Raw genomic sequence first — 126801 nt, 5'->3', positions numbered from 1 at the left:
GCTGAATGGAGTGACTCAGCGTGTTTTCGCGGTGGAGGGTGAGACGCCACGAACTGCTGCCGAATGGTATGAGTCAGCGAGATTTCGCGACAGCAGGTAAGATGTGGATACGGCCCACATTAAGTAAATTTAATTTTAATATGGCCCGCCATTCGATTTCAGTTTGACACCCTGGACTAGAGCGTGGCTGAGTCAGTCAGGGTGTTGCAGCTGGATCCCCGCTGATGCAGGGGCAAACCACTTTGCCACTGATAAAGCCCTGGGCTGGGACGCAGTGGAGTCAGGTGGACCTGCGTCATCCGTGTCGTCGTCCCCCCCCCGCTGCTTTCCCTAACCACCCCGGGAGTGGTTGGCTTCCTCTGAACTTGCTGGCCAGAGGAGACAGAGCTTTGCCAGCCCCGCCTGACTGTAAGGCCAGGGGCTACAGACCACTGTACCTGCCCCGCCCGCTTGAGGGCTGGGGGCTCTTGATTACTTCACCAGCCCTGCCCAGCTTGAGGGTCAGGACCTGTAGACTACTTTGCTCGCCCCACCTATTGGAAGGCCAGAGACTACAGACTACTTTGCTTGCCCTCCTTGTGGGGAGGCCGGGGGCAATAGACTGCTCCGTCTGCCCCAACCTGCCTAAGGGCCGGGGGCACCAGACTGCTTATCAGCCCTGTTCAGCTTGAGGGCCAGCAGCTGCAAACTGTTTACCTTGCCTGCCCGCTTGAGGGCCAAGGGCAACCGACTGCTTACAAGCCCCACCGTTTGAGGGCCGGGGCCTATAGACTGAATGTACATGCCAGCCCCGCTTGAAGCCGGGGGCTAAAGACTATTTGCCTGCCCCACCCTGCCTGAGGGCTGGGGGCAATGGACTGCTTGCCCACTCCACCTGTTGGAAGGTGGGGGTCATGAGCCCCTTACCAGCCCTGCCCTACGTGACGACCAGGGGGCTTCAGACTGCCAGGAAAGCCTGGGGGCCGGGACTACAGACTCATAAGCTGGGAGCTTATTCCCCTAGACAAAGGTGCTGTGGCACAACGGCCCTGGCTGGACCATGCCACCAGCCTACAGGTCCCTTTGAAATGAGCTTTTGTTTAGAGCAGTGTTTCTCAATCTTTTAAGTAGCAAGTATCCCCTAACTTATTAAAATTTTCAGAAGTACCCCAACACTCAATATTCCACGGGATTTTATATTTACAGACTAACATGAGCCATACGTTGGAAGAAGCGCTGAGTATATAAGGCTATGATATGACAGATATCAGATCTAGTATGGGTAGGGTTATCACCTTTACATCAGGGGTGCACAACTCAAGTATGTACCTGGGCTAGAGGTGATGTTGGCCAAAACTAGGAGGCTTTGAGTGGCATGCCAATGCTGGGGAATATAAAGCTCTGTGCCAAATTTTTTGCCATAAATTTGAGAGGACGAAGGGGTGAGAGAGACAGGGAAGGAGAGCAAGAGAGAGAGAGAGACATGAAAAGAGGGTAACTGGTAAAATCTGGGGCTGTCATAGTTGTCAATTTCACTGCTCAGCTAGAGCAGTGAAACTGACAAGTTTTCTGGGCACTGGGCTTTGAGTCAGGGAGGGGGGCTGCCTGGGCAAGTTGCAGGTGGCTGCTGCCTGGCTACCAACCCAGAAGGTAGGTGACTGCCGCCCAATCTGAGCTGGGGCAGAGGAGGCTACCACGCCAGCTGGGACCCAGGGATGTGGGCAGGCAGCTGCTTCCCATCTTCAAGCCAGGGCACTGGAGGCTGTCCCTTGGTTCAGACCCAGGGCACAGGTGGCAGCCATCCAGCTGCGAGTCCAGCTTGTAAGACACAGGAGGTTGCCACCAGGCTCCCACCTAGAAGCTGGGACCCGGCAGGAAGCAGGGGGCTGCTGCCCGCCTCCCCCAAAAGCTAGTGGCTGCCGCCTGCCTCCCAACTGGGAGCTGGGACTGGGTGGGAAGCAGGCTGCTGCTGCCCAGCTTCCCCAGAAGTCGCAGCTGCTGCCCGCCTCTCTTAACTCAGTTTTTCCCAGGGTAACCCCTGCCTGTCTGGCATACCCCCAGAGATGCCCCCAGGGGTACGCATATCACAGGTTGAGAAACTATGGTTTAGAGGGAATGAGGAATAGAAAGGAAGATGAGAGGAGGCCTGAACGGTGCTTGGCACTAGCCAGGCTTCTCAGTCACAATCCTGGAACACTATTCTGCTTGTGTTCAAAAGATTTCTGAATCCAGATAAGAATGATGCAGAGAAATAGAGTCTGACTTTACAAGCAGGTATTTTCACATGGAAGTATCCACTCTTCCAGCTAACTGTTTACACAAACAAAGACCTTGTTTAGATGCACCTGAATGCCTTTTTTGCCTGTGCAATTACCATACACTTTGAGATGTTCAGTTTTGAAAGACAGACCCACAAGAGGATGAAGAAACCTCTTTTGATTGTGATACAGTTTAAAAGACTGTCTACACATAAGTCTGTAGCAGTTTAATTAACCCAGTGTAAATTCCTGAGCAGATTTCCCTTTTCAGTTTAAGAATGGCTTAGCACAGTTTAGCTTGAACTGGTTCTTGATTTCAGCTAATGGAAAACAACAAGCCACTCTTGAACTGATGTAAGTATCCACACAACCTTTTGCACCAGTTTAACTAAATCTGTTTAAAATCATATCTTTAGTTCAAGAAGAGCAACTCTCTGTTTAGACTAGTTCAATTTAAAAAAACCACACATCTAAAGCTTGCTTTAAGGGAAAATCACCACCAAAGAGAGAGGGCATACTCTGCATAGCTCCTGCAGTACTGAGGGTCCTCTGAGTTTGCTTTCCCTTCTCCCATCAAGGTCCATGGCACAAAAACCAAGGCATGAACCTCTACCGGCTCATGGACTCTACTCCTACAGGGATGCACCAATGCAGTAGCGCTTCTTGTAAAGATACTGTATGCTGACGGGAGAGCGCTATGTCAGCAGGAGAGCATCTCTCGTCAACACAGCCCCAGGGACAGCGCTTAGGTTGCTGTAACTTGCACGCACAGGGGGGTATCTTTTTCACACCCCTGAGCAGAATAAGTTAGATTGACTTAAGTGGAAGTGTAGGCCTGCCCACAGTGTAGACCTGCCCACACAACATAAGCTCTGAGCCTGATTTCCAAAGACGCTGTGCACCTACAAGCTCACATTAACTTCAGTAGATTTTGTGGGTGCTCATTATCGGGGTGGGGTGAAGGATGTTAGACCACTTATACTTAAGCAACTATGGATTCAGGAGCCTAAATTTAGGGACTCAGATTTTAGCCCTTGAAAACACTATAAACATAAACAACTGGCTCTGTGAGCCAGAAAGAAGCTGACAGGAGATGTGGGACACAGTAATCCTTGAGAAGACTCTTCCAACCATTTAAGAAAAAAACATAGCAAAAGTTTCTTAAAATATTGATTTTGAATAGAACTCTTGTCTGTTTTCTTTCCCCAGTTAGCTCTTTATATACTTTAAAGGGGTAGCTTTCACTGTGAACAGTAGGGGTGCAGTTAGAATTTAAATAGATGGGGTCTTCCCCTTAAATGATCAAATGATGTTTAAGCTATTAACTGATACCCAAAATGGAACTTTTGGACAGCGTCTCCCATTTAGAAAGATAAAATAGAACTGGACACAATCTGGAAATAGTTTTAGCCCATTTTGTAATTTTTCTTCTTCCCCTACCCCACTATCTTCTTTGGTTGAGTCTTTGGACTCTCTTCCCATCATCTAAGCAACACCAAAAATCCCCCCAGGGCTCAGGGTATTCACTTGGCTAATCAGCATTTGGTTCTGCTTCATTTTGATTCTCCTTCTCTGGACCAGATTCTGCTTCTATACAAATGAGCAGTGAAATTCCCAGGAACTTTTGCTGAGCACATAATGACATCATTCATGCTGCCTAAAGCCTGTGAGGTACAAAACACCGTCTAGAGCCTCTGCACATTCAACTGCTAAAGAAATATTTCAGCTACCTCAATTAGAATGGTTTGGTCCTAACTTCCCAAGACATTTGTCTAAATGCTTACTGTAAGTTCAGATGCTTCTGTGAAGTGGATTTTTATTAAAATTCAAATATTCAGTGCTCAGATTTGTTTATAAAATGGCAAGTGGGTTTCTGTAGAGGGTGGTGACAAGTAGTGGAAATGGGGGAAGCACTGCAAGTACATGTTCCCTAAATAAGAGCCACCCAGAGCAAGAAGTGGCTTGCTGGGCAAGTTTCTCCTGTGTTGTTTGGAATGCTGCCCCACATGCCAGTACTGTCAGAGCTACAAGAGACCAATCTTGAGGTGTTTCAATAGGCAAGTTACAGTGCAAATTCTTACCAAACAACTTTAACTTTCAAGTGTAAATGAATGATTTGCTGGGCTGGTTTTAAATACACCTTTTTGCAGACAGAGCTGCAGACTTGTTGAGAAAGTGATTCGCTGCCAACAGTGATTGTCAGCAATGTATTCCCCTTGCCCTCCCTCAATTCATAGAATCATAGAGATGGAAGGGACCTCAGGAGGTCATCTAGTCCAACCCCCCCTGCTCAAAGCAGGACTAACCTCAACTAAATAATCCCAGCGAGGGTTTTGTCAAGCCACAGCTTAAAAACCTCTAAAGATGGAGATTCCACCACCTCTCTAGGTAACCCATTCCAGTGCTTCACCACCCTCCTAGTGAAAAGCTTTTTCCTAATGTCTAACCTAGACCTCCCCCCCTGCAACTTGAGACCATTGCTCCTTGTTCTGTCATCTGCCACCACTGAGAACAGCCTAGCTCCATCCTCCCTGGAACCCCCTTTCAGGTAGTGAAACGCTGCTATCAAATCTCCCCTCATTCTTCTCTTCTGCAGACTAAAGAAGCCTAGTTCCCTCAGCCTCTCCTCATAAGTCTTGTGCTCCAGCCCCCTAATCATTTTTGTTGCCCTCCACTGGACTCTCTCCAACTTGTCCAAATCCTTTTTGTAGTGGAGGGGCCCAAAACTGGACACAATACTCCAAATGCAGCCTCACCAATGCCAAATAGAGGAGAATAATCACTTCCTGCAGTCTGCTGGCAATGCTCCTCCTAATGCAGCCCAATATGCTATTAGCCTTCTTGACAACCAGGGCACACTGCTGACTCATATCCAGCTTCTTATCCACTGTAACCCCCAGGTCCTTTTCTGCAGAACTGCTGCCTAGCTCATCAGTTTGGTGTATTTTGTTTAGCTGCTAGTAAAGATAAGACAACAACGATCATGGTTTTTAGAGTGATTGAGATCAAGTGACTGACAGTAAATCTGAGGGTTGGGAAATTGTTTTATGCTATGGACTCTAGCACAGGAGCCTCAGCTGTTGTGGGAAAGGAAATAACTTACAACCATTTTCAGAGGGTCATTTTCTGAATGTAGATAGGGCCCTAAAGGGGGTCCTTCCTTTTCAATACACACACCTCCCATTAATGTCAAGAGATTACATATACATAATGAGAAGAGAGATCTCTTGGTCCATAATTGTTACTAGTATAGAAATAAGAAATCTGATAGACAAAGATGGCCACACTATCTGCTTACTCTCTTAGAAATCAGATTTACTGTTCTGAGCCAAACACAGACAGTTTGAAGTCACATTTTCAATGGATTAATTAAACTTCAACTTAATTCCACTTAACATAAGCATTAGCAAATACAAAGTCTCATCACCAACATAAGCCACATTTAATTCAGTCAGCTACAATTATATTAATCTCTATTGATGTTCCATCTTAGTCAGGTTTACACAGGAAGACTGCATTAATTACTGTTTCATCGTCAATTTCTCCCCTCAGCATATGAAGTAGCTTATTGCTAGAACACCACAATGGCTGACCCAGTACTGACAGCAAAGGCAGAAATATTATGCACCACAATTAGCAGTAACATAATCTACCCCATAGCGCTGCCCCTGAACAAACAGTTCTAGAGACATGAAGCAGTTTTAAATGTTATACTAAATGAGAACAGCAGTTTTAAATCAGTCCTTTGATGAGTGAATTGGTGTAAGTTTAAGAACTGCAACATTCATGAAGCTTAGTTTTTAGAAAAAAGAGCTTCACCACATATGTACAAGAAAGCTCTCCAGAGGCACGTCAAGATAAGCAATGTTATTTTCATTCCAGACTGATACTTTCCTTCACTTCATTGTTTTGGTGCACATTGATCAGTCAGTCATTTTAAATATGAATTTTAGAACCATGAGGACAACAGTAAAAGTGTGCTGAGAATTCACAAAGGAATGTGGAGAATTTAAGTTATTCACAGAGTAGAGGAGTTCCCCTAACTCTTAAGTGCCTGTGTAGTGGGGGCAATGGAATATTTTGTGTGGGTTTCCCTTGCATTGGCCAGACACATATTTTTCAATCATTAACTTCCCAGAAAAAAGTGCTTTCCTGAAATGCTAGTAACATCTGAGCTTCAATTGGCATTGCAGGGGGTATTCTCTAGCTTGCTTCCTCTGCTCCTTTGCAGGGAAACTTTTCACCTTCTCTCTCCTCTGATACCAAATGGATGAGATAGATCACCAGTGCGCAAAATGGCAATAGCTGCCTCTGTAGAAAATGTTATGCTATTTGTCTACTGCAGAGCTTTTTTTTGGTCTCTGGCTTTGGCACTGAAAAAATTCAGGTGAATCTTAGTTTTAAAAAGCCTAAATATTTATTTGAATCCCTTCCATTCAAAACATTTTGAAAAAAGTTACCAATATTTATATCTGTGGACTATGAACATACAAATTGTTTTATTGCAGGAAAGCTCAACTTGTGCAAGGACCAGTGACTGTACAGTGACAAAACAGGCAAAGAGGCCAGCACAAGTTTGAGAAATGGGGGATGAACAAAAGTGTTAGAGAAGTAGAAATGTTGTAGGGAAACATCCAGGCAAGAAATGGAAAAGGAAAAAGGTGTCTTAGATGATCTAGCAATGGTAAATGTATTTATTATAAAGTAAATTAGCTGGCAGCCAAAATAGGCTACTCAATTTTAAAGTTCCACATGTCTTGGGTAGGGGAAGTGGAAAGGAAAGAAAAATTATGCTGTCTACACACAAAGAAGAAAATTGTTTCAAGTAGCAAAAGGGAGAAAAAGTGTAATTATTTCCCATTTTCTCCTTGCTGGTGGGAAAATTATCCACTATATCCATTCCAGATGCCATTCACCATATAGACGTTTATAAATAAATACAAGTTAGCTGTGATATCCTCCCTCACCACAAGATACAGTAATGCCACTGCATTCTTACAAAGCAAGAGGTTGAAGTTCTTGTTGAAGAAAATCTGAGGGAAAAAAGATTTCAGGAGAGCTGGCAATTTCTCCAGGAGACAATATTAAAGGCACAACTACAAATTAACCTGATGCAAAGGAAATATAGGAAGAACGGTAGGAGGCCAATATGGTCCCATCAGGAGCTCTTTAATGACCTGAAAAAATCAAAAAAGAAAACATGGACAAATTGCTAATGAGGGATACAAGAGAAAAGCACACTCATGTAGGGACAAAATTAGAAAGGCTAAGGCACACAGTGAGTTACACTTAGCAAGGGATATAAAAGGCAATAAAAATAGGTTATTTAAATGCATTAGGAGCAAGACAAAGATGAACAAAAGTGTAGGTCCTCTACATAGAGAGGAAGGAGAGCTAATAATGGATGACGTCAAGAAAGATGAGGTGTTTAATACCTATTTTACTTCAGTCTTTACTAAGAAGGCTAATGGTCACCAGCTACGCAACACAAGTGATATTAACAATGGGGAATGAATGCAAGCCAAAATAGGGAAATTCATCCTAGTGTGCTTAAGGAACCAGCTGAAGCAATCTCAGAACCATTAGCAATGATCTTTGAGAACTTCTGAAGGATAGATGTGTCCCAGAAGACTGGAAAAGGGCAAACATATTACTTATCTTTAAAAAGGGGAAGAAAGAGGACCTGGGGAACCATAGGCTAGCATGAAAAGATACTGGAACTAACTATTAAACAATCAATTGGTAAGAACCTAGAGGATAACAGGATTATAGGGAATAGCCAGCATGGATTTGTCAAGAACAAATCATGGCAAACCAACCTCATTTCCTTCTTTGAGAGTGTTACTTGCCTAGTGGATGGGAGGAATCAGTAGATGTGATAGCTCTTGATTTTAGTAAATCTTTGTCCTTCATGACATTTTCACAAGCAAACTAGGGAAAAGTGGTCTAGGTAAAATTACTATAAGGTGGGTGCACAACTGGTTGAAAGACCATAGAGAAATTATAAATGGTTCGCTGTCAAACAGAGGGCATATCTAGTAGGGTCCTGCTGGGGTCAGTCCTGGGTATGGTACTATTCAATGTTTTCATTAATGACAATGGAGTGGAGAGTATGATTTGTAGCCAATTAGTTCATTTTATCATTCACTTATTGTATGTTGTATAATGTTATGATTAACTCATATGCTATGTCATATATAATTGTAGTATGTTACATAGATTTAAGTTGTAGGATCATAGAAGTATAAGATTGATAAGTATTTAGGAGTGAAAAGTATGCATTAGGTATATAAGCAAAGCAGGGATGACATGCAAGGCCTGTAAGATGTCAGCTTAGCCATACTTGGCCATAAGCTTAAGAAATGCTTGACATAAGTAAGGGACCAGAGAGTGACCCTATGCCACAAGATCACAAGAAAGTTGTGACAATAGGTGATTTTTGTGAAAAATTGACTACAAGGTACTGTTTGAGATCACGAGATACTTTGTTGTAACATCTCTTCCAACATGTGTCCTGACTGCAAAAGTAATGTTGTGCATAGATAGTAATGAGAATAAAAGGAACTACAAATAACCTATGAAAAACAGGGCACCCCAATATTCTTGAGGGGTGCAATACAAGTAAGGAAAAAGAGGATTGACACCTTCATGCATATGTGCAGAGTGTTAGGTGTAATCAGAATCACAAGATAAAAGAGGGCTTCTGGATTGGGTAAAAAAGGTTACCTACAGGGAAACTCCAGCAGGAACCTTTCTATTACTGATGATCAATTGGCAAGGCATCCATCAGATGCTAAGAATATCACTGAGGATGTGAGTATGGCTACAGTTATAATTAATGCATAGGTCTTTATAGGATTTCTATATGCATGAATAATCATAGCTCTGCTTGTGACTTTAATAAAACTTATAAAACAGACTAGACTTTGTATTTGTGAATGTATGTTACTTTCCTGGATCTCGTGTGTTCCTAGAAGCTCTAAATCTGAAACAAGTAGCAGCGGTGACTTTCACTCTGAGCTTGAAACAGTAGTGACCAGTGCCAAACCCACACTTTAAATAAAATAAAAAGCTACAGCAAGAACTTTGGAGGCCAGGATTAGAATTCAAAACATTGACAAATTGGAGAATTGGACTAAATTCAACAAAACAAAATTAAATAAAGACAAGTGCAAAGTACTTCAGTTATGAAGGAAAAAAATAAATTACTTGCTAGGTGATAGTACTGCTGAAAAGGATCTGGGAGTTATAGTGGACCACAAACTGAATATGAGTCAACAATGTGATGCAGCTACAAAAAAGGCTAATATCGTTCTGGGGTGTATTAACAGGAATGTCGTATGTAAGAGACGGGAAGTAACTGTCCCACTCTACTCAGCACTAGTGAGGTCTCAGCTAGAGTACTGTGTCAAATTCTGGGCACCTACACTTTAGGAAAGATGTGGACAAATTGGAGAGAGTCAGAGGAGAGCCACAAAAATGATAAATGTTTAGAAAACCTGACCCATGAAGAAAGGTTAAAAAAACTGGGCATGTTTAGTCTTGAAAACTGAAGACCAAGGGGGGACCTGATAACAGTCCACAACTATGTTAAGGGCTATTATAAAGACGACAGTGATCACTTGTTCTCCATGTCCATTAAAGGTAGGGCAAGAAGTAATGGGCTTAATCTGCAGCAAGGGAAATATAGGTTAGATATTAAGAAAAAATTTCTAACGATAAGGGTAGTTAAGCTCTAGAATAGGCTTCCAAGGGAGGTTTTCAAATCCCCATCATTGGAAGTTTTTAAAAACAGGTTGGACAAACACCTGTCAGGGATGAACAGCTCTGTGTAAGCTTGAAATCTTCTCTTTCACCAAAAGAAGTTGGTCCAATAATAGACATTACCTCACCCATCTTGTCAATCTAATATCCTAGGACCAACATGGTTACACCAACACTGTAAATAGGGAAGGTCTAGGTGTAGTTTGTCCTGCCACAACACAGGGGACTAGACTTAATGACTTTTTAAGGTCCCTACATTTCTATGATTCCATGCCTCTAATAGCAGACACCCATTACCCGTATCTACTGGCATCAAAAGCTAGACTAAGATTCAGATTGAGAAAAGGATTAAGCTTTATTTGTTAAGGTACCTACCTACCATCCCTCTTGCCTTTCCCCATCACATCCTCTGTCTTTTTTGATGACAAGAATAAGTTACCAAACAGATTTTAGCCATAAAAGCAGGTGCTGTTTACAACAAACATAGCCTTAAAAACATATATATGTTTAAGGCTATGTTTGTTGTAAACAGTTTACACACACACACACACACACACACACACACACACACACACACAGTAGAATTTCTCTACAATCTTTGCCAGACTTTGAATTCAGCGGATCCATGCTTTGGATGCAAAAGCCAAGTAAACTGCTATTTATGGTAGACAGCAGTTGGAGAAAAAACCATGGAAAGCTGAATGCTATGGTTCACTGGGAATTAAGTTAAAAAACACCTTCCAAAAATTAATGTTTTTAAGACTCAGATTATAGCTGACTCAGCATCCACTCCACAAACTGACAACTACATTTCACAGACCTCGACAATTTAAAGCTAAGAAGTTGAATTTTAATAGAGTGGAGATATATCCATTTGTGGAATACATTAGTTAATATTTGTACAACATTCTGAAGATGTAATTTGGCAGGTTATTATCTTCACTTGGAATGTTCTAAAGGAGGTCTACCATACTTTTCTGGAAATCAAAATAATTTGTTTGGATAAGCCTGATGTCCACAATTTTAAGAGACGAGTATCTTACTTTCTTATTCAAGTCAATGAACTAGCATGCAGTGATCTTCAGAAGATGGAGAAATATACTGAGAAAAGTAGGGATATACTACACACAGAATCTATCAAAGAGTCAGCAGTGGTTGCTGTTGGTTTAACTCAAGTTATTTTACATCCTAAAGAACTCTTAGAATTGAAGCAAACATATCTAAAAAAGTAAACATGGCCTGCATGGATGCATTTAAGCAGGGAAGTTTTGGGCAGAGATAGCATCTCTTTTAGAAGAGAGAGGGATGAACAGCTGTAGCTAAGACTGTTCAGATAAGAATATTGGAGAGATATCAGCGCTTACACATCAAGGTTATTGGTATCTTCAAAACACCAAAGAATGTGTCCCTTACTTAAATTTGTCTCCTTATAAGCATTTGTGACACTCATCCCCATATTATCAAAGTACCTCCAATATTAATAAGTTTTGTCCATCTCACAAAGGTATCTTGAGGCTATTACTGTAGTTCTTGTTTTACAGTTGGTACAGAGGCTAAAAGACTTGCCTAGGGCTAGTCAGTCAGTCTGCAGGAAAACAGGGAACAAATTCCAGATCTGCTGAACTCCTCGTTCTGCATACAAAATTAGATGACTTCTTTGCAGAGGAAGGAGAAAAACAAGAAGAGGTGGGAGCTGGAGAAGAGTACATAGGGAAGTACACTTAATTGAGAATAAAGGGAAATACTATGAGAAATAAAGATGCCCTGTTCAAAACAATTAAAGTGTTTTAGAATTAGTGCTCTCCTCTCTGTTTAGAAACACATGTACAGAGTGCTGTCTACCACTAACATTCTCAATGCATATGCCACATTAATCAGAGAATTATTTTATTTTAAAATTATCTTCCTGTTTTTTCTAGCTAAAGAAGACCTAGTTAGCAATCAGAGTTCTCTATGACTAGGTACAGCCTAGTGCTGGATTATTTCAGTTTTTTGAAAGGTAGAATTAGGAACAGGTTAGGCTTTGTCAGTCTTGAATGTGACAGAAATTGATTTGAGTAAAGTCTCTACCCTATGAGTAACCCCCGTCTGTAGTTAATTCCATGCATAAAAATCTCATTTACAGCTGTCTATCAGCAGGTGTGTAACACCTTCACCAAATGGGATAACTATGGGAACTTTTATGAGGGGTTGGTGCTGGCCATAATTGGAGACAAGATACTGGACTGATATTTGGGTCTGATCTGGTATGGCAATTTCTGTAGCTCCTACTTTTATTTTGGCTGGGCTAACGCAGCATGAATTATCCCCTTATTATATAATTAAACTCATTAACACTATACATACCAATGACATTGTTCTATTTCCAGACTCCTGGTCTTGTAGTTCTGCCAATTCACACAACAATGTTGGTACTGGATGTTCCGCCTCCAGCAACTTTAAAATAGTGCCACCATCATTGGTAGTTTGTCACATCCTCTAAAAAAAGAAAAGAACAATAAAGAGATTAAGTTACAATGTTTAATTTTAATAGTAAGATTTTTCTCCTTTAATTTTTCTGCTGTATCTGTCAGATGATCGCATGTAGCATCTAGAATGTAACATCTAGTTAGCAACAAATATCACTGACTGTGACTAAACCTGTACAAATAACATCGTCAAACTTTTTTTTTGCCCCTGAAAAAGAAAGCATTTGCTAAAAAAAAAAAAATCAGTAAATCATCTTGTCAACACAGTCAGACCTCTGCAAGGAGACAAAGTTTTGAAAACCTTTTATTCAGTAGTTTCAAAGATCACCACTTTTGTTTGCAAGTTACAGACATTTGAACTCAAATTAGAAACCTGAAGGAGTTCAGCAATTATAGATTTGTCTACACATGGAGTTATTCCTGATGAACTATCCATAATTAGCTTAACCTACATTGTTTAAAGTACTCACTCTTATACCTAAGTATCTCCACATATGGAGTTTATTAGGGAGAGTTAATCAGGAATAACTCCATGAGTAGATAAGACTTACACCTGTTAATTCCTTCTGTGTTGATCATATTAATACAACTAGAGGGACATTAATGAAAATGCTCATACTTCAATAAGGTTTTTTTATACAAACAATTCATGATAAACAAATGTTATTTTGAAATAATGTTTTCAAACAATTTTAAAATCACTCCCACTACCCTTAAATCGATACATTATATCTATGCATTTTATATAAGGCATAAATTATCATTGCCAAAGACAAGAGACTGTGGTACAACAGTGTGATGCAGTATTCATTATATACCACAAGGAGGCAATTCTCACAAATATAGCTGAGATCATCTATTTGTGATCCTCACTAATTATTAATCATTTGTTAAGTACTGAGGAGATTCTCTGGTATAAAACACCAACAAAGACAGTCTCTGCCCTGAGGAATTTATAATCTAGAAGCAGTTTACTTAAACAAATATTTTATGAACACAAACTTTAGAGATTAGCATCCATAGGCAGAGAAATTTACACAAAAATAAAAGGCATCCCAAGGATTTTAAAAAATTTTTCCACAAATTACTGAAACTGACATTTTCTGTTCACCTGGGAGGCATTTCATACAGAAGGTATCCCTACACAAAGCAAACCCAGACATGTAATTTGTTTCACCTGAAGAGCATGATTTCACCATTTCAGCATATCATTTTATGAGCAAATAGCAAGCTTAAAATAATCAGGTCAACAAAGATATAAAACAATTAGAAACCTAATAACCTAGTGGATTATTTTGGCCTATTAGTTGAACTCTGTCACTGAAGGTTAAACTAAAAGGTCCAATGATGCAAGCAAAGACACTGATCCTTGAACACTTAACCATATGATTAACTTTACTCACACTGTTAGTCTCTTTATAAGAACATAAGAATGGCCATACTGGATCAGACCAATGGTCCATCTTGCTTAGTATCCTATCTTCCAGCAGTGACTGGTGCCATATGCTTCATAGGAAATGAGCAGAAGAGGGCAATTTATTCAGTAATCCCCTGTTGTCCATCCCAGTTCCTGGCAGTCAAGGTTTAGAGCAGGGGTTCTCAACCGGTGGTACGCGGAGGACGGCTTGGTGGTACGCGAGGCGTACCCTGCCGCCGCCACCGAATTCTCCCCCGCCGCCGCCGAACTCCCCCTACCCCTCCGAAGACGCGTATCATACCAGCGTCTGCAACCCTGCTGCCGCCCAATCCCCGCCCCGCCCCCCCCCGGCCGCCGAATATGCGTCTTCTACTGCTGCCGATTCCCCCCCATCCCCCCCTGCTGCCGCTGAAATTCCCTCCTCATGCTGGGTTTAGGCGGCGGGTGTCGGCTCTCACAGGCAACCCGGCCAGTTCCGCATGTCCCCGTGGTGTAAATCCTACCACCGAAATTTGTGCAACGGCGGCCAGGATTCGGCGGCGAGTACTGCTCCCCCTTTTTTTTCTCGAGTACCACTCGGGTCAGGACTAGTGGTACTTGACCTGACCCGACTGGTACTGGGGAAAAAAAGGTTGAGAGCCGCTGGTTTAGAGACCCCAGACCATGGGGTTGTGTCCCTGACCATGTTGGCTAATAGCCACTTATGGACCTATCCTCCATGAACTTATCTAATTCATTTTTGAACCCACTTATACTTTTGGCCTTCATAACATTCCCTGGCAATGAGTTCCACAACCTGATTATGCACTATGTGAAGAAATACTTCCTTAGATTTGTTTTAAACCTGATACCTATTAATTTCACCATGTGACCCCTGATTCTTTTGTTATGTGAAGGTGTAAATAACTCTTCCTTTTTCACTTTCTCCATACCACTCATGATTTTATAGACCTCTGTCATAGCCCCCTTAGCTATCTCTTTTCTAAATTAAACACTCCAAGTCTTTTTATTCTCTTCTTATATGGAACCTCTTCCATATGCATAACCATTTTTGTTGCCCCTGTCTGTACTTTTTCTAAGTCTAGTACATCTTTGCTGAGATGGCATGACCAGAACTGCATGCAGTATTCAAAGTGTTGGCATACTATGGATTTATATAGTGGCACCATGATATTTCCTGTTTTAATATTTATCCCTTCCCTAATGGTTCCCAACACTCGGTTAACTTTTTTGACTGTTGCTGTACACTGAGCGGATGTTTTCCGAGAACTATCCACAATGGCTCCAAGATCTTTCTTGAGTGAGAACAGCTAACTTAAACCCCATCATTTTGTATATATAATTGGAATTATGATTTCCAATGTGCATTTCTTTGCATTTATCAATACTGAATTTCATCTGCCATTTTGTCACCCGGTCACTCAGTTTAGTGAGATCCTTTTGTAACTCTTCGCAGTTAGCTTTGGATTTAACTCTCTTGAGTAATTTTGTATCATCTGCAAACTTTGCCCACCTCACTGCGTACCACTTTTTCCAGATCATTTATGAATATGTTGAACAGCAATGGTCTCCAGTACAGATTCTTCAGGGACCCCACTATTTACCTCTTTCCACTGTGAAAACTGACCAGTTATTCCTACCCTTTGTTTCCTAGCTTTTAACCAGTTACTGATCCATGAGAGGACCTTCCCTCTTATCCCATGACTGCTTACTTTGCTTAAGTGCCTTTGGTGAGGACCTTGTCAAAGGTTTTCTGAAAGTCCAAGTACACTATATTCACTGGATCAGCCTTGTTGGCATGTTTGTTGACCCCTTAAAGAACTCTAATAGATGGATGAAGCATGATTTCCTTTTACAAAAGCCGTGTTGATTCTTTCCCAACAAATCATAATCATCTATGTGTCTGATAATTCTGTTCTTTACTATAGTTTCAACCAATTTACCTGGTACTGAAGTTAGGTTTACTGGTCTGTAACTGCCAGGATCATCTCTAGAACCTTTTTAAAAAAAAAATTGGTGTCACATTACTATCCTCTAGTCATCCGTAAAGAAGCTGATTTAAATGATAGGTTTACATACCACAATTGGTAGTTCTGCAGTTTCATATCTGAGTTCTTTCAAAACTCATGGTCCTGGTGACTTAATACTGTTAATTTATTAATTTTTCCAAAACTTCCTCTACTGACACCTCAATTTGGAACAGTTTCTCAGATTTGTCACCTAAAAAGAATAGCACCCTCACATCCTCTGCAGTGAAGACCAATGCAAAGAATTCATTTAGTGTCTCCGCAATGGCCTTGACTTCCTTGAGTGCTCTTTAGCACCTCGATTGTCCACTGGGCCCAGTGCTTGTTTGGCTTTCTTCTTCTGATGTACTTAATTTTGCTGTTAGTTTTTGTGTCTTTTGCTTGTTGCTCTTCCAAATATTTTTTGGCCTGCCTAATTATACTTTTACACGTGACTTGCCAGAGTCTATGTTCCTTTCTATTTTCCTTAATAGGATTTGACTTCCACTTTTTGAAGGATGCCTTTTTGTCTCCAAACGCCTCTTTTAATCTGTTGTTTACCCATGGTGGCATTTTTTGGTCCTCTTACTTTTATTATTATCATTATTATTATTATTATTATTTGGGGCATACGTATAGTTTGGACCTCTATAATGGGGTTTTTAAAAAGTTTTCATGCAGCCCGCAGGCATTTCACTCTTGTTATTGTTCCTTCTAATTTCCATTAAACTAGCCTCATTTTTGTGTAGTTTTTTTTTTATTTTTTTTAAAGTTAAATGCTACTGTGGCACTTTCTTTGGTATTTTCCCCATGTTAAATTTAATTACATTATGGTCACTATTAGTGAGCAGTTCAGCTATATTAACCTCTTGGACCAGATCCTGTGCACTACTTAGGACTAAATTAAGAATTGCCTCTCCTCTTGTGGGTTCCAGCACTAGCTACTCCAAGAAGCAGTCATTAATGGTGTCTAGAAATTTTATTTCTGCATCCCATCCTGAGGTCACCTGTTTCCGGTCAATATGGGGATAGTTGAAATACCCCATTATTATTACGTTTTCTGTTTTTGTAACTTCACAAATCTCCCCAATATTTCACACTTACTGTCACCATCCTGGTCAGGTGGTTGGATGTATATTCCTTCTGCTATACTCTCATTATTCAAGCACAGAATTTCTATCCATAGGGATTCTATGGTACTGTTTGATTCACTTAAGGTTTTTACTGCATTTGAGTCTGTTTTCTTTCACATACAGTTTCACTTCCCCACAAGACTACTCACATCACAAGTTACACACACGCTCCACATAAATACAAATTTAGCCATGCCTGTACCAACTGCAATATTATAGCCAGTTATTTTATAATGAGAGAGCAAAAGGATTTTAAACCAGCAAGACTTCATATGAAATCTTTAGCCCTCCATATTAAAGTGAAGCTATTCTCATGTGTATCTTGGTTTCCTCCCTCCTGGCCAACAAGTTATTGTGCACAGCTCATCCTTAGACCTCTTTCTGACCTTTTGATTCAGTTCCACTTCTTCCTAGTCAGAATGTCTCATTTATACCCTGTATTCACTTCCCTATCCACCACCTGCAAAAGGCCCCACTGTGCAATGATACCTTGACTTGAGGAATAAAGTCTGCCTTCATAGTCTAGCATGTCATAAAGACTTAGCCACATATCATCCACAAACATTTTGTCCAGCCTTAGAGGTCCAAGAGAATTTTTCACTCTACTAACAGTTGAAACTGCAGCCATAACTGCAACAAAAGCAAAGGATGTGTGACTATTCCAAAACCATACTGATAAATTAATCAAAGAGATCAATCAATCAACAATCTAGATTCCAGTATGGATTCTCTATTCAAGTATGTCAGCATATTTTCTATTGAGGTTTGTTATTATCAGCAGGGCTCTCTGTATAGTTTGGTTATACAGCCATTCAAGTAGCTACTCCTTTCTACTCCCCTTTCCCCAATTTGCTATAATTGCACTCCCCAGTCTAATCTTTCCATTTGAAAGGCTCTAGTTTTTATGCTCATGAAGATTTTTTTTTAAAAGTTGGTGACTCATTTACATCACCAGTCTGCAGAAAACCTAACACAGTGTTAATTGACTCATTCAGGGCAATAGAGTGCTAACTCTACAACCTAACCAGGATGTTAAGAGTCAACACTGTCAACTATTTAACAGCCAATTAACTTAACAGAAGCATACAGAAATCTAGTTATGTTTTTCCATTACAAAGATCTGCAGAACACTGAACGCTGCTCAGAATAAACTGAATTTAATAGCAAAATGAATAACAAGAGATACTGTTTTGATTGCACTGTACTGAAATGAGGGAATACTGCAGTAATATAGGGTATTTGCTGTATAGATCATAGAGTCTTAATTACTGTTCATTTATATACACACACTATAGATCAGGGTGGCCAAACTTACTGACCCCCCAAAATACCCCCTTCCCACTGGGCAGAATGCTCTAACCCCACTACTCTTCCACAGAGCAGAAGCTCCAAGCTCCCAACTCCAGTCTGGTAGGTGCAGAATGGGGGGAAAAAGGGGGAGGAGGATAGGGGACTCTGTGAGCTGCACTTTAACTGTAAAAGAGTCACATGTGGCTCATGAGCCACAGTTTGGCCACCCCTGCTATATATATTAACAAAACACTTGTAAATGTTGAAGATTTACAAGTTAAACTCTTTAGTATTCAATCTCGGCCTTCTGTTTGCAGGAGGCCGGTGCCACAGGATTGTTCTGACTTCCAGTGCAGTCAGATCCACAATATAAAGTAACAAACAAAGCACACAGTTCAGCAAATGCATGAATGTTTTTCTTACTACCATGAGTACTCCCACTGATTTCAAAGCAGGAGACTAGCTGTGTTTCCAGGATCGGGCCCTTAACTCCTTACCTTTACATATTTCTTGCATAGTGTACTATGCCTGTCTTTCTTTGGAGAGCTTTGAAGGAACCATTACAAAAATAAGATTTCTTTGGGGTTTGCTAGTACTCTTAATTTGCTTTGAACACAATACATACAATGGTCAATTCTGAGTACACGATCCTGTGGCAAACTGGGGCTTTTATTTAAATCGTATTTTTTCAGAATATGAAAAATAGCAGCTATGTTTACACAGCAAGTTCTTGCCCTGTGTAAGCAATCAGAAAACACAGTGTCTTCCTACCCCAACCTTCCAAATAAGAATATTGCACTGTTAAAAGGGGCCTGAGTGACAATCCTAAAGATTCAGGTCCTTAGCTAAGGAAAGGCAGACATGCAACCTTGTGGTAAGAGGGGTGACCTGTTCCACCTTCCATAACTGAGGCCATTATCTCTGCCATGGGGAACCTAACTAGCTGTGCACTGGAGAGAGGAATGGCTGGGGCAGGGAACTATAACAATTGACAACAGCAGGTGATTGAGAGCCACTGCCAGCCAATCACACACAGTCAATGCAGGGCTATGCCCATTCACTGGTCCCGTGCTCTCCTCTGGCCCAGAGCAGAACACAGGAGAGGTGGGCATAAGGGCAGAGTGGAAGCCTTCTCTGCCAATGAGAGAACAAGAAAGAAGCTTCCAAAGAGGGCATCATTAATGTGAGTAGAAGGAATATGGGGATGGATGGGTAGCAGAGTGTCCTCCTCCCTGGTCATCCCAAAAGCTCCCCCAGATACTAATATTATGGGTCTTCTTTTCCCATCAATATTCCTAGCCCTTCACTGTCAAGAAACTAGATAGTTGCCATATTTGCCATTGTGACCCAATTCCTTTCCTGGCCCATGTTCCCCTGTTCACACTGGCTTCCCCCTATGAACATACAACTTACACCAGCCTCTATGCCCCCAAACCTGCCCCCATTTTGTAACCCACACCAGCCTACTCCCACACATGCCTACTCCCACACCAGCCTACCTCTGTGTGCATAGCACACACCAACCTTTCCCTCCGCCCACCCACGCACACTCGCCTACTTCTCACACCAACATCTGTCTGTACCACACAGCCACCTCCTCTGCTTCATAGCCCCACAACAGCTTCCAACATCCCCACACCAGTGCCCCCAACACAAATCCCCCTCCAGCCTACCATCTCCCACACACACCATCCCACTCCAGCTTCCCCCCCAGCACAACACATTCCAGACCACAATACACCACAAAACTTCCTTCAAGACAACCTTTCCTTATCCAACACAAAACCCTACTTCAACCCCAACATAACTCTGCCAAGCCAATGTCCCTCTGCCCCAGAAAACCCTATTCCTCCAACACAATTTCCACCTTTCTCCTTCTCCACCCCTAACTCACAACCCCATTCGGCTTCTTCCTGCTCACCACACACTGATTAAGAACACCATTCCTCATCTTTACCAGACCCTTTTTTCTCCAGACCCAAATGATGGCTTTTTCCCTCCACCCCACCTTTTCCCAGTTCTATCTCCTTTCCCCTACATTTCCAAAGGATTCCTGCAAGAAAAAGTTAGCAGTTAGGTTTAGCAACTGAGAGGACATTTAGAGTTGGGAAGTGAGCTATGAAGCTGACTGAAGGAAGTATTTGAATTAAAATATATATTTTAACATATACTTCAGTCATTGAATTGACTTTAAAATGTGTCTCTCTTTACCTTTGTTCCCTTATGGTACCTAATTCTGACCAAACAGTACCAAGTGAGAAACTGAGGATGAGAATAAAGAAAACTTTAAAAGAAAGAGTTAGAATTATCCCTGGCCGGGCCACCTAAAGGGAACATAAAGAGGAGGGACTGATTCCTTTTAAAGTGCTGCATACATTCCTTTCAATTAAAGATCCTGGCTAGTGTGAGATCAGATTAGAAGTTTCACTGTAGCAAATGAGTTGTTTGAATTGTACCATTGCTCAATTTTACCTTCTCTGAACTTTGCATTTGAAGATAAAACATCTGAAGAGCTTCTACTTCTTTGTGCTTTTTATAATTTTAATGTTATTTTAACTGATTGATGGTACCCCTGCCAATCCACATTCTCCTGAGAAATCGCAGGCTTAGAGGAGAGTTCGTTTCAGCTTTACAAGGGACACTGAGAAGTGAAAATCTGGCCTAATTTAATTTTTAGAAGTAGTAAAATATTTTCTTATTTTATCCTAAGCATATGTTAGTGCAAATTTTAGAGGGCAAATTCAAACTGATTGGCACTGTTTGTTCTTTTGGGTGTGTGTGGGAGGTGTTCCAATTTATGATTATGCAAAAACATCCTAACAACATGTACAGCTATTTGAGCTGGTAATTTGATGGAATCTCTAACGGCACAAGGTAATGTGACCCAGAGGCAAATATAACAATAGATAGAATTAACCAGACAAAGGATAGTCTTTGAAAATGAGGAGGGAAAATGCTTTGCCCATAATACAATGCAGCTAGAATGGGGGACATGATCATTAATTAGGTTTGACGTTCAGAATGGGTTGATCTCAGTCACATCACTGCCAGAAGGAACTTCTGAGACACCATGTTTGTCAAAACCACGTCAGAAAAAGCTCCTGCATCAGCCATTCTCATAAGAAGGTAAAATAATCCTGTAAGTATGTTCACAATGGGCCAAAGATTTCACCCCTCTGAAACTAAGGGCACAGCTACACTAGAGAGTTTACAGCTGACATAAGCAGTAGTGTAGACATAGCCTAAGCAACTGGTTAACTAGAGGAATTCAACACTTAAATGTGCTATTATTAAGATTCTGTCACGGGTATTTTTTGGTAAAAGTCAGGGACAGGTCATGGGCAATAAACAAAAATTCAGGGAAGCCGCAACCTGTCTCTCACTTTTACTAAAAATACCCTGGGGGAAGGGAGGAAAATGGAACTATTGGGTCTTGTCGCTACTCCAGCGTGCTGCTCCAGGGCTGGCCGCCAATCAGCTATTCAGCGGTGGCTATGGGGCTGACTGGCTGGCTGATCAGCTGTTCGTTGGCGGCTCCACAGCTGGCCAGCAGCCCTGGAGCTAGCCAGCTGATCAGGTGTTCGGCAGTGGCTCTGGGGCTGGCCAGCCAATCAGCTGTTCCGTGACAGCCCTGCAGCTGACAGCTGCTACAGCACTGCCCCAGATGTCATGGAGGTCCTGGAAAGTCATGGAATCTTTGACCAAATCATATCCTTAGCTATAGTACTGGGTATTTTACTACTGAAATGAAGCATGCAACAGAACATAAGGTATCTTGTTAAATGAACTACAGAGCTAAGCATATCATTTCTCCTTTCTTTATTCTTCTGCACCGTCAGTGCATTGGGCATCCACCAGTTTCTGCAATTTATTTCAGTCTCTTATACACGGGGTCTGAAGCAGAGGCAAGTAGGCAGTCTGTGTTGTTGCTCAGAGAGCTCTGTGTCATGGCTTCCAGGCTTAAGTACTGGTACCAGACAATAAGTGGGCTGTGAGGATATGCCTATGGATATATTCCACTTGGGTCCTGCTGGGTAGTTTGTCCTGCTGAGCGCAGCCTTGCAGCATCCGCCCGTGGAAGCCCAGCCTAAGCCTCCTGTGGTGACATGGAGAAGTGGCCCAGAACCTCCATAGTCCCAGATTCTAGCACTGCAGTTCTTATACTAGATAGGTAAAATTACTTAGTTTTAGTGTTTCTTTTCATCCACTCTAATGGTTACTTTTGGGACATTGATAGCCATATATTTTGTCTTTCCCTTGTTTACGAAAAAACTTGTTTTACTGTATCTTTTAAGAGCGGGGTCATTTCTTCCATAAAGTGATGTGTTGAACTAAGCAGGACAATATCATCAGCAAAATTAGGTCATCCAACTGTACTTTCTCATTTGTCCATAAAATTCCTTGTTTGCCCTGGTTTCTTTACTCATGACATAGTGAAAACAATAGTGGGGACATAATACAACCTTGCCTTACTCTAATTGTCAGTGCAAACCATTAGCTAATGATGTCACCATCTCTGACTACACATTCAGCATTCTCATACAGAGCCTCAATGATTCTAATTTTTCTGAAAGTTTCAGCAAAAGCCATTTCCAAGCTGTGTGTGTGCATACTGTATTTACATAAAAGAAATACAACTAATGCCTTGTGCCTTATGATCCTGTAGACCCTTTCTGTTGCACCCCTGGTCCTTGAGGGTGGAAGAGCCTATTTGTGACAGCATGAGGCTGCATTCCTATCAAATTCTATAGCTCAACCAACATTATTCAAACTTGACTAGTTTTCTAGAATAATGAGATCTAGAAAACAAGCCACATTTGAAGAAAATTATATCAATAGTTTTGAGGTTATGAACACTATGTTTTGTTTTTCCACTCATACACAGTAGGAGGAAAGAGTCAACTGTTAAAATCAGAGAGGAAGGTGTACTGGGAAGAAACAGAGGCTAATAATGACAAAATCAGAGAGAGGCAGAGCAAAACAGTGTTTGATGGTGAATAGTTTCAAGAAGGAAGAGTGGGAGAAAGAGGTGCTGAGAGCAGCATAAGCAAGAGAGGAGAGCATGACATCTGCACCACATTCATTGGGTGAAGTTAAGGGGCAAAGCATTTGCAAGAAGACAGTTTCTGAAGTTGATTGCAGTGCAATGTTGGGCCACATGTCCAAGTTTCAGTGAGATAGAAACAAAGGGGTTGTGGGTAGCAATCATTTTCTTTAAGATGGAGCGAGCGTTCCAGAAGAATCAGGAGAAGGGAAGATGTGAAGAGAGGAAGGGCGGAGGATAATGTGATGTTCAGAGGTCGAGTCCGTGTGGATAGAAATGGTGACAGGGAAGGAAGAATGGGGATAAGAATGAAGGGAGGGCCAGTGTCAGAATGTCAGGGATGCAGCGGGACAGCAGATATTAGAGAAGTGCTTACTACAGCAACATGTGCAGAGAAGTTCAGCAAGTGTCAAAATGTGGTGTTGTCACCAGAGGAAGTGGGGCCTGAAGCTCTGAAGGCAATAGGGATTTCAAGTGGAGAGGCAGATGGGCTGATTACCTCTAGAAGTGCCCTACTCCCCTAGGAAGTAGGCAAATAACATCACCCTCATTTTATAGATGTGGAAACTGAGACTCAGAGTAGTGATTGGCCGATGGGATGGATCACTTGATGATTACCTGTTACCCTCTGAAGCACCTGGCATTGGCCACTGTCAGGAGACAGGATGCTGGGCTAGATGGACCATTGATCTGACCCAGTATGGCCGTTCTTATGTTCTTATGATTTGCGCAAGATCGCACAGTCAGGCAGTGTCAGAATCAGGACTGAAGCCCAGGTCTCCTGAATCCATTAGATCACACAGTGCATGCTTGAAATAATACTATTATTTTGCATGGAACATATGAGAAATTCAGACTGAAAAGAAAGGTAACACACTTGACAATATTTAGTAGTGTACAAACAATAATGAAATGCAGCAAGCAGTAATTCACTCTCTTAAACACAAGGTGGTGATCAAACATTATTTTATTATCTTATATATTCAAGTTGAAGAAATACTCCTACAACAGCAATGGCTTTCTTCAGGCAAACACCCTACTTTACTTTCTTTCTTTGTTTCTTTTCTGTCTTGCTCCAAACTCAGTTCACCTGTGATAATTCTTCACAATGAATCCTGAACCTTTTTCTCTAGAGAGTAAAGCAACTACCTGCCTTGCAGTTGACATTTGCTAGTGAAAAATAATGCACAAATCTGGCAGATTATTTTGCATCTGGCAGATCTGTAAATTACTTTGGTAAGATCTTGTGTTGCATCCTCTCTCCTAAACATACTCTCCCCAGTGGATAACAGCTTCCGCTTTTCTTGCTCACATATGATCAACCAAGTTTTTATTGATGAAATAGAGAACACAAAGAAGAGACCAAAATCTAGGTGCTAAATCATTCATAATAAAATGATTCTTTATATGGAATTTATTCTAAAATATCCTTGATGCTCTACAATAAAACAAAGTCAGATTTTGGTGTAGTCCTCCTGCACACACAGTCCTTCCTGCACATGTAAGGATTACAGGATGAGGCATTAAGGGCCTGATCTTGTCACTGATGTTATTAGGAGTTTTGCTACTGACTTCAATAGGATTAGGCCCTAAAGGCTAAAACATTTGAAGTTGCCACAACAGTTGAAAAGTGGATAAAGTAATAAAATATTATTAGTTTTCATAAATGAAAGTAGTAATTAAGCATCAAATCTTCTCATTGTTATTATTTTTACCGTGCCTGACTGTGTGTCCAGAACTTTACAAGACAAATAGAAAGAGATGGTCTTTGTCCCAAAGAGCTTATGATCTATTTTGACATGACAAGATGAAAGAGAATAATAATTGTGAGAATGGGCGTAATAAGAGTGAGGGCAATCAGATCATATAGTTACTCAGTGTGGGCATGTTTTAGGTCTTGATGGTTCAATTAAGTAAACAAGGAAATATGTAACCATGATATAGAGGGGGAAACTGAAGAAGAGATGTTGAGTTGCCCAGTGGCAAAAAGTAGCAAAAGCAGGATTAGAGCTAAGGAGTTCCAGTCACCCTGTCCTTTGATCCAAATACTAGGCCATGTTATTCTCTCTGAAAAATAAAACCAAAAGTCATGTGAAATAAAAAGGCTTTAAAATCTGCTACATCTGAGGTTGGGCATGCTACAACCAGGGCTGTGCTACAGCAAAAGCACACGAAATAAATTAATGAAAGACATTCTAACTATGCAAATTCAGGGGAAAAAGCCAAACCAAACAAAACCATGCTTATGCAAACAGGTCCCCAACTTCATGCATTTTTTGTGTTGGAGATGGATGGCCTACATGTGTTACGAGTGACAAGAATTATAGCATGCAGTTTAGCTGTGTGCTGTGATTCAGGCTCATTACAGCCAACAAATAAGGAAAATCTACAGAGTCAGATTAACAATCTTTTGTAATGATCCTCATTCCCCTACAAGCTTGGCACTAAATAACTCTGCTTTGTAAATGGGAGGCTCTCCCTGATGTATTTACTATCCCTTGCTTGATCTATGCATATTTAGGGCCTGAGCCAATGTCCACTGAAGTAAATGGGTAGATTCCTGTTTACTCAAATGGTAGATGAGATTCAGACTCTTAATCAGTAAATAGCCTCCCTCACCTTATGATGCAGTGAAGCTGCCACCAGCAGGGACACTCATGCTACATATCCTTTAGTTTAAAAAGCAGCGGGACATTCTGACTATATGTGGATAATGTATCTTGTACTGTTGTAAGCCTTAAATAACATGAAGTGTTTGTATATAATGCATGGAATATATCCATTAGATTTGGAAGATTATAAGAGATTTTGTTGGTTTTCATTTTAAGTAATTGTGGCACTCTAGAAGTACAAGAAATTGTATGGCACAAGGAAGAAGGAATATTGAAAGATACAAACCAGGGTATAACTTTGAATTATTATAAGAAATAGCTTAAAAAGGGGAAAATTCCCATTAATAAGGTGGGCTAATACTGAAATACAACCTTTGAAATGAATCACATGTAAAAAACCTCCTATAAAGAAGGATTGAAGAAATTTGTTATATGTCATTGCCATCTAGTGGATGCCCATGGAAGCAGCAAATAAACAGAGAGCTGAGCAATCAGTCGGGAAATGGCCAGCAGAAATCAGAGAGTAGCTCCCTCGAACAAACCCTGGAATCAGGGCATATAAAACTGTGGTCACCAGTCACCTTGTGGGACCCCAGGCCTCGTGGAACCAGATCTCTGTGTGGGAAAGCCTCCCCCCTCATCCAACATCACAGGACTGAGAAGAGCTAACTGAACCACTGTGGATAGCCTCTCCTCTTGGACATGGTCACTGGACCAAGAGTTGACCAAACTCATGAAGAAGCTGCAGAATCCTCAGTACAATGGATGCCCAGACCAGCTGTGTGGAAAGGATTCTCCCTTCTCTCAGGTTAACAGGAAAAGATGGCATGGTGAGATTTCATATTTAAGATTGTATTACCCCTTCTGTTCTTTAACATAAATATCTGTAGGGTATCTTCCTGAGTCTACACTCTTTAATAAGACCTAATCTAATGATATTTTAGATTTTAACTAATGTTATATGAATGCCATCCTTTATAAATCCAAGTAAATTGGCCAAGAAGAGACCTGAACCATAATTTTAAGCAACCGATATTTTGAATTTACCCCTTTCAGGCCAACCCATTCCACTACCAGGAACCACATTCTGAAAAGTGCCTTAAAGACAAGTGCATCCTTACTCTTTGAAGAAACATTATCAGTGTGACAAATGTGTTGAGTAATAAAGAATTAATGATCATAAACATTATAAGAAATCTTGGTTATTTGCATTGTTCCTTGGTGTAACTGCTTAGCCTCAACCTTAATGCTCAACAGATGCTTGCAAGACTGTATTTGTGTTCAGTACATGCCTAGAACATTGGTTGTGTCTCCAATTGATTGGTGAACTATTGATTATATGCTTATGTGGTTCTGAATGAATTAATAAACTGTTGATTGATAGAGAGCAACCAAGTGTCTTGATTTGAGAGATATTGTTCAAGGTAAAAGATGACCTGAAACGAATCTAGAGTTAAATTAGTAGGCCTACACTCCCATGACTCAGTAAAAAGGGGTTATCCGATTATATTCCATTCTAATATTAGCTATACCAGATATCCAATTGGCAAATCTAGTTGGTCAGATCTCAGCTTTAAAATCTAACTGGCACATTGGCTAATTCATAAAATTGACCCCCTTTCATGCTTACAGTTGTCCCCTAACCTGATTTTAATCCTGTTAAAAGTTTTATTATTGATGGGAACTAACTGTATCCCTGTAACCAGGTTAAACCCTAGGCAGTCCAAGGCTATAGCTCAGTTACGGGGACAGTCAGATTCTATCTACTGTATATAGGTAGTACCAAACCATCTTATAACCGGATTGCCTTGGTAGACTGGCCTCAAAGCCACATGTAGAAAGCTGTCAGATATGCAAGAATAACTCCCAGCTGAGCCCATTTTGGGTCAGCCAGAGTGATGCTGGCTTTTGGACTCACCCAGCAGAGCTGCTGCCCACAAACTAAAAGGGTCCCCGATTTGAGTTTGGAACTACAGTAATATGTAGGAGACACACGTACAAAAAGTGTGGCTGCCAGATGGGACATCCTCTGCTAATCATACAGGTTTGTCCCTGTCTGGGCACCATTCAGCAAACACAGCAGCAGTGAATGGTGCAGACAAGACAATAAAGTGAAATCATTTTTTCCCAGAGAACACAGTGGACTAAAAATCTATTTGTACTTCTTTGTTGGTGTTTTGGACAGTTATGGCACTTTATTCTAGATACAGATGGAGCTAACAGTGAGAAAGATATAGTGACATAAGATCCCACACACACCCACACACCAAAAGATATCAGATTAAAAAAAGAAAATAGATTTGATTCTGTCTCTTGCAGCAGGCAGATCTGTATTGCTTTTCCAGGCCTTCTGTCTCCTGATGCCAGGCCATGCCATGCCATGCATCACCTTCAGGAATTGAAGGGCCAGGTGCATGACTGTAAACAAGTGACTATTAAATGGGTGAATGCCATAAGAGAGGTAACGGAAGGAAAGGCCATCATCACCTAGTCTCAATCCACTGCTCCCATTGTTTGCATTTGATTTTACAGCTGTGCAGGGTTGCCAAGTACTAAAGTCATCCTTTCTTTGCTCTCTGGTGGAGTTATTGTCAAATAAATCTAAAATGATCTGAGACATGAAAGGTTCATATGTAATAATACTTCTGTATTATATTAGCTAGCATTATTGCTGAAGCTGTCACGTGATTTCTTCATGATAAGCCCAAGTGAGCCTTTTCCAAAGCAACCCATTTTTACAGTGTAACATGGCAGCAGTGTAGGCACTTACATACCACAGTGATGGATATTGTATAAATCCCAGGCAAAAACTACATTAAAATGGAGTTCAGAGTATCCCTATGAACTGGAAAAAAGAGGAAATGGTGGCATGTCTCTAGATCAATAATTCTGTCTGGCTGTTTACTTTTCCATTCTATTGCACTTTTGGGCAGGGAGCTTGTCAAATCTCATGAGTAAGCAATAGTAGCCCTGCTCAGTACCTGGAGGGGAGATTTATCAGGAAAACCTACTAATGTAAGAAGTGATATTGATGACTGACGACATGGAATCCTCTGCTATTAATCAAACACACACACGTGTTCCAGCATGGTGTCAGGGACTTATGCTTGGGTCTTCTTTTGGATGAAATGTAAAGGCCAGAACCTGACTTTTTTTTCTTTTTCTTTCTTTTCTTTTTTTTTTTTTTTTTGGGGGGGGGGGGGGGGGGGGGAGGAGGCAGGCAAGAGTAAAGGTGTCCTGGAGAAATTCCAATTAGGGTCATTACATCCCAAATGACTATCTGTGGGTTCAGAGTAGTTCTTCACTTCCCCTCCTAGAAAAAGGAGTGTAGCCAACCTAGAATTATTGCAGCATTTCCTGCCCCCAAGGGGTAGCTGCATTTTAAAGTGGGAGGTAACTGATCCCTATACCTTATAGTTTATAAAGTGCTTTTGAATCCTTCAGGTTGAAAGGTACTCTATAAATGATAGGTGTTATCACAGAGAAGATAGGGCCTTGTCTGAGATGTCATTCATAATTACCTCAAACCCTACTTAGAAAATTAATAGAATTTAGCAACCCCCATATGTGCAATTCTTTCTTAACACAGAGATAACTCTCCCCAGCAAGCTCTACAACCCCACTAGCACAACCAACATGCAGCTCTTTTTCTGTGTTGAGCAGCTACTAAGTAGCTGCAGCTCCCTTCCTCTGCCATCTGGCATAGCTACTGCCTTCATATCAGCCAGCCACCCATTACCCAGGCTGTCTTTTGCCCACTGCTCCAGTGCCTCCCATCCCAACCCATCTCCATGCCTAACTTGACCCACTCAGGTCCTAATTAAGAAAAGCAACCTTATTCAGGAAAGCACATAAGCATGTGATTATCTTTAAATCAATAGGATTTAAGTACATGCTTAAGGTTAACCATGTGTATAACCATGTGCTGTTCTAAATAGAAATGGACATAGGCATGCTTCCCTGAACCATCCCAGCTGCCACTAAATTCTGCCCTTTAAAAACCCTTACTTGAAAACTCATATAAGAAATTCAGAAGTGAAAGGGTTAATCTTGACAGGATGTAATAAATAATCATTCTTAGCTGGTATATAGTGCTTTTCATCTACAGATTGTACACGAGATATAGAACTGAGTCAACCTAGCCAGTATTCAAGTCTGCAGGCTTGCAGGGAGGTAGATGTTTCTAATTAGATGCTATACCTCCAATCCAATCCAATCCCTCTGTGGATACTGTGCTAACCTCTGCCATTCCCTGCTCCCTCCAAGGAATCTCTTACAAATGCGCTTAATGACTCATTAGGTTGAGATCCAGGTGAAATAAAGGAAATTGGATGAAAACAGTGCATCAAGCTGGGACACAGCCTTCTCAGTGCAGTAAACATGGCCCGTTGCCATGGGAATGTTTTGCACCTACCTAAGAGGAAGGGCAGAAGGAATCATAAATATTTTAGCTGAACATCTGTATCTTCATCAGTATGTTACCTGTCTAGGGGGAACAAAGGGAATGCTACTTCCTCATCAACATAGACCCACAACACATTTAGAAACCCAGTGGGCTCTGGTCAATCTCCTCCTTAAATGCTAATTATAATGAACCCCTTCCCAACTAACCCACCTCAGCTGCATCCCCCACCTTTAGGATGTTTTAAGTTACAGTGCAGAAAGGATATTTTCCACCTTATCTAGCAACAAACAAGTAGCTTCCAGCAACTCAGAGTGGGCAGACACAGATTTATAGCAGTACAGTCTTCCCCTGTTCTTAGTCCTGATACTGACTCTTTCTGACCATGCAAGCACTGCTACATTCACAGTCTCCGCTGAACTGGTGCCACTCGAGCAGGACTGTCAGACTGAATCTGTACAGAAGACTCAGTAACAACATCCAGATAAGGAGTATATCGGTGCCAGGTGTAATAAGCTTATGGAGATAGGGAAATTCAAACACACATCAATAGGGAGGGATTTTGTTTCTATTTATTTATATTACATATTGTCAGAATTCTATTTTTATTCTTTTATAATTGACAGCCATAATATAGTTTATTTTTAAACATTTTTTATTTTCATCTATTTGAGTTTTCATAATGGCACCAAATTATAGGGTTTAAGCATTTTTAATTTTGATTGATTTACATTTTCACAGTAGCATCAAATTATGTGGGATGAGACAGTAATTATTTAACAGTAGACATAGATTCAAAATGTAAAAGCATTATGATAATTAAAACACAAATTGGCAACATCACATCAAAATATGCAAAGTAAATATCCTTAAAGCAAACTCTAATAAATTATCAAGCAGCATTTTTCTTACTTTGCCAATCTGTACATTTTAATTATCAATAGAAATACTTTTTGTCAGTTTGTGTGTGTATGGTGAAATGGACATTTTGCCAATAAAAAAAATCAAATCCCTCCAAGCCTAATTATATACATATATGTAGGCAAAGACCCCGTGGAACCAGCATGGGTAAAAAATAAGATAATGACTGAGACAGAAACAGTTCAAGACTACTTCAGCCTGCTAGTAATATTCATTCAGTCTTTGTGATATTCATGTTGAGACCATTATCCTGGGCTACCCATCCTGTATGAAAGGGCTCCTGTGACTCTTCCATGCCTAGGGCAGCCACCTGAGAATGCCAAGGTCAGGGCAGGCTGTAAAAAGGGAGCAGATTCTCCCAGTACTGGTGGGTGGCACTGAAGCCAGATTTCCCAACCAGCCACAAACTGTGCTTTTGATTCCCCCAAACTGGTTATCAAGAAGCCAGTACATTAATACACACAGCCCCCTTTACTGCATTCCAGTCTCCAGCTCCCAATCAGCCACTAGGTCCAGTAAAGAGACCAGTTATTTAAACTCTATGCTCTTTACTAAAAAGATTCCTACTGACCCTAAAGGGTCAGCCACAGTACCAGATCAATATAAGTTTGGATCTTACCCAAAATACCATGCTGCCAGCCAATCCTTTAGTAACTAAAACTAAAGATTTATTATAAAAAGAAAGAAACAAACCATAAGAGAAATGTTAAAGGGTCAAAGCAAATCAGATACATACAAATGATTGAAAGTCCATATACATCAAGTTTCTGGGAGAATTGTGAAGTTGCAGGCTTGTACAGTTCCTCTGGCATACATCCAGTACGTGGATGGTCTTAATCCTTCAGTTCAGTTGCAAGTTAATTGATCCAGAGGCAGGTATGTGTCTGTAGCTGAACAGGAACAAAAGACAAAATGGATTCCCAGGCCACCACCTTATATACCCCTGGGCCCTGGCCATGCTATCTTGTGGAATTTTACAGGAACTAAAATGGAGTCCAGAGTCACATGGGCCAGTCCTGGTGCTTCATCAGGTATGCTGCCTGTGGAATTTCACAGGAACCAAAATGGAGTCCAGAGTCACATGGGAAAGCCCTGGTGACTTATCAGGTATATCCCTGGCTTCCCCCCATGGGCTCCTTACACCTGGGAATGCCTTAATGGGCATTAAGCAGGCTATTGTTCTGTGGCCATCCTGTCTGGGGCGTTACCCAGCCAGTACAATTTGAAATACAGATATATCAACCATATCCATAACTTCCATCTTACATATAACACATGAACATAAACATCATCACCTTATTTAGCAAATTATAGCCTTTCTAACAGTACCTGACATGGCATATCTCACATGAATTATTATGATTTTGACACACTGATGTCAAACAATATACTAAATGCCCCCTACCCCCCACCAATCCAGCCAGCGTGACGCCCCCAACGCGAGACTGGTGTAGAGGGAGTAATTGGAGCTCCTGAATACACCTCAAGGGCCCCCCTGAACCAGCCAGTGTGACAGCTCCCACAACTCTTTTGTCCCCATTAGTTGGTGATGAGCCCTCCATACCAAGGTATGATATACCAGGATACAGGTGTTATAGAGAGGAGGGAATCTTCAGTATAGGGAGGTTACTTATTGTAACTGATGGTTCTTTGAGATGTGTGGTCCCATTTTGGATTCCAGACTGGAATGCCACATGCCAGAGCAGGATCTGTTTAGAGCAGTGACTGGTGAACTACGTGCACGCCTCACGCTGTCCACGTGGTGAGTCTGAGGTCTTATGTGGCTGCATGAGTTGATCCCCCTCAGTTTCCTCTTACTGACATGCATCAAGCCCATAGCAGAGGTGATGGGGAGTGGAATCCAGATAGGGACCACACATCTTGAAGAACCATCAGTTACAGTAAGTAACCTCCCTTTCTTCTTCGAGTGCTGGTCTCTATGTGGATTCCAGAAGTGGGTAGAGTAGCGAGCAGTAACCAGTATGGAGGTGGGCTGCTAGGGCTCAGTAGGTGTGAGGTTTGTAGGATTGCATGGCCCACAGGTGCATCCGTTGAGGATGAGCTGGCTATAGCATGATGTGCAGTGAATGTGTGGATAGAGGCCCAGGTTGCAGCCTTGCAAATGACTTGTCATGGGACGTCTGTGAGGAAGACAGATGTGGTGGCCTGTGCCCGTATGGAGTGAGCACTCGTGCTCGGTGATAGTAGAACTCAGCAAAGAGAGTAACATTCCATGATACAATGGGAGATCCATTTAGAGATGCGCTGGGCAGTGCTTTGCTATTGAGACGAAGAGTCTTGGCAAGGCTCAGAAAGTGCAGGTACGATGGAGGTAGAAGGCTAGTGCACAACGGATATTGAGGGAGCGCAGAGTGCGCTCTCTGCTGGAGGTTTGTGGTTTAAGGTAAAAGATGGGAAGATGGATGACCTGGTTGAAGTGGAACGGTGAAATCACCTTGGGAAGAAACTTGGGATGGAGTCGTAGGGAGACTTTGTTGCTGTGAAATACCGTGAAAGAAGGATCTGCCATCATGGCCACCAGTTTGCTGATTTGTCAAGCCGAGGTGATGGCCACCAAGATTACCTTCATGTATAAGTAGGTAAGTGGGCAAGTGGTAGGGGGACAAATGGTGGTTTCATAAGAGCTTAAAAGAATAGGTTGAGGTCCCAGACTGGGTTGGGTTCCCTGATGGAAGGGAATGTGTTCAGTAGACCCCGTAGGAACGTAGTAGAGGTTGGGTGGCTAAATATGGAAGTCCCATCTACTGGTGGAAGGAAGGCACTAAAAGGTGGAGTTTTCTGTTTTCAGTTGTGGCATATAGGTCCCATTGGGGGGTGCGCCCCACTGTCGGAAGGCAATGTGAACAGTGGAGTCACGGAGTTCACAGTTGTGGTTGTAATGGAATGAACAGCTGAGGTTGTCCACCAGAATATTGTCCATACCTGGAGAGTGTGTAGCTTGTTGTAGATGTTGTGGCGGAGGCACCAGTTCCATAGTCGTATGGCTTCTCGGCAAAGGGACAGAGATCTGGCTTCACTTTGTTTGTTTATGTACATCATTGCTGTCATGTTGTCTGACACCAGTGGTGGCTGCAGTCTCAGGCTTGTCTATCTGGTTCGCTTTCCTATCCACCTTTGCCTGTATAGGAGTGGGAGCCGCTGTATTCCCATGCGACTTTTCGCCCGGCTGATCTTGGCTTGGGGAGGGAACGCGGCACTTGGAGGTGGTCCCTCTCGGGGATCCACCCTTATGCCTGTGACCGTGCTTCTTGTGCACACAATGGGCCTTATCTGGTGCCACCAGTACTGTCGGCAACACTGTAGTCAGAGGCGCAGTAATAGCCGGTATGGTTGGGCGTTCCGGTGGGTCCATTGGTGCCACTTCAGGGTGCGCACGTGGACGCATTGCCTCTCCATGAGATGCTTCGGAAGCCTGAGTTCTCTCACCTCGTGGGTTCTTGAAGGAAAAGAGCAACAGATAGAGCACCACGCTATGATGTGGGTCTCACCAAGGCAGTAGATGCTGTGTTTGCTCACTGAGAACGATCATGGGCATGTGGCGCAGGTCTTAAATCTCGCTTGCTTGGGCATAACCCCCAAATGGTGGACTGCTCCGGAGAGGGAAGATCTTGGAAATTATTGGTTCTACTACACTATCTATTAACTAAATTTTTTCTTTTTTCTTTTGCTATGTAGGTTTTCTGAAGAATAAGGAGAACGTTCCAGTGCTGATCATGCGGCAGTAAGAGGAAACTGAAGTGGCGTCTACCTGCGAAGCCATATAAGATCTCGGACATACCACATAGACAATGCAAGGCGTGCACACGGGTTGATGGACACTGCTCTAAACAGCTCCGGCTCCAGCACATGGCACATGTGTGCAGCTATATCTGGAATCCACATAGGGAACAGCACTCGAAGAAGAACCTTCATGACAAAGAGCAAGTAGAATTAGGCTCTGATTCCTCAATGGGATCCACCTGTGTTGACCCTTCCTCTTGCATAGAGTCCCATTGTCTAAAGTAAGCAAGCCACTTTCAGTCCTGGTGTAAGCTTGCTGAAACCCATAGAGTTATCACAGGAATGGATTTGGTTCAAGATCCATAGTGCCTCCATTAATCTCATGTGAGTCTTCTTTAAGCATCACTCCACTGGTGTAGTGGAAACAGGCTAAGAGGTAGCTGGAAGTTTGAGGGTGGGCTGAAATTATTTTACCTGTGAGAGAGACTGTGGCAGATTCCAGGTGATTCTGGGACTGGTTTGTTGTCAGGTTCTCTCTTTTCTGGGCTTTTTTTTTTTTTTTAATCTCCAAGTGATGCTGTGATAGCTAGTCAGATGCAGTCTTTATAAAAAACTCATCCCACACCTAGAGGTAACCTCATATTGGCATTTCCCAGGAACTTTACTTTATCTGCTGGAGCCAAGTACAACTGTTATAGCTTTAGAGATTGCCTCAAAATAAATGAAGGCCTTGAGTTGACATTAATTGCACTACAAAGTAATGCTTCAGCAATACTGTTTGTATGATTCAGTGTCCTATTTTTGTTTACCATACTGAGTTCGTGACTTCACTATTTCTGAATCCTCTTGGGTAAAGTTAGCAAGAAGTTGGCAGTAATTAGGATGAACTAATTAATACAGGGGAGAGAAAAAGGGTCACTTTTGCAAGTGGGTAACGAGCATGATGGACACTTGAATTATGCTTCAGGGTTAGACTTGTGCCATCTGTCCTTAGTGTCAGATTGTACCATACATCATAGCCCCACTGGAATGATGTGTGCAAAGAGCATGGTCAATTGCTGGGCATTGTTAGCATTTGATTTACTTACACACCTCAAATCTCTCTGGTGTTGTTAGTCAATGTTTCAATTTCAGAAGCATAGGCATCTTTGGAAGCTTTAAAAAAAGACTGATGACCTCCAAGCTGTTTGGGTAATTTCCAGAGACTTTGCAAATTAAGCATGTTGCAACTCAGTTATTGTCTCTACTTTGAAACTGATTTAAGAACTTCATTTTCATCTATGTATTTTCATCTTTACTCTTTCCTTTTTTAAAATAAATATTAGTTTAGTTAATAAGCATTGGCTTTAAGTGTGTATTTGGGTAAGATCTGAACTATTCATTGACCTGTTTGGTAATGTGTCCAATTCTTTGGGATTGATAGAACTTTTTTTTATATAAGATGGATAAAGATGTTAAGTAATCCCCATCATATATGACTTGGCTGTTTGGGTAGAAGCCAGAGAGGTGTATGGCTTTAAAGAAACTGCATTTTTATCTTCTGAATGATCAGTGAAGTGATCAGAGTTTGTTGTTGGTTTGGTATATTTAATGAAAGAAAAACCACCAGTATTTAGGGGTCTGCCTGCCCCATTCTTTGCAGTTTTGCCCTGTTTAAGCTATCTCAGCATGACTCCTCTAGAGGCCAACGTCACAGACAGTATCACAAGTAGTTGTGCCAATAGGGATTTTCATGTATGCATGCATGCAAATGTATTTGCATGAGTATTCATGGCCACCATGAAATCTCTTGGCGCTCTTGGAGGCCCCAGCCCCATCGCACCAGGCACTGTACAAATACATTACCAAGCAACAGTTCCTACCCCAAAGAATATACAATCTAAGTAGTGGAATAAATCCGTGAATAATGGATGATGAACAGCAAATACTCAAAGCAGTAGTTGTGTTCAATAGTTTGAAAGCAACGCTGAGGCTGGAATGTGTTGGCATAAACAATGGAATAAATAATTCTGAATGAGGGAAAAATTCAAGTTTGTTTATGGATAATCCCTGGGGTAAGTGGAAAGAGGCACAATAAACTGTTAGCTGATAATCGTTTACACAGCTTTAACCCTAAGGACATCCCCTCCAGATTCTCAAGCAGAATTTTAGAACTTCCTCCACCCAAAACTCCTTCCTAGGTGTTGCATAAACCCAGTGCATGCTAGAGCAGGACTTCGGTAATTGCTTTGGGAATGCCAATGCATGATGACCCATGTAGTTACTAAAGTTAAGTGATGTAGCTCAATGTATGAAGGGGCAGCCCAGTAACAGGTACTGAGACGGGAAGTGTTACTTATTCTGAAGTTCAAGTTCTGCCAAGCCAACAGCCCATCATTTTGCCAACGTTCACATTAGTCCTGATTCAGTTTATCAGAAGACATTACTGCTGCCAGCCTTGCTGAGTGTCACTCTTCCACTCATGAGGCCTCTGTTCCTCTGGGCCTTGAATCAGGCCCCTCAGATATCAAAGCAGCAGCTTGGTGCTTAGTGCTGCTATTTATCCAATATATCTATTGTGTTTTCTATTATGCTTATCACCAGCTTTGAGCACCCCCTAAGCATTAACATATTCAGCCTTCCCCCACTATTCTCCTCACGAAGTGTGGGAATCCCTGTTTATAGATAAGGAAGCTGAGACACAGAGAGAAGTGACTTTCTCACAACAAGCCAAGAAAGGAATCCAGATCTCCAGACTTTCAGGCTAGCATTTCAACCACTAGACCATCCTTCCTTTTAAGAGGGGAAGAGGGTGCAAGAAAGAGACCCTGAAATCATCATGATGTGTAATGTGAAACCCTGAAAGGGGCTGGAGATATTCCTATGATAAGAGGTAGAAAAAGGTAGCGGAAAAGATATTGCAGTCAGGGCACTGAAGCAAGCAGGGGTGGAAAGACTGTTACCTTTATCTTAAATGAACTGATTTCTTAACTGAGTATTAGGATGGGATGTTTTCAGTCCCCAATGGATAAAGAAGTTGGTGAAGCCTGGGCTGGCTTATCTTGATGCTGCCCAAAAGCCTCTTTGGTAAATCTTTGAAGTGTAGCAAATGTCACTTGAAATTAAAGAGGTGCTCTGATATACAGCCCTTTGCTATCCTTTAATACCCCTCCCCATACCCGCCGTCATCTCCCAGGGACATCATGCACTGCAGCATCCAAATGGGCAGAGGCATACCTTATAGTAAGCATATGTAACTGTAATTAGGCTGTTGGAAGGGTTTATGAGTTTGGAGAGCTGTTTATTGTTAATATTATTTTGCAAAAAGAGCACTGGTGGTTCTGTCCAACCCTTCACAGCTCTAAATATTATGGAGTTCTTCTCCAGGGAAGAGAACATAGCAAACTAGCCCATATGCTGAAGTTGCTGCCTAACTAGATACTATTACTGGCATCAGCTAAAAGCTTAAATTTACTGGCAAACAACTCCCTCCATAGCCCCCAAGAAATTAATTTGCTCAAGTCATAACTAGCAATGAGCTGCTTTTTTTCTTTAAAATGTTCAGTGTGAATTTAAGGTTAACGAAAGAGAGATTGATCACACAAGCTGGAGAGTGAGAAATACTGCAGGCAGGAGCTTCTCCCAATGCTGCTCTGCCACAACTCCTCAGTTATAACATCTGCTCTGCTGTCTTATTTCTGGGGTTCTCTCGAGTAGACAGTAGGGGTGCGTCTGGATAAATGGCTAGCAAAATCTAGATGCAACCTAAACAAGATTTGAGCCCTTGTCTCCATAAAATGGAAAGCTAGGAAGTGAGGCCACTATATCACTGTTCCAGAGGGGTAGCCATGTTAGTCTGTATTCAGCAAAAACAACTAGAGTTCTGTGGCACTTTAAAGACTAACAAATTTAATTTTTGTAGGCATAAGCTTTCGTGAGACTCAGCTCACTTTGTCAGATGCGAGGCATATGCCTACAAAAATTAAATTTGTTAGTCTTTAAAGTGCCACAGAACTCTCGTTGTTTTTGCTGTATCACTGTATCTCCTAGGCAGGGGCACCAACCCTCAACAGATGAAAGTCAGCCTTTTGGGCTGGCTGTGTAGGACTCAGCAAGGATCCCTTCCAGGTGGTGAGCTTCCTGTCTTGTTGAATGGAAGGAAGTGGCATGCTCCAAGCAGGCAGCACCACAGCAGACCTGGGACAGACAAGGGTGATTTAAGGGTATATAGAGCTGGATCTACCAGAATGACATGTACTTGTGAAACAACTTCAGCTAGATTCCTCCTCCTAGTCTCCAGCTGGTCCCTTATCTGCCTACCACCACTCCTGAGCGCTTGAGCTTCCTCTCTCCCATAAGCAAGACCAGCCAGCTGCGCTGAGCTGTGCCTCTATCTCAGGGTCTCCTAGACTCACTGTTTCATCCAATCCATGCACCTAGATGGGGCTGGTGACTGAGCTGATGACTAAGGGCTGAAGGGGCTTGTGGCCACAGCTGGTGACTACGGGCAGGTATTACCAAGGTCTCAAAGGAATCCCATCCAGTCCTCTTTGAGGAGAAGAATAGTACCTGTAACACGGTCACCTTGAGTTAAAGTGTGAAAAATTGCTGGTAGTGGATGCACCTTTAGGGCTGTCTGAGGAATTTGAGAAACATGCAGAGGAGGAAGAGAATGGATTTTGTTGGCAGAACGACAGCTGTTAGCTTTGGACAATCCATTCCTCCAATTTCTTAACTTTATTTTTAACTCCACAAATTGGCTAGCAAATGTATTAAAGTTAAAAGACTCCCAGGCTTCCTGCTGCTGAACAAAGATTTTGCTTTTAAAGTGAGTCTTATTTGTTTCATTTCAGCAAAAGACTAATCAATTATTGAACCATCAATGTGAAGCTCTTACTTTACAAAAGCAAATAAGTAACTCCTTAGTTTGACACTACTGTGCAGGTAAAATTATGCCCAGCACACAGGACCCCATTGTTTGAGTATGTCACAACCACAGATGGTAGTTACTGCAATTTTTACTGTAATGTCAATGGCAGTAAATTACATCTTGTGAATGAACAATAAGATCTAATTTATCGAAGGTTCTGGCAATGTTTAAAAAGAAAAAGTATCAGAAGGTTTCTCTTTACATCCTTTCTATGAATGAATGAAAGATGTCAATGCTTGTGCAATGAGGGTAGCCACAGTATTTCTCTTCTATTATCAAGATCTCTTCTGATTCCTCTTATTTCCTGTCCCCAGCCAGCTTCCCTGCTCCAACGACATACAATGTACAGTCCACAGAACTGTCCCTTCAGAATATTACATAAAGACATGAAAAAATGCCATTGTTTTTCTTCTTTCATTTAGGTCACCATATCCCAATCCCACCTCTCACACCAACACCATTGGTCTGCTGTCTGACAGCATACTTTACTCCCAGCAAGGACAGCATATAGGGCTGGTCTTTGGGGCATGCCACCATCTTTGCTGTAACTGAAAAAGACAACAGCAAGGATGTCAAACCATAAAATCATTGCTTTGTTAAGAGCTGCTGGGATTAGCTGCTTTCCTGCTTGTATGGGCATACTGCCCACTCCTACACTTTCTGTACTGAGGGGTTGTAATCCTACTTTGGAGAGGGGTTGTAATCATACCATGGGACTGGAGGTAATGCGCTGAGAAAACAAATGGCTGGGTGAGGTATGAAGATGGAAAGGACACTCACAAGCACACACTATCTCATCTCTGAGTCCTTACTGGATAGTGATCTCAATTACCATGGAAGTTAGCTAGATGGCCTTTGCACCACAAGTTCTAAGATCAGCCTTCATACCATCACAAGCTCTTGGTCTTAAGCACATACCTCACAGTGATGTGAGAGTTGGGTGCCACATGAGCAATTTGCTGGGCTCTAATCTAATGAACCTAAAGCATCGTCTCTGCAGGAAGTTTAATCTCTTCTGTGTAGCACCTCCACAGCTAGAGAAAAATAAAATGAGATATGGGCTGTCAGTGAGCAGGAGACGCAAGCAGAGCAGGAATGCTGGAAAAACCTGGGAGAAACAGGCAGCAGGAAAGCCAGCTATAAGCTTGCAGCACAATACAACAGCACACAGGAAAAACACACCAAAAAGCCTTGTGTGAGTCTGCGCTGCATACACAAAGACATGGAGCAGGGAGGCGACAATTCAACTCCGTGTGGCCTAATGGATCCAGACCAGTTGTAGTGCAGTCACTTCTCTCTATCTCAATACTAGCAAGATGTCAGTATAGTGGAAAGAATTCAGAGAAGAGAACACAAATGATTAATTCCTGATTTATGAGGAACGATTAAACAATAACTAAAAGGTGGAAATTATAACCTTATCCGAGTACTTTAGAGGCCAAAGAAAGGCAAGAATTAGTTAAGGTGCTCCAAGGGCATATAAATAGGAGTAAAACAATGAACACAAGCAAAGGAAAATTCAGGTTTAATATTAGGATATATTTCCTAACTATAAGGTCTGTTGGACTGTACAAAAGTCTCTTAAGAAGACTGTTAATTTAAAAATCAACAGGACAAAGCACTGCAGAATAAGAGAACAATTATGCATTAGCTGGAGCATGTGAGGGGAAATAGGCTAGATGACTCAAAAGGTATTTGCCTTCTCTAACTTCTTTGATTTCCCATCACACACCAGCTAGCTAGGGTGCCCATCACCTTGGAATCTGAACACTGACTAACAACAAAAGAGAAAGTTAACAATGAGCTGGCTTCACCTATGGAAAGACCAAACACATGGTGGCTGAAAGAAAGCAGAGCAGAACAAGTCAGGTCTGTCACCTGGAAATGATCAAGAGTGAATGGAAATCAGAAAGGACATTTTCTTGGGATGAAATAAAAGGAAAGAAATTAAGAATGGGAGCTCAGGACTGCTGACAGAAAGAGGCCACTTTTTCCCTGCTGAGGCTGTGCAATAATGTAAATGTGCCACTTCTTAAATTAGGGTCATGGTGAGTCTCATTACATGTTTCACAAAAGTTCATTCCAATTGGGCTTAATGTTCCAGCGCTGAAATACCTCAAGCCAGAAACTAGAGCTCTGCACAGTAATAATAGCAACAAGATGACGAATAACAATACTGGAGGATGGCAAGGCCCCTTTGAAAAAGATTCAATTTCTGAATGCTTTAGTATAAGATACCTTGTTAAAATTTACAGGGGCAGAAGTGGGGGAGGGAGTCACATGCCCTGCAAAGGTGCCTTTAAAATATGGATTGAGAAAAAAGTATTGCAGAGAAAGGTAATGTAGAAAGTCTTGGACTGTGACCTGAGCACAGGGCTGAGAGCTAGGAATGCCTGAGTTCTAAGATTGCCTCTGCTATTCTTATACCATATCCATCACCATGATATCTGAAGGCCTGCCAGCATGGCCTAAGTGATTTGATTTGCATATTATAGGCTTCTTGTGCAACACTGGGCAAGTAATTTAACCTTTCTGCCTATGTTTTCCCATCTGTAAAATGGGAATAATATCTCACAGTTCAGTCTAGGACAATGGGGCTGCATGTGTGTGTCGGGGAGGGGGGGGGGAATTCCACATCTGCCCGAGGCTTGCAGTTTTGGGGGGGGCAATGCCCCCTGCCCACTCAAACTATGCCCATGCTTAATATGCATCACATACAGCTTCCAAGAATGGTAAAATCCCTGGGTGATGGATGGGAAGGCTTTGACATCTTTGGTAATTGCAGTTTTTCATTTGTATTATACGTTAGTCTAGAAGGTCTTCAAAATACTTTGCACATGGCCAATACAAGGATTGCTTCACCGACCACTGCAATGCAGCCACCATGCAGCAGCCATCCTACCCAGTAATTTAAGACAGGATTTTTCCTGGAGGAAAGGAGGTGAAGAATAGCTTCTCCAGCTTAAACTACAGGGCCATTTAGGTCAGCAGCAGGGATAGGGTGGTTTTGAGGACATCTTCTCAGAGAAGTCTAATTCTCTACCTCATCCCCAAAGATGAAAAACGGAGGCAGTGTGGTATAGTGGAGTGACCACAGGGCTAGATGAGAGGGACACCCATTCTCCTTGCATGACTGTGTGGATATGGAGAAGTCACTTAATCGCTCTGTGGCACAAGCCAGCCCGAATGCTGCCACCCTGAAGCTCAGGCCAGAATTTGTCCATGTCTCAGTTTCCCACAATAAGATTGGGATAAAAATTCTCACTGACCTACCTCAAAGGGTGCTGTGAAGATTCATTAACAGAGCTGGGTGAAGACTGGAAAATATTTTCTGTGAATTTTTAAAAAAATCTTTAAGCAGATTGGTTCTAACCACATTCATGCCCCTTTTGCTTTCTGAGAATATTCTAGAGAACAAGTTTACTGGCAAGAATGTTTGCAGAAACAGTGAATATCACAGAATAGCTACAGAGAACGTTTCAGCTTTGTAAACATGAGTCTTTGTACCAGAAACCTCACTGTGGCCCAAGTCATGGAAACTTCTCTATTCAGTAAGCCCTTAAGCACATGCTTAAACTGCAGCCTGAAAGAGTTATTCCCATCCAACAGGAACTGAAACAATTCCACGTGACCTACTGCATGTGACCAGTCAGACCAGTTTGAATTTTGAATACTCTAGTGAACCGATCACAAACTAGATACATAATTATTTGTAGAATAATGATAAATTCAAGAAAACCACAATCTGCCCACAAACTAACGTGTAACCTGAAAAAGAGATGCCATTCATAAAATAAATTATTCATTACTAAATATTCACACAGCACTAACTTCTCTGCAATGACTTGGAAAATGCAAAGTGCTGTGCAAATACTAATCATGGTTCTTATTAGAGCTCTTAGTATAAGACTCTGTTAGACAGTGACAGTGTCTACAGTTGGTGCTGCCTAGCTAGACCTTGCACAGACACCAAAATCACAAGTTAGGAATAAAAGAGGCCATTAGATAAGCCAACTCATTTCTCTACCAGTGTAAGATTGTTCCCTATGGTATATTCGCTAATGCTTTGCTAAGTCTAGTTTGAAAGGTCCCGAGGATGAGGTTTTCACTGTTGCCCTTACAAGACTACCCCAGACTAATCTCTCTGCCAAGAGTTTTTTACTGATAGCTGCCTAAATTAGGCACTCAGATATGACAGTGATGGTACGATATAAATACTAAGGGCCAGATTCACTCTAAGGTTCTGGAGGCTGTGTACCACTTCAATGATGCAAAGCAACCATAAACGTGATATATTTGGTCGGTTAAGTCAGGTTTATGTCTGCTTTGTGTTGCTGGAGCAGCACAAAGAGCCAGAGCATCCTAGTGAATCCAGCCCTAGATAGATGGGATAGATTTTCCCCTCTCTTAATTTCAGATCAAGTCAAGGACAAAGCAGCAGCAAAGCGAGGACAACATTTCTGTTTGTATGTGTGTGAACTGAGTGTTTGAGAAAGATGCCAGATTGGCAGCCCAAGGGATCTAAGATCTCTATTTATTCACAGAACAGATACAACATGGATAACTGCCATGGAAGCTTCCCCATTCTGCTCTGCCAACGTGCCTCAACTCTAACTTGTTAGAAACCCTTCCTGAGCTGGAAAGGGAGTTCAGTCTCCATGGCCCATTCAGTCCATGACCTCTCCATTAGATCTTTCTATGCCAACTGTGAGGGGGAATTTTGTACTGTCAACACTCATCCACTAAGAACTGGACTAAGACTAACCAATGTTCCACTTACATGATTCTTATAACTAGTAGCATTTTTATATTTATTGGATTCACTTGGAAATCATTTATATTATAATCAGCACAAATCACCAGTGAAGCATAGTGGATACAATCATTTTAAAGGAGAACTTGCATTACATTAAGAATTGCATATTTTTAAATAGAGGAAAATTGTCTGAAATCCCGGGAGATATCCAGAGAAGGAAGCCTGTGTCTTGGAAAACTTCAGTTTATTTTTTGGTCTCAGGCAAGATGTGCTGTAGCTTTTGCATTGCTTGTCGCCCACCAAGACCCGTATCTGGGTCAGCCAGAAACAGGAGCAATAATTAAAGTGCAGTGCTGCATGAGCACCACAGCCTCAGCTTACTTGATAATTCAGGCAAGGAACAATCTGTATAGCTCAATGCAGATGAGCTAATGTATTTTTACAAGTGTGCAGACAGCATGGTCCTCAAAGGGAAGAGAAGAATCAAAGGTACCATCGGAAAAGCTAATTTGTAACCTTTATCTCACCCAAGCAGGGGTTATAGTGAAGTGAAACCAACAATTATTGAACTGTGTAGTCATATATTAATTGACAAGGCAAACCAATAGCAGAAAAGATCTGAGACATTCATGAGTTTAGTAAACCCCAAAAGGAAAAAAAGCCTTTAAAAATATATTATTTCAAACTAAATTCACATAATAATAAATATTTATATAGCATCTTTTATCCTGCTAAAGCAATTCATAGATGACAGACAGAAATCACTAACCAACTCCAAAATGCAGCTACCTCTGAGGTTTATAGTAACAGCTGTTTGACAGAGCACAACACCACTATACTCCAATTTAAGGGAAGAGTGAAAGAGAATGTCCTATCTAATTGAAACAGCAAGCTGAATAAAAGGAGGGCAAATTACCCAGTTTAGAAGTTGACCGAGGAACCCTGGCTAATAAACTAACTGATGCTAAAAGTTGCAGGAGGACTTTATGTGTCATCTGAAAGAGAGCTACTCTAGCTGATAGCAATGCATTTTTATCTAAAATACTATGAATAAGGCATCTTAAATATATAAAAATACTTATGTTTTCTAAGAATAAATAATTTAAAACATTAAATATTATTTTTAAATGGTTTTAGGGCCCAATCCTGTAAATTTACTCAGGTGAGTAATTCTTAACTCATGTGAGTAGTCTCACGTCAGCCAAAGGGAATTGAAGGTTGTCAGCCCCGCCCAGCAGAAGCTCAACACCTTGCATTATTGGATCTTATATGTGGAATAATTTCAGCAAGCCAGTAGACTTACAGAAACTGCACAGTGGTTTGTATTGTGGGTATGTTTTGCTTTAGGGAAGGGATTGGGTTTTATATGAGTCACATTTGAGACACTTGGATGTATATGTCTGAACAGTGATACTCAAAGACAGCAGAATTAACAAGAGGTGCAACGTCAAGACTGTCTGTGCTGAGAGTTTTCTTGGTTTTTTTTTCTTAAGTTTCTAAGAATCTATTTTCAGTAGAAACATATGTGCCAAATAAGAGCATTGAAAGTTCTGAAACCTTAAATTAGCTCCTGGTTTGGGTTACTGTTTAAAAAAAAAAAAAAAAAGTCACACCATCTAGAGAAATAAGCTCTGCTGATGTAATTTTTTTCAAACCAAATGCTGTGATGAATTTCATAGCTATGCTGTTCCAATGGGTCCCCATGTGTGCATAATAATTGGATCATTACAGAAAAAGAGGCAGAGAAAAAAAACCCTCTTATCTTCATCTCCTTGGCCCCTCACTGTGACACTGAAAATGTAAATGGGAAGGTACCTCAATTGATTTTTATTCTGTTCTCAAAAGCAGATTGTCAAAACTGACTTGTGTTCAATCAGGAGAATGCTTGACATTTGACAGGCTGTCATCAGAAAGACAAATGTGTCCAATCAGAGCAGGCTGAGCAGAGATGACCTTCACTACTATTTCCTGGTGTGCTGAAAACTAATAAATTAAGTGAGAGAGATTAGAGATATATATAGGCAGATGGGAGGCAGTTATTTGGACAATCTGAATACATTCCAACAGAGGGGGAAGAGTTATGTTGTCTCTTGAGATGGCTAGGCAAATTCAGCATTCCTCAGGCTGCTTCTCCTGCCTGCTTCATTTCAGAGCCTCTGTGCATAAGAGTCGCCGCTTCTGTTACAGGAAAAGTACCGTGTAACAAAGCAATCAAAATGCACAAGGCATAATGGAATCCATTATTGCTATTCATAGATAATGTAAATACCTACCTGCACTAACTGTCACAAGCCATTGCTACAACCACATATAGGGAGCAGCCGGAATAGGACCTATCATACTCAGCTCCACCCAGATTGGCTCTCTTCCAGCGAGCAGCTGGAGTTCAAACCAGAAGAGGCAACTGCCTCAAGCTTTTGAGTAGGTTTGGTATATACCAGCAGAGGGCAACCGAGCCAGTTCATTGCAATTGTTTAGTTTTTTTTCAAAGGCCCTGGCATCACACATCATCACGTGATATAGAGGTGGATCAGAACTAAACCCCTTCCCCTACATTTGTTCATATACCACAAGGGTCTGTGCACTGCAGGGTGAGAACTTGCATTTCAAACTATGTGAGATATAACAAGACAAATCTGGTTTTGACACGTTCCAGAAAACCCTCATCCAACGGCATGAGTGAGAGGCAAAAGTTGTCTTCTCCTATTCGAGCTCTTCAGAAGTCTCCATAGAGGGTGCTCTGCAATCCTTCCATGACAGGAACTGTGAAGCAGGCTTAGTATGGGGGGGAAAAAAACACTTAGAAAATAATCTGCATCCTCCTCTTCCCCCCACCCCTCAGAGTAGCCTCCACTCACACCCACAAAAGATTCTTGTTTCTGGCAAGAGTAATCTGCTCAGCAGGGTTGTGTGCTGACAGAATGCAGACATGTGCTAGTGTTCTTTTGCAACACAGAGTGTGTCCATTTGGGGAAGGGAGAAGCAGTGGTTAAATTAGATTGAAACAGGTCAGGGAATTCTCACTGCACCAGCACAAAATGAGGGCAGCAGAGGGGGAGCACTGCTTATGGAAGCCAGAGGACAGGAGGTGGAGGTCCCCTCAGCTTTTAGTATTTATTTAGCATTTGCATATTCATAGAGCCAAGTAATAGCATTCTTAGTGGCCAAGTGAAGCTTTTGGAGCCTGCCACTGAATTTGATTAGAGGGCACTTGTAGTGAAGCAGTCCGGCCACCGTCCAAGGCTGACATTGAGGGGCTAACCCATGCCATCTGGTGGGCAGACCCGGATATGGCACCAACCCATCCACCAGAAGTGCAGGGGTAGAACAGGACATAGAAGTATAAAAGCAAGCCTTGTAGTTCAGTCAGGAGAGAGCTGCTGGAGGAGAAGGATGTCTCTCCCCCAGGGTTGGGACTTGAGCCTGACCGCTGCACTGCCAAGGAACTGTCAGAGCTGCCTGCCCTCTGCGACCTGCCGGAGCTGCATGATGCTGGAGCTGCTGAGGGCCTGCTGGGACTGCTCTTCGCGGTTTATCCTGAGGAGGTGGATGACAACCCGAGACGCAAGTACATGTGCGCAAGGATGGAGGAAGTAGCCAAGAGATAGCCGACCTCAGTCAGGCTGTGCTTGAGCCCAAGCACTTCTCAGCAAGTTTCGGCTGGAGCCCTGCTGACACCGTGGCAGAACGTTCCACCGCTGTTAGGGACCTGGGCTGGGACACAGTGGAGTTGGGAGGGCCTGTGTTCCCCTCCCCTCCCTTGCCACCCCAAACCTGGGGTGACAGCCTCACCTGGCCTATGAAGCCTCACTGGGCTCCAGACTGTTTGCTTGCCCCGCCCTGCCTGAGGGCCTGGGCTATAAACTATTTACTTGCCCCCTCTGCTTGAGGGCTTGGTGCTCTAAACTATTTGCTGCCCCACCCTACCTGAGGGGCTGGGCTCATAGACTCCTCAAGGGACTGCCTGGATACAGGCTAGCCCCTAGCCGTTTACTGTCCCGCCCTGCCAAGGGCCGGAGCGTATAGACCTCCAAGGGGCTGTGCACTGAAGCGGTGTGGCCTCCCTCTGAGGCCAACACCGATGGTCGACCCCAGTCTGTTACAGCACTCCTCAACAATGTGTGTCATTGTTTGATCTGCGCCGCATCTGCAGCTTGGATTGTCTCGAAGATCCAATGGTGCTGGTTGGCTGCACAAAGACCTTGCCTAATCTGGAATCAGTTAAGAAGGACCCACGGATGACGTGGAAGGTTGAAGTCGGACGGGCGAGCAGTAGGATCTGTGACAAGGAACTGATTGATGATTGATGTTAAGCAACAGTCTTCTCGCCACAGGGACTCCAGTGTCATGTCCAGGTGTGGGTGTCATGATGAAAGCTGGTGGGCTAAAAAGGTTATTGAACAAGGGCAAGCTAGGGTTGTCACATATCTTCTTAAGCAGCTTGCCAGCTGAAATCTCCCTCCTGCTGTAAGGGGAAGTGATGTGGCTCAGAACTGGAAACCATGGAAGAGGAGTTCGTCAGAGAGTTCCTTTGATGATGTGCATTGTTGAGTTGCACGTCAACAAGTTTGATTTATGCTGACCGACTCCATACTGTATTGTGCTATTGAGTATGAGATGGTAAGGGCTGAGGTCCTTAGGGTTGGAGCATCCGCTCTCCATGAAGAACCTGCCAATTTGCTGAGAAGGTTGTTGTAGGTATTGACTTTCGCTGCTATCTTGCTCAGATCACTTTTGTATGTCAGTGTTCAGTCGAGGGTCACACCTAAGTAAACTGGGTATAAGTCATGCTTCAGCCTCTGACCATTCATTATGATGTTAGTTCCCTCTTAGAGTCTAGCACATTCCACCTCCATGGTGCCAATGTCTTGCTGGGGCTAGGCTGAAGGCGCCATGTCTTGCAGTAGTCAGCCAGATTTGCAGCATCATCACTCAGGGTTTTCTCCAGTTCAGAGAAAGCTGAAGACTATTTTAGCTTTTAGTAAAAGAGGGAGAGAGCTGGATTCTCTCCAGCTCCCCTTTAAGCCCAGGGGAGGAGGAAGCTTTCCATGCTGTTTGAGAAGGTGGCTCATAGAATGCTTGACAACAGCTGCACTGTGTGACATGGCCCTGGGTGTCCAGCAATAGCAGGGAAACTTAATCTATAGTGCTAAATTAGATTCTTCATTGAGTTTCAAGGAGGAGGCACTAACAGACAGGAAAACCGTGAGAGAGTTCTAAATCCATAAGTGAAGTTCATGAACACATGGGATATAATCTGGTGTATCAAAATACTCAGCAGTGTCATGTTTTGACTCATTCAAGAGTTAACCCCAATGGAGTAAAATTCAGCCCAGCACAACGAGCCTCCATGAAGCCCCATACATTGCTTCAGATCCTGTCCCTGTCCATGGCTTTGGAGGGTCCTTGGGCAGCAGCTCCTTGTGGTTCTGCTACATGAAGAGTGGAAGATTTGGATGCAGCCATGCAGTGGTACACTTTCTCAAAGGGCTTCCTGAACAACAGTGTACAGTGGGCACGGCTGAAGCTGGCTGAGGGAGGTGCCAACAGCTCTGCCCCTGCACCCATTTTCCCATCCTTCATACTGGAGGTGAATAAAGGAAGCAGAAGGCTGCTTGACCCATTAGTCTGTAAGCAGGCTTCATGGAGTGCCTCTGCAACTGGATTTTTCCCTTCCTACCCTCCTGTGCATCTGCCCAGTCGACAAACTTGGCTTAGGAACTGCAATGAAGATTTGGCCAATAACTTTGAGCTCAAATGGGGCGTAGGGCCATATATTGGCCCTCTGCTCTGAGGTACAAATTGATTTTGGTCCATTAGACTGAGATGAAAGACCCTATATAAATTTAATCTATTACTACTTAGGTGATTAGAATGAACTGAAAGTGGTTTTGATCAGTAACAAGAATAGCAGCAGCTGCTGTCAGAGTTTAATCAAATGGTGCCTGTGCAATGTTTAAGAGTGGAAACTCATTAGGCTAAGACTCTTAATGCTGATGTTCAGGCATGTCATACTAGAGATCTTTTCTATTCTCTTCTCCTGACACATCTTGCTCTAACCCAGGGCATTCTTTGTCAAGTTCCTATAATTTCCACACTGAGTAAGAGGATTAGGGGATTGTGTGTTGGTTTTCAGTATGAGTTTGGTCCATGGTTGGATTTTCTCCAAATATAAAGTATCTCTTATGTAATGTGTGAATGATCTCATCAGACACCTTCTGTTGCACTAAGGGGTACATCTGAGGATATCTGTGAGGTCTCTGGTTGTTCAAACGCAGTGGGTATTTGTTAGGCTGAGTGGGTGGAAAGCAGACACAGGTTCAAGCATTTGAAAGCCCACCCACTGAGGAGACTGTAATAAAGCAAGTCTGGGTGCAAAAAAATCAAAGCAGTGACACTGATGTACAGAGAACATGCTACAGAGAAAATAGGAACTTTTGCTTCAGTTCTCTCCCTTTGCATTTCAGAAGAATATCCTGTAGCTGGAAAGATTTGGCTCAAAGCATTCAAGAAGGACATGACCAAAGCTAAATAAAGTCAATGGGAGGCTTTCCACTGATTTCACTGGGCATCAGATCAGGCCCAGAAAGAATTTGGTGCAACCGAAACTCCCTCTGTTCTCAGTGCTCAGTTACAGACTTGCCATGAAGGAGCTGAGTGAGAAAGGTATTCTGGGTGAAGCTGGGCAGAAAAATGTCAACAGAACGTATTCAATTGGACTATGCAGTTCTGTTAAAAATTGAAAGTGGTAAATTTCACAGGAATTGTGTTTTGAAAGAAAACTGGGAAAAAAAGTTCCAGCAATGTGGAAACATCCTATTTTCACACTGTCATAATAAAACATTTTATTTTGAAATTGCTATTTTTTAAAAATTAGTATTATATTTATATAAAATGTAAAAAGCTGAAATCAAAATTAAGTGCTTCAATTGTCAAAACTAAACCTTTTGATTTGACCCAAAATGAACTTTCAGATTTTTCTTTAGATAATTTTGAAATTTTCTGTTTTCATTCTCATTTAGAAAGAAGGAAAATTCTGAAATCTCAAACTCCTTTGCAAAACAGAACTTTCATCCTCTGCACATCTCTAATGCTGGGAAGGATAATTTGCATATCAACACAACGTTCTGCTTTACTTCAGAACTGGTGCTTAGATACTAAAGAAATAGGTGCCTTAGCTAACAGTCTACATCCAGCCTGAGTGAGTTCGGATATTTGAAACAGAATAGCATTTACCCAGATGAAATAGACAACCATTGCTAACACTGCATATTTGTTACAGTCATGACAAAACCAAGGACTTTTAAAATAAATAAATATATTGTAAAAACTCATAATAAAAATTCCTGGTGTTTATCACCCAGCCTGACCTTTACAGAGTAAGACTCCATGAGTTTTTACATATTTGGCTCTAGACACGCCCAATATAGTGGAATATGGGAGAGTTCCTTCAGTTGCTAAATGGCTTTAAACTATACTTAGAAATGTGAAACATGCTTTGTCAAAACAAGACATACTAGGCAGTCTTTGATAACATTTATATATTCTCTATATGGATTTTGATGTTTTGCTGTCTTTATATGCTTTTAAACTACCAATAATCTCTTCGTATCACTTTTATTTTAATGGAAAATAAACCATTTCAAAATAATGTGCCAACACTTTTCATTCTTTTAAAACTATTACTTTTGCATGTGTTGCTATGTCAAAGAAACAGCCTTAATCACTGTATGCATACTTTACTCCATTAAGATTCAACAGCCTTGGATAGCAACCTGCAGCACTAAAAGATGATGATGACCTAAGTCTTCCTTAGAATGATTTACTTTACCAAATGGCATTTCAACAAGTGCCTGACCAAGCAGATTAGCAAGATGAAAGCAGAGGGCCATAGTGTAACTGTAATGCTTCTTTGTTACAGCAGATACAGACAGACTTCTCTGCAGCTCACTAATTAAGATTCCACTGGCAACATGCAGCCATGTGCCACCTAGTGATTTTCCAAGGAATTACAATTTATCGTTAAGTGAGGGCCTATGGAAGGTAAGTGAACTGTTCTGAATGAAGTCCCCTCAGAGTAATTTCCTAGATAGATTGCAATGAATGAAATTTTCTTCTGATGAGTAAGGAACAGGATTGCAGGAAGATCCCTAATAAGTTACAGATGGGCCTGAGCTGTTAGTTTTGGTTATTTCAACCACCTACAAACTTTGGGAGTTTGCTTTGGCCCATTTTATAGATAGGCATCCACTGTGAATGTCAAATCAAACTGTTAGCCTGCAATCAACCTGTATGCCATCTGTAATTGGAGTGCATATTTCTTATAGAAAATCACAAAGACATCCATCCAAGGATTAGGTGTTTCAGCATACCTACTTATGGGCCCAGCCCTGCTCCCAGTGAAGCTGGAGAATATTGCTGCTTACTTCAGTGGGAGCAAGATAGCATGACTGGAGGGGAGAATAAATGGAAACAGAAAGTTGACTTGTTCTGCATACAGACTGGCCTTCAAGTATGCATTTTCTCTCCAACAAGACAAAGAAAAGATGAGTTTTTGGTTTTTTTTTTTTTTTTTTTTTAAAGTCCTTCAAAAGGGATTGGTCTGTTTAAAAAAAAAATACACTCATTTTGCATATAGTGGATTTCTATTTTAACATAGGTCAGAGGGACCTACTACAGTTACGACTGATTAGTTTGCAGAATTCAAGCTGGGGATTAGCTATAAAACTCTGGTTCATCAGAACGTTAGGAAGCACAATAAAGTTATCTGATTAATGTTTTAGTAGCATGCCTTTTCCTAGACCTCTGCATGGATTTATATTGTTGCAAGCTATGTTTTTATTGACATGGCTGAAGGTGAATCAACTCTCAAATTTAAAATGGTAATTATGGGTGCACTGATTAAAGTTCAGTTCCATGGCATTGAAAAATCACTTTGCTGTTGGATATTATCAGTCCTCACTTAACTAAAATATGCCGTACAAGCTCTCTCTCTAAAGCTCTAAGATCTCTGTGGGACTGATAACCTATGCCCCATCATGCTCTCCAGATGGACAATGTCTTTTTTCAGTGGGAAAAGTTAGCTCAATCTGTAGACATTGGGCCAGATCCTCAGCTGGAGTAAATCAGCATAGCCCTACTTAAATCCATAGAACTACATCAATTTACATGAACTGTGGATCTGACCTACACCTTTAGGTAGCACAAGAGAAAGGGGTGGAAGGAAAGCAGGGATTTCAGCCAAATACTGGAAGCACCCGAGCCACAAGCTGCCTGTACTGAGTCAGAATAATTCAAAGATTCTAGAACATCCCACAACCAACACCTGCCACCATCTCCTGACTCTGCTACTAAACATCTTTAACTTCTTATAACTATCACAGACATATGGAATTGAATCAGAAACACAGTCTATGGCCTAATCAAAGCCTCCTCCCATTGTAAGCAGCCATAATAACTAGGCGAGACCACCTTGACCTCTGCCATTGCTCACGTAGTACAAAAACATCTATAACTCTGCCAAAACTAAGCCAGACCCTGAGGCACTCTAAATACATCGCCAGCTAAAGGTAACACCAACATGCCTTAGTAGGGTGACCAGATAGCAAGTGTGAAAAATCAGGACAGGAGGTGGGGGGTAATAGGCAGTTATATAAGAAATAGCTCCGAATATTGGGATTGTCCCTATAAAATCGGGACATCTGGTCACCCTATGCCTAAGCCACCTTCAACCTTCCTTTACCAAACCAGACCTGACAGAGTTCACCTTTAACTTACTAAAGTTGCACCCACCTAAGAACATCCAGAAGTCATCAAGGATTTAAGATGAGGTACTGAGGATGAACACATTTTTTGGTGTGCATAGAATTATTTGACTGGTTTCATCATCTATTCTGGGATGCTGCACTTTAAGAACAGATGGATGGATGGATGGATTGTCTCACTTGCTTCATAGCAGACACCTCTGCACCAGGCTAGAGTGAGAACAACTTCTCATTAAAAGTTCCCATGACACTAGTTTGACAGCAAGAAGCAACTTACAACAAGACAGAACTATCTCAACCTACCGGAATTACCTTAACCTACTAATGAAGGGTTAGTGTGGTAGAACTATGTCCACCCCCACTCCTTTTTTTTTTTTTATAGCGTTTAGACACTCAGTGATCCCAGGCCTCCACTGTATAGGCTGTCCGCTAAAATTCAGTTCAAGTGCTGCTAAAGACTATGGGCCTGATTCATCATTGCATTATTTCAGTTTTATGGTGGGTAAACCTAGTGAAGTTCATGGAGTTAGTTATGGCTAACTACATGTTAGTAACTGCAGTAACTGCTCTATAGTTACGGCTTCATCACCTCCTTGAGGGCACCCAATATCAGAATCAAAATCTCAATGTAACCTGCACTGTGTCAGATTTTAAAAAGCAAAAAAAACATTTCTGGAAAGCATTGTTCTTGTGACACTGTAGAGAAGATTGTAAATAGCAGGTGCAGAATAGCACCTTTTTGACACACCACAGCACGTATAAAGCAGAGGCACTGGGCCAAATTCTGATCTGGGTGACATCAGTATAAAGCCAGACTCAGTGCATTTAAGGCCATGAAGTTACTCCTGATTTATAGCAGTGAAAATGAAAGCAGAATCTGGTCCACTGCATTTTTCTGTAATTTCTCCAGAAATCAGAAAGTCCCATGTGGTACAGAGAGGTTATTTTTAACATAGTCTCCAGTACAGGTTAGCCACCCAATAAGTTTGTTTTCTAATAAATTCCTATCACTTGCATACTGCATCTGAGGAAGAGTGCTGAGGCTCACAAAAGCTTATGCCTGCTGAAATTAAATTTGTTAGTCTTTAAAGTGCCATAGAACTCTCGTTGTTTTTGCTGAACAATCTTTGTTATTCTCAGAAGCTTTTGAAATAATACACCACTGCAAACAAAGTAGCAGATTGCTTCAATCACACAAGCAAGGAAGCAGACAGATTGACTGCATATTTGTTAATAGCGCTGTGATAGCAGCCTCCCTCCCCAATTGCAATACATTTATTCAATAAAGAGCTCTTGCAGTGTCTCCCTGTGCTATGTTTTAGTTTGCTAAGTAATCTGGTTTCAGAGATTCATTTTACTGAGAGTGGAGCATAGTTTTGCCTAGGTGAAATCTCAGAATTTAAACAGCAACTCTGAGAGTCTCTGGTGGGAATTCATCTCTTTAACACTATCAATCTTAGTCAAAGGCAACAGAAACCCCATTCCTGAGCCTGATTTAATAGATGAATTATGCACTGAGAAATCAGATTATGCATAGATTCTTTTAATATGCAACATTCAGTCTATATTTTCTCAGCTTCATGAACAAGCTGATAAGGAAAATTTCCCTAGTGGAAAAAAAAAAAAAAGATGCAACTTGAAATTTGTAAAACTCCCAGCTTTTCATTTTCACTCCCTGTTCCTCTAGCACTCCGAAGGGCTTAATTAATTATTGTCATTATAAAACATTTATGCAGCATCCTTCATTTATATAACAATTTACAAACATAGGTAAGATCCATTGCCAGACCATACATACAGTATAAATAACTCAATATCAGTGTGACTATCACACTCTCCTTTGGTTTACCATTTCCCAGCCCAAACCTACCCACATCCGCTGTCAGTTCACTTTGTCTTTGGTGTACTTTAGAAGGCTTAGATAGTAAGGGCCACAAGGCAGGGACCCCATCTTTTATTTTTGCCTGTAATGCACTAGGCTGAAACTGCATTTTGGTTATTAATATCTGTTCTACATCTGTTGACAGCTTCTCAAGAAGACTTGCTTGCAAGGAAGACCAGTTGTCAGTACTTTATTCCTGTATAAATTAATGTTCTTTAGGAAGAATCAGACATAAATGCAGAAAAATATGGTGGGGGGAGTCTTTTTATAAAAAAGGTACCCTTTTTTTCCTTTCAATCTTTCTTTTTTTCGTGGATGGAAAAATGTAATGTAAAATAATAGAACTACAAAATTATTTTAATTAATAGCTAGTAATATCAATGTGAATGATTCCTCCAATGAAAGGTATGTGCAGAACAAGCGTGCAGAGGGAGCTAGGGAATTTAGGAGCTGCTTTTAGAAGGTGAAATGCCCATTCTTATCAGAGTTTATCATGAATGTACTTTGACTAACTGAGCAGAAGGAGCACTTTACATGGCCTGCAGTTTGATCGTGGGACCTATAATTTAAATTTTATAACACCCCATCCTCTAGTCCACTGCACCACTTGTTGTGGTTTATGGAAGTCCAGTTGAAACATCATATCAGGAAACAGCCAACAGAGCTGGCTGAAAAATAAAAAATGAATTTTTTGCAAAAAAAACCATTTAGATTCTGTCAATTTTAATAAAAAGTTTCATTCACATCTTACAAACAGTTCTAATATCTGGCATGGTTATCACTAGAGGTGGATTTCATTAGACATGCTCCCCATACTCTGCAGGCACACTCCACCCTGGGGCATGCCAGAGGATATAACTTGGATACTTGGTAGCACTGGAGAGTCAATCTCTTGGATGTACTCCATCTGTTTGGTAGCAATGGAAGTGCATGATCCATTCTGTAACAGTGGTAGGTATATTTCAACAGACACAACCTGATATGGTTGGTAGCACTGCAGATGCTTTCCACTATATATACCAGATGTCTGGTAGCTTAAAAAGTCCATTCCAGCGGATGCTTTGGAGCATTTGTGATGTATTCACGACACATGCCCAGTAAATTTGGTGAATCAAAAAGTGCCCACTACCAGAGGTACGTTTGGCCTAGGGGCATGCTGGATAGGCTGGATGCACTTGGTAGCAGTGGAGTTACATCGATCAGTTGTATCTGGTATGCTTGGTGACATGCCAGCTCCACCACAGTACATTTGGCCTGAATTGTTGATCTCCAGAGAACTGTGTGCATTTTGCTTTATGATATATGCATGAGAATGGCACAGAAAGACAATGAGAAGCACTCCATGCACGGGCTGGTGGCAGAGTAAGGTAGCATCGCTAGAGCCTTAAGATCCAGGTCTGAAGGTCAGAGGAGATGTCTTGATTTCTGAGAATGGAACACTGGGTTTGGAGGGTCTGTAACACATTGCCTGAGCAGCAGCTCAGTCCATGAGTCAGACTATTTTAAAGCCATATAAAGCAGGCAGGAGGTACTACTGAATGCTTCCTTCTCAGTGATCAAGCTCAGAGCCGAGAGAGGGGGGGAGACCCTAAAGGGTGGGGGCTGACAATATGCTGGTGGGTCTAGGCCTCATTTAGTCCTAAATCAAGCCCTAAATAGGGTTTATCATCATCACTGCTGTGAGTCAATTAACTTGCAAAAGTTGCAAACCTGGTTCTGTTACAATCAAAGACCATTTACAGCAAGTCTGGGCTCTACTGCAGAGGCTGTTGAATGCTTCACTCAGGCAGTCATTCAGAAAGCAACTGTGTGTGGAAAACACCTTGGTCAAACCAGCATTGGATCAGCTGCTTTCACTTTCCTGGAGGAATAAAGCCTCTAGAAAGCAAGAAGTGCCTCTTTGAAGAGATAATATCCAACAAAATAGCCTGGGGTTACAGGGACTAGGTATCTTAACTGTTGTTTTTAATTGCCAGATAATGCTGAGCTGTCTTTTTAAGCAGATTTCCCCCACTGTGACCAACAGGCACAGTGGGTTTGTTAAAGAAATACATTTAAAAAAAAAATAGATATGCTGAGTCTGGAGCCAGTCAGTGGGTCCCAAGCTGCTGGTAACTCCAGCCACTTAAATTCCACATCTGTTGGTAAGCAGAGGAGCAGCAGAAAGGTAAGAATCAACAGAAGATGTGCTACAGTTTCATTTTTGGGCATTATGAAATAACAGTGCAGGGGGCTGGACATGGCATCTCTCTTTGAGACGAGTAACAGGAGGATACTGCAGTGAAGTAGTAACACTTAGCGCATCAGTCTGAAACTAGATGACTTTGGTTCTGTGTCTTATATCTTTACATCTCTAGAACTCTACCAGCCCTTAAAAACGTGTGCAATCTCCAAGTTGTTGCAGCCCATTACGTAGGAAATGCACATGCTCGGTGCTCTCTTACAGAGACTTTACTTTGGTTTTTCCCTTAATCTTAGATTTAATCCTGTTCTTAGACTAAACTTGTTTGGGCAGGCCCCTTCTTTTTGTATGGATGGGCACGGTGCCTAGTGCAACGAGGCCCCTGGGTGCTAGAGCAAAACAAGTAAGTTTTTCTGAAGGTAAAGTCATTTGTGTGTGTGACTGCATTGTTGCTCTTTGTGGATGGCAAAACAACTGCAGCTAAGTTTTCAGAAGCAGTCACAGATTTTGGATCCTCAACTTTGAGATGTTTATGAGCTGCTGAGAATCCACTGCTCTCATTGAAGGCAGATTTTTAGACAGCATGTTTACCTATTAGCACAGTGGTTCCTGAACTATGATCCTTGGACCACGAGGGGGTCTGTGAGCATTAGTGTCCATGGGTAGCTGACTCTTCTTGTTTCTAGCCGCTAAGTTACATTATAATAAACTAGAAATTAAATGAAATACTTTACTGATATTACTTTTTCATGTAAGCAAATGCTGCAGTTGGGGCAGAGATGTCATAGGGAGCAGCGGATCTGAGGGGGCAAAAACATCTAAGAATGTAGTCCACAGCAAGGTTTTCCCAAAGCCACGTTGCTTATAGGACTGCAGCCCTGAGGGTAAACGGACTCAAGGAGTCCCCTTTCCATCAGCTGCTTCCAGTACTGGTGGTTGAGGTGGGGAAAGCCTGTGGGCTCCCTTTCCCACCCTTTTTCTCATACACAGATTGAAAGATAGGAAGAGGAAGTGTATGAGGGAAAGCAAAAAGGAGACTGAAAAGTAGTGAGGAAGGATCATCAGTGTGGAGTATGGAGAAAAAGAAAGAAGGACAGTGATTCAAAGAGGGTAGGAGTGAATGAAAGGAGAGATGGAATGAGAGGGAGATGCTGTTCTCATAGGTTTTAAACCTGAGCTCTGGCATCATTGAGGATACAGCACACAAGACTAAAAATTAGAGGGAAATCACAGAATATACACATTACATTAGCGTGTTCCTGTGCTTTTATCTGGCTTCAGCTCACCTGCCTAGCCCAGCACTCCAATGCTGCTTACATAATTTTAGGACTTTTTTCAATTATACAGCACAGAAGTCAATAAGGATATTGCTGGGTTGATGCTGAAATACAACCTTGATTTAAAGTGGAGACATTCTCTCTGTCTATATATCATGCTTTTGTGGGAGAAACACGAACTACAATATAACCACTAATGTTTCTGCATCAGATTGCGCTTGCATGGTCCTGTTCCTGTGGTATTAATTATTTGTTAAGTGCCAACCGTGTTCTCACCTCTGTACAAGACAGTAAGGAAGATCTAGTCTATGCCCTGTGGAGCTTACAATTTAAATCTGCAGTCAAACAAAGGGCTTGGAAACACATTGAGAGATTCAGAGGATGGTGCTAGCAGAATATCTGTTTTAAAGCTCAAATAACGTCCATCAAAAGTCACAAACAACATTCAGACTGAATGCATTTAGGTCCACAACTTCAACGGCCAAGGCAAATGGTATGTGTCCTTAGCTGCCATTTTAGGAAACCCCACCTTCTGATCGTGGTACTTCCTGGAACATCATCAGAGCGGTATTATTTATTATATATTATTTGGAAGGATATGGGAATAGGGAGAAGGAGAAGGAGCTGATGCAAAGTGGTTTTAAATTTAGACCTAAATGCCTTTGATAAAGAATTCCAGAAACACAATTAAGTTTAGAAACATTGTCCCACCTCCCCCAACCATTCCCATTATAAATTAGCTTAACCACTAAATTAATCCAGAAATAATAGCACAGCAGTGAAATGTTCTGTGTTTTCTTCTTTTAAATAGAAACTGTATAGTTGATGGAAACCTTGTTTGCTCTTATGACATTGACTACCAGTGAGCAGTAGTCTGCGACAGGAAAATAAGTGATCATGCCGCAGTGGTTATTTCATAACAAAGTGTTAGTATTTGCAGCATTTATGATCTATAGGGCTATGCCTGCTCTTACACAGATAAGTTTTAGCCACTCAAAGATAAACTCCAGCACTTTTATTCCATATTCTACACACACCTGCTTTTTGGGGGAACTTCACTAGCTCAGCAACTTTTAGGGCTAACTATGGACCTGTGTGTGCACCCTTACAGATTGCAGTGGCTATATGGGAATGATTAAATCCACAGTAGTTTGGACATAAAAAAAAAAAAGGAAAGCAAATTTGATCCAGATTTCAATTCAAAATAAAAACAGTGATCTGCTTTTATTTTAATGGAATGAGTAGCATATCAGTTTTCTGAACAGGGTCCCAGTTATACTGTACTTTGGAACCTGAAATATCAAGATGACCTGTAACCAGACAGTTGTTTTACTGGCTAAGTGAATCTGCTTCCTGTGTTGTACAGTCCCTCATCCACTTTATTAGAGTTCGTTCTCTGACTACAAGATCAAGTTCTTTCTTTCAAACTCCAATCATACAAGCCTTTCTCTGGCGAATAGTTCCAATAAAGTTGATGGAAAGTTGCAGGATTGGGCCCCATAGTGACAATCCAGGCGGAACCAGTTTTTAAAATCTTACGTCCAATTTGTGGAAACAAGAAGGTAAAATGTATATTTGCAAAATGTGTTTTAAGAAAGGGGTGTGTCTAGAGTGTGTAGTCAGAGCAGGGAGCTAAGAATAAAGAGACTCACGTTTTCTTCCTCGCTCTGCCATAGATGTAGCTTTGATTTCCTCATCTATAAAGGGAGAATAAATACATACACTCACTGTGTGGTAGACTAGAAGTGAGAATTATTTTATTTGTACCGTGCTTTAAGAATCACAGTGGAAAGATACTATATGCCTATTCATAGCACATACTTAACTACCCTGGTTCTTATTCAGTACCTCCCACCATAATATCTGTGCCTGTTGATGTAAAAGGGTTAGTGTGTCTAATATTAAACTACCTGGGTGACAGGTTCTTACTATATTTTAGCTCTATGAAATTAAAAGAAAAACTGTAGTAGATGCAGATGGGTACAGGAGAGCTCATGACTCTTAGCAGCCAATAGTTCCAACAATCTGAGCTGCCAGATGTTATTTATACGTAAACTCACTGGGCCCAATTCGCTGTTGCTCCAAACCTCGTGTAATCAGGTTTGGTACTGTTTGCACTGGTGTAAATGACTACACAAAGTGCAGTGAGACAGAAAATTAGGCCCATCATCTGAACGTCTGAGGGGAGATCCAAAACATTTGGATAACTGGAGTTTCAGATAAAATAAATTCAGTCTCTACCGAGTTTGGGATTTAGGGGAAATGAATGAATTTGGGATTGCCACGGTGTTTTTAATCATCTTGACTTTGTTTTTGGAAGGAAATTTAAAGGCTAGTGAAAGGTGTCTGCCTGAAGATTAACCTGGAGATTAAGGTCTTTGACATGGTCACAGAACATCTTTAGCATGGACAGCAGCAGTGTAAACCCTCCCACACTGCCCTCTCTGACCTTTAGGGATAAGGGAGGAGTTCAGTGCACACCCCATTCAGTCATTGGCCTCTCTGCTAAGGGTTGCCAGTTTTGGTGATGCATTTTCTTATGTAATTCTGTCACTAGTGACAGGATCCACACACTCAACTCACGCTGGCCAAACTGCTAGTATATGGTCATGGTTTTTACTCAATAGTCATGGACAGGATTTGACCTAAAGGCAAAAATCTGTGTCTCTTTCCTGGTCCCATGATTCACTAGGTACCTGTAGCTTTTATTTAATTTAGTTATTTATTTTAATCACAATACATCCTGAGTTTTAGGTCACACTGGTGTAAGAAAGCTGACTTTGGTCTCATGATTAAAATCAAATCAGGCTGTCCTGCAACATTATATGGCACTCCAGCCTCATCTCACTTCCTAACAGTTCAGGGACCAAAATTCAAATCCTCAGTGGCTTGTTTTATGCTTCCATAGAAGCTCCTCTGGAACCACCTACTTTGGGATTTTCATTTCAATTTGTTTATTTATTGAGTCCAAAATAATCTCTCCTCTTAAGCAAAGGTCAGTTGGCTATTGTTTTAGAGCAGGGGTTCTCAAACTGGGGATCAGGATCCCTCAATGGGTTGCAAGATTATTATGGGAGGATCACGAGTTGTCAGCCCCCCTGCATGCTGTGGCTGTGTCTGTCAGCCCCATGCATGGCTTACAGCCAGAGCCCTTCGGATATGGGTGGCTGGAGAGCAGCGGCTGCTGGCTGGGTGCTCTGAAGGCAGTGCCGCCCCCAACAGCAGTGCAGAAGTAAGGGTACTATGGCATAGGGTATGGGTGGCATAGCATGGGGGGGGGGGGATATCATCACAGCCTGAAGTATTTTCAAAGGGGGTCCCAGAAAAAAAAAGTTTGAGAACTCCTGTTGTAGATTGGAAGCAGCTAACGGGGTCCAGAAAGCTTTAAACTGCAACTGAGATTGTTTGTGTCAAAACTCCAAGGAGCCTTTGGTGTTATGCTGCCTAGGGTAGTTCTAATGGGAGGAAAAGGGTAAAGAAATCTGTGTGTGAGATTCACTCCTATGCATTATTCAGATGGTATGTTTTGGTAAACATCCAGTACATCCATTTCTATCTCAGCTCCTTAAGAACATTGGCCGTGACAGCTTTGCAAATCAACATTTCTAGGATGATATTTCATTTATGTATCCAGCCGCCCATCCTCATTCTTCAAAACAAGTTGAGTGCAAAGCAGGGCAATTTGAGAGCCAGAGCTTCAGATCCGGCCCAGCTGCTACATATGTTCATTTAGTATACACCATTCTACATGGATGAGCAGACCTGTGTTCAAAACACACCTACTGCCATGGGTTGTACACATTCCAAATAATAAGATGATGGCATTATCCTTGCCGAATGAAACTGGATGAACGGGTCACTATATAGAGGCACATGTTGTTGCTGTAATCTAGCCCCACTACCCAGCAATTGTAATTCCTTCCTTTATTTATCCTTTTGGCTGCCAGCAAAGGGGCATATTCTAACTTGTTATGAAGAGCAAGCTGGCCTGAATTTTTCCCCCTGCTATTGACACAGATACCCATGGATTCTGCTGAGCAGCTCTGACCACTTCTGGACTCTGACTCCTTACAGCAAATACATATTTAAAAAATTCAACCTGTCAGAGACAAGAAATATTTTACTTGGCCCAATATCAGCTTTCTAGCAGGTGTGCTCTGGATTAATGGCTGCTGGTGAACTGTGAGGTTTAGTGGAAGCAAGTACTTCAGGAAGATGGAGAGCTCAAGCTCAGAGACATAACTCACACCAGATGCCTTTACTCTGGGTTTTTTCTCTCTTCCCTGACACGATAATGATCCTGATTTATTAGTGAAGATGCACCATGCACCAGCATCCCCAAGCAGCACACTGACCTCACAGCCTACATGGATTCCTATTAATACCTTTTATCCCTCATTCTCTACGGGCAATTCACTGCAGCAAACAGTGTGAGGCGCAGGTTCCTTGGCCTGTTGATTGTAACCTGCGCTGGTTTGCTAGCATCACACACCCATTGCCCCCTACTTCTTGCATGCCTCTGCCCTAGTCCAACTGCTCCTGTTTTTGGATTTTAAATACTTAGTCCTGCCATAAGTGCAGGGGACTAGATTAGATGACCTCTCTAGGTCCCTTCCAGTCCTATGATTCTATGTTTTCAGCCTTTTATGGAGGCAATAGTACTTTTGGTCATATTTAAATAGATGTTTGACTAGAGATGTGCTGTGGGATAGCAATTAGAAGTGGTGACTGGAAGGAAGGACTTGAGCTGAGCTAACCCTTCTCAGATGCATTAGAAACAGGTTCACAGAAATGGGTCATGCTTTCAGGTTTGGATTGAGTCAGAGAAGTTCCCCTTCCCACACCCTTCCAGCTCTGAAGTAGGTCCTAACCACATCTGAATTTGTGTGGTTCATTCTGATTTGCATGGAAATGTTGTTCTGTGGGAACATGAAGCTAGAAGCAGAAGCTGAAACCTAGTGGCCGTTTTGATGCTGTGTAAAAAGGAAGATAACTAGTTACACTAATACAGCCACCACTGTTACAAAACTGCAATACATCTTGTACACAGTATGTCATGTGAGGTATCAATGGAAAAGTTGTAGACTGATAAGTATTATTATCCTGTTTAAATCTATCCATCATCCCTGTATATGAAGTTATGAATATTTGCATCTCAAATTTGGCTAGATGGACCATTGATCTGACCCAATATGGCTGTTCTTAAACATGTTGTTTTCTTGGGTGACGCCCCAAGACAGATTTGCATCAAGGCTAGTCAGCCTGTTCGATGGCCTCATTAAGGACAACCAGCTCACCCAGTGAGCCCCTCCTGGAGATCTTTCAGAGAGTAGTGAGGAAATGGCTGCCCCATGATTCAGCAAGGCATGTAAAGACATATGATCTAAGACTCAAATCTTTTGCCTGTAACTTCCCATGCACTTGGGCTGAAAGTATAAAAGGAGACTGTGATATCACTTTTTTGTCTTCTGTCCTATTCCTCTCCTCTGGACTATGATTTTCTAGAAAAGGGAAGCTTTGGACAAAAAGACTGATGACCTCCAATCCGTTTGGGTGATCCAGAGAGACTTTTTGCAGGCTAGCAGACTTACCATCACTACTATGAACCTGATCTACAGACTCAGAAATTACTTGTAATGTACATGGTTTTTAAATGGTTAAAGGAAACGCTTCTTTTGTTGTGGCTTTTTATTAATTAACCTTTAGTTATAGTTTTACTAAAGGAATTGACTACAGCATGGTATTTGGTAAGATTATTGTGTGTGTGTGTGTATACACATACACACACAGACACACATACATACACACACAGACATGGGGGAGTGGCTGATCCTTTGGGATTAGAAGAACCTTATGTATGATTATCATGAGAAGTTACTGAAAATCAGATTAAAGACCAGATGTCTGGTGATAGGAGCTGGATTGCCTCTGGGGACTGTGTTGTAGCTTCTGGTAACCAGTGTGGTGATACAGGAGCTCACTTATGTTACTGGCTTGGTGAAATCTAATTAAAGAACAAACCACCAGGTTAAAGAACAACCTGCCCTGTTTTTAATCAGTCTGTCCTGAATTTGGCATTCTCAGCTCTGACCCACACCAGGCACAGTCACAGGCATATTGCACTCCTGAGACCTATCCAATAGAACAGCAGACTTGAGCTTTGCAGCTTTCAACATGCGGTTGGGCAAAAATGTTCAGATCTAGTTTTGATTAAAGGTTTTTAGATATCAACAAATTATGAGTGAATCACTGCTGGTTCACAAATGCATCCCAAACTTCAATTCTACTTGGTATTCTGGCATTCAATGAAATCTGCCATGTTTAAACCTCTTGCTAGAATCTCTCTTCTTTCTATTATCCTACCAAGCAATGTAGTTCTTTCTTAAGCCTAGTCTACACATAAAACTTAGGTTGACCTACTACATTGCTCAGGAGTGTGAAAAGTTCACACTCCTAAGAGTCATAGTTAAGTCGATCTAAACCCCGGTATAGACACAGTAGAACTCTTCCACCTCTCAAGGGGGTGGATTAACTATAATGACGTACTATAGCACGTGTTTACACCACAGTAGCAAAGGTGCAGTATCGTGGTTGTGTTGCTGTAGTGTAGACATACACTCAGTCACCAAATTACCACAGAATTTAATTAACATTGCTGTAGAAATCAGTCACACAGCAGAGGCAGAATTCTATAGGGTCTGCTGTAAATATTCTCCCAAACAGGGCAGATAGCATTTATATTTAGCTAGCTGTAAATCAGTGGTTTTCAACCTATTAGGGTCAAATATCAGTACATTGACTCTGAATGTATAGTAGTGTATTGATTATAGTGGAGTTACTACATATTTTCTCTAATGAAGCTGAAAGCAGGATTTGGCCCTCTGCCTTTGTAGATGAATTATCATTCACATTGTTTTAGTGTGTGTGTGTTGGGGTTTTTTTCTCTGCATAGGACACATCCTACGTGCAATGCCAGTGGCATGTCTTAGCTAGTAAATAACAATGCCCCAAAAAGGACAAGGCTTATCTGTACAGCTGCTTTATCTGTGCAAGTTGCATAACTTCATCAGCATCATTAGGTGGACATCATTGATCTGACAGATGAATGAAAAATAAAACTTCTACTTACTGGCTAACAACAAAAAACAGTTCACCCTGAAGACTGGCAAAGAACGAATAGAGGAAGACATGCTTGTGTTACTGAATGCTTTGTGATAGCAAAATAAATATACCCATCTCTGGCAGCTTCTATTAGAGGATCTCAAAGTGCTTTACATGCCCTAAATTAACTCTTAAAATGCCAGTAGGGAAATATTGTTATCCCCATTTTACAGATGGAGGAAAAGGGAGGTCACACAATCTGTAGCAGACCCAATGTCAGGAATAAGGCCCTGCAGGCGGGCCTGCTCAGTCTCCCAGTGGCCTAACAAGTCAGCTCAGCTGCCTGATGGACTACCTGACTGATTGGCTAAGGAAACAGCAGGCCGGTTCTTAAGCCCAACAGCAGCAGTAGCTTGCTAGTTGCTCAGTGCACATGTCCGCTGCCTCCCTGTGCTTGCCTCACTCCAAGCCATGCTCCTGCCTTGCACCTCCACTGCTCCTGCCTAGATCCTGGCCTGCACCCAGCCTCGCTCCAGCCTAGATCCTGGCCTTGTTCCAGTCCTGTCCCAGCCTCTCTCCTTCCTGTGAACCAGCTCTGCTCCTACCTTCTCTGACTATGGTTCTGACCCTCAGCCCTGGTTTTAACTGTCTTCACCCTTGACTCTGGCATTCAGACTCTGACTCTGGCTCTGACCAGTAGGCCTGACAACCAGGAATAGAATGAAAGAGTAGTTGGACCTTTGTTATAACCTCTAGGCAACTCTCTCTCCTATCAAACTGTGAATCTAAAATAAAAGTCCTAAAGAGATTGATAGCTTCTGATCATCTTTGTAGCCACAGCTGGCTAAATCTTTGTTTATACATACAGCCGGAGTACAGGGGAGAGATACTGGGGCCTCTCCCCCAATAGGTGTAACCATGGGCAGGGAAAGGGGGGGGAAGAAATGAAAGAAATTGAGCATTTCCCCCAACTTTTTAACAGTCCTGTTTACATCCCTCTCAATGGGGCTGTAGGACCAATGAATTCTCAGGCCTGGACCTCCCCTTCCCAACCACGGTTATATGGGTGAACCACTCTCTCTCTTAATAGACTGTTGGCAGAGCCACTCTATCTGTGAAGTAACCCCAGTAGTGGCTGAGCTCTGTCCCCTGTCTTTTCAGACTTTTGTGCCCCTGAAGCCTGAACCCCGCCACATGGGGCTGAAGCATGTAACTTAGCTTTCTGGGGCCCCCTGTGCTGTGAGGCCCCAGGCAGTTGCCCTGTTTGGCACCCCCAACATCAGCCTTGCACTTGTGACTCCCTTAAACCCATTCCACAACCCCTTTGGGGGTTGCAATCCCCAGGTTAAGAAACATTGATCTAGATGAGCTGACGTACCCCCAGGGGTACATTGAGAACCACTGCACTAGACTGTGTACTCATGGATCTGCCAGTCTTCCTCCACCCCTAAAGCTCCTTTATGAACTGGAGTGAAGGAACCCCTTCTGAGGCAGTGGTGGGTTCACACTTACTGCAGGGACTCCTTGAATCCTGACTTCTGAAGTAATGGAATTACTTTGGCTCTCTGCTGCAACCAAGATCATCCTTAACTACAAAGAGGGCACAGAGTTAACATTTGCTCCAATGAGAACTGAATTGTCAGATCACTGTTTCAGATCTGTAGGATTTATCAGCATTTTATTCAGTGATTGTGCCATAACTCATTCCCTTCTAATTGCCACCTAATGGTAGGATTTCTAAAATAGCAGTTTTCATACAGTCTTAAGATGGAAATTCACCTGTTTAATGTGCAAAATGTAATAAGTTGATATAATTTATCAACTTTATTTTCTAGAAAAGGAAACCTCAAATTGGATCATAAGGGGAAGAAAATCATTACTGAATGAGACACAAATGAAGATTTTGAGAGTGTAATGGAGCTTTAAATTAAATTGTCTAGAGAACTCTTTGAAATTTAAAGGCAAACAAATTCCCAGTAAACCTGTTGGATTGAATGCTCTGCTGAAGCCCACACGTCTCTCCTCATTTTTCTTATTCTTTAGCATCCTGTAGCTTATGTCTATGGCTCAGTTAAAGAACAATCAAGGAAGTCTATCTAAAGCCATCTAGTTAGAAGCAAGCCTGGCTTTGCAGTACATGGTCTTTTTATTTCCCTTCTTTCTTATTTGCATGAAAACAGGATCTTTATCCACAACCGCCATATAAAATTTCATTATGGGCCTGTGTGAGAGAGAAAAAACTTTTTTCCCTTTTAAAAATAAAAAAAGGTTTAGTGCCTGTAGACAAACTTAGGCGTGGGTGGGAGATGGCGGCTCTCCCTCAGTGTCCATCTTAGAGGGAGATCACACGTCCTGGCTGCTACGTCCTCAGGGTTGACGGAGGGGAGATTAGCAGTTCTTGGGACTCCCCAGCCAAGTATGGCAGCCCCAAAGTCACAGGCCACAGTCCTCAGGCGGGATGGGGCAAACAAGCAGTCTAGAGCCTGTGGCCCTCAGGCAGGGCGGGGCAGGCAAGCACTAGCAAAGGGGATGAACCTGGATATAGGCCTCCTGGCCCAGTGGCGGTGTCTGCCGCACTAGGGGTGGTGTGGCAGGCAGAGGGTAGGGGGACACAGGCCGACCTGACTCCACTGCATACCAACTCAGGGCCCTAACAGTGGTGGAGTGCTCCACCACTGGGTCGGCGGGGCTCTGGCCAAAACACATCGACCAGGACGACCACAACTGGAATGTGGTCAGCTATCCCTGGGCTTCTTCATACCTCGTCCCAAGGTGTACCTGAGTCCCAGGGTTGTCCTTGGGGTACATAGCCAGTGGTAACCCAAGCACTTCCTCAGCATCGGGCATCTCTGGTGACTCTGGTAGTTTGGGGTTGTCGCTGGAATGGCAGGCATCTCTGGCGAGCTCAGGGGCAGGCAGGAGGCGTTTATCTCCCTCAGCATCTGCTGCTCAACTGAGTTACCAGGCCTGCCTCTTACACTTCCAGTTCCTCTCCTGCCCCTATGGTGGGCATGGACTTCTGGGTTCCACCCACCAGGAGGTGGATAGCCCTCCCTCAGTGTCAATCTCGGAGGGTGGCCACACCTCCCAGCTACAGTGCCCTTAACCCTAGCAACTAACTCTACAACAGCAAACCATCATCTGCACGCAGGCAACCAAGGGGAAAGTGGTAAACAATTTTTATGTTCAAATTTATGAAATTATAAGAGAGGAAAAATATTAATGATCTTTTGACAAATCATAGATCTTTGTAGGAAAGAAGAGAACAAGTAGGATGTTATAAAATATTGATAGATGCCACAGTGCAGTGTTCATTCTCTTCACTCCTTGCATGGGGACAAATACAACTTGAGAGAAATCATCACTATATTCAGAACAGCTGCTACTCTGTACAAATGTATCCATTAAATTAATAACTATGCAAGGCAGGGATCTTCCATCAGACAGGGAATTGCACAAAAATCTCTTGGGAGTCCCACCCTCTGCTCCTTAATCCTTATTTGACAGCTCAGAGAGAGAACCAAATCACTCTATTTCTCACCTTCTGAAGAAAGCACATGCAATTGGCCCCTGAGACACAGCCACAGCCTTTGAACTGAGGAGTTACCAAAGTCTGCACAGTGGACAGCATGTGCCTCAGTATATGAAAGAGGGTATCCAGATGCCAAGAATGGATTGAAGCCTGACTAAACATACACACACTAGGACAAATATAAATGAGACAAAAGGACAAAATGATGAGTTAGGTAGTCTTCAAGGCCTGGTTCTCCTCTCACTTACCCTACACCAGAGTACAGCAGAATGTGAAGACAGCAAAGTAAAGCTGATATAAGTGAGAGAAGAAAATGGTCCATTCAAAAAGAAAAGTTTATTGTCTCTGTTTTATTTATTTTTTTTGTCTGTGATTGGGTGGGGAGTTAGTCTATACCCATATGAAAACAAAACCTCTCTCTCAAGAGTCTGATCCTGCCACCACTGCAGCCAGTAGCAAAGCCACCATTAACAACAGCAGGAGCAGGGTTAGACTCCTTGTGAACATTTTACTATTGCACTAAATTAAAACTAGAAAAAATGTCTTTTTCTAGTGTAGAAAAACTTGACTTAAAAAAAAAAAAAGAATTTAGCATCTTTGGATTATAGTGAGAATTAGAGGTTTATTAGCAAGTTTATTCTCTGCCTGACAGATTAAGTCCTGCTGTGTCTTTTGTCTTAATAGGCTTGTGGATTAAATACACTGTTTTCCTATTAAATGAGCCTTCAAACTAACCCTGGAAGAGACCAAGTATTTTAATTTTTTTAATGACTTTTAAGTCCTTTGCTCCCTCTCTTGGGAACTGAAAGGCAAAAGGAAAGATTCAGAGCAACAGACTAAATCTCAGGAGACTAGATTGGAATTCTCCCTTTTTGTTTTGACAACTGAGATTGGCAAAGCCCCATGGTTGGTATTATGGGTGCTTGAGAGACCACCCGCAGTAAAAGTTGCATCTTCTTCTCTGTTCTCCCTTACCTTCATTCAGCTCTTATCCCCTTCCTTCCCTTTTCACATTCCTACCTTACCATATTTCATTCTTCACTTTGCTCCCACTCCCTTTTACCTCCATCTGTTGTCCCATTTTTTCCTTCTACTCCCACACCCTTCCCTTCTTTTATAACTCTACTCCTTCCTCATACTCCCATCTGCCCCAATGCTCTGACCCTTTGCATTTCCCTTTCCTTCTTAACACAGTCTGCTTCCTCCTACTCCCTTCACAAACACCATGCTTAGCTCAAATGTGTTTATCTATTTCTTTGCACAGGCTAGCTGCTTGTGGGTTGCTCTCTAATCTCTCAGGACCTGGTGGATTTTTTCATACATTAGTCCCCTGCTGCTTTTTTGTGTCTTCCTAGGCAATCCTGAAAAAAACAATTCTGATTCTATTTGGAGTCACTGGGAGCTCTGTGATGAACTTCAGTGATCCAAGGTGTAGCTCTATGAGAATGGACCCACCGTCATGGCAGTGTATGATAGGAGTGAATACAGATATTACAGGTTCTAGTTCCGACTCTGGCATAAGTCTTCCTTGGTGACTGTGGTAAGTCACTTCTTTCGGTGTACCTCCTACTCTTGCCCCCCATTTCCAAATCTGTAAAATGGGGATCAGTTCTCTCTCACAGAGAGCTTAATTTGTTAAAGTTTATAAAGCACTGTGAGATCTTCTATGAAAGATAGATAACTGAATATATCTATATACGGGCGGCACATGACTCCTGCCTTGGAGGAGGCTGGGAGGAGCGGGGGGGCACCAAGACGCAGATTGTGGCTCCGTCCCTGCTCCGCCCCCTCCTCCGAGGCCCCACCTACACTCCACCCATGCTTGGCCCCCTCCCCCAAGGCTCTCTCATGTGTCTCTCAAGAGAGAGGGTAAAGAGGCATAGGTTGCGGGCAAGGGAGCCTCAGGGGAGGGGGCCAAGCGGGAGCAGGCCTGGAGTGCAGAGGGAGCTTCCAGTGGCAGCTGCAGCTATTATACCTGCTGCCTATGTATCCATAGTTTGAGAAGACAATAATTTCTCTAGCTTTTTTTAAAGTCTCTCTTTTTGTCTGTAGATTTCTCTTATTCACAGACCCTGCAAAACTTAACTAGAGTTCATAATCGATACGATGTAATGTGTGCTTAGAGCTACAAAGATTGCTTTGGATGGAAGCCAGTTTCAAATCCTAGTAATCATTTTCTAAGATTCTGCTTTTGGAAAGAAAATCTGTATTAACTGTTGTGTTGCTGCTGTTATCTGGTCTTGGAAGATTGCTGTTGCCTCAGAATCATTGCTGGCTAGCAGCACTTATTACAGAAGTGAACATGCCTTTGCTTTACACACACTGTGAATAAATATCCACATGGTGTGTGGCTCCAAATGTCACCTCAAGTTACCTGCAGTTTTTAAAAAGACTTATTCAGAATTTATAAAGGAAAAATAATTCAGATAATTTATTTTCCACTAAACCGTTTGAATCTGCTAATAGAGAAATAAGGGCTACCAAGATTATGTTATGGTTAGTGGGATAGGAAGATATATTTTTCAAAGTTCTTGAAACAGGGTAAAACTGAAGGTTACTTTTCTCAGCTACGAGAAAGGCCTTCTTGCAGTTCAGTTCAAGCAAAGGCAGTCAGAAAGATCTTCTCTCACAAAAACCTAACAAGCGCTCTCTCATGATGAGAAGGTTGGCTTCTAGCAGAGGAAGGTTTTGGTATCCAGATATATATATTGTTTTCAACCCCAGTTATAATTCAGTCTCTAGGATGTAATATCCAGGAAGAAATCCCTCCTTGTTCCAGGAAATGGACTTTGAGGCACCTGTAGTAGAGACACTCCCCAAAAAATCCATCCTCATTTTCAAATAAGATCCAATAAACATTGTTTCATGACTATTTCACAAGGATGCAGTAAACTTACCAGCCTGGCCACAATCTTCTCACCCACCTGTTACCATGATGAAAAAGGAAAAACATTTGAAAGCGATATTTTACCTGAGCTTAAAAAAAGAGAAACTCACCCCAGGCTAATGGGGAAGTAGAACTTCACAAGGCTTGTTTAGTGCATGCTTCTGTTGTGCTGCATGTGTTCAATAAAATAGCCAATTTTTCACTTAATACCAAATCTTAGTCAATTAAGCTTGTTGAGGCAGTATAATAATTGTTTACCTTTCTACCATCAGGTACAGTCCCTTCCTCAGTTTTCCTGCTCTTGGGAGTTCATTTAGGCCTCCAGCCAAACCTAATCATCATCAACATCATCATCCATTCCTTCCTGGGTCCAATGCAAAAAGATGTCCACATGAAACAAATTCTCCAGATGTGCTCTCCTCTCCAAGTTATAATAGTGATACCACCAGTTGCTCCTTAATTCTCCTCTCAGGGCTGAGTTCCATCAGGCTTTCTAGCCAAAAAAACCACCCCTTCCTCAAGAAACTTTATTCAGTCCTCTTGTTGTCCCTTTAGCCCTTGTCCAAGGCTGTTCCAAAGCCCTTTGACAGGAGAGACCCAACAGCAAAACCCTTCAGGTGTCTCTCCATATGGAGCAAAATGCATTTCTTATACAGCTTTCCTTCCTAACATTTGTTACTGCCTAGGCCTACCTATAGTTCTGGGAACTATAGGTCCCAGAATGCCTTGGTTCTGGGATGGCCCCATTGGGAACAGAGCAATGCTACATCTTTAGCTTCTACTGAAGGACCAATACTATCTGTTAGGATCAGAATGCCTATGCGTTTTGGAGAGTGCCAAGCACACCTGTGCTGCTAAGTAACCTCAAAGAATTTTTGCCCAGGAATAAAGCCATATTACAGCTGCAGTTCAACTCTTGCTTTTGGAAGTATGGAAAAATTTGATTCCTTTCTTCTCCCTTATTATTTGTTGTGCTGCTGGGTGGGAAAGAAAACAGTGGACAGACCACCAGAAGAAAGATTCAGTCACGCAGCTGTGGCTTAGTTTTCCATTAGAATATTCTGTTATACATTTATGAACACACTTTACTTTTTTTCAAGTGAACAAATGTAGTGTTTATGACAGAGTGGTGTCCAAACTTCCTTTCCACAGCTTTGCCTGTGGAGCTCAGGTGGAACTTGCGACACCCTTGCTGTAGTAATATGGACACTCTCAAAAAACAGTTCTGCCGATGCATTTTAGCCCAGATTTACAACATGTCCTACTACAAGTCCTGCTTCTAACCCCACTGTATCAATGCACCTCAATCTAGACCTGTTACAGCTTCTGCTTACTTTAGTCCTGTGCCCTCCCACAGCTCTGCTGATGCATCTCAGCCCTGACTTGAACTATTTACTACTTATTCCACTCCCAAGCCTTTTGAGTGGAGAATTCCGGTTGTGTCCATTTGTCGTGATTTGGGGGTTTACACAAATAGAAACTAGAACGAGACATTCCAAACAAATCAAAATTTGAACTTGGATCTCCAGCACAGAGAGGCTAGAGCCCTAACACATTGCATCATCACAATGTCCATGAATCTAATATCTCGGTTCACAGTCCCAAACTCAACAGTGGCACTGTGCTTTTCTGAAGAACCCTGCTTTCATATTGGTATATGCTGAATTCTTGACCCTTTGTTGACCCAGATTGTAGAGAAGACCCAATATAATTAAAGTGAGGTCTCTTCTTCCCTCCTAAAATCAAGCAAATATTTGTCACTGCATAGGCTATTACAGATGAAATCTCTCTGAATATTGATATGGAAGTTTGTTCCCCTGTCCAGAAAGCCCTGCAATATCACATCCAACCTGTCAGAGCTCATTTTCAGGCTCATTATTCTGAGGTCTGGAACCCCTGCCATCCCATCTCCAATGGTTCAGAGGCATGAGCTCCCTGAGGTGCACTCTGCTTTTAAATTTGTCTTCAATCTTACCTTACATAAAGCAAGGAACATTTCTATATATACAGGACACAAACGAGTGGCATGTGAGTAAATGTCCATGTTCGCCTGCCCATGTCAGCATCTTTGCCTCCCGATTTGTATGTGTGTGCTTGTTTTATCTGTGTATGCAGAACAGATGTGTTTTATACATGGAGAGGAAACAAGAGAACATCCCGACTAGTGAGAAATCCCTTGGGTAATACAATATCAAATCTGTGTTACTTCCCTAGTTCTCTGTGTTGGGTGCTGAATAAAAACAAGGTGGGTAAATTCTGCGTTAGTTATTTTTAATGTGATGGTTCTTTCAGAAAACCTTGATCTCACTCCCAGTAGCAGTTTGTCTTGTAACCCTCAAAGACAAGAGCAAAAGCTGTAGGAAATTTTTCACTTCAGTTTTCTTCTTCAGCTTATTATCTGCTCTCTCTGCCCCACTCTCCACTAATGCTCACCTGCTATACATACAGAAACAAATATGTCCACACACATACTGCAATGTTTCAATATAGAAAGAGCAAAAGAATTTTCAGCCTTAAGTACCTTTTTATAAAAAGTTTAGGAAAACAAGAAAGAACAAAAGTCAAGTCTGAGAGTAGATTGTGTCCCACTCTGTAACAGGCTTCAGCAACTCTAAGAACACAACAGTTCCTAAATGACGCACACAGGGAGAGTTTGTAGAAGTTGAAAGGTGGAGTACACAGGAACTAAAAGACATGTCAGTTTCCAATCTGCATATACCACACATACGATGACATGCAGATAAATAGAGGTGCAGATACACACAATATTTTCCTGTATTACTAGAGGCTTAGGGAAGTTTTCTATGAATGGCAGAGCAGATAGACATGATATCCATACAAACAGACGTGCTTTTTTCTTTAAGTGCATTAGAAAGACCTAGCTTCAGTAAATATCAAAGATGAAAAGGGTCAGAGAATGTTAAACAGAAAGAGTAACAACATATTTCCACCATCTGAACGTGCTTGGGGCTTCATTATGTATTAGGCCAGGACTCCTGGCTTCTATTTACAGCTCTGTCACCAGTTTTTTCTGTAGCAATGGGCAAGTTATTTCAGCTCTCCACTGAGATTGTCACCACAGAGGGCGGAAGGAGCAATGTGTGGCATCGGGAATAGTGGGGTTTTTTTTATATGGGCACCTGTATATTAGGAAATAGATTGAGACATGCCATTTCACATGGGCCAAATAGCCATCTGATGGCTAACTTTTCGTCACTAACATACTAGCTTTGGTTGGATTCAAAGCACCCTAATAAAAGCTTGACATGAATTTCAAATCCCTTAAGCCACTTTGCCTCCTTGATCCATTTATTTATGCAGAATGTCTGAAAATGAAAACTTTAAATTATTAACTATTTCCTTCCCCTGCCCCCCCCAAAAAAATACAAAGAACAAATAAGTATTGATGAAGAGAGTTTAAAAAAAACAACAAAACCAAGCTATATTACCTGACTGAGATCTGTCAGAACTAAATCTACACTTAGAAACAAGAGTAAAACAGCTCAATTAACCCATTATTGATCCAGCCCTCTTTTAAGATATCATCATCAACAAGACAGCATCCCTAAGTGAAACCAGAAAGATACAGTATTTTGAGATAACACAGAATAGGGTGGCTTTAAAAACTATTAGCTTCCCTGTTAGGGAGAACTAACTTTGCACCAGTCTCTTTACTCTCTGCAGAAGCCTCACTTCCCTCCCTGTCCCCTCCTTTTTCCTTCCTTGAATGAGCATCTTCCTACATTCTTACCCCCAGCTGAAGTGCTGATCCATCAAAGAAGGAACCCTGTTGTGTACACGGAATCTCACTCTCCCTTTAGTGGACAGGACAATAGATTAATTTGACCAATGTTCTGTGCCTGTCTCATAGGAATGACCATGTGTAGGAACTAAGACAGACAACTTATCATGGAGATTTCTGACATCAATTTGCTCTGTGCTGACCACACTATTTGCATCAATTCTTGGTGGTCAGCACAGAGCAAATAGATGTCAATGGTTCAAGAAGGGTAGAAATATTTTTTCCAAAATATTTTTCTTTTTTCTATAGTTAGTTGAGTACTGACAAAAAGTGCCAGACAGTCAATTTTGGAGATTAAAATGCCATAGTAATCCATGGGACAATACCCACAGCAGCTTACCCACATTGGTTTTCCCTGTAGAGATTCTTCAGACAGAGGACATATGCAACAAACAAGCAAAGTGCGTCCTGCATCCCCCTGCAGCCTACTGAAGGATAACATCATACTACTGATATTAGACAATGAAGTTACTTCATTAGCTCAAGCAGTAGAGGTCTGTGCTGCAGAGGTGAAAGCACCAGGGTCAAATCATGCTGATAGCCCAGAAGGGATCAAAATATAGACTTTCAAATAAGTGGAGAACCTCACAACACCAGAATACAAATTTCTTCACAATGTCTGTGTGTACTGATCCCATTGTTCATCATGTCTAGACTAGAAGCATGTGCAGCAATCCTACATTTGTATGAAATATACACAGACAAGCTACACTGAAAGCATTAAGGGTGCATTGTTAAGTACTTAAGTCACATACATATTTTTAAATAATGGAAATAATATTTCTGTACTCTCTTGTGCTAAAATGGCTGAAATTTTGGCTAAATAAATAAATAAAGTCACTTTTTGTAGAGACTGAGGCGCAGATTCTCAAAAGGTATTTAGATACCCAACTTCCATTGGCACTGGTTTTCAATTGAAACCAATGGAAGTTAGGTGACTAAATACCTTTGTGGATCTCGGCCTGAGACCTTGATGTTGCAAAAATTTACACATGACTACTCACATGGTTGTTTGCAGGATTAGACCCTAAGTATGAAAAACTTCTGCCAAAAAAGCAAGGTTTTCAGAGAGGCCTTTGAATAGAAACTGTTATGCAGCCTACAGAGTATTTTTATCTATACAAACACATTTCTGATGTGCCCATTAGTGTTTTGAAGAATATTTAACTTCTTGACCTGGTGAGGTTTGTGAATGCTAGTTCTTTTATGCATCACCTAGCTCTAGAAAAATTCCTCTGACACATGTTTAATTGTTCATGAGGAACCTTGGCCATAAAGGTCTTGCCTTTCAGATCAGGACTTTTTTGGGAGTATCTGTCAGAGACCATCACCTCTCTGGAGTGGGGGAATCACTCCAGGAACCACAGAATCTTTGTGAACACCCACAGTGGCATTTTCAGATTCATTTTAGTCACCTTAATTTCATCTGATTGTATCTGAGTGCAGTATCTGAACTTCCTATCATGAAACTTCACTGTAATGTGATGTTGTACAAGTGTCACAGAACTCCTGCTATGTGAAGGAGTCATGGAAAGCCTACTGGTAAGTTTGCATGTAGGCAAAGATCAGCTGGCTTTGCAGTGGCTGGCATTTAATCTGCTAGCTGATACAATTCAGAAAAAAATAAGTAATATTTTAAAATTATTTCTAGTATCAAATTCATAAGACATGGGACTTGGCACTTTAACACACCCATGACCACCTAAGATTTCAGGGCAGTCACTATTCTGCCTACAGGGACAGAATTTGGATTTTCCTGCTCCAAAAGCACAGGACCCTATCGCTTGGCCTAATGAAGGAGATTTTCTCCTAGCTTCTTGCTGTATAAGTTCTATGACACAGTTGGGCTCCAGCTCTATCCAGTAGAGGGCAGTGTGACAAATACAGACTAGTCACTTCACAGTCAGTGGCCTTAAGTTTCAACTTCAAGTGAGAACAGCAACTCATTTGTGAGTCAAATAGGCAGATGACAAACAACTGCCAACTTCAGTCAGTAAAATCATTTTTGTCAGGAAACTCTGTGGTGACAACTTCAAATGGCCAATTAACCTTAGCAGATCTCAGGGACTTTCCTGAGTGCATACTGATTACTACAATGGCTTGTAAATTGTGTTCTCCCTCTTGCTTCTACAAGCTTGCTTATGCAAAAGTGTGTAGCTGCCTACTAGCAAGAGCTCAAGTGCTGTGGCTGCATGTGCACCACAAACCAGTTGGAGCAGGACAATGAGTTTCCACACTTGCCCTTCCTTCTCCACCCCCTAGCCAGTGTTAGAAATTAGATAGGGGAAGGCCTGTTTCACAAAGGGCCAAAAGGCAGAGAGGTTACAAGACTACAATATATTCTCAAGTGTACTGACCAATCCCATTTTCAGTAGCCTCAAGCACTGAAACTACTCCAGCTTCATTTGGGAGACTATCACCATGTCTATTGGATCTCATCAGTCAGAATTTTCTTGTGTTAGGCCTACAATATTTCATTGCTCAATTACTCACACTTGTCACTCTTTGGAGCACTATATAGTACTCTATGTTAGACATACAAGCTACTACAGTACTGCTTTTGCTATTGGACCATTACTGTTTAACAGGCTAGTATTTTTTAAATATAGTGTTAGGTGTTTTTAATCCGTAGATCTCAATGCTTCTTATAAAAATTCATTATCTAAGTTATTCAGGGGTTGGGGGGAGGTACTTATTTTCAGTGCACAGAGAAAACAGCTTTAATTAACTTTCTTAAATTAAGAGATAAGAAAGAACAAAAGTAAAGTCGCCCTGGGAGAGCTTACAGTGTGTCCTTTCCTTTCCAACTGTCTGCACTAATCTCTGTGATCAAAATGGCTTCTGCACAAGGGTGCTTAGAAACAGAAAGATGCAGTATATAAAAAGCAAATGGCATTGCAGTTTCTGTTGCCACAGGAGAAAACTGAGACTCAAAAAAATGAAGCAAATTGTGCAAAATCATTCAACATGTCAGTTGAAGAGCTGGGAAGAGAACCCACTTCTTCTGATCCTGTGGTCCTTGCACTGTTCACTAGCCCATGCTGCTTCAAGGAGGCAGCATTGCCTACTGGATAGAATACTAGACTGGGACTCTCGAGATCTGGCTGCTGTTCCTGGCTCTGCCACTGGCCTGCTTGGTGATCTTGTGCAAGTCACTTCCCTGCTCTGTTCCTCAGTTTCCGCATTAGTAAATGGGGATGATAATACTGACCTCCATTGTGAAGCACTTCAAGATCTGAAAAATGCTATATAAAAGCTAAATCATGCTGCCTCCCTCCCTGGATCACCCTAAACAATTCCTTTCTCTCACCCTTAGTAATGAGACCCTTCAGACCATTATCATAGCCTCCCAAGGCAAGCAATATATGTCTGATTATTTTAGTCTTTTCTCCAAGATAGTCCCTCCAGCCCCTTAATCATTTTTGTTATCTCTCTGCCTTTCCTCCAATTTGTCTGCATCTTTCTGGTATTAACGTGCCCAGAACTGAATGCAAAGGCTCTGGCTCCAAGCTCAGTGCAACTCATAGACGGAGGGAGCCCAGAGACTTTATGCCACTATTCCAGTCTCCAGATTAAGGGTTAGAGCAGCCTTAGAGGTTATAGCTGTCTGTAATGGCCAGAATGGTTAGAGCTGACTGCTCTAGCAATACCTCCTCTGCTGCTGGATGACAAGGGGCAGGGGGGCAGCACAAAGATATTCCACTGACCCCTATGCTGCTTGGCGTACCTCATGACATTAGGGGTATTCCCAACTGGTAGACCCTGTACTGGAGGCACATGTAACCCAGAATCAGGGCCCAAGTCTCACCATATGGGGGGCAAGAAAGAGACACTGGCCCAGCATGATCTCTAGTGTAACTCAGTTGAAGACACCAGGGTTGAATTTGTCCCAATGTGTCTGCAAACCCTCCCAAGAAAACAGGGGGAGGGGGCACATTCTGTTCTCAGTTACACCAGAGTTACTCCAAAATTGGAACTAGTGTAACAGAGCAGAACTGACCCTCAGTCAGCATCCAGCACAGACTTCCTCCCTATGTGGCCAGACTTTCTTTTGCTGCCATGGGCTAATCAGCTTGACTAGGACACCTATGAGGAAGCTAGCAAGATGTTTGCAAAATCTCTCAGATAGAAGCTATTCTTGCATGTCACCCTCATGATGAAAAGACCAAGAAAGTTCAAATGCAAAACAACTGGCTTCAAAGACTCAGTAGCCTGCTCTGTGCTGCTGAATATCCAGAGGCAACAAACCATGTCAAACACACAGGGACCAGTTCAAAGTGTCTGAGAGCTCAAATGGTTTGGAGAGGAAAATCAATGGGAAACCTGTCTTAAGTATCCAGATGAGAGACCAGCAAGAAATAAATGTAATGGAAAATGATTGTGTTCAGTGTGTTTCACATTGTCTCTTAGTGCAAGAAAATTGCCTAAAAAGGGGAATGTCTTTGCACAGATTTCACTATTTTGTCCATGGTCTGTGAAGCACTAACTGGGTGCACAAATCGGTTATTTCACAGAGCTAGAAATGGAGAGTCAGCCTTACAAACCTAAGCTTATGCAACTCACATATAAAGCAGAGACCAATACAGTTCATGGTAGGGCTGGAAAAATGGCTCAAAAATGGTGATGCTAAACTCAGAAGAGCTGGCTGTGTTCTAAACAACCAAACAAAAGCAGCTTGTGATTGTGACACTGACCCTGAAGGGTGACCAGAGTCCTGATATTAGGGGCATTGTCTTATATATGCAACTATACCTGTCCCTCAGAAAAAAAGGTGTCCTGATTTTTCACACTTGCTATCTGGTCACCCTATCCTCTTCTACATAGTCATACAAACTCGTGTGTGCGTGCATATGCATGTGCACAAAGGAATTGGAAAAGGAGTTAGTGGAGAAACAGATTTCAATTTCAAGCTTCAAGGAGTTAATGTGCACAGAAAAAATTAACTACACCATAACTGTGTCCCTTTAATAAAAAGAAAACTGTTCTCACTCACTATCTGAAGCTCAGTCTTAAATTCTGGGTCAAATTCTGCTTTCATTTACACAATCTCATTGTATATCTTCAACTATCTATAAGATGTGGCCACTTCAGGGGAGGAACATGGCAACTATTTAACAGATGTATTACAACAGTTGACAATGATCAGATTATACCAGCATAACTGAGAACAGAGTTTAGCCCATTGCATCCAAATAGTCTCTCCTTTGGGAACATGCATCTGTCTCACATATGCAAACCAAATTTACATTGGACTCAAGGGTCTCCCTGTGATTTCAGTCATTGAAACAGTGGCAAAAAAACATGTTTCAATATTTTCCAACTGGCACTTTTCATTGTAGTTTCACTCAAAATACTTCTATCAAAAAACACATTCATTGTAAAAATACCCAATGAAATAATTATTGCAGCCTTGTCAAGATCCTCATACAGGCCTTCCTCTCCTCTTACCTCCATTACAGAATCTCCCTTCTCAAGGACCTTCTTGTTTTGCTGCTCTCCAGCATTCAGCATGTCAAAGATTCATGTCGGATAGATCAGCCAGTTTGAAAAACCCATCCCACCCTAATAGTCTTCACTAAAGCCAGACCTACACTAGGAAATTGGTTCGGTATAACTATGCCACTCAGAAGCGTGAAAAATCCACACCTCTGAGTGACACAGGTAAACCAACCTAACCCTGGTGTAGATAGCACTATGTTGACTGGAGGGCTTCTCTGTTGACATAGCTACCGCCTCTCAGGGAGGTGGAATACCTACGCCAACGGGAAAAGCCCTCGTGTCAGCATAGGTACCATCTTCAATGAAGCGCTACTCTGAAGTGGCTGCTCTGCTGTGGTGTTTTAATTGTAGACCTGCCCTCACAGAATTTTCTTCCTCAGGATTTCATTCCTGAAATGTTTAGAACACACTAGTTACAAGAGACCCCTTTATAACCCCTTCAAGCTTGGGTGGCCTTCTGATCCCCTAACAGTCAGCCACCTCTCCCTCCCCTGATCAACTCACTGTATGCTCATTGTGAGGCTAATTAGACCTTCAGATAGGGTGACCAGCTAGCAAGTGTGAAAAATTGGGATGGGGGTGGGAGATAATAGGCACCTATATAAGAAAAAGCCCCAAATACCAGGACTGTCCCTATAAAACTGGGACATCTGGTCACCGTACCTTCAGAGCCCAGCCCTGCCTCACTACATCCCCACCCTCACTATGTACTTGTGTGTAAGGCATAAACAAGGCATTAGTTGTTAGCACTAAGCCAGGCCTTTAGACACTGTCACAGCGTCTGCCCTTATAGCAGAACTGGTAGCAACCCCTTTATGTAGGTTACCCAACAGTTTCCTTTATAAAGGATTTTTGCAGCCTGCATTTTTTGTATCAGGCCTTTGCTTTCCAGCAAGGGGAATCCTCTCAGGCTAAAAAAGGACCTTTTATTTATCCATTCCGATTTGGCTGAGATAGAGAATGTTGAAAATTGCAATGTCCCTTGTCTCACTTCTGTTCCTCAGGGACAATTTGGCAACCCATCAAAAAGCCCAGAACATTCCAAGGCTGGCCTGGAGTCATGTTGCACTACTGTCAAAGCAGCAGCACTCTACTGGGGACTCGAGGGAGCTGCTGAAGAAGACAGCTAAGACAGGCTTCTTATACTGTACACTCAGGGCCCATTTATCCTGTCACTGTGCCTGCTCCCCCAACTCCAAGGGAGCAGGAGAAAGAGCCAGGCAGGCTGAGCTTCCCTCTGACCACTCCGTAGATTCAGAACCTAGGTCCAGCAACCCAAACCCCAATCTGGGATAACAACATTATTCTCATCTCCTTCTATTAGATAACATAGCCTATCCTCTAGCTGAATTGGTAGCAGTCTCTGCTACCATGCTGAAAGTTCAACATTCAAAAGCTCTTTAAGGTGGGAGTTTATTAAAGTTCCACTTAATACAATTTGTTTTTACCTTTAAAAAAAAAAAAAAAACCAGCCTAGGAAATTACACACAAGTAAACTAAGTTAAAAGAACATCATTAATGTTGCAGAGTCAAGCGCTCAAAAGTTAAAAAATGCCAAATTTACAATTGCCTGTATAACCTTAATTCTGCCCTCTTGTGCATCAGCATTAACATACAGTTTTTAATTACATGATTACGTTCTATTTTTTACATTGGACTCCTGCCTCATTCAGTGCACAAGAAAGACACACAAGGCAGCCAAAATAAGGCTGCAGAGGCAACCGGAAATCTGGCCTTTCCTAGCTTCAAGTGTTTGATTTTGCAACTTAACTGATTTTTAACACAATTTTTGATGGTTTTATATAATATATATATATGTCCACACATGCACAAAGACGTGATAAGTCACACCATCCAGGCTTGCAATAACTGAAACCCAATCAGGCAGCTGAGTTATAATGAGCCAGTTAAGACCAAAGGGCTGGAGCATACAGCCTCTGCTCCAGATCTCTTTTTCTCCTTGTTATAGATTTGATCAATGTTCTTTGCCCTACGAGTGTTGCCTAAAAGTTAGAGCAATGGGCTTGTAGCCAGGAGTCCTGGATTCTATTCCCAGCACTGTTACTGACTCACTATGTGAACCTGAAAAGGTTACTTATACCTTTCTGTTCTTCAGTTTCCTCATTTGTAACACAGAGATATGATACTTACTTGCCTTGCAGGGGCATTGTAATATTTGTTTAATCTTTGAAAAATTACTCTAAGATCCTTAGGTGAAAGATACCAGAGAAGGGCAAAATATTATTTAATGCTGCATTTGTCCCTGCTACTTACCCCCCTCCTCCCTCCAATGAATTTTTTCCCTTCTTATTAGCCTCATTCTACCTACACTCTTGTTGCAGCATTTTGCCCGATCTGTCACTTCCACTCATTAAGCTGAAATACAGCCCCCAGTTTTGAGAGCTTTGTGCACGTGAATAACTGATGAGCCACTTACATAGTGCAACCTCTACTGAAATCAGCAGGATTGCACAGGTGAAACTGAGAGTAGAGTTTGGTCCACTAACGATAAACATTTGTTACCTTCAGGAGTTACTTGAGGCATCCATTTCCGCTAAGCAGGAAAACCTGTTGCCTTTGCAGTATTGAAGCAGTCTGTGGACAAAGTGAATTGTGAACAAGCCACCTCTGGGGGCTCAGGCTTCCTTGGCTCTGTTTGCATGCTTTTTGTTTGCTGAAAAGAAAACACACAAAAGAGCAGAAGCTACTGGCAGATTTTAACTGATTTTACCACATGACTCAGTGACTAGACCTGCCTCTTACACTTTCTCTGCATTGGGAAGGCTTGTTAATGCTGTGGATGTACGGCCTGCTAACAGAATGTCATAGGGATAGCAATGTTCGGGAGCACAGTCTGGGAGCAAGACAGAGTCAGCACGCACAGCTCCCACATGTGTGTTTCAGGGGGAAGAAGGTAAGGATAAAAGAGCTCTTTGCACTATTCTTTGGTGACCCCCTCTGGCTAACCCAAGGAAAAACATCATGATTGATCACCCTAGAACAGCGGTTCTCAAACTTTTTTCATTTGCAGAGGCCCCTTTGGAAATTTTGAATGGACGTGTGGACCCCTTTGAAAATCTACTGTCTGCATATAGTTGAATTCTATTCAGTCAGTTTTCAGTCTAAGCCTTTAGCGGACCACATGTTGAGAACCATTGCCCGAGAGAACCAGCTCACAGCCTTTGAGAATGAAGAGCAAAAAGAAGTCAAACACTGGGGGTATCCATGGAGGAAACCCTTAACTATTGGCAATGGGATGCACATAACAGTGGAATACCAACTTTTGTAAAGGTACACTTAACTGTCATATTGAGGAGCATAGTATTAGTGTCCAGATGGCAGGAACTATGGCGATGGGTGTTAATGAAAATGCTTTAGGCCCAAGTGTTTGGCTTTACAAAACAAAACAAAAAAAGTTGAGGAGGCAGGGAGGGTTTACAAAATCTATCACTTAAGCTAGCAGAGATCTTCCTTAGCTGGTACTAGTAATAGGTCCTTTATCACCTCTATGGTACAACTACTAGAGGGCAACACCACACATACATCACTAGCATGTTACACTGTATTGTAGCAGAAATGGTGCCAATGGACTGCAGGGCCAAACTGTGTCACTTCAGAGACAGAAACACCCTAAAGTTGGGGAGGAAATGATCTGGCACTCAAGAGGTTCCTGGAACTATTATACTTGCTTGAGGCACAATCTCCATTAGTACTGGGGAGAGCATGAGGACATTCCTTGGACTCCTCTCTTCCCTCCCATTCAGCATTGCCAATGCCATGGCCCCAACCAGACTGCTCCCTTTGGCAACACTAGCACCTCCCTCTCCCACTTGCACTCCCAAGGGCAGCTAGGAAAACAACCATTACCCCTGCCATGCATAGGTTAGGAGAGGGAAATTGCTCTTGGTGCCACCCTCCCCCTGTCTCCTCTCCAGGACACCTGTCCCAGTTTGGCTTTGATTTAATTTCATAGAGCACTGAGAGTGCTCAGCATCTTGTAGGATCAGATCCTAGTCTGTAACTGTCATAGGTAAAACCATTAGCCTCAGCCAGTGCTGTCGGCAGTATGAACATCTCAGCTCACATCTCTCTCACCAGACAGCAGCAACTGCCCAGCAAGATAAACAACCCTCTCTTTATTGGTGTCTTCTGTCACCTTGATGTGTATTCATTGAGGAGAGTCACCCTGTGCTGGAGGCGTAAAGTTATGCATCAGCTTAAGTTTTTGTAGGCGATGGGACTCTCTCTCATAATTATTAATACATGCATGGGAGCACAGAGGCCAGTGTTGTAAGGGGTGTACACGCTGACACAATCCACTAATCCTGGGAACAATCAGTGAAGTAAGTTTATGTCCCACCCTACTAGGCCTTTCATCCCAGTCTATATTATGTACATGAATCAATTCCACCACCTATGAAATGCAACCACTTCTGGGGTGCTTCATAGTGTGGAGGAACACTACATATCAATCTGTGACATAGCCAAGGGAAAAAATTAGAGGAGAATTTTAGGATAACAGAATGAAAAAATACCCAAACTGAAATCTGGCAAACCACTCCAATGCTCACCAGAAATGCCATGGGGAAATGAAAGACTTCAATTTGAAATCTCAAGTTAAAGACAGAACTTCCAGTAGCACACTGTACCTAGCATGATGCTGCAGTATGGGTTTAGTACTAGTTCACAGAGAAGTGAGCCTCCTACTGAAGCATTAATATCTTGCAGTGACCATCACATAGTCCAGTGCTCACTGCTTTGGAAAATTCATGAGATGACAAAAAAATTAACATTGTGACTTCACAGTAGAATCAATAAGAAGGGCCAGAGGGGTAATACAAATAATGAATACTAACAATACTAATAAGGGCATGATGCAAAATAGCAGACCTTTGTTTATGGACGAATACAGTATCTTCAATAATTAGCAAATGTGGAAAGATTAAAAGGCTGTGATGAAAAAGCGAAAGGTAAATAGGTTTATGTTTCACACCTGACACAAGGAAAAATTCTTCACACTCTGGTAGTTACATTTTCAACTAGATTTCTTTGAATTAGAGAGAGGCCAGCCACCAAACTTAAATCTGGGTTCAGATTTTAACTTCCCCAGAGATGAGGTATGTTTGGGCCTGGATTTTGTATTGAGACAATCTCAAAATTTAAATAACACATTTGAAAGTGTGACAAATTTCACCTGCTCCACACTTGGAGCAAATATTTACAGAAGTGTCACAAATGAAGTGGAAACCTCCAACAGCCAACGTCATTTTTATCCTGAGAACAACTTCCTTTTAAACAGGGATCATAAGAAGGATAATTCTAAGCCACACAAAGCTCAGTATTTGGGGGCAGTATTTCTACTTTACAAAGACAGTTTCATTAGATTAGAGTTCACCGTTGCATGTGGAAATCAGAGCTTTCATAGGCAGAATCAGTAACAGCAATATTCAGGTGTGTGCAGATGAAAAAAATACTCAGATTATTCTCCCCTAAGGAGGATTCCTGAATTTGACTGTCATTATTACTAGTAGCTGAAAGCCCAGATGCCACATGGCTGTAATTCATAAAATCATTTGTAAAAAAGACAAAAACACGGCTCCTGTTTCCAAGCACGGGGTTGTAGTGAGCAATGTTGCTGTTTGCACATGTTCCCATAAATCTGTGCACAGCACTGCCCCCTGGCCAGAGGCAAAGCCAACTCTTTGTTGTCCCATGGAGCTGTTCCTTCCACCTTCTCTGATCAACTGTCAATTTATAGCTACTAACAGTGCCCTGTCATAAGCCCCTCGTACACCAGAAACATTCAAAAGTCTCACAAATTTAGTTCTGGACTGACAGCTCTAGCAACTGACAATTGCCACAAAACAGGGACACTGCTACATGTGGCAATGCATACAACACAGCTGAAATTCAAAGTCATGACAAATCTTGTATTATTGCAGTTCATCAAATTAAGGCCTGTACTTAACTTTATATGAAAACTCTTTCATTCAGTGTCGGATGTTGCCATAATAGCAGCATATGACAACTAGGGGTGAGCCCCTAGCCAGCCTCCTGTCACTCCAGCCTCTATAACCGAGAGGCAGCAGAGCTAGTTAGCTGGGCCGTGGCCTGATTACCTGAGGGAAGGCAGCTGTCAGCCTGCGCAGGCTGAGCAGTTGCCCAGGCTTGATCAGGCAATGGGCAGCAGTTGCCCCAGCAGGGTTTATATGCCAGCCCAGAAGGTGAGGGGTAGGACCTCTGAAGTAAAGCACTGTAAGGTGTTGGGAATTCACATACACTTTGTAAATAAAAGTACTGGTGACTGCAAACCAAAGGGTCTTTGAATCCTTTGTTGGCCAGAGGGGAACCAAAACAGAGGAGCTGTGGCAGAGGAACCCCTTACAACAAACCTTATCCATGTTATCAGTATGTCCTCAATCTATTTTATTATAGGCTGTGTTTATATCAGCCTCTCATGAACTGCTACCTGGATGAGTAAAGTGATCCACCCTTTTTGTGGCAGATCAAATGTTTATGAGCACATTAAAATTACTCTGTTACAAAGAGTTATACGAGGGACCAGTGGTTGACTGTCAGTCACACTGCCATCTTATTAGATGAGTGGCTCTCAACCTTTCTAGACTACTGCACCCCTTTCAGCAGTCTGATTGGTCTTGCGTACCCCAAGTTTCACCTCACTTAAAAACTGCTTGCTTATAAATCAGACCTAAAAATAGAAGTGTCACAGCACACTTACAGAAAAATTGCTCTCTCATATAATTATAAAATAAATCAATTGGAATATAAATATTGTGCTTACATTTCAGTATATAGAGCAGTATAAACAAGTCAGTGTCTGTATGAAATTTTAGTTTGTACTGACTTCGCTAGAGCTTTTTATGTAGCCTGTTGTAAAACGAGGCAAATATCTAGATGAGTTGATGTACCCCCTGGAAGACCTCTGCATACCCCCAAGTGTACATGTACCCCTGGTTGAGAACCACTGTTCTACGCTTCACAGTGACAGTCCAGGGAGATGTGTAGAAGTGTGTGGGTGGCAAATGAGGTGTGTATGCTGCAGTGAAGGGCTGCATGTGTTTGGGGTTATTGTGTGTGCTGGATGTGTTGTTGTACGGGTGGTGTAGAAGAGCAGTAGCAGTTGGGCCAAGTAAGCCATCTGTGCAGTTTTCCTCATCTAGCCAATGAAACTATTGCATGCAAATTATCTGTAGAGTAAGGCTGGATGACTCTGATATCGCAATGGTCTAGGACTCTTGGCATGATGTAGATACATGCCTTGCTGTCACACAGGTGTAATTCATAAAGTCAAAATGACTGAGAACATCAGAACTGGATGTTAATAAATCATGAATCCCAGTGATGATTGAACCCAGTGATATTCTAAACAAAAAGAGCTCTCCACCCTGCTTGCAGTTGTTTCCATTGCATCAACCTGATTTAACAGCAACTCTGGGCTTCAGAATGACACAGTGATACTCCTGGAATTTTTATACAGATTTGTATTTGAGACACGACCAGAGGCCCCACTCAAGACCAAGGCCCCACAATGAAAGTCCCTGCCCCAAAGGTTTTATCATCTAAACTGATAAAAGATGGGAAGGCTAGAGGCACAGAGAGGTGAAGCAACTTGCCCAAGGTCCCATAGCAGATCAGTGACACAGCTGAGTGGTGAACCCAGGTTTCCTGACTTCCAAGCTGTGCTCTATCCACTAGAGCACATCAAGTCTTATATCATCATTAATATATTCTACACTGTGTATCCAGCGTACATACTGGGATAAAACATGGCTCTTCAGGCATTGCACATTAGCACTGTGAAGGAACACACCAAAGTGGGAGTCACCCATGCTACACCTGCAGACAGAGGACAACATGCACATGCACCCAGCGCTCCATCTTGACTCCATTAGCTAGTACAGAGGGGAGTGTGGTTATGGGCATGCCTTGTCTTTGTTCTGTACTACTGAGGGATTGTAATGTTGTGCAGAGTCCTTCTTGCATTCTGGGAGTGCAAGGACTGTGATCCTGACTAGTCCTGCTGTGGGTGATACGGAAGGGTGCAGATGAAGGCTCTTCATGGCCTCATGGCCCTTACCCAGCTTGCTCTTCCCAACTACATTTATTTATCATTTTACTCCAGTCTCTATGGAAACACATTGTGATATTACTGACTGAAATAGGGAAGTTGCAAAGTCTGCTGGGAACCAGTGGTACAGAAGAGAACAAATGTTGAAACTCGGAAACGTAATTTCTCTGTGAAGAGCAATGAAATAAATGGCAGGAGAATTGAATAGCATTACATGTGAGAGACCTGAACTTAATACTACTTCGATTTATTAACGAGATTGTCTCATTTATATTTATATATGGAGGAGTGTGATCAAATCACAGGCCTTCTGGGATTGTCTTGTTAATGTTAACAAACAACACATTAATAGTATAGTGGTCTGTCGACTGGACACTTTATTTGCTTCATCAGTTTTTTTTTTTTTTTGAATGAAACGAACAACAAAAAATTAATAGCCAAATATGATCCCATTGAAACCAATGGTCTCAATGGGATCAGGATCTGGCTTAAAAGAACAAACATAGAAGCCAGTAACAACACAACTACATACAAACTAACATGGGTCAAGTAGGCTGTGTCCAGATCTGGGTTGGGTTTTGGCCATGGATTGAGTCTGAGTCTGGGATCAGATTCAATATTGTCAGACTCTAATAGGCTGTTCTTGTGAGATCTGGGATGATTTAAATGCAACATTGTAAAGAATAGGACAGTTTTTGTCTTTCTTTCCCCTAACCCTCTTTTTTTTTTTTTTTTTTTGAGAGAGAGAAAAAATTAAATTCAAAGAAATATGGGCCTTGCATGAGACTGTATGAACTATGAGACTGTAGTCAGGTTTAAGGCCATAAACCCTAACTTTTTTTTATAACCATCTAAATTTAGCTTCCAGGACCTCTCTCCTACACTTCCTTATGTCACTGGTACAAATACGTACCATAATCACAGCCTTCTCACCAGCACTCACTAGAAATCTGTCTAGATGTCTTGGGAAAACTGTTGCATTCACACCCAGCAGGCAAGACCTTCATTGGTTCTCATAGCAACCACACACCCATCTATTGATAGTTCTAATGACTGAATCCCTTCTTACCCCAGTCCATCTACAAGTTACAATCGTCACATGAACTGCTTGGTGCATGAAGAATGGCCAGTTGCTGCTGCTCTACTGGAATGCAAGCCCACTAAAGCTCTCTCACCAGAGCTGTGTGTGGGGCACAGAATATATTGGACAGCCTTTTAATATTCAATGGAAAACCAAAATCCAATCAATGAACTGTTTGCTGCAATTCCGAGACTGCATATATGATACTATAGTGGTAGGCACATTATAAATGTAATAGACTAATTTACCTATGAAGAGTACTGTTTTGTACAGCCTATCCCACTGCACTGCTCTCCACAGTCACTTCTTTCACACTTATCTAACATACAGCCTAGTCCTGTGAAGTGCTGAGCATTTTCAGCTCCTACTGATCTTAAAAGGATGTCTATATTGCAATAAAACACAGGTGCTGGCCTATGTCAGCTGACTCAAGCTGGGGCTGCAGGACTGTAAAATTGCAGGGTAGACACCGAGGCTTGAGCTGGACCCTACAAGAGGAGAGAGTCCTAGGCTCCAGAGATCTACACCGCAATTTTATAGACCCACAGCCCGAGCCCAGCGAACCCAAGTCATCTGACATGGGCCAGCCACGGATGTTTTATTGCAGTGTAAACATACCCAAAGGGAGGGAGCCCAGCACCTTGTAGGATCAGGTCTTAAAAAAAAGTACTCAGGCAGTTTCCCAGTATTTATTCTAAACCACCTGCCAGTGTATGGTACTCAAAGGGCAGCTTCCAGCTGAGAGGAACTCAGCATGGTTCCTGTTGGCTTGAAGAAGCTGCCACTTTGTTCTATTGGTTGAGCTGCTGCCTATGAACCACAAGGCTCCTGCTGCTTTGAATCTCATCTGCAATAACATGTAGGATGGATGTGCAGAGTCCATTGCTGGACAGATTGTTTGCTTCATGTCTGGTCAGCAGATGCTACAGCTGAGAATGCCCTGAACACAAAGAGCTGCAAATGTATATTAACACAGGGAGCATGCTGTGGCAGATTTTCAAAGATACACCTTCATTGCTTTTATAAACTGTACATGAGCTACACCAGTAAATTTGCCTTTTCCACAAGCAAATGAGGGCTATAAGACACCTTAAAGAGTTATAACTGAAAATACAAAGTGGTTATCAGCTAAAGTATGTTATGTTACACAGATGTGGTCAAATGTACATTTAAATGACATTGCCCTTATGGAAAAGTCTTATACAATTTCATAGTGAATATGAAACTTTCTATAGACTTTATAAACTAGTCTATAGAATCCTGTACCAGGTGAGCTTTATGCCACCTTTCTACCCTTTGTGCCAAACTACACAATTTGCTGTATCTGAGGATCTAAGACAATGAGGCTGTAATACAAACCCAAATCAGGCACATCTGTATTGTCCAACTGAAAAGAAAAACCAAAGAAAGAAATTGGAACTAGTTAGTATTGTAATATGTCGGATGTTAGATTTAGTGTCATTCAAAGACCACAGGCAGCAGAGGAATGAAGAAAAATGAAGCCAATTTGTGGCTCAGTATTTATTAGCATTTAGATAATATGCCCCATCCATCATACACAAGGCATGTTTCAAAAGTACCAGTGCCCTTGTGTTCTGAGTACTTGGAACCCTTGTAAATCGGCTTCCTCTGCTCTTGCTGAGAATAAAAACACATTCATCTGGATGCAACCTCTGGGGGGGAACAACATCTTTTTCTTTGGGATAGAAATAAAGATAGATCATACCAAGGAGTCTTAAGAATAAGAGACTGCAGATTAAGACAAAGGAATTCACTGCTTCCCACTAACATAGAAACCAACAAGAACAGCCACAGGACAGTGGGAGTAAAAATCACTGGATGACACTGACAGGGTCTATTTCAAAGAATCTAAAAACATTCAGCCATGTGGATCACTCTGTTAGCTATGTTATTTTGCAAGAGTGGAGAAAGCCATCTGGGACTATGAAAAAGTGCTTCAATAGGGGTCCCGGAACATCTTTTCAGGAGTTTGATTCCTGAAGCATCTATATTCTGGTGTCTGTAGTATTGAGGACTGTGCTTTTAAGGACTGAGCTTCCCAGGAAGTCTGTGTGGGACACTGTAAAGCTCTTGTTATATATAGACAGCTGAACTTGGACACGGAACGAAGCAGATCTCTTGCAAGCACTGAGTGATCACTGAACAGCACTGTGCCTACCAGTTTAGCTGGGGATCAGGGACTGTGTATTGTGGAGTGGAATTCAGAGAACAGTCAGAACTGCTGTACTAGCAGCAATGTTTGTGGCTTCCAGATTTGTTCCCAGGTGATACAGCCACCCATTACACCTAAACTTCAAAAAGGTCTGAGGCCACGTCTGAGATGACGCCCAGGAGCCCCCCCTCCCAGTACACCACTGACTTGCGCACAGCCCTTGTTGCTGTCTGAATCATGGAGCCTGCACAGCTCTGCACTGTTATAAGGAATGTTGCAAACACAGGACAAATGATTTGGTATTTGCAGAGCTGCAGGATGTATCACAGGAACGGAGGGTATGACCATTTCTGTGAGGACAGGTTAGTCAGGGACATAGGAAAAACCAATTCAAGCTTGGTGGTGTTCATGAAGCAGCTTCAGGTGATGTAACACCACTTTTGAGCCCAAGAAACAAACTAGTGGGATTGCATTATAATGCTGAGCAGTGGCTGCAGAACTTTTGATGTGAAAGGCTACATTCTTGAATCTGTGTGCTGAGTTCACCCCAGCTCTCCAGCACGTAGTGAGAAGTGTGTGGTGATTGCACTGCGGAAGCTCGTAATGCAGGACTGCTACCAGTCTGTGAGAAATCATTTCTGAGCTGGAAAATCCACCGTCAAGGACATGGTCATGAAAGTGTGTAGGGCTGTCAATTGTATCCTGCTGCACAGGACTGTGCCTCTAGGCAACATGCAGGAGAGTGTGGCTGGATTTGCAGCTATGAGGTTTCTCAGTGTGGTGGGTGATAGGTGGCACGCATATTCCTAATTTGGCCCTAGCCCACCTTGCCACAGAGCATAGGAAAGGTTACTTTTCTATGGTTACATAAGCATTGGTGGCTCACTAGGGACACTTCACTGATATCAATGTGGGCAGGTCAGGGAAGGTGCATGATGCTCCCATGTTTAAGAACACAGGTCTGTTCTGAAAGCTGCAAGCAGGACATTTTGAACCCAACTGGCAGGTTACCACTGGTAATGGTGAAATGCAAGTAGTAATTGTGGGGGAACACAGAGGATCCCTTGGTCCCCTGGCTCATGAAGCTGTACGCTGACCCCATAGCAGCTCCAAGACTAGATTCACTTATTGGCTCAGCAGGTGCAGAATGGCAGTTGAAGGTGCTTTTGGCAGATTGACGGGACACCAGCAATATTTACTCCTTGGATTAGATCTCAATGCGAAGGTATCAAATGCGAAGGGGAAAAGTTGCCACCAAGCTGGAAGTGGAGAGGCTGATTACTGATTTTCAACAGCCAGACACAAGGGCCATTAGAAGAACTCAAGGCAGAGCTATGTGGCTTTGTGAGGCCTTGAAAGAACACTTTAAGGATCAGCCACTGTACCGTCCTGTGCTGGACAGTGCTCTAGATTATGTCTATGCTGCAATTAAAAACCGGTAGCTGGCCCACACCAGGAGATTTGAGCTAGCAGGGCTCAGGTTAAGGGACTGTTTAATTGTGGTGTAGACATTCAGGCTTGGGCTGGAACCAGGGCTCTGTGACCGCCATGAGAGGGAGTATCCCAGAGCCCAGATGTCTACACAGCAATTTTTAGTCCTGCAGTCTGAACCCAAGTCAGCTGACCCAGGCCAGCCACGGCCATGCCCTAGATCTTCTATTCCCCTCAAAGCTGCAATGGCAGCTACAGATAAAACAGGCAGATATATAATTATATTTACAGTCACAATGGAAAGCGAGAGTTAAGTTTCAGAACTTCTGTCCCTTATCTCCATAAGAGTTACAAATAAGACATGTTATTCACACTTCAGCTTCCCAGTGCCTCTGCACAGCACCACTCTACAGCCACAGCCACTGTGACTATGACCCATGTGGGGGGTGAGAGGGGAGTGAATGAAGAGGGAGTTGTTCGGTTGCATATAACGATAAGATTTTCAGCTCCTATTTCCATGGGCATGCGTACAGGGCAATGGCACTGAGTACTGGCACTATTTTCCATAGGCGGTGGCGACTGCAGCTGATCTCACTCCCGAGGGTCACAAAGACACAGAACACAGCTGCTGCAGCTGCTGCTAGCATTCCAAAGCCACCCTGAGCCTCATGCCACTGTCCTGTGCACTGCAACGGTCCCTGGTGAAGTCATCATGGAGTGGCATGGGAAAGTGTCCTACTGCAGAGGAAGAAGTAAGGCAGCCATCCTTAGAAACCTTTGGGAGAGGATTACAGAGTACCTCCATGAAAGTTTTATCGAGATCTCTCAGGAGGATTCAAAGGTCATCATTATGTACATAAACTGCTGTGCATGGCTCCCCATCTAACCCTACAGGGGAACGAAAACCAACTCTCCCTTTGTTGTACCTCTACCTCTTCTTGCACAAGACAGACAATGAAAAGTCGATATCTGTGTCCTGCTAACTTGGGGTAGGGCTGGGCGCCATATCCACATTTAAACATTTTAAGGGAGAGTGTATACACACTTACCTGAGACTCCTTCCCCTGGATTGGGCTTGTCTGTGCTCAGCTGTCAGTACTGGCTAGACTGTGGTGGAGTCTTCAAATGAACCTGACTCACGACATAGCTGGAGCCCCCTTACCTTCAGTTGCACGTCCCTTCTCCTCCTTGATGTTCATGGCAGGGGTCTTTGTCAAGGGCTCCACTGAGGTATCCACGCTGGTCTGTGGGGTGCTGGCACTGCTTCCACCAAGTACGGTGTACAACTTATTGTAAAAGTGGCAGGTCTGCAGCTTGACACAAGATTTACTGTTGGCTTCCCTAGCTTTGGGGTATTGCTGCTGCTGTTTCTTCACTTTCATGTGCTGTAGATCTTTATCATACCCTTTTGTCTGCATCCTTTGTGCAATCTTTTTAGAGATGTCCACATTTCTATGACTGGTCCATAGCCGTGCCTGCACAGCCTCTGTTGCTCTTAGGCCCAGAAGATCCAATACCTCCTTTCTGCTCCAGGCAGGAGCGTGTTTAGAGCGTGCAGCTGGCATTGTCAGTTGGGTAGTTGCACATGACAAGGAAGTGATGTTAGGTATGCTTACCTAGGTAGGCAATCAAGAAAAGGCATTTTAAAATATGTGGTGGTTTTAAAAGAGAAAGGAGTTTCTCATTTGGTCAAAAACAATTTTTTGTGAGGAAGGGTCACTTTCAAATTTCCTGTTTTGGGAAAAAAAAAATTGAAAAAAGTTTCAAAGCTTTTGAAACATCCAATTTTGATGTTTTCTAAACAAAAAATTTCCATTTTTTGGGTTCAAAATTACTTTTGTTTTGAAAGTTAGATTATAGGAACATTAAAAAAAGAAAGGTCAGAATTGAAAAGAAACATTCTGAAATCATGAAAACAAAACATTGGATTGACCTGAACTGAAGGTTTTCTGGATTTTTGGTTCATGAAAATCATTGAGATTATGAATTTTTGTCCCAATTCAGGACGAGAGAATTTCTCAAAACCTCAAATCTTTTCCCAAGACAGGGAAGTCATTTCCCAGCCAGTTCCAGTTCAAACATTTCAGCTGTGGCTCCTGAATATTTCTCAATGAGGGGGAAGTTAAGCTGTAGATTGGTCTAGCAGCTGCTAACTATTAACAAAACAACAACAAAACACACAAACCACTCTTTATTCACAATCAGCATTTATCTATAGTGATTATGGGAGAATGAATGTTATTAATTGACAGCTCTGGACCCTGTGAGGGAGGAGGGTCCTAGAGTCTGGGCTCCAGCCCAAACCCAAATGCCCACACCGCAATTAAACAGTTCCTTAGCCTGAGCCCTGCAAGCCTGAGTCAGCTGGCACAGGCCAGCCGCAGGTTATTAACTGCGATGCAGACAAAATGTAACAAAGAAAAGGGCCTCAGTAAATAGGACCCTTCCGTTCAAAGAATATTACTATGTAATTAATATCAGTGCTTTATAGCCATACATCTTGAAAACAAATAATGATAGGCTGAGCTAGCAGTTTGTGTGTTTGCTGAGACTCCTTTGCCAGCAAATACCAATATTAAACAGAGGAATAAAGTATTTATTATTTGAACTTTTTCTTCTAAGTACAATCCTGCACACCACCACCTCCCATTCTTAAAATAGCTTATTTTAAAAATTGCAATAGAACAAGAATATCAGTCATTGCTGTAGTGTGGAAATAAAATAGCTTGACAAACTCCACACCCACACACACACCCACACACCCCCTCTAGCACCCCCCCATGAATCACTTCAGCCACCTCTGACAGGCAACATGGCGGGGGCACTCTGGGTTTGTTGTTTGGGCATCTCAAGTGCCAAGCAATATGCTTGGGACAATCTGCTTGACTCTCACTAGCCACTTCCCCAACCCCCAAGTACCATGCCACAATCTCTAAGGAGGCAGGAATTAACCCCAGAAACTACTGCACTCAGCTATAAAACATTGTTATCTGAGCAGAGACAAACCCTTGATTAGAACAAGGGTGCATGGGGAAGTCAAACTTACTCCCTCCCCCCCTCCCCCTCCCCAGCAGCACCACAGCATACTGAGCTCCCAGTGCCTAAATATACAGAGGAATGCAATCTCTAACCTGATATAAGAGGCCAAAGAGCCTTCAGCCCAGTCTCTAGCCCCCTGCCGCCCTGGCACTGATTGCTGGTGCTTGTGTGTGGTGGGAGCTCAGAGAGTGAATCCCAATCTCTGCTGCACTGCCCGGCATCCATATCCATAGCTCCATAGGTCAAGGACTCCTGTTCTGAGTCTAGGCTGCTCCTTCTAGCCTGGCTGCAGCCATGACCCCAGCATGCTACTTGAGCTGATGCCCCATCCAGCAGCAGCAACAACACATGCGCCCTGTGTGTGACTTCTCCCCCATAGCAGTCAAATGTCCCAGCACCTGTCTCCTGTCCCCACTTGGGCAGGACTGCGTTCCTTCTTGGAGTGGCATTCTTCCTTTCCAATGGGGATGGGAGGTGGGCTGGCAGCAGGAAGACAGGTTTGGGATTTCCTCTCAGTCCCGTAGTTGACTTCATACTAGGATCAGCTCCTCTCTCTGTGCCTCCCCTTTAATCAATCAGGGCTCCTGTGGGAGTAGCACGGGCTCTTTTTCACTGATGCTGATCTGTGGAGTGAGGGGCACCTGTAGGGTGGAATGTGCCAGCTGTATAATAGTACTGTACATATAACAGTTTAGGACAGGAAGTGCAAGAAGAATATGGTGTCCAAATGAGATGGGATATCTAGGAAGGCTCAGCATAGTTACTTACATTGGAACATGGTCAGGGACTGACAAAACTGCACTTGCGAAAAGAGTCATGAGATCTTCAATAATAAGTACAAGTGGACAGGACCTCAATTCTGTGCCACATTTGAATCACAGCACCTCTCTTTACACAGCGCCTCCTACTGACACGAGCTATGAGACAGAACAAAGCTTGATGCCAAATGAATCACCAGTACTAGTTCCTGAAGTCCTGACATTTTTCTTGGCAGTCTGCCACTAAGAACTGACGGGGTCTGTTCCTTCTGAGCTCTTATTATTATTATTAGTGTTACTTAGAACTGATGTGGCTACGACCTCGAATGGTGTGGATACAGCACACGACAGTGTTTTATCATCTCCTAGACCCCTCCACCTAGAGCTTATAACCTACAGGGCAGAATTTTATTCTACCCAGTCCTTTTTGTCTCCATTGGTATTGCCAAACCCAGCCAAACACCACTGAACTTTGGAAGCATTCTAAGCATTGGCTTGTCCCTGTAACATCAATTGACTCTCGACAATATTGGATCATCCAACTTTTTAAAATAAGTAAATGACTGTAAGACCCTGCTGCTAGGAGCAAAACAGAGCCTGAATGCTGACAGAGAAACAGGGTTTTTTGTCAGGGGATAACCGGCCCTTCGATGGGTGGGGCACAGCCTCAGCTACTGCTCATGAGATCAACAGATTCTGAAACAAAACCAAAGCAAAGATGTAACAGGGAGCAAAAAGCTGTTTCCATGTCCCTAACACACAAACAGCTACAGATGCAGTCACACAAAGAGGCACATACAGTATACAGTCCAATACACATAGACACCAGTAGACATAACAGCACACATACAGATGAGTATATGAAATTAAACACACAGATATATATGCTGCTCACAAACACTGGACAAAACCAAATACAGCCATATCTGAGCAGTTAACATACACTAGCACACACAGCAACATACACACAACCCCTTCCCCTCACCTCTATATCCATCTGTTGCTATAAATGAAATGATTAAAAATAAGTTGACAGATGGCACTTCAGGTGTTGTGCAGAGATGGCAACTCAGGGACTATCACCAAACCAATAGGGTTATATTTCTTATACACCACAAATCAGCAATTCAAACCAAAGAAGTGGATTAAACAGCTGAACCAAACAAATGACGATTTGTAACAGGCTTGAAACTAGCAGCAGGCCCATTGCCGAGGGCAGCCTATATGAGAAGGGGAATGTGAACATGACAGATGAATGCTCCCTTCCATTCCAAATACTCCTGCCTGCTAAATAAATTAGTAATGTCATGAATAACAGCTGGAGCAGCAGCAGGGCCTCATGTATTCAATATGGGGACTGGGAGGTAAGAGTGTCTGTAGCAGCTGGTCTGAGAGCAAACTGGGTGGAGGAACCGTTGCTGCAGACTCTGTTGTTTCATCCTCTGTCCCTGCTCCTATTCCTACCCTTGCCCATGCTGTTGCTTTTTCTGAATACACTTCTGTACTGCTGCCACTCATGAATCTGCTCCTAGCTTCTGCTGACATTTCTGCCCCCTGGCTGCACAACCCCTCCATCTGCCCCTGCTGCTTCACAAGCAGCTAAACACACAGGTCAATGATATTTTGTTGGCATGACAAGCTATACAAGTATGGCAACATTCAAGAGAGAATCAGAACCTTCAAAAATCTGTCCAATGGAGGTTCAGTACACCCAGGATAGAACTACACACACCTGTAACAGAGTCTGGTGCATTTTCCTGTAACATCATGTGAATGTTACATGTAATGACCAGTGCTAAGCAACAGAAAATTCCATTTTCTTGGATTCTTAGTTTCCTTTTTTTAAAAAATCTGAAATGCAACCTGAAGATCTTTTTTAAAGTTACTCTTTGTTTCATGCCTCCCCTTACTTTGAACTCATTAGGCAACTGCTCATTATATGCCTATCTGCAGACAAGTACACATCAGCCTTTCTATCTATCTCAAGTTTTGGAACCTAGATTTAACCCAAGCCTAATCTTTTTTCTCATGAATGACTGTGGTTTTGTGTTATTCCTTTGAAAAAAGAAAGGAGATACAATGCATAAAAGGCACCATATTAGAGTGAGTTATATTATATTGTATCCATATAGGAATCTCATCTAATAATCATAGTTTTTAAGATGCACCTAGGAGATACTTGAAGAAACCTATGTAGGCATCTAGTGTGTGTAACTGTCTAGAACAATTCTGTACGCCTGCTGCATTGATAAGCAAACATCAAATTTAGGGTAGGCTTTCTATTTCCACACAACTGTACTGCAAGTTATTATATCATAAAGAAGTTTATGGTTCTTCCTGAATTACTATATTTTTATTGATACACAAGTGATGATAACCAACCAGAATGAGGCTGTGAGCAGAACGGCGCGTGAAGGGGTCCCTTAGGGAATACAGGAGATTTTCAAGGTCTTCTCAAGATTAATAACCTTTTGTATGAAGGTTTAGTGGTTCATCCTTCTGCTGATGCTTTGTGGAGAGCAGGAGGCTGCAGTAACATGCATCTTAACAACAAAGGAATACTGTAGCAATTTTGTCTAAATTACTGATGGCTCTTCCAGTGGAATTAGCATTTAACAAACTTGATGAGTTTCTTCCTCTCTGTCTCTTCCCATCTTTTTTTTCTTCCCCAATTTCTCTCTCATTCACTCTTTGTATGGGTGAATAAAGACATCACATGGAGAATTCCACATTTCTGCCGAATCACTGGCCCCAGGGAAGGATCCTGCAATATTGGTGCAGTCCCATAAGTGAACTGATCTCATAGCCCCCACATGAAATGAGCAAAGCACTTAAGCACATGCTTAACTTTAAATCCATTTAAAATTAATGGGACTACTCATGCTTAAAGTTAAGCAGCTGCCTAACATGCTTTACTAAAGCAGGTCCTTACTGAATTTTGTGAATGTGCTTTCATGTTCACTGATATGAATTCAGCAGAAAAATCTTCATTTAAAATATAAGTATCACAAGTAAAATCATTCTGAAAAGTGTATGGCCAGTATTGCAGCTCTCACTCCCATGGAAGTGGCCTTGTGTCTGATATGGAAGTAGGGTGCTCTATAGGAAAGGAAATGTTTTATTAAAATAAGCCTGTATAGTGAGTTTCCTCTCTGAGCCATTTGTTTTTGGAAGATAAGGGGGTACCCTCTGACATACCTTCATTCCCTCACACTTTAAAAAGTCCCCTTCAAAGGCTTCTCATGATGACCTTGCGTCCTTCCCATTTCCGACAGAGTTCTTCATCACAGATGGCTCCCCCTCAGGGAGGACCCCAGGATTGAATCCTAATGGTACAGGAGATCAGGACCCAAACTCAAATCCCCGCATGAGGGTCAGATAAATTTTTTACAGAGCCTTTCATCATGATGAAATTTGCTTGGTAAAAACACAGAAGCCCAAGGAAAGGGTGATTAAGATGGAAAGACTTTAAGAAATCCCTTAGCTGTGAATAATGGCGCTTTTGAATATGAACCAAAGTGCATTTTGTGACAGATATGGCAATTTCCTGCATATCAGGGAAATGCATCTTTGCAGAATGTGTGATTTTAAAGATTCTATTAAAATATGGAGACACATTAATGAGAAATAGGTCCTGAAAGAGATGGTTTGCAGTAAAAATCCTAGCACAATCTCAGCTAGAACAATATAGGTTAGAAAGTTGTGTTTTAGACCAGCATTTACAGATTTGTATTACGTTATCATGCTTGTTATCAGAATGCTTGGATCCTGGTACAACCCCCCAAAATGACTCTCATGATATCAAATAAAATTATCTGATGACAATATTTTCTGATTAGCAGATGTGACTCAGATAGGACTCTGTGTGAGCTGTTTTCCCATCAGAATAATAGGATCACTACACAGCCCCAAGAAAACACTGTGCTTCTGTCTGGATCAGTTTGAATGGAAGTGCCTAAAACGAGGCAGAAGCGAAGAATTCCCTGTTTGGTGTGTGTGTCTCTTATTTTAGAATCGAACATAGCTGCATCTGACTCTCCTTGCTGGGAAGGTGAGTGAAGTTTAGCCTGTGTTACTGTCTGAGGATGAAGCAATTTGTTCTAGAGTTCTCCCCTAATGCTTTATAAAGGTTTATTGGCTACTGAGAAATCAACACCTCGGGGCCTGTAAAGGGGGATGCTCACCACCAGCACCACCTACTGGCTAGGCTGGGTGTGTGGCAAGTTGTCTTCTTCCCAGCCATCCCCCTTTCTTATTGCTATTCCACTCTGCAGTAGTCTGTCTTTCCAATGACTCTGCCCTCTGGCCAGGTCACATATACAAGCTTGTCCCTTTAAAGGTATGCATAAAGAATCCAACAATGGGGGAGCTTCGAGGATTAAGCAGGAGGCCTCAGGGTTCCCCCTCTTTGGTCAGGATCTCACAGCCCAGAGCCCTTTATCATCAGGGCCTTCTTCCCTCAACTAGGTTCCCCACGTCAGAGATTAGGCCTCTGTAGTAGTGCCTCTTGGGTGGTTGATACGGGAACCCAGGCCCACCCTCTCTACTATGTTCCAATTGAGGACCCAATGGTAGGCAGCTAAGTCCTGCCCCAAAAGGTGCTATGCAGCTGCCCCTCTGGATCACTTCCTACCAGTCCCCGCTCTTCCCACAAAGTAAAGTAAAGAACTAAAACACAAAGATAAAAGTCTCTGACCTTCAAAGCCTCACCAGTCACTTCTTTGCAGGATTGGTTAGGTCACTCTCACCAGGCCCCAGCAGCAAGCAGTCCTACAGTGCTCCTTCTCAGGAGCTGAGAATGCAAAGCAGCTCACCTCCACTGTGCCTGTCATTGAGTTAATCTGCTCCTTCTCTGGCCTGTGCGGGCTTTGCAGGTGGGGTGGGGCTACCTGGACCCAGACTTTAACCCCTTCTGTTCCTGTGTGAGGTTTGTACACCCCACCTCAAGGCCAGAGAGGCTCCAGTCAGGATACTGGATGAGGAATAGGAAACAAATATGAAAGTTGATTTGATCTTAAATTTTCTCTTGGAGTCTCAGCTGTACCTCTGGCAGGATGACAGCAAAGAGAGATTCTTGCAGTTGTTTGCAAACATTTCAATAGCCTCAGACCTTGCCTCACACCCCAGATTGAAGGACCCAGATAAGGCTCTGTCCTCAGAGATAGGAAGAGAGACAACAAGGAAAAAAGATGCAGCACTAGGAGAATCAAGGTTATTCAGATCTTCTCTCACAGTTGACCCTTGCTTTATGTAAAGGCTAGAGTCTGCCACCCTTACACTGAAATACCCTTGTAAGGTCAGAAAGGGAACCTGCTTTATCCTGGAAGCTTACACAATCCCAGCTCTGAGCTCCATGAAATCAATGGCCCTCCTCCTGGAGTAAGGAGCTGCTCAGTATGAGCGAGGGTAGCAGAACATGGCTCTAAAAAGTTACTGTTTGCGGGGAGAGCATCAGCTGTTCGTTAGATGTTTGGGAGCACTATCCTACACAAATTCTGATTTTATTTGTCAAATTTGTCTTCTAGAGAAATTCCTTTGTTAAGAACTCCCTAGATATAATAATTACTGCAAAGACTTTGGGACCTGCTGTAGGCCGAAGGGAGGTCACCCTAATAAAGTTAGCATGAAATATGCTTTTCACATCAAAAAGGAAGCCTGCTTTATCCCAGAAGCTTACACAGTCCCAGCTTGGAGCACCACCAAGGTGGAGCAAAGAATACACAACCACCAAAAGATCTCTGCCGGCAGCTCCCCACCTCCCTTCCTGCCATGCACATTTAATTATGCAATCCAAACCACCACTCACCTGCATCTGCCAGGCACCATCTAGCTACTCCTACTGGGTCATTACAATCTCTGACATGGGGGAGGGACAAGGATCTTTCATGAAGGGTAGAAAAGGACTCAACCCAGAGAGTCCAGATCTGGATTTTTAGACCTTTCCTCCACCTCTAAGATCTGTCGTTTAGGATTGGCCAATAACAGAGAAGGAAGGCAGCTGGAAAATTCAGATGTGTGCTTGGATTCAGAGCTCAGTACATGCCTAGACTGAAATCAAGAGCCTGATCCTCCTTTTACACTAGTTTTGCACCACTGGAACTCCACTGACTTTGATGGAGTTATTCCTGATATATACCAATGTAGAGAGAAGAGAATCAGGTCCCGAGAGTGTATGAAGAAAAGAAAACAGAGACCAGACCGAGCTGTGTTTGTCACAGATGCAGGATGAGGGTGAGGGAGAAAAGTAGCTCTAAGCCACCTTTCTTCTCCTTTGATCCTGGGGACAACTGTGGTCCAATAAAGCCCTGTGCATAACTCAGAGCAGTGCAAACGAATTTTCCAGTGGTTGGAGATCCCAGAGTACAAAGTGCTGCAGCTCTGGCTCTGACATGCCTTCTGGTGCCATGTTATAAAGACAACTAGAATGGCTTTCTGCCATTGGGGATTCCCCAAATGCCCCATTAGGGTAACTTTCTGACCACTTTGCAATGCAGCCAGGTGGAGGGCTGAGATCTGGGTTACAGTTGGGGGTCTGTGATGAAATGAAGATAAGACGAGACTTTTTCACACAACTTCTCAGGGAATGAGTTACTGAGATACTACCTACAATGTTTTCATGTGCATTCTGACAGTGGCACTGGAGTGCTTGGTCCATGTTAAACTGTATCCCACTGCAACAGAGCAGCAGTTGCAGCTTATGTTGATGAACACCTGAAAGAGGCAACATGTAATTGGAAATAAAAAAATACCTCTCTCTGCTATTTTATGGCATTATGCAAGCTCTGGTAGCATATATAGAAAAAATCTAATAGATCTGTGTCTTGAATGGTGCTAGCTAAAGATAACAGGCAGTGATGCCACATTCTTCTGCTCCTGCGCTTCTGAGTGGTGGCAGAAGCAGTCAGGCAGAGGGCTGATGCAGCCATTTGTGTCTCTTTTCTGATAAGAACTGACAATGTTAACAAGATACAGGGACCACTGGTTATGGAGGAAGATCAGAAATGGCCTCATTTGACTCTTCAAGCCTGACAGCAAAAATTGGAGAAGGGGTGAGGGTATCACACCGCAGGAAGGGGGAGAAGCTAATTACAATCCACAGCAGATTTGAGACACCTCTCTTAGAGGGGCTCAATGTGATCTGACACTTCATCTATCATATACTGTCTGATTAAACAGTGATATTCTGTTATTAATGCATTGTCCTCTAGTATCTAGTAATCAGTACCTCACGCCATTCATGCTACATGCTAAAGCTTTAGAGTCCCACAGAATCCTCACTGACGTGATATTTTCCAGTCTAACTCCTTTTTTTTTTTTTTGGTTACTGTGGAAGGGAATCAAACAGCGAGTGTTTCTCACTAAATACTTTCGATGGCACTGAAGAGGTTACCTTGGACCCTAATGGTACATCCTAAACTTAGATTCAAAAGCAGAAAATCATTAATGGGCTCCTGTGAGCAGAAGAGACTCGGCTCTTTTTAAAGGCTTTAAAGATCCCTGCAGCGGATTGTGCCGGTTTGGTCTTTTGACAGGCAGAGGCTGTCAATCATCTCAGTCAGTGCCCTCGCTAAGCAAGACGTTTCATAAGCAACATGACCCTGCTACCCAAGACATGGAACATGGAAAAGCAACAAGTTGCTTAGATCTCCAGAGCTTTATTAGGTTGGAGGTGCGAGCCTATAGGCTTTTACACATAGTCTCTCTTTGCGCTCCCTCCACTCTTCATCTTAGCCTGAAAGGGAATGTATCAACAAAGGGAAACTTTAGCAAGAGTTTAAACAAAGCTGCACACAAAAGAGGCTTGAAGTCAGATCCTGTCCTGTTAAAATGCTAAGGAACCTTTAAGATCTATTGCCTGACTTGCCTATAACTCACATCAATATATTCCATCCTCCTTACCAGGATAAAATGATGGGCCCAATTCCCCAATGTTCGGAGCCGGTGAGAGAGGAGAGTCCCTGTTTCAAGTGGGATATGCTGCCATTTGCTTCACTATTCCAGTGCTTTGCTCACACATATCTGCTCTCTGCCCTTTGCAGAGGAAAGACGAGGTACTTTTTCTTGCCTGCAAAGGATCAGAGCCAAACCAAAGGCAAGATTTCTCCTGACAAAGTAGTTGTAAACATCAAAGGGAGCTGGCTGGTTCTCTCAAGTTCACATCGAAGCAGAGAGGGAAAGAGAATTCTTGGGGGCAAATCTGATATGACTTATTTTCCTCTCTTTCAGTTATGAGTTGTACTAGGCAGTGAAATGTGAAGGAAGTTGTTGAGCTCTTGTAATGCTTTTAGAGCCGAGGGTGCTAGTTATACTGGACACTGTACTGTTCTCCATGTGGATGGACCAGACAGTAAACTAAGTACCACCTTTTTAATGACACCATAAGAATTGGAACTAAGTGACTTGAAGTATCTCTTGGCTGCTTAGGGGTCCATGTGAGTGAGTGATGGGTCTCAGGCCAGTTCTTAGAGAACAAAGTTCCATGTCACAGATTGCACCATGATAATCATCACTAACCAAACCCCTGGTTCATAGTCTCATCAGAGTCCAAAGATGGGGCTGGTATGGAGTCTGAACTCTGTTCTTCCCCTGACAGGTCAAGGATGAGTCACACTGGCTAGAGAGAGCATGGGAGGAAGCTTGTGTGACCCACTGTTGACTACCCGATCCATAGAGGATATGAGTCTGTTACAGTGGCAGCTAAGGAGCCATGGTTCTTTAGCTCACGCTGTAGACGCTCATGTGTTCAGCTCTGGAGGTCCCTGATTCAATCCCTCGTGTGTTGGCCAAGAAGATGGCCATCATACTTGCACTGCCACTGCCTTAGGAGAGCACTTCAGCCCCAGGGTACTTTTCAGCAGCACAAAACTGACTTCTAACACATGAAAATGGAACGTATCTTTGATAATGGGTATTTTAGTATTGAAGATTTGTACAAAGCGGGTTGGGTGGCTAGGAGACAGAGATGGATGAAGGGGCAGGTGCCTGAGAGATGACAAAACAGAAATGGTAACCACATATCTGGGTAAAAAACAAAAGCTAACAAAAAACAGGAGAGTTCTTTTATTACAGGGCTTAATGATTTACTGCCTGTGAATCTGACTGAGCTCAGTATAAAGGACCAAATTCTGCCCTGGTTGATGGTGCTCCAAAGTTAATAGGAGTCCTTCTTGCTTACAGGGTAGGAGAACTTGGCACACTATGTTGGAGAGATTGGAACAGCTCAGCACAGATACAATTGCACAGCAATTTGCTTTATTATGGGCAGAAGTAGTGCTGGAGGAGCTCTGTTTCTTGGGAGCCCTATGTGGCTGCATATGTCATGTGCCACTGGGGAAGAGTGCAGGAGGCCCAGCCCATTCACCTAAGTGGGTACCTCTGGGGTAAGTACTGAGGGACCCCTTGTTGCCACCCTTTCCTCTCCAGGAGAGAGAGTGACTCCTGCTCCCAATCCTGTTATTTCCAAGAGGAGGGTAGTCCTGCTGACCCTCTTGGGGGAATAAGGGAGTCCCATGCTGCTGCCTTTGCTTCTATAGAAAGGGAGGTTAGCATCCTGCCACCACAATGCCACCTGGAATCAGGGTTGCAGCATGGGAGTGGAACTGTGGGGGCGGAGCCTTTGGGCGCCCCAAGGGCCCTGGTTTGCCCTAATCGGTCCATGAATTTATGGGTCTGAAAGCTCCAAAATTAACATTGGTACTGTATCCTGAGCCCTGCTCTGGCCCCTTTGCCCTGCTCTATGAGGCTGATAAGTTGTCAGGTCTCCCTAGCTGGGGATTCCTCGTGTAGAGGGAAAGGACACAGGCAAGGTCAGTGGGCTCTGTTGGTTCCCAGCTTGCCCTCTGGAAACACAGCCAATCAGTTCTAGTTCATTAAAGCTTCAGTATCAAGGAATCACAAAGGAGCATTTATGGGATCAGCTGAAGATTGAGTCCTTGGGGTTACTGTGTATCATTTTAAGCTACTTTCATACATAAGCAGCTCACACTTATGGCATTCATTACAGGAGAATCTTGAGACCAAAGAATCTCTTCTATTATGCATATCTGAGATGAACCTGCAGTGAATGATACCATCTAACTTCCTTCCAATGCCAGTTTGAGAAAACATTTCTCACAGAAACAGTTCATGTAGAATTTATCAGCCTTCCCAAGGGGAGGAAATGTCCATTGCCCTGTACATCTGCCTCTCTTCTGTGCTCAGAAAAATCAATAAGGCACCAGGCTTGGCAGAATTAAAGCAAAAAATGGGCTGTTCATTTGAAAGGGAGCCAAGGCGGATAAAAAAAAATCTCAGTGAATAGGAATAAAAAAGAAATACATGCAGAGTCTAAATGTAAATGAACATTTCATCACCACTAACATTTACATTGATATTCAAGTCCAGAATCAGGTACAGACTTAGGTAAAAATTTCCTCTATGTCCAGACAACCACAAATAGCTTTAGCTATTCTGGGAGACACAGGGTTGATAGTCTGGTGCCAGAGAAGCCACAGCATGAAATTCCTATTGGGAAAGAAAGGAATGAGAGGGGCAATACAGATAGCGCAGATCCCTACTCACTGATCAACAGGAAGGGCTTGAGGAGTACACCATTAAGGAGAGGAGTGAGAGTTTGGAGGACAGAATGTCTCTCTTCCCCAACCTTCTTTTTTCTTTTAACCTGTTACGGTGTAGTGGCCAGTGTGCATGTGCATTGCTGCCCCCTTTTGGATGGAATCTGAACTCATCAACTAGGTGTCATGGCTTCTGTGCTGCAGAGATAACATAGGTGTCTGACCTTATCTAACTCCTGTCCTCACCACTGCCACAAAGTTACAAGTGGGCACGGTGCATGTAAAATGGCGAGGTCTATAAGTCCCCTATATCCATGGATCTGTTCCTCTGTAATTTTCCTGAAAACAAATGTTTTCTGGGTGACACTGCTCTGCCAACTAGAGGCAACAGAAAAATGTGAAGCCAGACACAAGATCTCAAAATAGTCACGAGATATTTTTCTGACTATCACACCATCACAAGTGTCAAAATCCTGTGACCTGCCTTCAGCACCAGCAGCTTGCTTCCTAGCTCTGCTGACCAATAGTATATGTGTTGAGTGTTCTTTTTTGCTTCCATCTAGATACAGTTGTTCAAATTCCTATATTTTCCTTTCTTCTATAAAGAAAAAGAAATATCCAGTTATCAATGAATCACTGAAGCTTGTCTAAAATGCACCTGCAATCATTAATTAAGAGCATTTTTCAATGAGCCACACTCCTATTCTCTCCTGTGTTTGCCAACCTGCTGAATGAAGTCTGCTTTGGGGGACTCTATTCATACTTACTACAATAGCCTGGGCCACTATATCATCAGGGACACTGAAGCATTAGTTCCCACATGGATTTTTCATCAGAGTCAAGGCATTCTGTTCAGCCACAGAATTGGGATGAAGATGCAGTAAATATACATTATTCTGATAGCTCCAAGTATGGCAGTGCACAAACTTCCACCTCTGAAAATGACACATAGAATCATAGAACCACAGGGTTAGAAGGGACTGCAAGGGTCATCTAGTATTGTAGTCTAACCCCCTTCCAAGATTCAGGATTTGTTGTGTCTAAACCATCCAAAACAGATGACTATCCAAAACAGATGACTTTTTGTAAACCTCCCGTGAAGGAGCTTCCACATCACACAGCAAAGCCCAACCCCTTCCTTACTATCACTTGCCATTTGTTTAAAATAGATTTGCTTCTGCAACAATTCTGGTTCAAAGTCGTAAGTTTAACTGGTATCTTTCAGCTGCAGCTGATCACCTCTTGGACTGTCTAGCATTCAATAATGTGGCTTTGTTGCCCATCCTATATAATTTGCTTCTATTGTATTTTGCATTACAACAACCCTTTTTGAATAAGGAAAGGTAAACCATGAGTGAGATATTTTTACTAGATAGAAAAAGTATATACATGTATCTGCATCAGCAGAAATTACAGCACTTTTTACTTTGCTTTTTCTGGTGATGCAGCTTTCCAAGCCCAGGCAGCCATAGGATAATGAGGAGGATGTCATCTCTTTTTTGCCACAGAAATTTCAATGTTTGCAAATTAAAAATAAAAAGTTCCTAAACTTTGTTTACCAGTCTGTATTCTGAACAGATTATTTTATAAGGATATTAGTACAGGATCATGCCTGAAATGTGGCCTGTTTGAAGACAAGCAGAGCTTAGAATCCTGATGAAATGGTGTGACAGATATGACAATTTCCTGCTTATCCTTGGGAGACCTTATTGAATTAAGTCCTTTGGAGTCCACTGTATTAAATGCAAAACGTATGTATTATTGTTGATGAGGATTGCATGTAACCTCTCTGGGGGAGAAGAGGTGGAGGCTTGGGAGTTCAAAAGGACTATATTGGAAATGTGCCAGATAAGACTGGACTTTTGGGACAGTGAGCATGAAGTGATTTCCAGGGAAATATTTTGGGAGAGGTCAATGCAAATTCCCCTCCTCTAGTTATGCAAAAATCCAGCCTTTTGAAGCTATGCCCTGAGGAGTGGATCACTATATGCTGATAACTTGTTCTCAGAGATGAGACCAAAGGCCCGAGATGTATAAAGAAATGGCTGAACTGCCCTCCTATGTTCTGGTCCTGAATCTGAGACACTTATGAACTTGCAACCACGGGGAAAACTCAGGTGTGGGTTTTGAAGGTCTGTCAGTCAGCAGGGTGGCTGAGGTTGGAGTAGGGATGACCTCTGGTAAGCTTCTTAGCACAAATGTAGGTTCTTGTATTGTTTTTAATATTCTTTCTCTGTAATGCTTTCACCTTAAGAATAAATGTCCTTATTTAGAAAGAGCTGTGTGGTAACTTGTATCTATGGGCAATTACACTCTTCACATCCTTCAGAGATAAAGCAAAGCACAGACGCTGGCCTGCTGAGAATACTACAGTGTAAGGCAGGGAACTGTTCAGACTTGGACACGACCAGTAAGGAGGGAAAGAGATGTTGGTCTTAGCTCAAAAGAGGTGACACATGGCAGCCAGAAGCCTAACAGTGGGTGCCCTTAGTGGACCATGAGAAGGAATAGAGATGCAGTCGCCCTAATCTGTGACAGATGGGATCTAATTATTATAGGTACAATAGAAAGACAACAATAGCCTAAGAAGATGGTGATACACTGCATAAGATAAGGAGATGTTTCACAAGACGCAGAAATCGCACATGAGAAATTGAGATTTTCTTATTTGTAATGATACTGATACAGTATTTACTTATTTTGTTAAAATACTTTACAAGCTTGTTTTAATAAATTTCAATGTACATATTCTGATCAGTCATCTTTCAAATCTTTTTTCCTAACCTTCCATAGATTTGCAGACATTTAAAACTGATGTATTTTTAGAACATCTGGAAAGCTGGCTCTTACAGTGGGTTAGTGCATTAGCTTTTCACCTTTTCCGGCCTGAATTCAAATCCTGCCTTCAGGCTAGAGAATGAAAACGAATTTGGTTTTAGTTCCCTATTGACCACATTACAATAAATAAATACAATCACTAAATAATTCAAAACGACTAGGACTCTCTACCCCAGAGAGGCCCATCGCTGGAATAGAAGAGAGAGCTGCAAGTCTAGATTGACGTGCATCATCAAAGCTGGGTGTGAGAAGCTTGCACTATGCCAGGCTACAACATACCCAGCTAAGGACCTCAATTCCAAGGCACTAAGAAAACAATCATGCACAACATTCAATGGAAAATAAGAGAAATTCTAGCCAAGGATATTTAATTGAATGTTACAAAACAAGAAGTTATAATTCCAAGGAAACTGACCTTTGCTAACATTGGACCTCCACTCCCAGGGAAGGAGAGGGCAGTACAGTGGGGAGCTGGGACTGCCTATGTAGGAAATAGTTAGAAATATATAAAATGCTGTTGCAGATCAGCGATCAGGCAGTGGTCTAGTCCAGTGTTTCATCTCCAAATGATGAGTTTTTTTGGAGTGGACAGCGCTAGATACTTCAGAGGAAGCTGCAGGATAGTTCATAGATGACAGTTATGGAACAACCTTCTCATACAGGAAGTTTTCTCTTAAAACGTAACCAGGAATAATCCCAGTTTTTTGTTCTTAGGTGAAGCCCCTTGCTGGGTGGGAGGTGGCTGCTTGCTCCAAGATTAGGGGTCTTCCACTGTATCCTCTGACTCCATGGCCTCACCTTTGACCACAGATTATGGGCCTGATTCTGTGGGTGGGGTGATGGTGTAGGAGCTACCTGTGTCATCTGTGGATTCTCCCACATCAGAGTGATCTTCAGGGCACTAGATCTGCTGGATTTATAGTCACTTTGCAGTGACAGGCAGATGCAATGTGGACACAGCACTCCATGAATCTGGGCCACTGTCCCTATAGGTAATGTGAATTATCACTAACAGAATCAACTGGCTGCTCTGTTTCTGTGGGGCAACAGTGAGGACACAATGTAGATTGGATTTCTGTTGGCCCAGTGTCCATATAGGCTAATGCTAGGTGAGCTAAAGACTCCCTGTGGATATCCCAAAGAACTGATCAACTGCCTTTATAAAAATAGCTATCAGCATTTACTTCATTTATCAACCACATGCCTTCTGTGACTCACCTTGAGTCAGTTCTTTGGTCCTCGAATGCTGGAGGTTCATCATCTGCAGATCTTCTAACACCTGCAGAAACATCCCCTGTCATGACACTAGAAGAATCCATGTCCCTTTCAACGGATCCAGACAACAGTTCGGGAACGTGTCTTTTTACAAATTGTAACAGTTTGTAGAGACATTCATACAATCAATGGGGATTTTAAAGAAAAGCAATCCATTCCCAAGGAAGAGAAACAAATCATCTAATTTCACCAGAGACTCCTGACAGGAGAGAACGCTCATGAATTTTTTGACAGAACATTTTTGTCAGAAAATTCTGTTTTGCTAAAACTTAAACTTTTTATGGGAAAGTGTCAGTTTCAATTAATTTTTTACTCAAAATTGTTTTTAAAAAGTTGCAAATTTGTCCAAATGAAATGTTTTGACATCAAAATGAAAAATTCTGTTTTTTCAGTTTAAAATGGCTTTTTGTTTGGAAATTTAAGCAAATTATAGTAAATTTTAAACAAATAAATAATGGTAAAAAAGGAAACATTTCAAAATTATTAAAATGATATGTTTTAATAGAACCAAAACCCTTTTTTTTTCTTTTTGATTTTCAATTCATGAAAATTTTCAAGACTTGAACTTTACATTCCAATTCAAGACAAGAAATATTTTTGATATCTCAAACATTTTCACAGGATGGAGAAAAGATGCCTGCCCAACTCTTCTCCTGACAGACAGAGAAAATAGGGGGGGAAAAGTCCTGTTGTCAGGGCTCCAGGAGAACTTGCAACAGCCAATCAATGTTTTTTTCTTCTTTACTAAGGAAAGTTGGAACAGGTCATTTGGATCGATAACTAAACACAATGTGCGATTCTCAGAAAAAAAGCTGTCTCTATGAAGACATGCCTTTGACCTAATGGAGAAAGCAAAGTTTTGTGTGTATATATATATATATATATATAGTAAAACTAACATGCTGGTTTGTTATCTTCCTTGATATCTTTAACCCTTGCCCTTCCTCTCTGGTCTCCTGGGAGTTTCATGGAATGTTGCAGAGAATGGAATTGTTATTTGAATAGCAAAGCATGACATCCTGGCAAAGGAAAGTGATGAAAGGAGTAAGATGGAAGGGAGTGAGTGGTGAAGGAAGTGAAACTCATTATGGTAAATTGCAATGTTTGCATTCAGACTTAGCTGAATAGTAACATCAAACAATTTCAATCTCAACTGTATAGTATAGATTTAGCTATATAATGGGTTCATACTATTTACTGATGTGGCTATATACAGAACTGATCATTACTAAAAGTGGGACTGCGCAAGGTTCATTTCTGCAATGCACTTTGGCAGAGAGGATAAAGGCATGCCAAGCAATCTGGAAAATATAAGATGACAAAAGTGCTAGGTAAATGCTTACAAAAGGTGGAGTAACGTACATGCTTAAAAAGAGCTCTGCCAACTGCTTAAGCTGCCGAAGCTTGGAGTTTGGCTTCCTTGCCTTTATCTTTAGGCATAGTGAAGTGTTCCTGCATCCCCTCATGTCACATTAAATAAATTAGTCCATGGCTTATTTGGCATTTGCTTTGTTATGTTTCAGCTGATTGCCCAGGTGTGTGCTTCAAGTGGCAGGCCAACCAGCCCTGGAGAGTGAGCTGCATTCAAAGGTATAAACACACTTTTGGTGAGGAGTGGCTCACATCTCCAGAATGCTATATACTGGTTCTCTTTTAATGATGAATAATTTGTATTGAGGAACGAACAGAAAGTCAGGAATCCTTCTTTCTTAGAAGCTGTTTGTGGCACTTGCAAAACTGTGAAATGCTTTGGTTTTGAACACAGGACCTACAGCAATCCAAAATTAAGAACATGATCCAGCCAGAGCCTGAGTCTCCCTTTTGCAAGGTGCTTGGTTGGCATCCACCACTCCCAATAAGCCCGTAGTGAAACTGTGGAATAAAATGTAGTGTTAAGTACAGTGCCACCGAAACAGGGTATTTCACACAGTTTTACATAATGAATTTAAGATGGGCAGCTCAATGGCTGTGCAGGCAGTTAGAGAAGCGCTGATGTGCTTAGCCTTCATTCACTCCCATATGTTGTTGGACATTAGAACCCATTTTGCTGTGACTGGGGATGATGGCCAGGGTGGTGAGGTTATCCCCTATTCTTTTTCAATGAGCTGTGAGGTCTCTCACTCCCACCTGGAAGGGCCAGGAGAGACTGAAGGAAGGAATCCCAATTTAACATCTGTCTGATGGGAGGACAACACTCTGCAATTTAGTCACTGGTGTCATGTATATATTTTTTAAAACCAGCAGTGAACTGGAGCACTTCGCACAATATGCTTTCTGTGTACAGCACTATAGGTGTGCATGGCAGAAACATTGGTATGTCCATGTCTCAGGGAGTCAAAGTTAGACAAAACATAGCAAGGGAAGACAATGGGGTTAGGGTGGATGGAAAGACAGGGATACAACAGTGAAAGATCACAAGAAGCTTTGCTTATTATTTTCTAGGCATCTTGTTAGATCTTTATGTAAAATATATTGAAAGGTAAGACCTAACGCTCGTTGAAACTCATAATTTCCATTGCATCGGAAATGTTGACATTTCAAAATTTTCTTTCATCCTGAATCAGAATGAAAAATTGAAATTTCAAAATTTACTGCAAAATGAAAATTCAGAAAAATGTAATTTAGGAAATAGTGAAAGGATCTTATCAAAACACTATTTCAACTTTATCATTTCTTTAATAAATATAATATAATACACAGTGAAATAAAGTTGAAGTGAAGCCCTTTGACTTTATTTAAACAAAATGTTTCAATAATTTTTCACTGAAAATTTCAATTAAATTGATACATTCTCATGAAACTATTTGATTTAACTGAATCAGCATTTTCTGACAGAAAAGTGTTGGAAATTTTTCAACCAGCTCTATTAGGGCCATCTCCAGAATGAAGATCATCAAGGAGTAGGGAGACAGAATCAGGGAGGAAATTCCAGGCAAAGTACAGGACAGTCAGGAGATATGGGTTCCATTATTGTGTCTGCAATAGACTCACTGTGTGACTTAGGTAAGTCACTTTACCGCAGAGTGCCTCAGCTACCCTATCTGTAAAATGGGGATAATAATACATGTTCATTGAACTTCCAGGATGGGGCAGAGTGCTGGAGGCTTAATTCAATCAAGTTTGTAAAGTGCCTCAAGATTGTGGGATGAAAGATACTATAGAAATACAAAATATTTCAAAAATACTACAAGTTAGAACTGATGTACGGGGGACACTGCCAAAAAATGCCTGGCGGATTTATGATGGAGGTTTGTGTGCTAAGTGGTAAAGTCTTCTTTTGATGGCTAAACAGCAGAGAAGCAGGAATTAATTGTTATTGCCCTCCAGAGATGGACCCAAACCAGAACCCCAGGCACAGAGATGTGTTTGGAGCTGAGTTGGCCACTTGAGTGTCTCTCTCTGATGGAAAGAATCCAACCCCCCTGGAATGTTAACAGATTTCAAACTCCTCCCAAGTTCAGGAGTGTTTGGATCCACAGATCTTGTTTGGTGCATGATATGGACAAGGAGTTTGGAAATGGGCTTTGGCTCAGATCCTTCTCTATTTTAATACAAGACTCAGGAAAGAAAGAAAGCTGGGGTCTTTGTTGAGTGCTGCTGCTTTCTGAGCCCTGTATGCATAGTGCAGTGGTTCTCAACCAGGAGTACATGTATCCTTGAGTGTACTCAGGTCTTTCAGGAGGTACTCAATTCATCTAGATTGGTGTTTCTCAAACTGGGGGGGGGGGTCACGGGACAGGTTTAGGTGGGTCGCAAGTGCAATGCCGGCATTAGGGAATGGCAAGCAGGGCAATTGCCCAGGGCCCTGTGCCACAGGGGGCCCTGCGAAGCTAAGTTACATGTTTCAGCCCTGCTGCCTGGGGATCGGGCTTCAGACAAGGCTCACAAACTAAACACGTACACAGTGAGCCACTTAACAAATCCCAGCGGACAATAACTGTACAATGCCTGTGATCTGCTAAAGGGATGTGACTGGAAAGCTGGTACAACAAATTATGACTCTGAAAGGATGTAGTTAAAAGACTAAAGCAGGGGTGCAGAGAAGGTGGAAAGACAGATTGGATGGTTCCAGCAAACGCTGTCCCCTTTGAATGTTATGGGAAGGAGAGTCCATTTACTCCCATTCTCTTGGTGCAGCAGGGCTGCTGAATCTCCCTGATTTGGTGGCCCTATCACTCCTGCTGCCTATGGGGAGTTCTCCTGCTGTGTCTGCCCATGCAGGGGAAGTCCTGATTGTGCATGTGTGCAAGAGTGTAGTGGATGGGGTTGGGAAAATGCTTAGCTCCCTTCCTATGGAAAAAGTTAGGCATGCTTTTGTAAACCACAAGAGGAAAGAATCATGAATAAAATATACTCCCTACTACCATCCATCCAAGGATCTCAAAGTACTTTACACGCTTCAATAACCTGAACCTTGCAAGACCCTTATGACGCAGACAAATATTCTTTACCAATGGGGACACTCAAGCACTTGGAAGTTAAGTTACTTGCTCAAGATAAGGCCACTGGTATGGGACAGAGCCAGAGTCATCAATCTCAACGTCTGATTCCGAGCCTGGTGCTTTAACCACAATACCACACCTTCCCCTACTTAGATATATGCTTGTGATGTGTCTTGGCGGATGAGGAGGAAGGCGTGTATGGAAGCCTGAAAAGTGGCAAGTAATTACTCTCAGCAGGGTGAGCCACATGTCCATGGAGAGAGAGGGGAGCTGCATGCCATTCACTGGGCACATAATCTTGACTCAAAGGCTGGCAGGTGGCCATTTCCCTCAGAGATGTAATTAATGTTATCTGAACTGTGTAAAGAGCTCCACGGAGTGCCAGGTGTCCCCTCTCGGCAGCCATCTGTAAGAGAGCAGGATACATTTGATGCCTTTCCCAGGAGCCAGGAAAGAGCAGAAATAAGAGGAGATAGGAGAACCCAACTACATATTTTCGAACGCGCTCCAGAAGCAGAGTGACCCATAGGTCCATCTGTAAGGGCTATAGAAGTGACAGGAGCACTGACAAAGAGACAACTATGATCTTTCAAAATCTGCTGCGATTTAAGATGTTTTTTGTTGATGAAAAAAAAAACTACTGTCCCTATGAGGATTCTGATGCCCAAAGGAGAGGAAGCAGCAGCAGAGTTGGCAAGGGGAGGAGACAGCTATGGCAACAGTTCCAGTGGGAATTCTCAGAAAACTCTTTCCCTGCTGCCTGTGCAGCTGCACAGGAAGCCAGCTGCCTCTTCTCCTCCATCATTCTCCCTCTCCATCTCATGAATTGCTTCCCCAAATTCTCCTCCCACTACCAATGTAGGCCTGTACCTCAATAGCACAATCTGGCCCACAAAAGATTATAGTCCCTGGAAAAGGTCTGGGCCTGATAGTGACCCTGCAGCCATCAGAGATTTAAGATTCCCTCCCCGCAAGTCTGTACATAAGACATGAGGAAATGCCTTTCCTACTCATACATTAGCAGTCAGAGCTTGTTCACTCCTTACTATAATTCAGCAAAGCGGCTCAGCCAATGGCTCCCTCACACTTGCATGAAAGGAAAGCGTTCACTGCTTCCTTTGTTGGTGCGACCACAAAATGTTCCACTAAGATGGAAAGAGCCAAAGGAGAGCTTGCCTCCATTTCAGATCAAAGCAAACAGCTCAACAACATGCTTGATATCTGAAGCTAACAAGCTGAGCTCTCAGTTATGATGCAAGGGTAAAAAAGTTAAGTATAAAGTGTACAAAGAAACTGACACTCGCTTGGATGGCAGGCTAGTTCTGCACACACAAAGGTGCTTGAAGGTGAACTTGAAAGGCTTTGAATGAAATCCTTGGGGTGTTTGTTGTGTCCTGCAATCACTAACACTTAAAGCACCTCAGGGAACTGCACTCCTTTCTCAGCAACCTTTTGCTCCCCACTGTAAAACAGAGCGATAAAGTTAGGTCTAAAATGGTGACATTTCTGTTCCATTCCCTCAGGGAAACCTCTACTGCATGCATTGCACACTACTGTGTACACTTGCAACATGGTTAACAGAACACCGGAGCCCTAGTACTCCACTAGTACTTGTCTAATCTATCTAGACCCATCTATCTGTGGTTCTTAACCAGGCCCATCATCATGGTATATGAGAGTCTGTTCTTGCTCATCCCACTGCAGGGAGTGTTGCAAAGCTTGTAGCCAAGGGGTAGAAGAAAGCAGCATTCCTGAACTCCAAAGCAATAGGATATTTATACTGATGTAAACCTGAAGACCCTGTGGAGCAAGAAGGGCCTGATCCTGAGAATTGCTGGGCACCCAAAACTCCTGTTATCTGAAGTGAGAATTATGGATGTTCAGCAACTCTCAGGATCTGGCCCTAACTAAGCTTTAGCTCTGCAGCGTGTGGGAGAGAGAGATCTAAAAACAACACAACCATATAACCCAAGTGTGCCAGCATCACCTTGCTCAATCCTCCTGAGGTGGATGGAGCAGTTTCTGCGGAACGAGGGGTGAGGCCCCTGACTGTAAAGTAACACATGGCTCTCTTTTCTAACTTTCTCTTCCTCTTCATCTTTTGGGCTGTGACTCTGAACTTTGATCCAGATTCCAAATCAATAAACCTTTTCCTTCTGTTTCTCTGTGGGAGTTCAGATTTAGGAAAACAAAATCACCGCCTCCTCCCCAGGAAAATCAGACATAAAAGGGCTGTTGTTTTCCCATGTTTACAGAAGTGGGAGAGAATCTTAAAGGTGTCTGCTTTTCTCTATTTGGATCAGGTCTCTGGCAGGTCCTGGAATAAAAGGAATTATTGGGTAAATAAAAGGTCAGCCTTCATCTCCATTCTTCTGTGCTTTTCTCAGGGGCTGAAGGGAGGGTGGGGGAGAGCCAGCACACGACAATTTGCTTTCTAGTCATTCCTGTAGCCTCCCTGATGGTTTCTGGAGAGGAAGCTATAACAAAGAGATAGGCCTGAGACTCTCAATCTGGATCTGGATCCAAACTTCCCCAAAGTTCTTGGAGATTTGGCTTGGATGCCCGGTACAGCTAAATTATTTTGAAAATGTTATTTTAGAAATCAGTCTGTGTTCCATCCATCTGAGACTTTGCAGGAGAGAGAGAACTTGTAGGAATGTCTCTGTACTCATGGGGCTTGGCATTTTTGGAAGGTTCTGCCTTAGAAATGGGCTTGCAAACACCTGCTTGACACGATCCATACAGTGCTTGGATTTCACCAGACTGACCAGCAAGGCCAACAACTCATGAGTGAGACCGTTGCTGAAAAAATAATTGGACATAGTGCTCATGTCAGACAGCCTCACTCAATACCCAAGACTTCATTTCCTATGCCTGTGGAATGAGGATAAGGCTCATTATGTACAACAAAAACAAGGGGGCAAGGGAGATGGGGAGGTAATCCTTGGATTTGTTAAATTCTATGCAAATCTCCCATTTTTTGGATCAAGGCTGTCCATTGCTGTTCAAAAAAGCACTCTCAACTCAGCCCATGCTTCCTGCATTAATAGGAGCTCTAAAGCATGGATCAGGGAAAAGAATTCCATGACTAGAATGTGCCCACACCACCATTTTTAATGCACGTTTTACCGGGCTGCTTTGTTAAGATCTGAATAAACAGTTGGGAGAAAGTGAAATCCCCATCTGGATGGTTTGTTGGAGTGGTGAGATGCCATTTCCCCTTTTCTCTGGGGTAATGAGGGGAGACATCTTACTGGTTGCTCAACACTTATGAAAAGAAGATGTGGAATTGAGGTAGAAGCTGGCTTAACTCTAAGTGTTAAATTCACAGTGCTTGAATCAGGCCTCATCTCTGTAGTATTCAAGATCCTATTTGTTGGCAAGTCCAGCATTATCTGAATAGTTTATCACAGAGCCCATGTTAAACTGCATAAGATAAATAACAGATGTGTCTTGTTAAAAGCCTGCAAGCTCTGTAGTGCATTCTTAATATGGCTGCCTCTGTACTTGTTAAAATAACTTGTTATAACTTAATGCAACAACAAATTATGTAGGAAACAGATGTGTTGGCAGCATAGTAATTTGAGTCAGTCCCCTACGGTCACATTGAAAAAACAGTGGTTTAGAAACACACATGGCACAAACGAAACATTGGTTTCTTCATAACAGCATGTTTCACTGAAGGTATCATTAACTTATACAGAGATTGGCATCATGTGGATAGAACAAAAGGGGGGTTCTGTGCCCATGGATTGCATTTCTGCTGGTTTTAATTTGTTGCCACAATCCTGCAGTAATGTCAATAATGTAAATTTACTGTCACTTTCAGGTGGTCAAAAACGGGGTCCCCTAACTCTATATACCTCAAACTCTTCAAGGGCAGATAAAGCATCTCAGGAAACGGCTTTCAAAGGAGGATGCTCTTTACTGCTGGCCATCTAAAGGAACATTACCAACCTATGATTTTCTTACTGTAATGTCATTATATGTGGCAGGCTGCAGTGGGTGCTGCCTCAACATGTGCTTTGTCGGCTCAGCTGTTGCAAAGCAAAAAGGTCATTGATCACAATTACAGATCTGAGCTGCCACTTGTATCTCTATGGGCCCAATCCTGAACCAGTTTTACTGCAGATTTCAGTGGCAGCAGAATCAGGCCCCAGTAAATAATGTCTAGAGTTAGATGTAGGATATCTGCTTTTCCATAATTGGCACCCATGTACCCAAACCACCACACATCTGCTCTATTGGCAAAATAATGTCATTGAAAAGGAGATAGTATCCCTAACCAGCTACAGAGAATTCCACTAGTGGGACTAACCTGACTAGGGCTGGTGGATGGGATAGGTAGTGCAAATGCCTAATGAATTAGGGCTCATCTACAGCCCTGATGCAGCTATGCCACTGTATAGTACAGCACTGAAAACTCCACCTATGCTGACAGGCAGACTTCTCCTGTCCGTGTATGTAATCCACATCCCTAAGAGGTGGCAGCTATGTTAAAAGGAAAAGCCTGCCCATCGACATAGAGCAGGCTACAAGGAAGATAGGTTGGTGTAAGTGTGTCATTCAAGGGTGTGCATTTTCCACACCTCTGAGTGATGTAGTTGTACCAAGCCTTGTAGTATAGCCCAAGCCTTAGGCTTTCCATCCCTGAAAATCTGGATTCAGATCCAGTTTAGGTTCCAAGTAGATTCATAGATTTTTAAGGCGAGAAGGAACCATTATAATAATCTAGTCTGACTTTCTGCATAACAGGCCACATAATCTCTGGTGTAAATCCGGAATAACTCTGTTGGAGATACACTGCTGTAAAGCCACGATGAGAGGACAATCAGACCCTTGCTGGTTTCATACTGGTCTGTCTACATCACACAACCGCCCCCCACCCTGTCTTTGCTTTGGAAGGCATAAAACTGCAGTAAAAAGAAATCTGAATGTCAGAATTAAGGTGCATTGGCACCTGTGCAGGGGAAGCTTGCACAGTATATCTGACCAAATCAACTGTAGAAACATAGTCCAGCAATGAGTATTGACTTTTTGTTTTGCTGGTGGGTGCCCTACCCTGGCTCTGCCCTCCCCCTACAGGATCATATAAGGGCAGGAGGTGGCAGGCTGTGCCCTGACAAGAGCCCCCTTCCCCCCCTGGCCCAATCCTGTCCCTGCTACTGCCGGGACTGCAGGGGGTGAGAGGGTCCATGGGCAGCAGGAGGTGGCAGGCTGTGCCAGGACACAAGCCCCACCTCAGCAATCCTGATCCTGCCCCTGCTGCCAGGACTGTGGGGGAGGAGGGGCATAGGTGGCAGGGTAGGATCGGGATTGCTGGGGGGCAGGAAGCGGCAGGCTGTGTCAGGGCACAAGTACCCTCCCCCAGCAGTTCCGTTCCTGCCCCTGCCACCAGGACTGGAGGGAGGACTGGGTGGCAGGCCAGGATTGGGACTGCAGAGGCCCCTGAGGGAGCAAGGAGGCACACACGCCCCCACCCCCTCCCGAAACAACAATTCACAGCTGATTGATTTAACCTGATTAAATCAAACAGCTAATCTGAGCAGCCAGGCAGGTGGGGCAAGACAAACTGCAGCCACCGTCCGTGAGTGAAATAGCTGATCAGTGGACTCTGCCAACAGCTAATCACCTCGACCATCCCAGTGGGTGCTGAGCACCCACTATATTTTTCTGTGGGTGCTGGGCCCCCTGGGCACCCCCAAAGTTGGCATCTATGTCCAGAGCCAGACTCTTGGTTCCATGGTTGGCTCTACTCCAGCATGTGGCCTTGAGCAAGTCACTTGGATACTGTTTTTGATGGGCAACTTTTCAAGACCAAGGATCTGATTTTCAGAGAGACTGCATACCTGCAGTTCCCCTCAAGTCAACGGGAACTGTGGGTGCGCAGCATCTCTGAAAATCCAGCTCTAGTTTCTTAAATGGAGCACTCAGAAAGCGAGACACCCCACAACGAATGTGCAGTTTGATAATGTAGGCCATAGCCTCTCTCTACTCCAGTTTATCTAGTTGTAAAGTGGAGATAAAAATGATTGCTTCATGGGGCTGCTGCGAGGCTACATTACTGTTTGTGAATCACCTTGACATCCTTGGATTAAAGGCACTACATTATTAATTAACTTTTTTTAAAAAAAGAAAACTTGATATTCATGTTTCATATAAAGTAAAATTGCAGTGTATGAGTTTGAATGTGTGTGAAGAAGTGTCTGCCCCCTCAGAAAGTGGTAGTGAAGCTAGAAGCAATGTGCCCAAGTATTCAGAAGAGATTTGGAATTTTGGTTAGGAAAGGCATCTTGTCATCTGCTCTATTCCTCTTTGATGTGGTAGACTTTCACATCAGCCACTCAGCACCCAACTCCATAGCAGGCAGATGACATGACGTGAAAGGTTTGCTGGAAGAATTCTGACAGGTTAAATTCCATTATAACCATGTCATGTTACATTACGTTGGATCCCATTCCAGACAGCACAATCAAATGTAACACAAAGTGACAACCTGCACTGTACTGTGATCTAACAGAGAGTGACAGAAGTGCAAAACTCAAAGGGACAGAATCCAAGAGATAGTATTGTGGAGGGGTGAGAGGAGCAAGGTGGTAATTAGCAAATATGCTAATCACAATGGGCATGGAACACTCAGCTGTTACTCACTCCTGAAGAGTTTGCTAGAAATACTTCAATCTCAGACAGCCCCCGTCAGTCTCTATGTGCTGCTGTTTGTGTCAAATGTGCTTTTGTGAAAGCTTCTCTTTTCTTTCCATTGGGGACTACAACACCAGAGAACTGCTCATCTCCAGTCAACCAGCTCTAAACCTACTTAGAATTGAGCAGAATTTTTCTTCAGAGGCATAATTCCGAATCTCAATCAAACATCAGCTCAGAATACAGCATGCTGGTGCAAGTGATCCACTGAGAGTTAATGATCTCCTTCCACTGATTGTTTTTCTGGGCCTATTTTCAATCATTTTATAACTAAAATGTCTTCCAATTTCTTCAGTGAATTTGATCCTGGTGATGGTTACCAAACTGAAAAAACTTGGAGAGTTCAATTATCTGATCTAATCTATCAAACTTATTTCTAATGAACCCTGCACATGTTATGTAGGGAACATTTATTAACCACAGAGCAGTTGCGGCACAGGCTACAGCAATGCAAGCTCTCCTGTTTGCCTTGCTATCGTGAGACAACTCTGATCTGGCAGGATCATCTCTAGGGATGAGGGAAGTCTAGTCTGTATGTCTTATTCATCCCTTGTCCCCTTGCTAAGACTACCAACACAGAGAGAAATTAATTTTCAATAGTTAAGAGTGTTTCTGTGTGTGTTTCACGGTGGAACTGGCCTGTCTGAGACCCCCATCTCATTTCACGTAAATCACCAGATATTCACTGGATGGTAATGACTTTTAGCCATGATAGAACTGAGCTGGATTCCAGACTGTGGTCTAGAGTTAAAGGCTTAGTGTGCTATCACCAATCCTGAAAAAAAGCTCATAGAACTTTTTCAAGCCCTAAAAACAGTTCAGTTCAAGTTTGAATTAAATTTGGGACAGAGTCCTCTTGGTTCATGCAAACTGGTGCTTCCATCATGAATTGTATCTACTCCAGTGATCCATGGATGCTCACAAACCTCCAGGTCCATTTTATATCCTAATTTTGCAGCACTACTATGCAGGACAGTCTACGTCTGGAGAAGGAAGCTGTTGTAGCTAAGGGCAATTGAAAGAAGCAGGAATAAGTAAACGCAATACCTGTGTTGAACAGATTCGTGTTGCCAGTTCCCACAATTTTATCACAAATTGTGGTCTTTGATTATCGTGACATCTGGTATTTTTCTTATGGCCCCAGATGCAGGAGTTGTGAGAATTTCTTTTAAAAAGAAACCTGTTTCTAGTCCTCAGAGTTTTGGAGAAAATCTGGTAAATATGAACCTAAGGGCTTATAAACCAGAACTAAAATAAAATGAGCACCAGACTTATTTAAAAAATCTCATGCTTTTTGAATGCTTGGGATTGGAAAGGCTGATACTGTTCTGTGAGGTGTGGCTACAGAGACCAAAGATCATCTCTCCATTTTGGAAGACAGGGCTCTGGACACAAGAGAGCCTACAGGATACAGCCAATACCAGTCTCTGGTTGCTATCGCTTTAGAGTTATGTAATGTTTATAACAAATAATCTAAGTGTTAAATATTTATTTATTAGTATTAATAACGAGGACACCACAAAAGCTACTTGAGAACACTAGTGGGAGCCAAGACGAGAAAAGATGAAGGAGGACCAAAGTCAGGATGGAGAAAGTCATTACAATTTTTGAGTTAGCCTGGAGTGTGGTTCTTTACTGACCGTAAAAATGTCATAACAGGCTTTTTTTTTTTTTTTTTTTTGCATGTTGATTGTATCTTCATGAGTTATCAAATGTGCTCAGCAAAAAAATATAAAGATGCTGTTTTCTAACTGCATAAGATATGAGAGTTAGTTGGGTTCTTTCTTTCTCACA

General features: G+C 42.4%; 1 long non-coding RNA gene across 1 annotated transcript; it reads right to left on the bottom strand.

Moving 5' to 3' along the window:
• Positions 1-12344: 12344 nt before the first annotated feature.
• LOC137153187 (uncharacterized) lies at positions 12345-96649 on the bottom strand. The gene is made up of 3 exons (XR_010919716.1): positions 96563-96649; positions 61458-61502; positions 12345-12479 (listed from the first exon to the last, which is right to left on the bottom strand). It is a non-coding gene; the product is annotated as an uncharacterized lncRNA (long non-coding RNA).
• Positions 96650-126801: the final 30152 nt, after the last annotated feature.

Source organism: Emydura macquarii, unplaced genomic scaffold, assembly GCF_026122565.2.
Source record: "Emydura macquarii macquarii isolate MOO-44397 ecotype Brisbane River unplaced genomic scaffold, CSIRO-AGI_Emac_v2 contig_1253, whole genome shotgun sequence".
Lineage (NCBI taxonomy): Eukaryota > Metazoa > Chordata > Testudines > Chelidae > Emydura > Emydura macquarii.
The sequence above is the reverse complement of the archived record's forward strand: the minus strand, read 5'-3'. Positions and strand labels throughout refer to the sequence as shown.